Consider the following 144,179-nt stretch of genomic DNA (forward strand, 5'->3'; position numbering starts at 1 on the left):
ATAGAACTATTGGGTGATTGCTTTGAAGGAGGTGAAGAGGAGATTTCTTTCTGCTGGGAGGTGTTGCTGGATTGGGCCTCTTATGGTTGTAACACCCTCAGAACTTTACTTCTTCCATTAATAAAGCATTTGAGGTTCTTCTATATGCATGTGTCTTTGTGGCATATTGATGCTTGTATATTTGATTTATTCTAATCCTTGAATCAGTTATGGATGTATGCTTCTTGTAGTTTCCCTTTCTTGTGCTTTTGCAGGATCTTTGTGTAGCTGGGCCAGTGAAAGAGCAAGGAGTTGGGAGCAAGCGGCAAAGAGGGAAGATTGGATCAATCATTAGTGGAAGATAACGGTTAGTGGATCTCTCTCTCCTCTCTCTTACATCTCATAAAGAAGTAATCTCGAATAGCTTTGCTTTGATTGTTGCTGAGGTACTATCACCCTTAGAGTGGGATAGGGTCATTCCGTATTGGATACTTTTCCCAACAACAAATTGGCGACTCCTCTGGGGATCGTATCTTGTTGCTTGTTTGTGTTTTTGCTATTCATTTCATAAACAAAGGGAGTACCGAATCGAACTGTATTTGGATTTTTTCAAATACAAAGTAGAGGGTAGCTACTCTAGCTCAGTTGCTGGGTAAGTTTATGATTTGAAGAGCTGATCCACAAGGACTATAATAAGCTCTTAGTGATAGCTTTTCATCCTCCTTGTCATCCCTTAGTGTGTCCTCGACTGATGGCTTCTGATTTGAGCAAAAACTGTGAATTTTTGAGCAATCTGTGACCCGGAAACCAAGAGAAACGAAAGTTTTGTTCTTCAGTGCAGGCTGTACAAAGGCTGTCTGCATTTCAGCGCAGTTCCCGAAGGGGCTACCTACACTGAAGGTCAAACAGACAGTGTCCCACCTGCGCTGGACCAGTCTTGCCTTGTGCTACTGGGGTTTCCTGATGTTTCTTGCCCTGTTTTCACTCTTGTTTTTGTTGTTTGTTACCAGTCAATGTGCCTATCTGAAACCAACTTTCCTTGTCACTATTCCGCCTCGGTTGTATAAATAAACTATGTTTGTTATTTGTGTATTTCTTGTACATTTACAGTTTCCCATAACGAAAGTGAACTAGTCTTGCTGTGGCCTCTTAGATCTAGACCTGTGATTAAGTGTCGTTTTGATCTTAAGAGTTAGTTTATTTGCTGTTCATAGCTGATTGAGCTTTCGCTTTCGTCATTTGGTTTGAGTTTATATATTTCCAGTGTCGAAACAAGTAAATCTTAAGGTGTCTTTTGATTTTGGACAAACTTGTTTGCTTTCACTTGAAATTGAATTCAAAGTTATACAACAGCTTTCTTTTTGTATTGTCGCACAAACATTAAGAAAGGGAAAAGAAATACTTGCATTTTTGCATTTTGCATATAAGTTTGTATGTTGATTTAGGGAAAAAGTGCATTAGCGAGTGCTCTTTGATCTGTGTGAAAAGATTTTGTCTCTCTTTTCCCTCAGTAGTTAAGATTTTCATAAGTCGAAAAGATTGAAAAAAGCTTGCTTCTCATCTTAGACTGCATTTAGGAATTTGTATCAATACATCTCGTGGTGAACCTTGAAAGGCAAACTTTAAAAAGATCAACTTAAAATATATTGAATGAACCTAACAACGCTTTGAAATATAACGCAAACATCTAGAGGTCTAACCTAGAGATGTGTTCCGGCGTCGTTAAACGTAGTGACTGTCGATCTCGACGAAGGTGGGTGATTCCTCCTGAGAGTCGGTGGCACTAATACGGACTTGTGCTCCCACGTACCGTCGCGTATATATTGGGAGACCCCTATAGGAATAAAGCCTTTATCCAATAGGAAACCGTGTCGGCCGCCCTACTGATCGCAATGCAGTGAACACAACATTCACGAAGATCGACCACTCGTACCGTAAAACGTATTCTGTGGTTTTGCGAAAGGTTTGGCACACCCTCTGCCTAGATCTCCAGAGCAGTTTCTTTTGGCCTTTTTCAAACTCTATAACTGAAAAAGTCCAACCGAGCATTTGTCACTTCGGACTCGTTAATACATCGAAGGAGACTAGAGTCATCTTTAGCTTTTTCTCGACTCTTAAAAAGTGAAAAAGCAAGTTGTGTCTAAAAGCGTCTAATAAAATTCATCCAATTCGGAAACACAAATTTCCCCTTTTAATATTTTAGTTGATTGAGTAATCCACAATCGTGGAAGAAAGTCAATATAAACCCCGTCGTTCGCGGAGGCTTACGAGTCAACCGTCTTTGTCTCCGGAATCGAAAACAGTACGGGCAAAGCGAACTCGTTTAACTGGTTCAAAATCCCCTTTGAAAGTTAGGACAAGTGTTCCAACTACATCTGAGGTTCCGGTTACTCCTTACATTTCTGGAAACCCTGCCTCTATAGAAGAAGTTCAACAACCACACAAGGACAGTAATACTGATCCTAGTCTGGGGGCAAATACTTGTGTAACTGAACCAGTTCCATCTGTAACCGGTCCAGAAAGTTTTGTTCCCCAAACAACTGTCGCTGTCGAAGCAACCACTTCTTCGGCACCAGAAATATTTTACGGACCTGACGATCTTCCTCTTCCACCGGGTTCGATTGCGATAGAGGAAATTGTAGAGGATCCGCAAGCAAGTACTCCAACTCATTTTGGAGTCGGGGTCACTCTTTTTCCTTCATCAGAAGTTAATCCACCACGAGTGGAAGTCCCTGTAGAATCGCTAGGAAATCTATTGGATAGACTTAAAATGTCTGAACAACCGTCATCGTCTAGGACTGTGTCAAATGACACAGCGACAGCAGAAGCCCCTGCCGTCACTCCAACGATGTTTGCCGGCATACCAGCTGTCCCAACTAGCTCTCAGCAGCTAGAAGGAGTCCACCAAGGGACTATTTCTACAGTATGGTCTGTTCCAGTTTGTTCATCCGGAGTAATACCCGGTAATTCTTATGTTGAAACTCGACAGATTGATCCTCAGGGAGGTCAATTTGGGCCATCTAGTCCTCAAGGATTAACAATCCCTCTGAGTTCCGGGTTGCTACCATATGGGGGGCAGTATGCCCTTTCATTACCTCCTCCGGGAGGATATCCATATGGCAGTTCTCAACAGTATTCAGGTTATACTGGAGTTACGTCAAGTAGTTGGGTACCTATGCTACCTCAACAACCAAGGATTGTATATTCTATGCAACAGTGTGTACCTGTGACGAACATCCCAACCACACCGGCTATTGTAACCGTGTCACAAGTTCAAGCGATACATGTTACATGTCAACCTCAGATTTCTCAGGTTGTAATGCAACAGTCGCTTGACCATGGGTCACAGCCACAATCACCAACTGGTGGGACGACACAAGTACAAACGGGTACAATTACCCCACACCTTGGTCCAATGGTTAGCATGGCGCAACAGAACATGGCGTCACAACCATGGCTTGTACGATACCAACAACCGCAATTCCAGCAAGTGTACCAAGGTTCCGAGCAGCAGATCTTTGCGAACAGTGGACAACCGTATATCCAAAACGGTCAAAATCAACCACTTTACAGTGGTCAAGTCCACCAGCCGTATCAGTCATACCAACATCAATTACATTATGCTGGTATGCAAAGACCCACTGCTCAAGCGATTCCATCGTACCCTGGTTATGCTTCGCCTAACCTGAATCAACAGTTACCATTCATGGCAACTTTAGAGTTACTCGATTTACACCGTTTAACCAACGATCCGATTGCTTATGCCCCTTGGTGGCCAGAGATTCCTCATAAACTTCCATCTGACATTCCTAAATTCAATGGAAATCCAGGTGAAGACCCGTCGAATCATGCGATGACTTTTCATCTGTGGTGTTCGTCGAACACCCTTAACGACGATTCGATAAGACTTCGCCTTTTTCAGAGGACATTGACAGGTCCAGCGGCTAAATGGTATATTGAATTGCCAAGAGCCTCTTTCGACAACTTTAGTTCCCTAGCCACAACTTTCTTAACCCACTTTCAATTACCGATAAGGTATGAAACGGGAACAGAAATATTAACCAACTTCAAACAGACAACTGCTACCCATATATCTGATCATATACATGAGTGGCGTCATCGTCGTAGGATGGTGAAAACATATGTTCCCGATCAGCTATTAGCTGAATGGTTTATAAAGTCGTTACTTCCGGCTATTACGGAAGATGTGGCCAAGGGGGGAGTCGTAACAGAGGAGCAAGTGATTGCTCGTGCACAATATTTGGACTTAGTTTATACTCAGTCCGGCACACTCTATGACAAAATACCTAACGCCCCTAGACCAAAGTTTTCAATTCCTCCCGCTCCTAAATCAAATAGTGACTCTCATGCTGGTGATGGCGTGATTGGCACAACAAACGCGAAATTGATAAAGGCTTCGTCGAAGAAAGCCCGTAAGAATTCGGATCAAAATGCAAAACAAGAAATTCTTGCTTCGGAAGTAAATGCCGTATCAGAAGATAAAGGAAAAGAAACCAATCAACCAGGAAGCAAGAAGAAACAAAAAAAAGGGAAGAAGAAGAAACAAGGTGAATCGTCTCCTCGGAAAAATTCTTAAAACCCTCCTGGGAAAGGGAAACAAAATTATCCATGTCAAATATGTGATGATGAGGATCATTACACAAAGAATTGCCCATTCAAAGCTGAGTTAAAGAGGTTCTTTAAAAGTTCCCAAACATCAGCTGTGTTAACTGATCCATTTCCCAACCCAGGTCAAAATCTGGTTGATAGTGGAAATGCTTCCCCGTCGCAAGTCCTTATGTTGTCGGTTTCGAAACAGCAGAATGATGCTTTGATTTCGACAAGGAACAAAGATTACGAGAATCCTCAGCTGTCGAACGAAAAAGGTAAAGATCAACCAAGTAGTTCGACAACAACTTCGACAGAAGTTGTAACGCCCACCATCCCTGAATTAACAATAAAACCGCCAAAGGGCGTAGTACACAAGTTGACATTTAATCCTCGTGCCAGAGCGGCGCAGAATTATAACATAGTGGAAGATTTGGCCCAATCGCCATCCGCTATGTTGACTCTTGAAGTGCTACAAAATTGTCCAACCCAAAGGCAGGCGTTGTTATCAGCAATTGGTGGAGTTGATCCTAAGGATTCCAATCTTGTATCCTTTGATCACAAAGGATATGATCCTCAGTTACCAGCTCAGCTAGCTTTCCTTATTCAAGTGAAAGCACTCAACAAAACTGTTCACAGAACAATAATTGATGAGGGAGCCTCGACATGTATTATCTCAATGAGTTGCTGGAAAACTTTAGGATCTCCAACCTTGTCGCGATCTTCGACGACATTAAAAGCTTTCGACGGAAGGACTTATACCCCTTACGGTATCCTTAATAACTTGAAAGTTGAACTAGGAGGAAAAACAGTAGAAATTGATGTAGAAGTCATTGATGGAAATCTTGACTATAACATCCTACTGGGTAGACCATGGATTTATGCCATGGCAGCTGTTGTGTCGACTTATTTTAGGAAGATCGCATTCCCATTTGAAGGAGGGATTACGATCGTCGACCAACAGAATTTCCTCCCTAATGGTTCACAAGTTACAGGAAGCATTCCCATGATCCATGAAAGAAACCATTCAATTCAAGATATCGGAGTAGGATTATTGAAAGACCCCACATTGATGGGAACTTTCGCGCTACCACCTCCTATTTATACAGGAAATGTACCGTTTGTAGCAACCTGCAACATGATATCTTCCACGAAGGTCAACATGGATCATTCAATGGTTTTGCCCCCAAGCCCTTTAGAAATATTGTAGCAATCAATGTTTCAAGCATGGGAGGCGAGCCCAAATCAACGCTCGTCAAGCGTTTGGGTAGATAGGTCTAGAGAATATGGAACCCCATTAGATCCTTGGTCGAAAGTACATGGGACTGACAAAGGAATATTACAATCAATGATGATTGAGGGGGCACCATAGAATGATCACCACCATTGTTCCCTTCTTCCGGAATATGAAGAAGATACTCAAATTGACCTTTATCACCCTTCAGTTTTTGAATTCCTAACAAATACTGTAAACACGGTGGATTCCGAGCGAAACCTATCCAATATTGAAGAGACTATAGCCATAAATATCTCGACCAAAAAAGATGTTGTAGAGAATATTTATGTCGGCAAAGGTTGTTCCCCTTCAGAACTGGAAATATATAATGCTCTTTTTCGCGAATTTAGAGATGTCTTTGCTTGGTCATATGATGAAATGCCAGGCATTGACTCGAGTATCGTTGAACATGAAATTAAAATGTATCCTGATGTCAAACCAGTAAGACAACGGCTTCGGCAGGTGCACCCGAAGAAAGCCACGGCCATTAAGGCGGAAGTTGAAAAACTCCTCCATGCTGGATTCATCCACCCGGTTCCTCTAACCGATTGGGTATCGAATATTGTCCCTGTTATGAAGAAACAAGGGACGATTAGAGTGTGTGTTGATTATAGGGATGTAAACCAAGCTTGTCCGAAGGAAAACTACCCTACACCCTTCATCGACTAGATAATTGATGAATGCGCCAAATGTGAAATCTTTTCATTTATGGATGGATTTTCCGGGTATAATCAAATAAATATCCACCCACAGGACCAGTCAAAGACTGCATTTATTTGTCCGTGGGGCACATTCGCTTATCGAAAATTACCCTTTGGTTTAAAGAACGCAGGGGCGACGTTTCAGAGGGCAATGAATTATGCCTTCCATGACATCAAGAACATTGTTCAACCTTATCTCGATGATCTTCCAGCTCATTCGCGAAAGCGGACTGATCATCCGCAACATTTAAGAGCGATATTTCTACGTTGCCGACACTACAAGATAAGACTCAATCCGAACAAATGTGTGTTTTGCGTCGGTTCTGGTCGTTTACTTGGATTTATAGTCTCTAAAGATGGGATTCGTCTCGACCCCTGCAAGGTTCAAGCAATCATTAATTTGCCTCCACCTTCAAATTTTCTTCAGATTCAGAAACTCCAAGGGAAAGCAAACTTTCTGAGGAGGTTCATTCCAAATTACGCAGAACTTGCTAAAGGTTATACTTGTCTTTTGAAAAAGGATATACCTTTTGTCTAGGACCAAGTGGCGCAAGCTTCCTTTGATGCTCTGAAAGATTGTCTAGTAAAAGCATCATTAATGTACGCCCCAGACTATCAAAGAGATTTTAACCTGTATCTGGTTGCAGCAGATACGACCATTGCAATGGTTTTAGTTCAAGAAGTCGATGGAATTGAACATCCTATCTATTATTTAAGTAAAAACTTAAACGATACAGAAAGTAAATATTCTTATGTTGAAAAAATAGCGCTTGCAGCTGTTCAAGCGATTTAAAGATTTCGACATTATGTCCTCTTTCGGAAAACTACCATCTTGTCAGATTGCAACCCCATGACTTATATACTATCGCGACAGTTGCAGGGGGGAAAATATTCAAAATGGATAGCGATCCTTCAAGAGTTTGATCTGGAATTTGTGAAATCCAAATCAAAGAAAGCTCTAGTTTTCGCAGAATTATTGTGCGATCTCCCATCCTCATCCAACGATGAAACATCGGAAGAGTCAATCGTGGACGAAAGTTTGTTTCTGATATCTGTAGGCGATGAGTGGTATGGAGATATCATAGTTTATCTCCAAACCCAAAAGTTCAGGCCTAACACCTCTCGCTCCGAACAAAAACGTATACGATACCAAGCAAAAGACTACATGATCGTCGGTGATACACTTTACCGTCGTGGTGTCGATACAGTTCTGAGGAGGTGCCTTACCCATGAGGAGGCCGAAAAAGCCCTGAATGATTGTCATTCAGGCGCGTGTGGGGGGCATCAATCGGATATGCAACAGCACAAAGAATCTTATGAGCAAGATACTTCTGGCCAACCATGTTCAAATATTGCATAACCGCAGTCAGAAGTTGCCATGCTTGTCAAATATTTGATAGCAAAACCAGATGACCACCCGCACCTTTACAGCCGATAGTTGTTGTTGGGCCCTTCGCCAAGTGGGGCATCGATTTCATGCAATGTAACCCCACCTCGACCGGGGGGCATGGGTATATAATAGTCGCTGTTGACTATTTTACCAAATGGGCCGAGGCGATGCCTACATTGGATAACACTGGTGAAACAGCTGCCCTTTTCTTTTTCAATCATGTAGTCGCCAGGTTCGGCGTACCATAGGCAATAGTTACAGATCATGGATCGCATTTTCGCAATCACATGATGGTCGAATTAGCTGCCAAGCTAGGGCTATCTCACGACAGCTCTACCCCATATTACCCGCAAGCCAACGGACAAGTTGAGGCAATCAACAAGGTCCTGAAGTGTATGTTGCAAAGGATGATCGGGGTTCATAAAAGAAGATGGCACCTAATCCTGTACTCAGCTTTGTGGGCTTACCAGACCTCGGTAAAGAACACAACCGGGTTCACACCTTTTCAACTGGTGTATGGCCTGGAAGCAGTCTTGCCAATCCAGTGCGAAATTTTGTCGCTTAAACTCGCAATCGACCTCCTCCCCGGAACTTCAGAGGAAGAGGCTCGTTTCTTGGAATTAATCCAGTTGGATGCACCCGTCGTGATGCTGCTTTGGCTAACGAGGCCCATAAGAAACGAGTCAAGGCTCAGTTCGACAAAAATGTCAAACCCCATGTCTTCTCAGAAGGTGATTTGGTCCTGCTTTATGACCAAGAATCCGATAAATTGGGAGCAGGAAAATTCAAGTCCTTATGGATGGGCCCCTACATTGTTAAAAGGGTGTTAGCAAAAGGAGCCTACGAGTTAATGGATTACGATGGAATTCCACTGGCGCAGCCCCGCAACGGGTTGTACCTCAAGCGTTACTATGCTTAATAGTAACCTGCATGCTTTTGTTGTATTTTGTTTTTGCTGAAGTGTTTGTTCTGGTCGAGTGATCCACCTTTTCCGTTGCAGATGTCGAACCTTCTGGAGACATGTGTTGGGTATGTCGATGGAGCGAGTCGTAGTTCGTGAAACCTGTCCTCCGTAGCCTGGGCCATTTTTTATCCGAGCGGCGAGTTAGTAAGTTTCAGAGGTGTATGTATTAGGAAATCAACGAATAACATCGCTGAGTATAGCGCGTTGATAGAACTACTCTCTGATGCCGTCACACATGGCATACGCTGACTAATTGTCAGGCTAGACTCACAGCTCGTAATACTACAACTCAATGGTATATATTCTGTTCGCAATCCAGCTATTTATCGCATGTTCCTAAGGGTTAAGATCTTGGAAAGATGATTCGATTCAATTCAATATCAACATATTTCAAGAAACTTAAACACATTAACTGACTCATTAGCAAACTATGTGTTAGATAGACATTTGCAGCATTTATAAAAGGGACACATCATCAAAGATTGTACATATGGATCATATAAATCAACCAGAATAAAACCTGAAAATCAAAATACATATAAGCTGTTTATATAAGTTCATACATAATGTTCTGTAACCAAGACAAAATTGGTCATATGACCTAAAAGACTCAAAAGATGCTAGGGGGCACCCTAGCCTAGTGGTGCTCATGATAGTACGTCACGACCTGTGCAATCATGCGCAAGAGACGAGTCCATCGTCTAGGCACACCAATGGTATGTCGCTGCATCTGTAAAGGTAACTCGTCAATTTGTACATCCGGAAGGCCATGAGTAAGGCTCTCAACCTGCTCTTGCACAGCTGTAAGGGTCTCAGTGTCGTCAAGATCGCGAATAACAACTCTCCTAGCGGGCTCCCCTGTCGGGGCAGCAGCTGGCAATCTCGGACGAACTGCTAGACGAACAGGACCAATATCTGCATGCACCCAAGAGTGCAATTAAAAGTCTTGATAAAATAAATCACAGCTACATTATGAGTAAGAACAATAAACAGTAATATGGTCAAGGAGTTTACCAATGGCTCCCCACTGCTCGCCATCCGGTAGCACCAAATCCGGATCACCTCGGAAATCCATACCCACATATGGATACTCAGAAAACGCCATCTCCTAGTGCTCAAACCACCTAAAGAAGGCCTCAGTAAAAGTAATCTGAGGTTGACCTGCATGCCTAGACATGTGGTCAACCCACCTCTGCATGCGTGGCTCGGTCGGAGAAGGCAAGTCAAGTATGATGTACTGAGGCTGCATCAGTGGGATTTTCTCCAAGGCAAAGGCAGTCAGAATAGAACCAAATCCAAAGTTCTTCAGCTTCCCATCCTTTACCTTGGTCAATTGGCTTTTCATCTGAACAAGTACTGCATCACACCAATTGAATACTTTCGGTTGGAGACACTCCAAGGCATGCTGCATATAAGACCTGTTGGCAACATGTAAAGCTGCGCTGCCGGCCATCCTACCAATAGTGAACAGAATGGACCTGAGAGCCCGATCAGTAATCTCACGGATAACAATCTTGCCGTCTCTGCTCGGCTGAGAACCTTCCCTGCAATACTGGCGGACATAATCTCTGGTGGAATCAGTCCCCCGGGCCGTACCTGATAAGGAAACGGGGGCACCTCGTCTTGACAATCCAGTCAAGAAGTACATGTCCTCTATGGTCAAGGGGATGGTCTTTCCCCTAATCTGGAACACTTGGTTAACAGGATCCCAAGCATCAAGCATGTACTGCAGTAAAGAAATCTGTGCTCTCATGCTAGAGATACGGAAGAACTTCAACAGGCCACAGTTCCGCAGCGCGTTCACCGTGACCGGGTCATGGAGGGAAATCATGTCCTCCTCTTCATGTTCTCGTTCTCGCCATGTAAGGGACATTTTGTTCAAGGTTCCCTGCAAAGAAAACAAGAGAAAGAGTGAATTCCTGATTTGATGAAAAACTGGCGAAAAAATCATCAAAAATAACCTTAAAACTCAGTCTTTTTGAGCCCAGCGCAGGCAGAAGGTCCTCTACCTGCGCTGAGGGTCAGACTGCCTTAAGGCAGATTAACCTTCAGCGTAGGTTTCGAATGGAGAACCTGCACTGAACCTAGGGAGCCCTGGCAAAACCCCAGGGCCTCAGAAAGACCGGGAAACAGGCAAAAAATAGGAAAATGAAATCGTGAAAAGAAAGAGCTAGGGTTTAGCTCCTACCTGGTCCAGACGGCACCGAAAATCGTCCGCAGAATCTCCCAGAATCAGCTGGTGAAAATCAAGGGGGAAGAGGCACCTCCAGAGCTCCAACAAACCAAATGCAAATGAAATGGTAAATGAGAGGTAAAAACACCTTTTAATGGCTTTTTACACAGTTTAAAGTGAAATATAAGGGTTATAATCTCATTTTCATGCAAATATTATTCATTTCTAACGAAGTTTGTTGCAGCAATTGAAAAAGCAGTACTATATTTGAAAAGAGAAAAACTAGTAATGGTAAAAAATCAAAATTTGACCATATAATCGAGCAGTTTTACCGCGGAATTTATGCTCGTTAAAAAATAGAAAAGCGAGATCCGAGCAGTTTTAATGCGGAATTCATGCTCGTTTAAAAATAAACATAAGCATTGAGCAGTGTTTTGGCGCATTCAAGCTCATTAAAAAATGAACCCATCTCGGTAAATAACCACTGCGATCGTAAATTTATTAGCCATAAAAAGCCTTGGTCGTGTTTACACCCGCCGCCTCCATTTCATTTGGCCAATCGTTCACCTCCATATGATTGTTTACCCATTTTGAGGAATAGCTGCGAAGAGTGATTTCACTTAGCCATCCTTGTGACATTGGCGTGATTGGAAAATTCCAACCTGTACCTGGAATCTGCTGCTATCCTTGTTTATCACTCGTTCCTCAAAAGACGAGTCTTCTTTGAGCTCTTTTCATCTGACTCGTAAAAAATGAAAAGTTTGCCAAGTTTTGGCCTCCCAGCTCGTTAAAAGGACCAAAAGAGTTATCCTTCCTCTAGATTTTAATCTTTTTGGACCTGAGGGATTATTACACAAAAAGGTCGAGCGCTTGTTTTATTCGGCTCGTTAAAATTATCGAAAACTCATCCCTTCTGTATTGTTTTATACTTTTTCGGACTTAAGGGATTAGATGACGAAAAAGGAATTTTGGAGTTAACTTTCTGTACCTTTTCAGACTCTCTAAAAATGAAAAGGACCGAGTTTTCCTTGTCGTTAGACTCGTTAAAATGATTAAATAGTGACAAACTTGTCTTTAGACGAGAACGAGTTTCCCTATCGCTAAGCTCGTTAAAACATAGCGATGGGCTTGCCCGAAGGGCAGGTTATAGAACAAGCATATGTTATCCTCCTCAAGCTTGACAAAAATAAAGAGGTACTGGTCAGAAATGACTCGGGAAAAATTGGGAGAACCTCAAAGCTTTAATGGTAGCAAGTCGCTCTTGAACATGACACTTTGTCCTCCGTATCACATCGGGTTGGGTTGTTTCATTCACCGGTCTCATCACCATGGTCCTTGCCAAACCATCCACATTTGGGGTAATGCTACCGATCCATCACATCAGTGTCGTCATATGTTCAAGAGATGTTGTTCAGAAAGAGTCAACCGTGTCCCATCCACTGCCATACATTATCCTTCATCCACTCATGATCGCCACCCTGAATCATATTTCACAGATCGTTTTCACCTCCACTAAAATCATTAGCTCCGTTCCGTGTCACTGATGTGGGATTCATTAAGGCCCTCCTTTGACGGATCACTTCTTGTCGACTTCAGCTCATTATCCAAGAAGTTGATCTAGGAACACCCCCCCTAGTACTTTGAAGCTTGCATGCCTCAATGGCAAGTTTCTCACTTCCGGCGACAGGTATACATCAATGACCTTTGACCAGAAGATTTTGCGTGGTGTTCGACGCCAAGTCCTTTATTCACACCACGTGAATTGTACTGCAGTACCTTGAGGGTCATTATCATTATCGGTGATTCCTCTCGCACTTGTTAACGGTTTACATTATTGACTGGTAATCAAGCGATGTCTTTCCATGTTTGACTTCAGCGCAATTCTCACATGGATCGACTTGTACTTAGAGTGAAGATCGAACGAGTTTGAAGACCCCGGATCTAGTTTCATCCATCCGGGCTGCGATATATATATTCAGGATATAAAGACATTTGTTATGTACATCATCGCAGCAGATGATCATCCTACTCAAAGGATGATAATTTCAGCAGAGAATTATCGGTCTACCACCAGACGATCGTCTGTTCTATGTACCAAAATGAATTTATAAAGCTGATCATGGGAATGCCCGCCTCAGCTAGATCATGAAAAATAATGTATTGTATTGTATTTTATTACAGGGCACCTCTCAGCGATTGAATGAACTTCGGATCCTCCTGATAAAGCATTTCACCCGATAAACGACCTCATACTTTAGGGGGCAACTATTATAGACATTTTTGTGCCTAACAGCATGAAGCATGAAATTTCAATAATCTAAGGGATCCAAAGTCCCTAAACATGTTGTTCCTACCCCTAGAGGAACAAGGTCAGCAAACCACAGCACTGAAAATCAGTTCTCCACCTAAAAACACTCAAAAACAAGCTATTTCTGAATCATGTCAGCTGCTCCACTGAGCATCTGCGCTGAATGTCAACTGCTCCACTCTGTACCTGCGCTGAATGTCAAATCTAATGAAGGCTACCTGCGCTGGGCGAGATTGGCCAAGTGGCACAGTCATTCTGCAAGGTGTCAAATGCCCAGGAAGCTTCCAAAATGACACTTGGATCAGGGAATTTGCCTTGTGATGAGTAAGAGGATCTAGATCTCCAAGTGGAAGCAAGAAACTCCAAGTGGACTCACGAACTGAAGTATAACTGAAGTGGGAGAGGACACTAGTCAGCTTCATGCCAGCCTCAAGCTGACTCGTCCTTTCTCCAAAACTCCTATATATAGAGCTCTCTCATGAGGTCTAAGGGGGCTGGAATCTTGTGAATGTAAGGAAGTGTTGTTGGTTTGAGTATAGAACTATTGGGTGATTGCTTTGAAGGAGGTGAAGAGGAGATTTCTTTCTGCTGGGAGGTGTTGCTGGATTGGGCCTCTTATGGTTGTAACACCCTAAGAACTTTACTTCTTCCATTAACAAAGCATTTGAGGTTCTTCTATATGCATGTGTCTTTGTGGCATATTGATGCTTGTATATTTGATTTATTCTAATCCTTGAATCAGTTATGGATGTATGCTTCTTGTAGTTTCCCTTTCTTGTGCTTTTGCAGGATCTTTGTGTAGCTGAGCCAGTGAAAGAGCAAGGAGCTGGGAGCAAGCGGCAAAGAGGGAAGATTGGATCAATCATTAGCGGAAGATAACGGTTAGTGGATCTCTTTCTCCTCTCTCTTACATCTCATAAAGAAGTAATCTCGAATAGCTTTGCTTTGATTGTTGCTGAGGTACTATCACCCTTAGAGTGGGATAGGGTCATTCCGTATTGGATACTTTTCCCAACAACACTATGGGTTTTGGTCTAACGACAATCGTGATTCTCAATAGGTCTAATTTGGTTCAAGAAGAGTTTAGGAGAAATAACAGAGATGGAACATCATCCAAAGTTGAGGATGAAGATAATTTTTCATTGGTTGGAAAGGGGAAGAAGGGAAAAGGAAAGAAGACCTAGAGCAAACTTGAATGCAGCCAAAATAATGCCAAGAAGAAAGACTTGAGCAAGATAAAATGATTCCACTACCAAAAATTTGGGAATTATGCAACAAAATGTCTGCAGAAGAAGTATATTAAGAAGCCTTTAGGAGGATTAGTAGGTGAATCACTAGCTTCAAAATTCGAATTAGACTTCACCCTAATAGCATACATGGCCAACACTGTTATGGGGAGCGTGTGGTACCTTGATTCTAGTGCCTTGTTCCATATGATAGGGTGTAAGGAGTTTTTCAGTAGATTAGAATAGAAAGATCTCTAGATGTATATAGAAATGGGGGATGATGGGAGCTTTATCTGTGAAAGTCGTCACACAACCTTCACCACCTAACTGCCCTATTGAAATCAGATTTTTCTTTAGATCTAGAGCATGCCTTACCTCCTTTAATAGCCGTTGGTTTCCATTCTGCTGTTTTACAAGAACCTTACACATTCCAATGATTTTACAGGGTTTATCATCACCTAGACAAACTTGTTCAAAATCTCCTTGAACATAGTCATGAAAGTATTTCTTATCAGGTGTGGCATGGAATGAAGCCCCTGAATCTACCACCCAGGAATCAGTAATATTTTCGAAAGAAAGAATCAAAGCATCTTGTAACACCTCACCTGTCACATTTGCTTCATGATTGTTTTCTTGTTGTGCATCTCCTTCTTTTCCCTTCCGAGATCTACAGTATTTCTTTAGGTGTCCTTTCTTTCCACATTTCCAGCACACTATGCCCAATCTGGACTTGGATCTGCCTTTCCTTGATTTACTGCGATATCCTGAGCTCTTTCCTCTTTCCATTTTTCTTCCTCTAGACTCTGCACTCAAAGCATTTCCCGATGTCTCACCGGAGCTTTTCCGTCGCATTTTCTCGCTAAGGATAGCACCGACAACATCATCAAACTTTAAAGTACTAGATTCAGAAACAGAGTTACTAATGGCCATTACCAAACAATTCCAACTTTCTGGTAATGAGCACAAGAATAATAGAGCTCTAACTTCATCATCAAAGTTTACCACTACAGAACTTAACTGACTTGTAACTGTATTAAAATCATTTAAATGGTTTGCAACAAATCCACCATCCGACATATTCATATTAAATAGTCGTTTCATAAGAAATACCTTGTTTGAGGCCGAGGGTTTTTCATATAGTTTGGACAACGTCTACATCAAACCATCTGTCGTGGTTTCAATCGAAATGTTGAAGGTGACTGACACAGCAAGGCACAACCGTATTGTTCCGAGTGCCTTTCTATCGAGAAGGTTCGATTCTTCGTCTTTCATACCCGTTGGCATCTTTGTTTTTCTGCCCAATGGTAGGTATAGATCTTTCTGATACAGATAATCTTCCATCTGCATCTTCCACAGCGAGAAGTTTTGGCCATTAAATTTCTCGACCCTAAACTTACCATCTTCTGCCATTGCTCCCACTCGAACCACGAACCCTTCTTTCCTGCGAGTTTATCAGCCAAATAGACCTTCGGCTCTGATACCAGTTGTTAGAAAATTATATATTACGGAGCAATGGAACACATAAAATATTGCAGAAATATAAACACAGAGAACACATAAAACAAGAGAGACATAGATATACGTGGTTCACCCAATTTGGGCTACGTCCACCCCGAACAGCCAGTCCTTCCTTTCTATTATCCAGCAAAATGAAGAGACACAGCCTACAGCAAATCCGTTGTAATATCCTCTATTTTCTCTCACAGTCTCACCTCTCAGTTTCTCACTCACATAATACACATCTATATCTCAGCCTCCAATACGATGCCCTCATACAAAGAGAGGGGTTGCCTTCTAGGGCAAAAAACCCTAAACTAAACATAAGTTCCACCATCAGATCATCTGCCTAATGAACGGCCCAAATTGACTAGAAATTACTATACTTTTACAAGGAAATTTTACATTTGTTTTTAGCTTCGGGGGCGCTGCCCCCGCGCCCCTGCCTGGGGACCGCTGGCCCCCGGACCCCCCAACCGGGGGAGATAGGCCCTCCCGGACCCCCACGGGGTGGGACAAGGCCCCCCCGCAACCCCCCCGCATGGACGGGTGTACAAACTTCCTGGGGTATACATCCGACTGAAACAAAGACCTCTGAAAAATCATTCTCCACACACAACAATCTCCCACTTGGAGAATGATTGTAGAAACTCCACCGTTGCTTCATTTGTTGGACAATGACTCCTCTTTGGACCTGGCAATTTCTCATCTTCATCGTCATCCTTGAAGACCAATTGAAACTGAGCATATTCTCAGTTTCTCCCTGGTTACAACTTTTGTTAGCATATCTGCAGGATTCTGGCTAGTGTGTATCTTTTCTAGCTTCAACTCTCCATTTTCCAACACTGATCGTATGAAATGGTACTTGAGATGCATGTGTTTAGTCCTAGAATGAAATGCTGAGTTCTTTGCAAGATGAATGGAACTTTGGCTATCACTGTATAACGTGCCCATATCATGCTCCTTACCCAATTCACCCATAAACCTTTGTAACCAAATCATTTCTTTACTAGCCTCTGTAGCAGCAACATACTCTGCTTCTGTTGTTGAAAGTGCAACAACACTTTGGATTTTTGAAACCCAACTGACAGTTGTTCCTCCAACAGTAAATACATATCCTGTAGTGCTCCTCCTGTTATCTCTGTCACCTGCCATATCTGCATCAACATATCCTTGTAGGGAGATGTTTGAACCACCAAAGCATAATGCTTGATTTGTGGTACCTTTCAAATATCTGAGAATCCATTTCACTGCCATCCAATGTTCCTTTCCTGGATTGTTCATGTACCTGCTTACAACTCCCACTGCATGTGCAATATCAGGCCTTGTGCAGACCATTGCATACATTAAGCTTCCAACTGCTGATGCATATGGAACTTTAGACATATAATCCATGTCTTCTTGGGTCTTTGGGCACATTTCCTTGCTAAGTTTGAAATGGCTAGCAAAAGTTGTACTAACTGGTTTTGCATTGTGCATGTTAAATCTTTTCAACACCTTTTGTATGTACTCATTCTGAGACAATGTTAATTTACGATTTTTCCTGTCTCTAGTTATTCTCATACTAAAGATTTGTTTTGCAGCTCCCAAATCCTTCATTGCAAATGAATTTGCCAATTTTCTTTTGAGCACATTTATTTCCTGCATGTTAGATCCTGCAACAAGCATGTCATCTACATACAATAACAATATAATATAGTTGCCATCATTTTGCTTTTTCAAATAAACACAATGATCAGAGTGACATCTAGTATAACCTTGTTCAGACATAAACTTGTCAAATTTTAGATACCACTGCCTTGGAGCCTGTTTTAAGCCATACAAGCTCTTCCTCAACCTGCACACTAGTTTTTCCTTCCCTTTCACCTCATATCCTTGTGGCTGCTGCATATATATCTCTTCCTCCAAATCCCCATGGAGAAAGGCTGTCTTTACATCTAACTGCTCAAGATGCAAATCTTCAGCTACTACAAGACTTAAAATAGTTCTGATTGAAGTCATTTTAACAACAGGAGAAAATATTTCATCAAAGTCAATACCTTTCTTCTGTGCAAACCCCTTCACCACAAGTCTAGCTTTGTACCTCTGTTTTCCTCCATCTTCTTCCTTCAGCCTGTAAACCCATTTATTCTTCAATGTAGTTTTTCCTACAGGAAACCTGACTAATTCCCAAGTTGGTTATGCATTAAGGAGTCCATCTCTTCTTCCATGGCTACCTCCCACTTCTTCTTGCTTTCAACATGCATTGCTTCTTCATAACATTCTGGTTCACCAGAATCAGTCAACAATAAATAATATAATGAAGGAGAGTATCGTTCAGGGGGTCTACTTATCCTGGTAGATCTTCTAACACCACTTTCAGGTGTTTGGGGTGCCTGTTGCTGTTGTGGTGGTTGTTGTTGTTGTGGTTGTTGATTATTATTATTTTCAGGCACCTTTACTTTTTCAGTGATTTCGTCAAGAACTGCGTATTCCTTGTTTTCTTTTTCTTGCTTCCTTTCCTGCAACTGATTCTTATACAAGACCTTTTCATTGAATATTACATCTCTGCTCCTAATGATTTTGTGATTTTTATAATCATATAAGCGATAACCAAAATCATTAACACCATATCCAACAAAGGTACATTTCTTTGACTTTGCCTCAAGCTTTGATCTATTTTCTTTATCAATATGGGCAAAGGCCTCACAACCAAAAGGCTTTAAAAAAGAGTAGTTTACCTTTTTACCTGTCCATGCTTCCTCCGGAACACCACCATCCAAGGAACTTGAAGGCCCTCTGTTTATTAGATAAACAGCAGTGTCTACAGCATCTGCCCAAAACTGTAAAGGCAATCCTGCATGCAATCTCATGCACCTTGCACGCTCCATGATTGTTCTGTTCATCCTTTCTGACACACCATTTTCTTGTGGTGTTCTTGGAACTGTCTTCTCTCTGCGAATTCCATGCTCTGAACAGTACCTATCGAACTCTTTGCTGCAATATTCACCTCCATTGTCTGATCTAAGACACTTCAATTTCTTTCTTGTCTCAATCTCAACCAAAGCTTTCCATTTCTTGAAAGTATCAAATACATCAGATTTATTCTTAATACAATAAATCCAAGTTTTTCTAGTTGCATCATCAATAAAAGTAACATAATAACGAGAGCCACCGAGAGATGATACCTGAGCAGGACCCCATACATCTGTATGCACAAGCTCTAATTTTTCGTTCTTCTTTTCTTTCCCAACTCTGAGAAATCTGACTCTCTTCTGTTTTCCATAAATGCAATTCTCACAGAAATCCAAATCAACATTCTTCAAACCCGGCAACAAATTCCTTGAGTGAAGAATCTTCATCCCCTTTTCACTCATGTGTCCGAGCCTATGATGCCATAATGTTGCATCTGCTCCTTTGGAAGTTAAAGCATTAACAGAGTTAGAAATACCATTTCATAAATACAATGTACCAACCTTTTCGCCTTTTGCTATTACCAGGGCTCCTTTGGTGACTTTCCAAGCTTTATCTGTGAAAGTCGTCACACAACCTTCACCGCCTAACTGCCCTGTTGAAATCAAATTTTCTTTAGATCTGGAACATGCCTTACCTCCTTTAATAGCCATTGGTTTCCATTCTGCTGTTTTACAAGAACCTTACCCATTCCAATGATTTTACAGGGTTTATCATCACCCAGACGAACTTGTCCAAAATCTCCTTGAACATAGTCATGAAAGTATTTCTTATCAGGTGTGGCATGGAATGAAGCCCCTGAATCTACCACCCAGGAATCAGTAATATTTTCGAAAGAAAGAATCAAAGCATCTTGTAACACCTCACCTGTCACATTTGCTTCATGATTGTTTTCTTGTTGTGCATCTCCTTCTTTTCCCTTCTGAGATCTACAGTCTTTCTTTAGGTGTCCTTTCTTTCCACATTTCCAGCACACTATCCCCAATCTGGACTTGGATCTGCCTTTCCTTGATTTACTGTGATATCCTGAGCTCTTTCCTCTTTCCATTTTTCTTCCTCTAGACTCTGCACTCAAAGCATTTCCTGATGTCTCACCGGAGCTTTTCCGTCGCATTTCCTCGCTAAGGATAGCACCGACAACATCATCAAACTTTAAAGTACTAGATCCAGAAACGGAGTTACTAATGGCCATTACCAAACCATTCCAACTTTCTAGTAATGAGCACAAGAATAATAGAGCTCTAAATTCATCATCAAAGTTTACCCCTACAGAACTTAACTGACTTGTAACTGTATTAAAATCATTTAAATGGTTTTCAACAGATCCACCTTCCGACATATTCATATTAAATAACCGTTTCATAAGAAATACCTTGTTTGAGGTCGAGGGTTTTTCATATAGTTTCGACAACGTCTGCATCAAACCCTCTGTCGTGGTTTCCTTCGAAATGTTGAAGGCGACTGACACAGCAAGGCACAACCGTATTGTTCCCAGTGCCTTTCTATCGAGAAGGTTCCATTCTTCGTCTTTCATACCCGTCGGCATCTTTGTTTTTCCGCCCAATGGTAGGTATAGATCTTTCTGATACAGATAATCTTCCATCTGCATCTTCCATAGCGAGAAGTTTTGGTCGTTAAATTTCTCAACCCTAAACTTACCATCTTTTGCTATTGCTCCCACTCAAACCAGGAACCCTTCTTTCCTGCGAGTTTATCAGCCAAATAGACCTTCGGCTCTAATACGAGTTGTTAGAAAATTATATATTACGAAGCAATGGAACACATAAAATATTGCAGAAATATAAACACAGAGAACACATAAAACAAGAGAGACAGATATACGTGGTTCACCCAGTTTGGGCTACTTCCACCCCGAACAACCAGTCCTTCCTTTCTATTATCCAGCAAAATGAAGAGACACAGCCTACAGCAAATCCGTTGTAGTATCCTCTATTTTCTCTCACAGTCTCACCTCTCAATTTCTCACTCACAGAATACACATCTATATCTCAGCCTCCAATACAATGCCCTCATACAAAGAGAGGGGTTTCCTTCTAGGGCAAAAAACCCTAAACTAAACATAGGTTCTATCGTCAGATCATCTGCCTAATGAACAACCTAGATTGACTAGAAATTACTATACTTTTTCAAGGCAATTTTACATTTGTTTTTAGCTTCGGGGGCGTTGCCCCCGAGCCCCCGCCGGGGGACCGCTAGCCCCCGGACCCCCGCGGGCAGGGACAAGGCCCCCCACGCATGGATGGGTGTACAAACTTCCTGGGGTATACATTCAGCTGAAACAAAGACCTTTGAACAATCATGCTACACACACAACAATCTCCCACTTGGAGAATGATTGTAGAAACTCCGTCACTGCTTCATTTGCTGGACAATGACTCCTCTTTGGACCTGACTGTTTCTCGTCTTCATCGTCATCCTTGAAGACCAATTGAAACTGAGCATATTCTCAGTTTCTCCTTGGTTACAACTTTTGTTAGCATATCTATAGGATTCTGGCTAGTCTATATCTTTTCCAGCTTCAACTCTCCATCTTCCAACACTGATCGTATGAAATGGTACTTGAGCTGTATGTGTTTAGTCCTAGAATGAAATGCTGAGTTCTTTGCAAGATGAATGGCACTTTGTCTATCACTGTATAACGTGCCCATATCATGCTCCTTACCCAATTCACCCATAAACCTTTGTAACCAAATCATTTCTTTACTAACCTCTGTAGCAGCGACATACTCTGCTTCTGTTGTTGAAAGTGCAACAACACTTTGGATTTTTGAAACCAAACTGACAGCTGTTCCTCCAACAGTAAATACATATCCTGTAGTGCTCCTCTTGTTATCTTTGTCACCTGCCATATCTGCATCAACATATCCTTGTAGGGAGATGTTTTAACCACCAAAGCATAATTCTTGATTTGTGGTACCTTTCAAATATCTGAGAATCCATTTCACTGCCATCCAATGTTTCTTTCCTGGATTGTTCATGTACCTGCTTACAACTCCCACTTCATGTGCAATATCAAGCCTTGTGCAAACCATTGCATACATTAAGCTTCCAACTGTTGATGCATATGGAACTTTAGACATATAATCCATGTCTTCTTGGGTGTTTGGGCACATTTCCTTGCTAAGTTTGAAATGACTATCAAAAGGTGTACTAACTGGTTTTGCATTGTGCATGTTAAATCTTTTCAACAGCTTTTGTATGTACTCATTCTGAGACAATGTTAATTTACGATTTTTCCTGTCTCTAGTTATTCTCATACTAAGGATTTGTTTTGCCGCTCCCAAATCCTTCATTGCGAATGAATTTGCCAATTTTCTTTTGAGCACATTTATTTCCTGCATGTTAGATCCTGCAACAAGCATTTCATATACATACAATAACAATATAATATAGCTGCCATCATTTTTCTTTTTCAAATAAACACAATGATCAGAGTGACATCTAGTATAACCTTGTTTAGACATAAACTTTTCAAATTTTAGATACCACTGCCTTGGAGCCTATTTTAAGCCATACAAGCTCTTCCTCAACCTCGACACTAGTTTCTCCTTCCCTTTCACCTCATATCCTTGTGGCTGCTACATATATATCTCTTCTTCCAAATCCCCATGGAGAAAGGTTGTCTTTACATCTAACTGCTCAAGATGCAAATCTTTAGCTGCTACAAGACTTAAAATAGTTCTGATTGAAGTCATTTTAACAACAAGAGAAAATATTTCATCAAAGTCAATACCTTTCTTCTGTGAAAACCCCTTCACCACAAGTCTAGCTTTGTACCTCTGTTTTCCTCCATCTTCTTCCTTCAGCCTGTAAACCCATTTGTTCTTCAATGTAGTTTTTTCTGTAGGCAACCTGACTAAATCCAAAGTCTGGTTATGCATTAAGGAGTCCATCTCTTCTTCCATGGCTACCTCCCACTTCTTCTTGCTTTCAACATGCATTGCTTCTTCATAAAATTCTGGTTCACCAGAATCAGTCAACAATAAATAATATAATGAAGGAGAGTATCGTTCAGGGGGTCTACTTATCCTGGTAGATCTTCTAACACCACTTTCACGTGTTTGGGGTGCCTGTTGCTGTTGTGGTGGTTGTTGTTGTTGTGGTTGTTGATTATTATTATTTTCAAGCACCTTTACTTTTTCAGTGATTTCGTTAAGAACTGCGTATTCCTTGTTTTCTTTTTCTTGATTCCTTTCCTGCAACTGATTCTTATACAAGACCTTTTCATTGAATATTACATCTTTGCTCCTAATGATTTTGTGATTTTTATAATCATATAAGCGATAACCAAAATCGTTAACACCATATCCAACAAAGGTACATTTCTTTGACTTTGCCTCAAGCCTTGATCTATTTTCTTTATCAATATGGGCAAAGGCCTCACAACCAAAAGGCTTTAAAAAAGAGTAGTTTACCTTTTTAGCTGTCCATGCTTCCTCCGGAACACCACCATCCAAGGAACTTGAAGGCCCTCTGTTTATTAGATAAACAACAGTGTCTACAACATCTGCCCAAAATTGTAAAGGCAATCCTACATGCAATCTCATGCACCTTGCACGCTCCATGATTGTTCTGTTCATCCTTTCTGACACACCATTTTCTTGTGGTGTTCTTGGAACTATCTTCTCTCTGCGAATTCCATGCTCTGAACAGTACCTATGGAACTCTTTGTTGCAATATTCACCTCCATTGTCTGATCTAAGACACTTCAATTTCTTTCCTGTCTCAATCTCAACCAAATCTTTCCATTTCTTGAAAGTATCAAATACATCAGATTTATTCTTAATACAATAAATCCAAGTTTTTCTAGTTGCACCATGAATAAAAGTAACATAATAACGAGAGCCTCCGAGAGATGATACCTGAGCAGGACCCCATACATCTGTATGCACAAGCTCTAATTTTTTGTTCTTCTTTTCTTTCCCAACTCTGAGAAATCTGACTCTCTTCTGTTTTCCATAAATGCAATTCTCACAGAAATCCAAATCAACATTCTTCAAACCTGGCAACAAATTCCTTGAGTGAAGAATCTTCATCCCCTTTTCACTCATCTGTCCGAGCCTATGATTCCATAATGCTGCATCTGCTCCATTGGAAGATAAAGCATTAACAGAGTTATAAATACCATTGCATAAATAAAATGTACCAACCTTTTCGCCTTTTGCTATTACCAGGGCTCCTTTGGTGACTTTCCAAGCTTTATCTGTGAAAGTCATCACACAACCTTCACCACCTAACTGCCCTAATGAAATCTGATTTTTCTTTAGATCTGGAAAATGCCTTACCTCCTTTAATAGCCATTGGTTTCCATTTTGCTGTTTTACAAGAACCTTACCCATTCCAACGATTTTACAGGGTTTATCATCACCTAGACGAACTTGTCCAAAATCTCCTTGAACATAGTCATGAAAGTATTTCTTATCAGGTGTGGCATGGAATGAAGCCCCTGAATCTGCCACCCAGGAATCAGTAATATTTTCGAAAGAAAGAATCAAAGCATCTTGTAACACCTCACCTGTCACATTTGCTTCACGATTGTTTTCTTGTTGTGCATCTCCTTCTTTTCCCTTCCGAGATCTACAGTCTTTCTTTAGGTGTCCTTTCTTTCCACATTTCCAGCACAGTATCCCCGATCTGGACTTGGATCTGCCTTTCCCTTATTTACTGCGATATCTTGAGCTCTTTCCTCTTTCCATTTTTCTTTGTCTAGACTCTGCACTCAAAGAATTTCCCAATGTCTCAGTGAAGCTTTTCCATCACATTTCCTCGCTAAGGATAGCACCGACAACATTATCAAACTTTAAAGTAATAGATCTAGAAATGGAGTTACTAATGGCCATTACCAAACCATTCCAACTTTCTCGTAATGAGCACAAGAATAACAGAGCTCTAACTTCTTCATCAAAGTTTACCCCTACGAAACTTAACTGACTTGTAACTGTATTAAAATCATTTAAATGGTTTGCAACAGATCTACCTTTCGACATATTCATATTAAATAGCCGTTTCATAAGAAATACCTTGTTTGAGGCCGAGGGTTTTTCATATAGTTGTGACAACGTCTGCATCAAACCCTCTGTCATGGTTTCCTTCGAAATGTTGAAGGCGACTGACGCAGCAAGTCACAACTGTATTGTTCCGAGTGCCTCTCTATCGAGAAGGTTCCATTCTTCGTCTTTCATACCCATCGGCACCTTTGTTTTTCCACCCAATGGTAGGTATAGATCTTTCTGATACAGATAATCTTCCATCTGCATCTTCTGCAGCGAGAAGTTTTGACCGTTAAATTTCTCGACCCTAAACTTACCATCTTCCGCCATTTTTCCCACTCGAACCAGGAACCCTTCTTTCTTGCGAGTTTATCAGCCAAATAGACCTTCGGCTCTGATACCAGTTGTTAGAAAATTATATATTATGGAGCAATGGAACACATAAAATATTGCAGAAATATGAACACAGAGAACACATAAAACAAGAGAGACACAGATATACGTGGTTCACCCAGTTTGGGCTACATCCACCCCAAACAGCCAGTCCTTCCTTTCTATTATCCAGCAAAATGAAGAGACACAACCTACAACAAATCCGCTATAATATCCTCTGTTTTCTCTCACAGTCTCACCTCTCAGTTTCTCGCTCATAGAATACACGTCTATATCTCAGCCTCCAATACAATGCCCTCATATAAAGAGAGGGGTTTCCTTCTAGGGAAAAAAACCCTAAACTAAACATAAGTTCTACCGTCAGATCATCTGCCTAATGAACGGCCCAGATTGACTAGAAATTACTATACTTTTACAAGGCAATTTTACATTTGTTTTTAGCTTCAGGGGCACTGCCCCGGAGCGCCTACCGAGGGACCGCTGGCCCCTAGACCCCCCAGCCGGGGGGGATTGGCCCCTCCGAACCCCCACGAGGGGGACAGGCCCCCCCCCCCCCCCCCGCCGCGTGGAGGGGTGTACAAACTTCCTGGGCTATACATCCGGCTGAAACAAAGACCTCTAAACAATCTTGCTCCACACACAACAGAAGGATCTCATTTGGTTGAAAGAAGGAAGGTGTCTACATAAGTTAAGGATATCTCTAATTATAGAAGAGAAGCATCTCATCTAGAGCTCACATAAACAAGGTCTAACAATCGTTGAAAGAAGGATGAAGTGCTGGAAGAAGGAAGACTAAGTGCCAAGGAACAAAGTGCACAAAAGGAGGAAGGACTTGACTTATGCTTGGAGGATATTATTTTCAAGGGTATAGGATTTGGCATTGCTCAATAATAAGCTTCAATAAGAGAAACTTACTATAGGGTTTTCCTCTCAAGACAAGAGAGGATTTGGCCATGGAAGAGAGGCAACATCTTGTGTTCTTGTTCTTATGTTTTTGGTAGCAGTTTGATGAAGTACACACACATGCATTAAGAACAAGAAGAATACGATTAAGCTAACAAGAAAAAGTAAAAAGACTCCAAAAATTGTTATCAAGTCAAGAAGAATCAAACTACACCTAATTTCCCTTGATTCGTAAATAGGGTTCCCTTAGAAATCATTTTGTACTTATGGTTTTTCTTATTGCATGTCTATGCATGTTTTTCTAAATTGTGATTTTCATTCCGTAGATCAATAGATTAGAATTGTGAATCTTGTTTTCAGGTTGAAATATTGAGTAGTTGCAATTTCTATCAAATTACTACATGGTATTGGAGCCCTAAAATCACATTAGAACTAGTATTTCAAACTTGTCTCTTAGGAATTTCGAAGTAGCAGCTTTAGTGCAGTAGTTTTTCTTTAGGATCGAGAGAATGTCTTTCAATGGTATGATAATGGAGTACGCCTTGGAGGGTAGCTCAGATTTCATATTCTGGAAGGATCGAATGGAGGCCATTCTTGATGACAATGGTGTCTTAGAATATGTGAAAAATAATACTGCAAAACCTCCACAGTCAGATGCACAACAATTAACCTAGTGGAAGAAAGATGTTTCAAAGGTGAGAATAATTGTTCTAGAAGGTGTGAGAGACCATGTGGTCTCAAATATCCATGGAAAAGAGACATCATTTTCTATGTGGAAGAAACTAAATGAGCTATTCGAAAATATCGAGGACCATATAAAATTGGCCCTGAATGATAAAATTTGAAACACCAGGATGCAGAAAAATGACACTATTTCCCAGTTCTCTCCAGTTTTACACAAGTTCAAGATGATCTTGGAGGGATAAGGGTGAATGTAGCAGAAGATGACCTGGTGAGCCTAGCTCTTCTAGGCCTTCCAAAATTCTAGCACAACTACCAAGATTCTGTGAACAGAAGGGAAAAATTACCGAATTGGGAAAGGTTGTGGTCTCGTTGGACATTAGATAAACCAACGCTCCTAGTTTGTTTCACAACATGGACTAACTGCCTCTCATGGATCCTTATCTTCGGTGATGCGATCATTGACTAACACTTACAAGTTTTTGTCTAACGACAATCATGATTCCCAACAAGTGGTATCAGAGCGTAGGTCACAAGTTTGATACACAATTGGCTCATGTTGGGGGGGAGATTGTTGGACATTGGATAAACAAAATCTCCCCATGTGTTTTGTGACATGGACTAACCACCTCTCATGGATCCTTATCTATGGCGATGTGATCATTGACTAACACCTATGGGTTTTGGTCTAACGACAATCGTGATTCTCAATAGGTCTGATTTGGTTCAAGAAGAGTTTAGGAGAAATAACAGAGATGGAACATCATCCAAAGTTGAGGATGAAGATAATTTTTCATTGGTTGGAAAGGGGAAGAAGGGAAAAGGAAAGAAGACCTAGAGAAAACTTGAATGCAGCCAAAATAATGCCAAGAAGAAAGACTTGAGCAAGATAAAATGATTCCACTACCAAATATTTGGGAACTATGCAACAAAATGTCTGCAGAAGAAGTATATTAAGAAGCCTTTAGGAGGATTAGTAGGTGAATCACTAGCTTCAAAATTCAAATTAGACTTCACCCTAATAGCATACATGGCCAACACTGTTATGGGGAGTGTGTGGTACCTTGATTCTAGTGCCTTGTTCCATATGATAGGGTGTAAGGAGTTTTTCAGTAGATTAGAATAGAAAGATATCTAGATGTATATAGAAATGGGGGATGATGGGAGGTATAATGCTACAGGAATTGGTACTGTCACCTTTGAGAGGGAGAAATCCTCCCCTCTTCACCTCAAAGATGTCATTTTTGTACCCGGGATGAAGAACAGCCTGATATTTGTAGCAATATTGGATGATCATGGCTATGATGTTATTTTTAGTAAAGGTAAATCCTTTCTAAGACACATAACTACCGAGAAAGTGAACCAGATTGGAGTTCCAGTGAAGAACCTATATGAACTTGAGGTGGGATATTATGCTCCATTAAGAAGTAGGGCTGAAAAAGTGTAGAGTCAAGATGTTGGAGAACTCTGGCAAAAGACATTGGGTCATCTACACCATGGTGCCTTAAAAATCATGCAACAAATTATCACTGGTCTTCCTAAAGGCTCCCTTGACCAATAGGATGTCTACAAGGGTTACACATTAAGGAAACATGTCAAATCCACTTTCAATGGCCGAGATAGCAGAACATATGTAATATCGGAGTGATTCCACTATGATGTTTGTGGACCCTATTCTATAACCTCCACAACAAGACATAATTACTATGCTATTTTTATTGATGATTTCTCTAGAAAACATTGGATCTTCTTCATGCAGAAGAAGGATGATTTTTTCTCAAAATTTGTGGTATTCAAGGAATTGGTTGAGAAGGAGACTGGGAAGAAGGTGAAGTCTCTTTGGAGTGACAATGGAGGTGAATTTATTTCACATGTATTTAAGTATTTTTGTGCGAATGAAGGTATTTGAAGGGAATTGATAACACCCCATACCCTACAAAAGAATGTGGTAGTTGAGAGGAAGAACACGAACATAGTGGGAGAAGCAAGGGCCATGTTGCATGATCAGGGGCTTGCATTTCATCTATGGGTAGAATCATGCAACATCGCAATATACTTGTAGAACCAAAGTCCTCATAGAATACTTGTTATGATCACACAGGAGGAATCTTTCTCTAGGAGAAAGCCTGATGTGTCTCATTTCAGAATTTTTGGAGTGTGAGTTTATTCTCATTTATCCAAGTATTTGAGGAAGAAACTTGAGATCAAAACAGAGTTCGGAGGTTTTTAGGATACACCAAAACTCCACAGAATTAATGGGTGTATTTTCCTTCACTAAGGATGACAGATGTAAGGAGAGATGTCAAGTTCGATTAGGAAAAGGCCACGAGATTCTCTCTGGAACGAGAGCTAAGTATCCCATTAGAGCAATAATTTATAGCTCCAAAAGAGGAGCATCAATATGAGCCTTAGGAGGTTATGGAATAGTTTCATGTAGAGGAGAAGACAGGAGGCAGAGTGGAGGCACCCACTCAACCAAAATATTCTAGAGAGGGGAGAAAGAGAACCAAAGAAGATGGTAGATTGTTGCAAGATACTGGGGAGAATGTGGGCGCCCCCACATCACAACACAAGCAAAGGAGGTAACCTTATAGGTACACTGGTCACATGGCTCTCGTAACAGAGCTCGTTGAGATAGAGCCTTCTTCATTTGAGGAAGATGTTTCTCGGCTTGTTTGGGTTGATGCCATGGTGGAAGAATACAAATCCATCATGAAGAAAAATGTATGGGAGGTGGTGCCGAGACCAAAATGGAAATCAGTGGTTGGTTCCAGATGGATCTACAAAGTGAAGCATTAAGTAGATGGGAGCATCGAGAAGTACAAGGCTATATTTGTGGCCAAAGGACTCTCTCAGATGAAGGGATTGGACTATGAGGAAACTTTTTCACCAGTTGCAAGATATTCCTCAATCAGATCCATTCTAGCATTGCATCCACAGGTGGGGTGGAAAATCTACCAGATGGATGTGAAGACCTCCTTTCTCAATGGTGTTGTTGAGGAGGAAATTTACATAGAGTATAAAAAAGGATTTGATACATATGATCAGGAGTCACATGTGTGTAGACTCAAGAGAGCATTGTATGGTCCCAAAGATGCACCCCAAGCATGGTACACTAGGATCGTCAATTATCTCATTGGATTGGGCTACACCAAAATTGAAGCAAATGCAAGCCTCTATCACATTGTGGTAGATGGTAAGTTGCTTATTCTTGTTTTGTACGTCGATGATTTAATATTGACATGTGATGAGCAACTGATCCACTCTTGCAAAGAGGATATTGCAAGGGGATTTGAGATGAAAGTCATAGGATTAATTCATTACTTCCTCAGGATAGAAGTATGAAAGTGTGATGGTGAATTGTTTGTGTCTCAACACAAGTACGCTACCGAGATAATTTAGATATTTCACATGGATAATTGTAAGCCCATGGACACACCTCTAGCAACAAACTAGAGGAAGGATTATGATTCTTCAAGTGAGGAAGTTGATGCTATCATTTACAAGAAACTTATGGGTTCATTGATGTATCTTGTGAACACGTGAACAAACACGTGCTATGTAGTCAAACAAATTAGCCAAGATATGGTGGAGCCTAACAAATTATTTTGGAAGGAAACAAAACAAGTGTTATGGTACTAAGAGGCACTACCCAATATGGATTATGGTATAGATGGACAAAGGGAGTGAAGTTGTAAAGCTTCACTGATGTAGATGGGGAAAGGAGTCCATCCGACAGGAAAAGTACATCAGGTGATATCTTGAGTCTTGTGTCTATAACTATTTACTGGTACAAGAGGAATTAAAGGTATGTCGTGCTCTACTTAGCAATGACTAAATACATGGCTGCAAGTCAAGCAACATGTGAAGCAATTTAGATGAGGAAAATACTTGTGGGACTATTTAGTCAAGAGATGGATTCAACAATGATATATTGTGATAATAAAAGTTACATTAAGCTCTCTAAGAATCCAATATTTCATGATAGGTTGAGGCACATTGATATTCGATATCATCATTTGCAAGACCATGTGCAAAGGAGAATTATGTTGTTACAATACATTCCAACTGAGGAGCAAGATGTTGACATATTGATAAAGGCATTGTCAAGAGGTAAATTCGAATTCCATAGGTGAAAGATAGGGGTGCTAGAAAATCCATTTCTTGCTATTAAAGAGGGAGTGTTGAAAAATGTAGCAAGAAAGGATCAATTTGACTTTAGCCTTAGACAAACTAAGTAAATCAAATTTCCACATCATTAGGACAATTTGGAGGCAGTTAACTAGTGTGACATGGATCTTGTCTCTAATTTAGCTCAATAAATTCGAGTTAGAGGGATTGGAATTTAGTTGTGCATGTTTGATTGCTAAATTTTAGTAATCTAGTTCACTTATTTTCAGTTGTATTTAGTTAACTGACCTCTAACTATTGTTAGAGTCAGTTGAAGGTAAATGGCGCAATAGTACAACAATGTAACTCAAAGATCTGTCAGTTAACTGATCAATCAACCTAAAATATCCAGTGCATGCAAGTAATTTGAATTCCTCACCTGAAGTGGAGATAAAAAGGCAGTGTAATATCAGTTGTAGACTAGTTTTTAGTGTACATGTGTTGCATGAGTCAGGAGATCAATCCTTGGGAATCGTGCAATCAATTTGGAGGAAATTCCTATCTTTTAGGGGCTAATTTCCTCAAGGATTTGTGTAAGGAAAGATGAGGCTTGGTGGGAAAATAATTGGATAAGTGTTGGCCAGAGTTTCTCACAGAGCAGAGAGAACAATTATTCTTTTGCAGGTTGAGCTCAGAGCTGGAGCTAGCAATTGTAATAATTTCTCTATTCAATTGATTAATGAAAAAAATCTTGGTGGGTTTTTCCCAGTTGGGTTCCCCTAGAAACCCCTATGTACTTGTGTTTTTGATTACTGCATGTCTATGCATGTTGTTCTAAATTGTGATTTTCATTCCACATATCAATAGACTAAAATTGTTTCTCTTGTTTTCAGGTTGAATTATTGAGCAGGCACAATTTTTATCAAATTTATATAGATTCTCCTAGAATCAGTGATTTGTGTTGAGATATATTGTACTAGATGAGATCTAAGTTCAAAGGGAGCAAACATATCAACAAATTTGAAGTATACCTTGATTGTGCTAAAGAGAAATGGTGACTTCCAAATAGATATACAATTTGTAGTGTTAATAAATGGAAACATAGATAAGTACAAAGTGAGAGTTGAGACTAGAGGGTTCTCTTAGAAAGAGGGAGAGGATCATGAAAATGTAATTTTCTCCAGTTTTCAAGTGCATTTATATTAGAATTATTATTTCTTCTATTATGGAATTACATCATATGGATGTAGAGGTCATTTTTCTCCATGAAGAATTTGAGGAAGAAGTGTACATGGGACCACCTCAAGGCTTTGAGGGTCATGAAGGAGTGTCCTTCTTATAGATGATTATACCTAAGACTTGGATTTATGGATTAAGATGATTTATTTCTAACACAAGAAAAAGAACTCATGTTTCGGAGGGAGAAACTATGGAATAAAGATTTACTTTCGTAATAGAGGGAGATTTTCTTTAATTTTAGAGGGAGTTGACCTCTAATTTCGAGATGAAAGTTATAGATTTGACAAATTACCTCCTTTAAGCATATTATTGGGATACCCCATATATTTTTGGGATGATGGAATATGATTGCGATTTTTAAGTTAGATAGATGATATGCTACAATGACTAGAATGTTGCAGTGGTAGAGGGAGCATCCAGGATTGCTATAACATGATCTATTTCAGAAAGAGCACCTAGTTAGAATAACTAGAAAGTAGCTAATCAAATTATGTTTGAGCCAAGGCATGTGGCTTGACATGTTTTAAAGTACCAACATGGTATAATTGTTTATGGTACAACTAGTTATGGTTTGAGATATTGAAGTACAACTACATGGATACATAGATTCAGATTGGGCAGAGAGTGAAAAAGATAGAAATAGTTCATCGGGATATTGTTTCAGTTTGGGCTCTTTTATGATTTATTGGAAGAGTAGGAAGCATAAATTTGTCACATTTAGTACTACAAAGGCTGAGTATATTACAACTTGATTGGTGAGTTAACAAGTAGTATGGCTTTGTAAACTACTTGTAGGATTATTTTATCAAGTGCAGGGGACGACCATGATGACATGTGAAATCATAGTGAGATCTAGTACCAAGACATGGTACAAAAGGAAGTAGTGTGGCTCTAGTACTATTCTATAGTCAAGTCAATTGCTGAAAAAATCCTTTGTTCCATGCTAAAGTCTATATACTTCATGTAAAAGATTATACTTGTTGATAAGTCATTCCTCAGTGAGAGGGAGTATTGATGTGATAACATCAAGGATATACATTCTCCCTAGGTCAAGTATATTGACCAAGATTAGGGATAATGGTATAGTAGATGAAAACATTCTTCCTAAGTCAAGTATGTTGCTAGGATTAGAAATAATGGCTCTAGATGTGCAAAATTACTCAACCATAGAGTTGAGTAGGTGCCTTTCAACATGCTCAAATTACTTTATAGATAGGTTGAGTGAGCTAATTTAGCATCATGGCCTAGAGTGAGGCCTTTGGATTTGGGACCAAATGGATTAAGAGTGTCCCTAGGGTTTCACCATGAGTCAAAGAGATTGACCAGGATGATGGTGAACCAAGACTAGGCAGTATACCATGGGTCAGACGCAGTGACCAAAATCATGGTGACTAGCTGATGCTAATGATGCACGATAGGTCAAAAGTACAAACCAAAATTATGGTTAGAGGTATTGACTAGAGTTATGGTGACTAGTTGATGTTATTGATTTACCATAGGCTAAGAGTTGCTGACAAATGTTATGGTAATTAAATGATGTTGATGCTAATGATGAATTTTTATAAGCTTTTCTTATATAAAATTTTCATGAACAAGAGAAGATCTAGATAATCATGATGAATACCTCCCTAGATAAGAGGGAGTGTTGAATTTTGTAGTTATGGTTAGCCTTCATAATTGATATTTAAGCCCTTGAATTATGTAAGACATTTTCTTCATGCCATTTTATTTTAGCCCTTGAAAATTTGTGTAATGAACAATGCAAGACATGTTCTGTTGGGTGTGTGTTATATTATTTCCATGACTAGCACCATGTGTGTAGCAGGGGGGGTTTGAGGGGGCCAATAGCCTGTCTCTATAGGGTCCAAGGCAGCACCCCAGGGAATTTTTTTTTGGACCCTATATTAGGTGGGCAGACCTACCTATGGTTTTGTGCGTAGCTTTCGCACATGGTTTGGGCATGATGGTTTTCTACCCATGGTATTTTGTAGATCCGGTCAAGGGAACTACGATTATGTTCTAATCCAGGGTTAATTGATTGGGGTTTATGGATGCTTTGATAAGTATATATATGTATTGTAACAATGGAAGGGATATAATGAAAAATTGATCTGGTAGTCCCAGTTTTGGGATCTAGGGGAAAATCTCTGTGGATATTTGTTTTATGTTTTATGCTCTCACCATTGTTTATTTTCTATTTTTAGAATTCATATGCAGGTAAATTATGTATGAGGTTAAGATCTACATTTGGTATTGGAGTTGTTTTGGCTTCAAGGGGACACATTTTCTGCTGAGGAGTTTTTCTTGGGTCAGTCATAGACCCTGTACAGTGGCAGATCTGTGAGATTGATTCTTATGGTGAAATAAGATGGTGAGCAGTGGAAAGATAGAGAATGAGAAATTTAATGGTCAGAGTTTTGAGTTGTGGAAACTCAAGATGGAGGATCTTCTAGTGGATAAAGATCATTGGATCGCAGTAGATCTAGGTACTAAACCAATGATAATGTCAGCTGAAGAATGGGCGAAGTTGGATTAGAAGGCAAAGAGCACACTATGGTTTTGTATCTCAGATTTAGTATTGTTGAATGTATAAGGGGAAGCTTCGCCGAAGGCTTTTTGGGACAAGTTAGGGAATTTGTATCAATCTAAGTCTCTAGTGAATAAATTGTTCCTACGGAAAAAGTTGTATAACATGAGGATGAAGGATGGAGACTCAGTGATAGAGCATCTAAATGCCTTTAATACTGTGGTAAGCCCCTGAGAATATGTTAGTCACATTGAGCATATGTTGTCTTGATGGTTTTAGGTGTCTTGTCATCGAGACATGTTGAGTGTGTGCTCGCAAGGTCATGTATACATGAGTTCACTTGCTCACACACATAACCATTTTTCCAAAGATCTCTTGACCTAACCACCCTCCACTGAGTTGCACTGCGTAGTCTTAGCCCTCAGTGACCAAACATTGTTGTCGAGAACTGCGTAGATCTTGAGGTTGCCCTCCAAGCAGTTTGCACTATGCAATCCTAGAATCAAGCTGACTTGTTGTCATCCATAACAATGTGTAATTTTCCCAAGAATCTATCTCATTTTTTGCTTCTCGCAAGCCTATCAATCAAGCCTCCTGCTAGTCAATCGAAGAATTTGACTTGGGCAGTGACCTAGAGCTACACTCATCCCAAAAATTGTGCATAAGATGTGAGCTTGTCTACATGCACTATCTCTGGAAATTGCGCAGTTTTGTTAGTCAATCCCCTTACCGCCCTGCTTGTCACTCCTCCTGAAAATTGTGTAGTTTTCATGGATAATCCACCTGTTGCTCGGCACCCCGTTTAGCTCGAAAATTGCATAGACATGTCCTACGTGATTTCCTCCCATATCTGCGTAGTTTTGACTAGCAAGCTCCTGCAGCTCGATCTCATCCTCCTTTGAAAATCTGCATAGTTTTCATTGCCAGTGCATCCTAACGCCTACATTTCCTTCCCCGGAAAAATTTTCTCCCAACTGAGCCAGATCCCGCAGATGCCACTTGTCCTAGATTTCTCAACCCAAACTCTCAGTGACCTCTACGTAGTTTTTCCTGACTGTGCCCCGGAGCCTCGCATCTCGGCCTGAAATGTGCTCTGTGCAGTTTCAGAGCCTTGTCCTCTCTCCCGATCACATGCACTCAAAAACGAAAGATGATTCATCATGGTAGACTAGGGGATTTGGGGATTTTATTTCATCTCATCATGACTGATTGTAGAGACAGGTACATAGATGAGACATCACGTGATGACGAATGGGATGAACAATGAGTGCATGTTAGGAGAATCATTCGTGAATGGATGAACACATTAAGTGTGCCAAGTACCAGAAAAGAGGATACATGCATATGCAACATCAAGTGAACACCAAGGCCATCAAAGACTCTGCACACCTTTTCATGTGGAGGTGAAGCTATGATACACCAATAGCACGCTCACCACTTAGCAGCACAAGAACTCGACATGGACACCACCATCAGCATGAACATACCAACAATGTCATGTTGAGTCATGCCATGAATCGTCTTGGCCACACCACTACCGTAGGCCATACTACTATAATCAATGTAATTTAACGTGGAAGTCCAATAGAACCACATATGAAGTTGAAGAGTCATGTCAATTAAAGAGTCATGTAAGTCAAACAATCATGAGGAAAGTCGAAGAGTCACAAGGTTCACGTTCACCCTTGGCTATATATACCCCTCATTTGTACATGCAAAGGACATTTCACATTGGATCCTCCCACATAGCCTTGAGAATCTGTAGTCTTTTCTTTGAGGAGTGAGTAGTGGCTCCAACGCCCCGCTATTGGGGTTAGTGATGCATGGTGTATGGACGTGTCTTAGAAATTTCACTTAATTCAGAAGCCTATTAACAGGGAATCACATTTTCGCACATGTATTGTATTAGTTTGTAAGACTATTCTTTAGATGCTTGTAATGCATGTTGCTTAACTTGTACTAAGATAGTTGAACTATTTCAGTTGTTTTAGTGCATATTCTATTGGAAATGTGTTGTATTAGTAGTTATCATTGTCTCGCCCATGTGGACTACTCTGCTAGATAATATATAGATTCATTATTGCCAACTTGTTATAATGACCGTCACACTCGTGTGGACTACTCTGCTGAGTGTTTTACGTGCTATCTATTCACTTTGTGTTTGTGACTGCTACATCTGTGTGGACTACTCCCACAAAATTTGCATATATCCTACTATGTTGTGTGTCTCTAACTAAGTTGGTACTATTCCATTTTGACTTGAGACTCACTCTCACCCTCTCCCTCTGCAGTGAAATAACTTAGACACAAGTTACACTAAGCACTCACCAGGCACATGAACCTCTCTATTTGAAGACTATGTTTACCACTCTCATGTGCTGACAAGAAAGAGCTAAGGGATATCTTTAAGATAATGGATGAGACTCCTAAACCAAATAGTGTGAGGTCTAGTTGGGACTTCGTACCGGGGAGATGTTGGCAATTGTTGGAAATAATACTGAGAGGGGGGGGGGGGGGGGGTGAATCAGTATTATCAGATCTATAAAACTTTTTCAATGCTCAGAACAAGCAACCCAGACCCTGCATATCAGATCTCTTTCTCTTTCAGATATTCAAGCTTTGTCAAAAGATAATATTGCCTAATGATCTTCTTCTCCTTATATAGCCTTAGGCCTTGCTCAATACCAAGAGCCAAAACCATAGTAACACAATACCATCAACTTCAAAACTAGGGATCGACACGCCCGTCGAGACACAATGGTCTGAAACCATAGGCACAACTTCCAAGGACTAACCGCCATGGACCAAAGGTACTTTTCCACATACACGCGCTTTTGCTGAAGCCAACCTGCGTGTACACGCGACTTGGGATTAACGAACCTGCGTGTATGAACTTCCTTGGCATGTTGTACTAGGATCTGTCTTCTGATTAAGTTGCCATCACCTGTACCAACCTCTGAGCACCTGTACCAACCTCTGAGTGAGTTTCCATCAAGGGCAACACTTGAATCATAATGCCAACAATCTCCCCCTTTGGACTTGATGGCAACCACCACACCAAGTCACTCTCCCCCTTTGACATCAAGGGCAAAGGGTTGTGCTCATGCTTATGGCACAGATCTGAATGGCTGGTCTTAGATCCTGCATCTGCTCAGGGGGAGCATGGATAGATTGGTACACTTTGGCATATACAAAGGGGGAGCCAAATCAGAATCTTCAGCATGTACTTAGGGGGAGTATGGACAGCAGTATGGACAGTAGAAGGTATACCAAAGAAGAGAATATCTTGGTACACCCTTTGCCCTTGATGTCAAAGGGGGAGAGTGACTTGGTGTGGTGGTTGCCATCAAGTCCAAAGGGGGAGATTGTTGGCATTATGTTTCAAGTGTTGTCCTTGATGGCAACTCACTCAGAGGTTGGTACAGGTGCTCAGAGGTTGGTACAGGTAATGGCAACTTACTCAGAGGATAGATCTTAGTACAACATGGCAAGAAAGTTCATACACGCAGGTTCGTTAAGCCCAAGTCGCGTGTACACGCAGGTTGGCTTCAGCAAAAGCGCGTGTATGTGGAAAAGTACCTTTGGTCCATGGCGGTTAGTCCTTGGAATTTGTGCCTATGGTTTCGTACCATTGTGTCTCGACGAGCGTGTCGATCCCTAGTTTTGAAGTTGATGGTATTGTGTTACTATGGTTTTGGCTCTTGGTATTGAGCAAGGCCTAAGGCTATATAAGGAGAAGATCATTAGGCAAAGACATGTATTGTGTGTCTAACGTAGTGAGAGGATCTGGTATTGCTGGTTATCTGTTCGGGACGTTTTGACAAGGGTCGGATCTGACAGCGAAGGCATAAGAATCTATTTCTAGATCTGCACGCGGGTTGCCTTTGGTGAAAGCGCGTATACACACGGTTTTGGTACAGTGAAGTAGCGTATGCATAATAAGATTTGATATTTCAGGTTGCTGCTGATTCTGGTGGTTGTTGCAGAGTTCTGGGCTCTGGTTTGGGTTCTGTGTTCTTGATGACAGGGTTTCAGTGATTCAGTATTGGGTTGTTTAATGAATTATGATGCAAGTATAAGTTGATGATTGTATTGCAGTAATGTTTGTTTTGTACTCTTGGATCCAGTCTGAAAATTGATGAAACGTGGTCCTTGAAGGTTGTAGGGTCAGCACCTACGTACTAGTAAATGGATCAGCTAGTACAAGAGCTGAGGGGGTTGTAGCTCCCTTCCAGAAGTAGTTGGAAAACGAGAGAGGGTTGTAGCCCTCTGCAGGTTGTAGCCTGCGTACTGGTAAAGGACTGCACCAGTACATTGTAAAAGAAGTTTCTCATTAAAGAAGAAAGAGACGAATTGCAGCAGGTGGTTTTCACCCACATTGGGTTTCCACCTTATATCATGGTGTTCATGTGTGTGGCTCTTGTGTGATCTTCTGTTCTGTTATACTGCACCTGTTTACTGTTAATATACTTAATAATGTTCTGATGCATTCACAGAAGATTAAAGCTAACTCAATTATAAGATCTCTGGGTATACGCTTGTTGCATTAGATACAGTTGCGTGTACACGCGGGTTAACTTAACGAAAGTAGCGTGTATGTTTCTGAGCATTGAAAAAGTTTTATTGATCTGATAATACTGATTCACCCCCCCCCCCTCTCAGTATTATTTCCAACAGGAGACTCCCTGAATGTTGGCTAGTCCAGCACTGTCAACATTTTTGGTGCTAGAAGGAAGGTTGCCATTCATTTATGGTTGAATGTCCTTTTAGCCCCACCCATAAATAATTTGTTCAAGGTAGTAAATCACACGCCCTTCGATCTACATGTAACTTTGAAGTTGGTTACTCGTCACCTCCCAGATGTGAACATGAAATTTCATATCAGCACCTCTGCTCTGTCCATCCCATCACTCTTCATTTTTATAAAGCAGTCAGACTAATCCCAGGAATACAAGATCTTCCATATGCATCAAAGAAGCCAAAGACCACTCCCACATGAGTTTTTGTCTCATCAATGGAAGAAGTAGTTCTCACCACTCTTGAAGGTCTGGAAGAAGCTATTAAGAATGGACAGGAACCTCCAGTCTTTCGACAAGGAGAAGAGAGCAACCTCATGATTGTGGGCTCAATCTACTATATAGGAGGCGGAGGGTAAGACAGTAGAGTAGGTGGAAGCGAAGACGAACCAATCGAATCATAGGCGGAACCATCATATTCTGAAGAAGAGGAGGATGATGAAGAAGAGGAATACATGGCTAATCAAAACTTGGAATGGATGACTGAGGGACCATTGGCTCTCTCGGGTGCTTTGCACAAGATGCCAAATTGTTTGGAGAGGATGTTGAAAACGTAAGACCCTGATAGAATAGTGAAGGCAGAAGACCACTTGGACAACTTCTACATACAACTGCAGACACTCGAGGTACGATATGACGATGTTGCATGTAGATTCTTTCCGCATACCTTGTATGGTCGAGCATCGGTATGGTATTACAACCTTCCTGTCAACTCCATCCAAAACTCGGGTATGTTCAAAATAATGTGTTTGTAAAAATTTGATGATGACAAGACCCCTGCCATGTTGCTCAAAGAGTTAGGAGGTCTCAATATGGAGTCAAAATAGAAAGTGAAAGACTTTAATAAAAGGTTTTTACGCATATTGAACAAGTTTGTAGCAGACACAAAACCTCATGACTCCATCATTGTTGACTATTACACGTCTTCAATACCAACCTGTATTGTGTAATTCATTAAGCGGGCTACAAAACCAATATTACTTGAAAATTGTGAAGAGGCAATCGCTGTGGAAAAGGACTTGCACACAATTGGAGTCACCAAACATGATGAAACAAAAAAAGACACCAAGGATGTGAGCAGGAAGCCCTAGGCTGTTGTGGGTAAGGAGAAAGACAAGGAAGCAAGTGACATTGAAAAAATTACTCGTCTTGTCAAGACCTTGACAACAGAAATGTCTGAATTGAAGCCACGAATAGTCGAGACATCTGCCAGCAATTGACCTCCTAGACCACCAAAGAGGAGCATGTCATCCAGTAGCAGTAGCTACCTAGCTAAAACTGCGCAGAGCTCCATCTTAGTGTTCTATATGGAAATGTGCATGAACCCCAAGTTTTTCTCATTCCATGAAGACTGTCACCCAGAAGAGACTTGTCTAGAATGGACCCAAATTGTAGGCTTGATATTCAATGGTATGAGAAACATGGTAACCAATGTTCATTTTCAACTAGAAGACGAATATTATGAAGAAGATGTTGCATATGATGAGGCATTAGGTTTTGGGAAGGTGATCAACATGTATCAATGCGCGCGCAACATAGAAAACAAACACAAAGAAGTGACCCCTAAAGCAAGCTAGTTGATAAAATCTCACAAGTCAAGGGGCTCCCATTACTGTTGGGGAGGTGAAAGAAAATATTAAATTTGATGAGGAAATTTGATCCACCAACTGTCCCAAAGAAAAAAGCACAAAGCAAGCTAGAGAAGATAGCTGCAAACAAGAGTACGTCCAGGATGTGTAAACTTCAAAACACTCCATTGGGCAGTACAAACATGAGTCTAACCCCAGACATCTCGATGAGTTTACCCACTCTTGACTACAATATTTTTGAGCATATGAAGAAAATTTGTGCAAACATATCTATGTTTAAGTTAGCTAAGATCAAGGGTCAGCATGATATTCAACTCCGTGCATTGGGGCAAACATCCATAGACATCACAACCTCTACTAGCAAGGGAGAAAGCACATCTCCCGATTCACTCAAAATTGTGCTCAACACACCCTAGATGGAAGAAGCAAACTCTGTTTGCTCTCCATTATTGCTCCATTTGAAATCTTTAACTACAATGTTCACAATTGTTTGATTGACTCTGGCACATCAACTAATGTCATGCCACTTTTCATTGCCAAGAGGATCAATGCGCAATGGAGAAAGACACATGCGGAGATCATCCAACTATATTGAACATGTGTGCCAATCATTGGTGAACTATGGGATGTGATCATCCGGTTATCTCACGGTGACTTATTTCACCAATGCAACAACATTGTCATTTTGGACATACCTGTAGCATATGACTTACTGCTTAGGAGAGACTAGTCTAGCAAGTTGAATGGATACTTTTCCATACAATAGTCACACTTATGGCTTCAGTAGCAAGGAAAACGAAATCAGATCCGGGTGTTATCTGAGAGATACATGAAACATAATGTCACTCCCATCAATGGTGAGAACAAACAATTAGATTTCGCGGAACTCATGTTCAGAAACTGTGTCTTGGAAACACAGTTGGGGTGTTATCTCACACAACCAGCTTCAACCCCAATAGACACGTAGTTGGAACTCCTTCCTTAGCTGATTGATGGTAATGAAACATGTACAGTGCATTGTCACACTAGTAGTAGTAATAGTAATAGTAGTAGTACTAGTGCATCAAGCATTTTGTGTACAGACGAGTTGTGGACCATGTATTTTGACGGATCAATGACACAGGATGGCTATAGAGCTAAGTGTGTCTTGATAGACCCAAAGCACAGGAAAAACCTGATCTAAAGATGCTTGGATTTCAAGTGCACGAACAACGTTTCTAAATATGAAGCACTCGTATTGGGCTTGCACAAAGTCGTTAGCCTCAATGTTATTGTGCTCAACGTGGTAGGGGATTTAGAAATCGTGGTACGACAGGTATGTAACACCATAAATTGTATGTCACCTCATCTCAAAAGTTATGAACAAGAGGTATGGCGACTGATCTCTAACTTCCATGTTTTCAATATCATTATTGTGCCAAGAATGCGTGATGCAGTTGTTGATGCCTTAGCTAGTACAACTGCTAGAATGACACCACTTAGGGATAGGTTTACTCTTGAAATTTTATATAAGTCTTATATCCATGATAACATAACTAATTTATGCAGTTTTTAGAATAATCAACAGATATTGAGCTTCATGCCCAATGTTGATGTCTTCAAGGATGCAACGATTGACGAAGATGAGCACGAGCAGTCTCTACAAGCTACAACTGATGAAAAGAAAGGAAACCTCATCCCCAAGGGTGTGGTATCTCTTGAAAATATCTATGACTTTCAAAAACACTTCCAAGGGCCAAGCAACAAAAAACCCACAGTTCCAGCATGATGCACGAAAATATCAAATTGGGAACAGAACAAGATTCGAATTTCATCAATCTCAGCACATGTTGCACACCACAGGAGATACAAGCCCTTGTCCGCTTGTTAAAGCAGTACCAGAATGTGTTCACGTGGACATACAATGATCTAAAAACATATGACATGCGAACATGTGATTCTTATCAAAGAAGGGGTCAAGCCATTTCAACAGAAGCTGAGAAAAGTACATTCGTCACTTGAACCCCTCATACAAAAATAACTGACAAAGCTATTGGATGCTCGTATTATTTATATAGTTTGTCATTCTATGTGGGTTTCTAACTTAGTTCCTTTACGTAAGAAGTCAGAGGATATATTCTTATGTGTTGATTTACGAAACTCAAATTGTGCCTCAGACAAAGAAAACTACCCTGTGCTATCGATGGAACACATTCTACATACATATTTGGAGTGGAAATGTTTTCTCTGATTGATGGTTTTTCGGGATACAACTAGGATCTGGTAGCGGAACCTGATAGATTGAAAACAACCTTCTGTACCAGGTGGGGTACGTTCGCCTACAAAATAATTCCATTTGGGATTCTGAACATAGCCACAACCTTTCAGTGTTCCATGGACATCACCTTCCATGGAATTATTGGATAAAGCATAGTGGTTTACCTTGACAATGTGACTGTCTTTTCCAGAAAACGGTTATACCACATATGCCATCTCAAGAATATATTCGAGCAATGCCGAAAATACAGAATATTCTTAAACCCCAAGAAGAGCTTATTTGCGTTGTTTGAGGGGAATCTCCTTGAGCACATCATTTCTAGAAGTGGGATCAATGTTGATTCGGACTGAGTTTGGACGATTACACAGATTCCTCACCAAACCAACAAGAAATCCATGCACTCCTTATTGGGGATCAAATTCCTCTGGAAGTTCATCTCGGACTATGCACAGATAGTGAAACCTATGCAAGACATGGTCAAGAAGAATGAAATCTAGATCTGGGGTAAGAAGGAAAAGAATTCATTCACTCGTATCAAGTAGGCTATAGCAGATGCACCTACACTTTACAACCCAGACTTTAACAAGGATTTCTTGTTATACACCTTCGCCTCTGACAATTCGCTTTTGGCAGTACTCACTCAGAAGGATGAGTAGAATGATGAACGTCCCATATCCTTCATGAGTGAAAGCATGCAGGGACTCGAACTCAACTACCTCACCATCGATAAACAAGCATACATAATATACAAGGGCGTGAAACACTTCAGACCCTGCCTAGTGAAGAACCATTGCATAGTCTTTGTGCCACACTTAGCAGTAAAATCACTACTTGTACATCAAGACCTGGGTGAAAGACGTATGAACTGGATGACAAGCTTGCAAGAGTATGATCTTGACATCAAGCCATTTCACATTGTCAATGGTCATGATCTCTGCAGACTTGCAACCAAAGTAGTCCATGCACAGGAGGAAGAACAAGAGCTCATTGGTTGGGAGCAAGAAATCAAGATGTACGATGTAGAGCGAGCACCACCCACTTCATACAAAAACTCTTGGAATGAAGATGTGCACCGATACCTTGAGCATGGCACCATTCCCTCTCACTTCCCCATGCGACAGAAGAGGGAACTTTGCCTCAAAGTTTCACCTTATCGGTTGGTGCATGGAGTGCTTTACAGAAAGCACAACAACAGAATTTTTGTCAGGTTCCTGAAGGCACATGATTTAGAGAAGGTTTGCATGATCTCCATGATGGACCAGCTAGGGGCCACTTCACAGGAAACACCACTACACACAAAGTCATGCGAGGTAGTTTCTTCTAGCCCACATTATTCAAGTATACACATGCTTATGCCTGCAAGTGCCCGGTTTTTCAGTGATGCACTGAGAGAACACGAAGGTCAGTAACCTAGCTACACCCTGTTGCAATGAGTGAACCATTTCAATAGTGGGGCTTATACATCATTGGGGAAATATTCCCAATTTCATTAAAACAACACCACTACATCTTGACAACTACAGATTACTTCACATGATGGACAAAATTAGTTCCACTTAAGCAAGTGAATGACCATGAAGTCATCAACTTCCTTCAACCAAACATCATCTCACGATTTGGCATTCAGGTATCACTTGTTTTTGACAATAAATGTTACTTTTCATCTTTAAGGCTTTATGATTTTGCATTGCAATAAGGTATCGTTCTTGAACACTCAGTTAACTACTACCCGTAGGAAAATGGTCTTGCTGAATATACAAATAAAAACCTTATCCCATTATCAAGAATACCATTTACTCTAAACAATGAAACTATCACTCTGCTCAGATGAGTGATTTATGTGTTGACCATGTAACACCCTAACCCTCTCTGAACACTTCCGCATACTTCCTAGTTTCTGGGAAAGAAGCCATCCTCCTAACAAACATCTACTTGATTGCTCTCCAATTGTCCCAAGAATCTTAATTGTTTCAACCTTATTTTGTTGGCAAACCAAACATTCTGCCACAAACTTTTGAATATCTGATTTAAGGCCATCCCAAAAAAATTCCTTCTTAACCCTGTGGTAAGTTTTTAAAAATCCTAAGTGCCCTCCTAAGGGAGAAGTGTGCAATTCCATAAGAATCTTTTGTTTTAGCTGGGAATTCTTACAGAGGTATAAGAAATCTTTGTACCATAATGAATCCTTTTGCCAGCTAAATGTATTAGACGTATTGGAATCTTGTTGTAACTTTCGAATAAGTGCCCACACTTCTTCGTCATTCTTCCATTCCTCCCTTGCTTCGTTTATCCAATCTGGTTGGATAATAGAAATGGTGCACAACAATGCTTCCACATCCTCATCCTTTCTTGAGAGTGCATCTGCCACCACATTTTGCTTCCCTTTTTTGTAGATGATTTCAAAGTCATAACCCAACATCTTTGTGACCCACTTTTGTTGCTCTTCAGAGGATAATATTTGTTCTAAAAAGTATTTAAGGCTATCACAATCCGTTTTTACCTTGAAGTGTCTTCCCATTAGGTAGGGTCGCCATTTCTTAAGTGCATGGAGTATTGCCAACATTTCCTTCTCATAAATAGCTTTTCTTAAAAACTTTCCCTTGATTGGACGACTTTCAAAAGCAATAGGTATTTCATCTTGAATTAGAACAACACCAATTCCATTTCTTGAAGCATCACATTCCACAATAAAGGTTTTTGTGAAGTCCAGTGTAGCTAATACCGATGCTTGGCACATTTCCTCTTTAAGATGTTCAAAGGCCTTTGTTGCTTCCGAAGTCCATGAAAATGCATCTTTCTTCAATAATGTTGTTAGAGGTGCTGCTATTCTCCCATAATTCTTAACAAACTTGCGATAATACCCTGTCAACCCGAGAAATCCTTGCAGATGCTTTATGGATGTGTGGATTTTCTATTCCTTAATGGCTTTAATTTTGCTAGGGTCTACCTTAACTCCTTCATGAGATACAATATGACCCAGATATTCGACCTCCTGGACTCCAAAGAAACATTTGGATCTTTTTGCATATAATTGTTACTCCTCCAATAGTTGTAGCATTCCTGTCAACATGTTCAACATGATCCTTCCAAGACTTGTTGTAGATTAGTATATCATCAAAAAATACTAACACAAATTTTCTAAGGAATGGTTTGAAAATTGAATTCATCAAACCTTGAAATGTTGAAGGTGCATTGGTAAGGCCAAAAGACATGACCAAAAATTCATAATGACCCTCATGAGTTCTAAATGTTGTTTTCAGAATGTCTTCAGTCTTCATTCTGATTTGATGATATCCTGAATGAAGATCCAACTTGATGAAGTAAATTGATCCATGCAATTCATCCAGTAATTCATCAATGACAGGAATGGGGAACTTATCTTTAACAGTGAGCTTGTTGAGCTCCCTATAATCTAGACACATGCGCCATGATCCATCCTTCTTGTGCACCAATACTACTAGAGCATAGAAAGAACTTTGACTCAGTTGAATTATACCAGCCTCTAGCATTTCTACAGCCATACGTTCAATTTCACTATTTTGGACATAGGGATATCTGTACGGCCTGATGTTTGGAGGAACACTTCCTGGAATCAGATGAATAGCATGATCATGATCACGCATAGGTGGGATACCTTTGGGAGTCTCAAATACATTGGAATGATTGTCCAAGACTTTTTGGAGATCTGGAGAAATAGATGATTCCAATGTGGAAACATCTAGTGAACATCTTTGCTCCTTTTTTAGAAGCTTTGTCATACCATTAGAGCTGATTATCTTTCCTGGTTTCCTTGTAATACCCCTTAATTCAACTTCCTTTCCTTCCGTAGAAAATTTGATTAAAAGTTCTTGAAAATTAAAAGCTATTGTACCCAAGGATTGTAGCCATTGGACTCCTAGTACAACATCAACACCTCCCATTGGAATGGAAAGCATTGGGCTAGTCAATACATATTCTCCCATGGATAGCTTGATATTATGGCACTTTCCAGAGAAATTTATTGTTCCTCCATTTGCAATCATCACTTGACACTCTGGTGCTGGATATAGGAAGCAATTCAATTCTTTTGCTACCTTACAATGAATAAAATTGTGGGTGCTTCCTGAATCAATCAATACTATTACCTTTTTCTTCTTGATTTGTCCTTGTATCTTGATGGTTTGAGGAGTGGTAATTCCTGCCAACGCATTACAAGATATGGTCGGATTTATTTTTTCTTCATCTAGACTTTGTTCTTGGAGTATATCCTCTTCTTTTGACCTTTCTTGCTCCTTTTCTTCTTCCTCTTCACAATATATATGTAGAATAATTTCTTCTCAGCACACTTATGACCTTTAGTGTACTTTCTATCACAACTGTAACAAAGCCCTTTTGCTCTTTTTTCTTCCAATTGTTGTGGTGTCAACCTTATAGGTTGTGGAAGACTAGGGGCAACAACACTTCCATCTTTATAGTTGTGAGTGGTATGCTTCCTGGTTGCCATAATTTTGCTTTCCATTTTTCTTGCTAACCTGAATGCCTTCTCTAATGAATCTGGTTCCCAAAGGCGAACATCATGTTGGATATTATCCTTTAAAGACACTATGAACACATCAATCATATGCTCCTCTGGAATATCTTTTACCCTTATGTTCAATTTTTGGAACTCCTCAATGTGCTCCATTATTGAACCCTTTTGTTTGAGACTTATCAGTTGGCTGAAAAAAGTGTTGCTTTTTGTATCCTCATAATGTGCTATTAATTCTTCCGTAAAAATTGCCCAAGTGATAAATTGTTTACGAGAGCAAAGCCATTGATACCATACAAACTTATTTTCTTCCAAATAAAAAGTTTCCATACGTACCTTTTGTGTGTTTTGCACATTATTGAGATCGAAGAATTGCTCCATCTGTAATATCCATGTGGCGGGATCCTTACCATCAAACTTCCTCATATCGATTTTTGGAACATGGTGAGTCTTCGATCCAACATTAGAGTCTATGGAATCATGATTAACATTTATTTTGTTCTCATCATGAGTTTCCTTTAGTACCCTTTCACCCTTAGTGACCATTTCTTGTAGCAACTTATTCATATTTATCTTCAATTCTTCCATCTTATCATCCATGTCGTCAATTTTAGCGTCCATGCCATTCACCTTAGCTTCCATTCCATCCATCTTAGCTTCTACGACTTTCTTTAAACAATCCATCTTAGCTTCTACAACTTTCTTTAAACCATCCATCTTAGCTTCTACATCTTTCTTTAAACCATCCATATTAGATTCTGTTCCTTTTTATGCAAGGGACAGTTGTTGCACTTAGTCTTGTAATTTTGATATATCATGTTGCATTTCTTCCTCTTCTTCATGGGTCATGCTAGAGATTTCAGGTTCCTTATTAGGTGTTTGCATTTTATTTCCTCAGGGAATCAGTTACCGATAATAATGCTCTACTATGCCCTTTGAAATCCTTCAAAATAAATTTTCAAACCAAGCTTAAGCAAAAATTTAAGAAAATCTACACACCTTTTTTCACTTTGTAGGAGCTCGATATTTCCTCTGATGTATCTCTGTACTTTCCAATCATGTAGTTCTGAATTTCTGATTTGTAGTAGCCCTCTGTGTCCTCTTTCCAATGCCACAAGTCTGACCCAAATTGGATTCACCAAGGAAGAGTTATGTGAAATCTCCCACAGTGACTTGCTTATAGACTAGTTCAGTAGAGCGAACTTGTATGACGTGCCACGAGTCACTGTTTTGACCTTTGGATCTGAAACATGCATACAAAAAACTAAAGTCCGTCCTCTTTCTACACCTTCTTACGAAATTTCAATTCGATCCCCAGAGAGAAAGTTATGACGATTTTGAATGTAATTCAGGAGTCTGCAAAAGGACCAACTTCCTCAGAGCATATCTCCGCCAATATCGCGCGCAAAGATCTGAAATTTGGACCCAATGTTTAGAGCGATTTATTCTCAAATGGGTTTTTTTTGTGACTTATGAAACGTCACAGAAAAAAAAGTTATAGTGAAAATTCCACGATGACCTGTTTGGAGCAGTGAAACCCTAGAATCCAAAGCTCTGATACCAAATGTTATGAAACCAGTTCAAGAGAAGATAGAAAAGATAGATCAACGCCTTATAATTCAGCCTCTTCGAGGGGGAAACCTCCTTTAAATTACATAAATGAAAAATTCTTGGATGATTCAAATGAAAAAACCTCCTTTCTATATATAGGAGTCTAAGGAGTCACAATATAATCCAGCCGACCTAACAATAATAATATAAAGCCACAAAAGTAACAATAGAGGGATTCTATTGGGCACAGTAATAACAATATGGGGGCAATAGGGGCACAACAATATTAATAAGGGGTATAAATACAATAGTAATGGGGTAATCACTAGTATTATAGGGACCCAACAGTTTCCCAGAATGAAAAGCTGAGGTGGTAGAGTTTCCCAGTATCGAGTGTGTGTCTGTATCCAATTTTAATCATTCTCAGCATAAGTTCAAGCCCACTGTCTTCTTTTTTTATCATTGTCTCTCTACAACAATGATGAAGCCTGTCATATCTGTTCAATATATTCAACCAGATAAAAAGATTACAAAGAGAGACCTTCTATATGAAAAGTATGTCAAATCTTAACTCATCGACAATGACCTCTCAGATTCATTCCAGTTTCAATCACTAAAGAGGGAGGTCTACATAGAGATGGTTACCAAAGATGTTGGGGGCCAATTCATGAAAGTTGAAGAATATTTCAGGGGAATTCAGAGGTTGACATTGCTAAATTTGAGGAACCTTCCTGTATTCGGGATGACAGGAGAAACAATGAAATGCACGAACTTTCTTGTTAGCAAAATGCAAAATGACTTGTTATGGATAGATAAGGAATACCCGTCCATGCGATTGATATTTAGAGACTCACAGGCATATCTATTACTGGCATTGATGTCTCAACCTGATGCAGGAGCATTCAGCTCAAGAAAAACATTGTATTTTAGTAGACATAGGGGGTCTTGTGTTTTAAGGAAGTTGGTTTCCTAAGTGCTTAATTAATGTAAGTCTTAAGGTTTTTAGTGATTTTAATGAGAGAAGTTAGAATAGGGTTTTAATTGAGTATAGTGAGGCATATTTGTAGATGTTCTCGAATGAAGGGGAACATGAGAGATTTAAGATAGTTGAGAGATTTGAGAATTAGTTGTAAATCTTAGATTAGGAGTTAGTTCATGATTGTGTGGATTAGATAGGATCCTTAGAGATAAGGAATACATTTTAGGATTTTGTTGAGAATTCTATGGATCTAAACCAGGAATTGGTTATAGAATCCGTTTGTATAATTGTAAGCCAAAAAGGTAGAGAAAGAGTTAGTCTAGTCAAGTCAAGTCAAGTTATATAGTTAGAGGTGTGAGTTAGAGGTTTGATTGTAAGCCTACAGGCAGGTAGGAAAACAGAGGCCACTAATACAAAAGATTAGGCAAGAGAGAGAGAGAGACTCTTATGTAAATACTTGTTTATTAATACAAACAACTCGATTTTGAGTTCATGTGTCTGTATTGAGCAATTGAGATATAGATTGTGTGTGATCTTGAGTTATGCTACGTAACAGAGGTTGCAGGTGCAGAATCAGGAGGTGAAATACAGAGAAGAGTAACAGAGAAGTGATATGGGATTTACACACATCGATAGTGCAGGAGGAAGCCACTTAAAGTTCAGTGAAGGTGAAGGAAACATAAAGGTAGAGCAGAGTTAAGCTTAGGAGAAGTTGTGTTGTAGAACAATTAAAGAACCAGAAACCTGGAAGAACCTGAAACCACAGAAAACACTAAAGAAATGACATAAACACGAAGTAAAGAGAAGGACGATGAAGTGAGGTTTCGATGCTTGTGAGTCATTGGATCTTGGAGATCAACTGACGAGATTGAAGGAGATAAGCAGCCAAGATTAAGTCACATAGAATGGAATCAAGAAATGAATGGCGTAGATAAATTTAAGAGTTAGCGAAAGAGGAATCCAGAGGAGCCATCGCAACCGTTTATGGTAGAAGATCTATGGTCATCAGGTTCTAATAAGCTTGGGTATTAACCAAAGAAGAAAGGCAGATTTATAAGTGAAAGCAGGTTATCGGATGGAAAAAAGGTGGTAAGTGGTAATGGAGGGGAGTCACTTGATTCCATTAAGCAATTGAAGCGTAGCACATCAGAGGAGAGAGTAAATCGCTTTATCGGGTGGGTAATCCTTGTGCAAGTAGCCCAGACGATATCGTTGTCGAGCATTGGATCAAATGAGTTTTGATCTACAACATAGGATCACTGAGCAGCCTTGTTGATCGGGGAATACATCAACCATCGGATTAAATGATAAGATCTACGGTGGAGGTTAAAGCTGATAAGGCTTGGGGAAAAGCAGACACAAATTTTTATCAATGAGAGCTTAAGTTTGTTTGAGTTCCGGAGGATGAGTGGTGATCACATGACAACCGTTGATCCGATGGAGTGAAATTAATGGTGGAGAGTGATCCTGATAAAGGTAAACCTTAGTAAATGTGCAAAGGTTGTGGAAAGGTAAAAAGGTAATATTTACGTGTGTTTGTGGTGTATTTCTATTATATAGGAATCATAATAGAAATAAAGCGAATAAAGGTATTTTGGGTTAAATAAGGTTTTAACCAAAATCTAACCATGGGATGGTTAAACAAGAAGATGTTAAGAATTAACCAAAGGGTTAAGTAATAAGGGTTAAGGATTAAGCAAAGTTTATTAAAGGGTGCATAAAGTTCTGATGGAAATATTAATGAAGGGTTAGACTATAGAAAGTCTAATGAAATGTTTCTGCATGAGATTAAATGAAGGGGCCTTAAAACTTAATTAAGAACATTAAACCTTAGTTTATGAAGGTTTTCACCATGTTTTGAGTCTTGAAAATGTCATTCATTTCCATTACACTTTCACTATATGTCCTTTATATCACCTCCATTTCACTACTATGTCACTACATTCATCCCACTTTCATTATCATTGGGCCACATTTATGTTTTTCCAAACTTTATTAATTCTAAGCTTTTTAAGTGAATTTGTGGTTAAAAATTAGAAAATAATGTGCATATGCTTATACCTAACAAATGGGTTGAGATTGCTGACATGTGTAGGTTGAAAGGAGGCATCTAGAAGACCCTTATGTGGCACTCTAAGGCCAAATTCGAATTTGAGTGGAAAGAATCATGGGATCATGAGGATATGTGTCACATCTCCTAATTATATTGTAACTCTAAGAAGACATGTGTCTTATCAGTTCCTATTTTGATTAGGACTCTAGAGGTAGAGGGAGAGATTCATGGACTCTCATTAATGAGATGGCTTCTCATCTTTTTGTATAAATAGGAGATCTCTCTCCTTCATTTGTTAGCTTGTGAGTTCTTAAGTCTTAGCTTGTTAGTTCTTAAGCTTGTTAGCTTGTGAGATGGCTTTGGAAAGCTTTGGAGAACTTTGTTGTACTTTGTAATTTTGAAGAATTTGAATAAAGCTTTGATGTTCTCAACATGGAAGGAGATGTGAAGTAGATGTCATGGAGCATATTAGAATGTAAGGTAGAGTAGATTTCATTTTGTAATTTTGCTTTGATTTCATTATGTCATTTGATTGCTTTCAAGTTTGATAGATTAGATTTTCCATTCATGCAATTTTAATTCATGTAAGTGTGTTCAACCAGTTGATTGTAGATTAGTTTTTCTTTACATGTTTTTGCATCAACTAGTGACATGAGATTAACCTCTCTGCTGACTTTTCTTTTCTTAGTTTTTTTTCTTTAATTCCAATTCTGTTTTGATTTCAGTCTTCTTTACTTGCTTTGTTAGTTAGTTTAGAAATCAACTTGCTCATATCATTGACGGTTACCTCCGAAAGCCATAGCTGGACTGTTGGCAAGGGATCGAATTATGAATGTGTAATTTGATTTTAGTTTTACTTTTTTGCAATTAGATATTAAATTTGCTCATATCATTGTCAGTTACCTCCAAAATCCATAGCTGGACTACTAGTGAGGGATCGAATTATGAATGTGTAATTTGATTTTAGTTTTAATTTTCTGCAATTAGATATCAGATTGTTCATGACATTGATGATTACCTTCGAAAGCCATAGCTGGACTAATGGCGAGGGATCGAATTATGAATGTGTAATTTGATTTTAGTTTTACTTTCCTTGCAATTTTTTAGTTCTTTGAGTGCATTACCTTAAATCGCTTTTCTGTATTTAGACAGCAGCAGAGATAATAGTTTCATGATCAGTAGTTCATTATTTACTTGTTTAAATAGTAGCACATTTTCCATTCTTGTTCAAGCATTACTGTCATCACTAGTACATTCTAAGACCTTATGAAGTGTTAAGTTCTGGAAATCATTATAGAGGACATAATTGCCTTAAAATTTGTATCCATACTTGCCTTCTAGAGACTTAGGAATAGGATTTACATTTGCATTAGACACTTTAGGAGATCAACAAGAACAAAACCCCAAAACAAAACAAAAACTATAAAAAAACGAAGTAAGAAAAATGTTAACTAAGCACATATGGTGCACCACACTTCATCAATTTACAATACCCGGATTGATAATTTATGTAGAGAAATTTAAGACGTTAAATTGACTAGACACCATGGATCAGGTGATTAAGGCTTGGGACAAGTGACATGCAAATTTCTTTTTCATAATGTGGGTATTGTCGGCTTAGGCTAGCATCATTTTGGTATCAAATCAAAATTGTGGTTGAAACAATTGATATCAAAATAGAATAAGGAAATTCTGTGTAAAAGGTTTTTGAAAATAATTTAGATTCTAATCTGACAAGAAGTAGGCACACAGAGATAATGTGTAGAAGAACTTGCATATGCAAGAGACAGAGGACAATCCATTCAAAGTGTAAGTGAATGGTAGAACAAGATCATGCAAAGATCTTGAAGGTGAAATGATATGTTTTGTTTTAATTTGATTTTAATATTGGAGAGTTTGTGGTTTTTATATTGATGCACAGGTAGCAGCATGAGAAAGTGAGAAGATTTCAGCAATATAGAGCAAGGAGTGTTCAATTGGTTCCAAAGAAAAGAACCAAAGAAATGCTAAAAGAATGAGCTCAAAGGAGAGAGGCTTAGTGAGGCATATGTAGCAAAAGGAGACATGTTACTGCAAGGGTTTTGCTGTAACTCACAAAGGAAACTCCACTGAGGATGTGGGTAGAATTGCTAAGGAATGAAATAAGCTGGGAAGAGTTTCTAAGTGAAAGAAGAAGTGGTTAGAACCATGTATTTCATTAGTGATTGAAATACAAGAGGAAAATTGTGTTCTTAGAAGATACAAATGAGTTTAAGCCTAGAAGAAGCAGAGAGAAGTGTTGAAAAGAGGTTCGAAAGATAGAGAACCAAGTGCTTGCCAAAATACCAAGTACAGAGGAGAGCTTGGTGAGGTAAGTGGCAGCAGGAAGAACTCGCTGTTGCAGAGGCTTTAATGTAGCTCATAGTGAAGTGAGTGAAGAACTCATAGAGATGGAGAAGGAGAAAATGACTACTAATAGTCATAGCAGATATTCTGAGGAAAACCACAGTAGTAGAAGAAAGATGAAGAAGGAGGATGCCAAGGAAAATGGCAAGGGAATGAGTCAAGAGGAGCTTGATAAGGAAATTGCTGAGATGAAAGAACAACTCAAAGTATTAAGGATGATACTTGAGGAAAACCAGAGACTAGGTTGGGTCTTGAGGAAGAAGCCAGTGAAGTGTTCTAAGTTACAGAGAAGGCTACAACAAAAGAAAGTGAAGTAGCTGATGGAAAAACTCAGAGAAGCTAAGTTGGAAATGGAAGTTTCTATTTGTGAACTAGAGCAGGGTGAAATTTTGGGTTAAGAACAAGCAATTATTGATGATTTTCTGAACTGTTGCACAAATGTAGACCAATAGGAGAATGTAAAACCTTATACTATTGAATCTAATAATTTTGATGTGATTAAAGGTTTTGAAGAGGATGAGAAATATTTTGAAGCTGTCAAAAGTATGGAAGAGTATCTTTCAAAAGATAAAAACTCTGAAATAAAGAGTGATGGAGATTGTCTCTTGGATGAGGAAAGCAGTGAATTATTGTAGCAGAAAGAATTTATTAATACATTGATGTTTGAAGATGTGACAACATAGGATAAATTTCTTGTGAAAGGAGATGAAATTCAGTCTGAAGACCTGATATGTGAAACATTAGTTGAGATTGTTGAACCTTGTAATTTTCAAACTGATAATTTTTGTATAAAACAGGAACCATAACTAATGATGAAGTAATTAGGAAGTGTCACAAAGAACTTGAGTTGCTGGAGCATTTGCTGGGAAATTTAGAATATGACGGTGTGATTGCAGAGGAAGGGGTTCATTATAGTGGAAAAGAGCAGAAAGACATCAATAGAGTAGATGATGTGGAGGAGAGACTAACTGATAGTCTTGAGAGTACATTAGAGGATTCTTTAAAGTTGTTGAATTAGCGTACTAATGTGTTGATAGAAGAGGAGAAATCAAAGAAGCATACTGAAGTGTTGCAAAATGAAGAAGAGGCACTAAGGCCTTATATTTTTTATTTTAATAATTGTTTTGTGAGTTGAGGTTTAGTTGTAGATGCTGGAGGAAATTTGGTACAAATGAGCAGTTAAGTAAAGACAATAGAAGAGGATTCCGTGGAAGAATTTAATCCATGGAACAAAGATGTTCAATTGTTGAAGAGAATGTTGGAAAGTCAGGATTCAATGCAGAAAGAGATAATCATGAAAGAGGGTAAGGATGAAAGGGAGGTAGTAAGAATGGTAGGAAAAGTAAGCATAGAAGAAAAAGTAAGAGTAATAGTAAAAATTCGACAACTTCAAAGAGAAGAACAACAGTTTGAAGAGTTAGTGGAGAACAACAACAACCTGAAACAAAGAGAAAGACGTAGAAGCAAGTGGCAGAGTATGGACTAGTCCAAGGATGTGCTGGAAACAAAGATTGAAGAATTATGGCAGTTGATGACAAAACAATCCATATGGAGGAGATTGACAGTGGTTGGAAGGATGATCAATCAGAATTTGAACCTGATTGACAAGGAGAGTAAGATGAAACAGAAGACAACAGACATATGGAAACAACAAAGGTGCAGAGCATTCAAACAATTACAAACTAAGGTTTGGGACCCTGGAGGTTTTCTATCAACATATGAAGACACATGATTAGGAGATCATCAATATTTTCTACTTTGGGAGTCTGATGCAGGAGCATTTAGCTCAAGAAAATCATTTTATTTTAGTAGACATAGGGTTCTTGTGTTTTACAGTATTTGGTTTCATAAGTGTTGAATTAATGTAATTATTAAGGTTTTGAGTGATTTTAATGAGAAAAGTTAGAATAGGAATTTAATTAAGTATAGTGAGGCATATTTGTACATGTTTTCGAATGAAGAGGAACATGACCGATTTAGGATAGTTGAGAGATTTGAGAATTAGTTGTAAATCTTAGTTTAGGAGTTAGTTCATGATTTTGTGGATTAGAGAGGATTCTTAAAGATAAAGAAGAGATTTTAGGATTTTGTTGAGAAGTTTATGGATCTAAACCAGGAATTGGTTATAGAATCCTTTTGTATAATTGTAAGCCAAAAAGGCAAAGAAAGAGTTAGTCAATTCAAGTCAAGTCAAGTTAGATAGTTAGAGGTGTGAGTTAGAGGTTTGATTGTAAGCCTATGGGCAGGTAGGAAAACAGAGGCCACTGATACAAAATATCAGGCTAGAGAGAGAGATACTCTTATGTAAATACTTGTTTATTAATACAAACAACTCGATTTTGAGTTCATGTGTGTGTATTGAGTATTTGAGATATAGATTGTGTGTGATCTTGGGTTATTCTGCGTAACAAAGGTTGCAGGTGCAAAATCAGGAGGTGAAATATAGAGAAGAGTAACAAAGAAGTGTTATAGGGTTTACACACATCGATAGTGTAGGAGGAAGCCTTTTAAAGTTCAGTGAAGGTGAAGGAAACATAAAGGAAAGGCGGAGTTAAGCTCAATTAAAGAACCAAAAAGCTGGAAGAACCCGAAACCACAGAAAACATTGAAGAAATGACATAAACACGAAGTAAAGAGAAGGATGATGAAGTGAGGTTTTGATGCATGTGAACCATTGGAACTTGGAGATCAACTGATGAGATTGAAGGAGATAAGCAACCAGGATTAAGTCACGTAGAATGGAATCAAGAAATGAACAATGGAGATCAATTTAAGAGTTAGGGGAAGAGGAATCTGGAGGAGTCATTACAGCCATCGATAGTAGAATATCTACAGTCATCGGGCACTAATAAGCTCAGGCATTAACCAAAGAAGAAAGTCACCCGATTCCTTTAATCAATTGACACGTAGCATGTCAGAGGAGAGAGGAAACCACTTTATCGGGTGGGTAATCCTTTTTTTTTCCGAAGAAAAAATCGTAACTTTTTATTAAAAAGATAATGAAAAGTTACATCTACATATGCACTGAAGCATACTGAGAACTGCCACAAGGGCTCTACGCAGCATTAGAAGACTAACGTGCAAAAAGAAATATGAAAAGGGAAGAGGGAAGAGAGTATGAAAAGAGGCAGAAAAACTGAAAATAGTTCAAGTTTTCCGCCCCTTTTTCTTTTCGACCTTACGCCACTCTCCTTGGGTGGGCTCGGTCGGAACAATGGTCAACTGAGTTTCTACATTCTGTGATCCAGCTTCTTTGTCTGAATCTGAGGTATCTGAGTGGTGATGTCGCTTGGTACCTCCTATACTGTGGTCCACGCTTTCCATCTCTGCCTTGTTGTCTGTTGTGGTTCCTTTCTGTTTCTCCATTTCTTGAGCTGCCTCGGTCTTCTCTGCAGGGATCTCTTCCTCCTCTGCTTCTGATTCTTCGTCATCTGAATCTGGTGGTGATAATTGCCATCCTTTCCTCTGCTTCCCTTTCTGCTTCTTTTTACTCTTGGCTTCTGGACATGTGCTTTGTAAGTGTCCTGTATGCCTACAGAGTCTACATCTGAAAGTAGTATTTTCATAGTCTAGCACTTGCAGCCAGTTCTGTTGTTTGGAGATCAGCCTTATATTGTCCGAAAACCATTTTCTTGAATCTACTTCCACACAGATACGTGCGTAGGTGTAGATCCTTTCATCAATCTTGTCTAGATCTGTTTTGATATACTTCCCAATGCTGTTCCCAATGCCTTCCAGAACTCATTCATTCCAAAAATGTAGAGGTAGATTATATAGTCTAACCCAGACCGGCATTTTGGTTACAGTCATTTTATTTGGATCAAAATCTAGGAACCATGGGGTCATAAACAGCCCCGATGTTCCCCAAAACCAGGGTCCTGCACTAATAACTGTGTCTCTGACTTCCTTGGATGAAAATCTAACTATAAAAAACCCCTTTGAACAGAGATGAATATCACATTCCATGGTCCAGCTGGTGAAGATCCAATGGAATAGATCCAGGGGTTTTGGCCAAAAACTGTTGAAACGACATATGAGAGCTTGCGTTTCATAGGACTTTACGAAATCGTCCAGCCCAGAAGAATCTAAGTTTAAAGCTGGGGTTTGCTCTGCCTGATCTACTATATATGGCCTGGGTAGATGGCCGCCTTGATCTGGAGAGGACCCTAAATCTCTTCTGCCCTGTAAAATGTTTTTGTAGGATAACCCTCCCTTGGGTTGTTGCTGAGGTGCATTTTTTTTCCCTTGTCTCCGCTTTGCTGTCCCTTAGACGTAGCCCCTCCTCTCAATCTGAGGTTTAAAGAAATGATTGATCCTGGCCCAATCTCATAGCTTTCCATCGATCTGCAGTCCTGTAGAGACCGCCTTCCACTAACAAGATGTTGGATCTGGACTGGGTATCCCATTCCTACCCATATTTGTTGTTTCAGTTGAATGGAGGTGATTCCTGCATGAACCCATACTAACCGAGTTTTCCCTTGTGGGGGTTTAATCAAAATCTGAAAATAATTTTTTGTTACCTGCTCTGGCTGTAGGCCGAAACCCAAATCTGGCCCTTATTTTGTTCGTTTTTCCTTTTGCATGCCAAGATTTGCGTGAACTCTACTCGATCTATGGATGGTGTCTTCGCCCTGCTGTTTGGGATCAATCTGTACTCGTACGGAGGCTAGATCAAGTAGATCTGAGCCTAGTCCACATTGTTTTGGTCTGTGTGTTGTAAAATGGTGCAGATCTACAACAGACAATCCCCCCCTGTCGCTTCTGCAAGCGATCTGGACACGGCTTGGGGTCTCAGCCTTTCTCGAGGGAGATACCTCCTCGGACAACCACGCAGAAATGGTGATTTCCGTCATTAACTTCGATCCGTTCTGCTGGGAGCTTTTGCTTTGTTCCCGATCCATAATCGCGTGAAAACCTATGTTGAAAACCCCCGCAGGTGTATGGCCATTCAGGTCTGGGTGCATTTGGGCCATTCGACTGCGTGAAGCCGGTCCTCTCTTTGAAAATGTTTGCATTTGAGTCGCCCCTCCAACAACAATCACCATTTTCCACACCTCCGGATCGCTTGCAGCCCTTGAGACAGGCTTTGGAGCCGTGGCCGCAACGATCTGTGCGCAGTTCGAAACCTTGATCATCGCCATCATTCGCCGGGCGAGGGTTTTCTTCCTCCTCTCCTTGATGATACTCTTTATCCGAAAGTCTTCATCGGGTGGGTAATCCTTGTGCAAGTAGCCCAACTAATATCGTTTTCGAGCATTGGACCAAATGAGGTTTTGATATATGGCGTAGGATCACTGAGAAGCTTTATCGATTGTGGAATACATCAACCATCGAATTAAATGATAAGGTCTATAGCAGAGGTTAAAGTTGATAAGGTTTGGGGAAAAGCAGACCTGAAATTTTATTAACGAGAGCTTAAGTTTATTTGAGTTTCGAAGGATGAGTGGATATCACACAACAACTATTGATCTGATGGAGTGAAATCAACGGTGGAGAGTGAACCCGATAAAGGTAAACATTGGTAAATGTGCAAAGGTCATGGAAAAGTGAAAATGTAATATTTACGTGTGCTTGTGGTGTATTTCTATTATATAGGAATTATAATAGAAATAAAGTGGATAAAAGTATTTTGGGTTAAATCGGGTTTTAAACAAAGTCTAACCATGGGATGGTTAAATGAGCAGATGTTAAGAGTTAACCAGAGGGTTAAGTAATAAGGGTTGAGGATTAAGCAAAGTTTATTAAAGGGTGTATAAAGTTTCGATGGAAAGATTAATGAAGGGTTAGACTATAGAAAGTCTAATGAAATATTTCTGCATGAGATTGAATGAAGGGGCCTTAAAACTTAATTAAGAACATTAAACCTTAGTTTATGAAGGTTTTCACCATGGATCAGGTGATTAAGGCTTGGGACTAGTGACATGCAAATTTCTTTGGCATAATGTGGGTATTGTCGGCTTAGGCTGGTAGCACAACTACATTTCAAACTGCTCCAAGTGAGGGAAGAAAACATGTGATAATAGTTATTATAACCAGCATGACACAAGGTGAGGGGGAAAGAGAGATCTGACTGAGCTGATCAGTAAGCCAAACATCAAATTCTCTTGCTACATAATCACTGGGAAGTCGATGTGAATTTTTTCAAGAGGGGAATGCTAGCTAGATACCATTATGGTTGTGGAAGATTGTGTGCAAGGCATGTAATTTAATTGGTGAAGTTTACTCCTACAAGAACTATTTAATGCATGTGAGGATGTGTATAATCAAGCCACTCATTTTGTTTATGGATACCTTGTTGTTACATTGGCCATGTCGAAGTGGCACCCACTAGAGGGTCGAGAAATGGTGGTGATTACTGAAGAACAACCCCTGGATCTGAATTATTTTCCATGGAAGACATCTAGAAATCCTAACAACAAGGAAATCAATGAAGCCTTCTTTGCAGGTTGGTATAAAATATGTTGGAAGTCACCACAGCCAACCCACGAATCCCAACATCACTCCTTGATAGCTACTCAATGGATATCTGGTTCAACATCAGCCATGGAAACATCTAGTTACGATTGAGGTGTGTTAATCCTGACATGTTTCAAATGCATGAATTTTTTTTTTTTGCTTACAGAAGATGCTTTCCATCTGGAAGTCTCATCCTTGCCAAGGGTTGTTGGGGAAATTTAAGAGGGAAAATGTTATTATCTGTTTGAGGGAATGGTACCTCAAACATTACTAGGAGAAACTCCAATGATGTCATGGAAGTGGATGGCTAAGGAGACATTGAACCCAGTCATTAAGCGGCTGAGTCACAGATTCATACCCTACATGAGAACATGGCAAACCTTGGTGTCTTAGTAAATCCTTTCCTTACATTTTCTGAATTCCATATTTTAATACCGCCTGGTTCTTTGGACGATAGCCCTCTAGTTTCTTTACTTCCTGCAGTAGGACCCCACTCTCAATCTCAACCTACAATTCCAAGGCCTAAACCTCAAACGGGGCCTAAAAATAAGTTTAAGGCCCCTTCACCCCAAGTTTTCAACCTCATTGATGAAGAACCAAATTCCCATGATAATGCACCCATCACTGAAGAAATTCCATCATCCACATTTGTCGCATCACCACAGTCGTTAAATCCATCTTCACACACAACCTCCACATCCGCCACCATTTAAGATGTTATGCCATCGGGAACCATGCCTGGTACATAACGAATATGGAGGTTAACTCCATTACCCATTCAATCAATAGACACACAAACGAGATGCTCACAACCCACATTACAGGCACAAAGGCTGTTCAAACATCCATGTTATCTTTATTATTCGATTCAGGTCCACTCGTAATCATGGGGAAGTTTATTGGCCCTCCCCTTCTGAGTTCCACCACAATCTATGCATTTCCTATCCACATTGATCTCGTCCCATCGTAAATACTAGAACCCCAAACCCAACTCATTCACATTGATCTGGTGATAGCTGAACCCTCCAAGTGAGAGTCATCTCACCAAGGGAATTCTGAAATATTAGTTGTCGGTGGATAATCATTGCAAAGATGATTCCCAAGACCATCCACAATGTCCTCAGAGGATCTCCAGGGCTGGTACTCAACCCAATTGTTTAATTTCGTTCACAAGGTTGCACACAAAGTAGAGGCATTGCACACTATTCTGGCTACCGAGCATGAACAAAAGCAACAACAAATCCTCACAGTGGTAGTTGAATAAGACCAAATTCTCCATAAGAAACAAGACCTCCAAGGTAAACTTTCATAGATCAACGAGAAATTCTATGATCTCTATTCTTCTGTCATTGATATAATTACAGAATCTCGAGATGACTTCTTAGCTTGCACTATTTTGGAATGTTATGAACATGTTAAAGACATATGCATTCAACTAGTCTCGACTATTCATGGGCTCAATAGAACTATTGTATCCACTCAGGGGGCACTATTGGATCCAACCACTTAGTACACTCACAAAATTGAGTGTAAGATTGTAGAAGCAATAGGCCTCAAAGAATATATCATCAAGGACGCAGAGGAAGCTCAAGGCCTTTTGGCACATGTTCACAACTGGTCTAGATTTCTGGCCAAGAGGAATATACTAGTTTACCCTTTACACAACTATGCTAATCACTTGTTCAACCAAGCCATGGGTATCCGAGACAAGAATTTTATGTAACCAACACAAAAAAATATAGATCAAAAACTAAAAAATTATCCTCTTAGAGGGGGAAACCTCCTTTACATTACATAAATGAACAATTCTTGGATGACACAAATCAAAATACCTCCTTTGTATATATAAGAGTCTAAGGGGTCACAAAATAATCAGAGCCTACATAGTAATAATAATGTAATGGCACAAAAATAACAATAGTGGGCTTCTATGTGGGATACATGGGCACAAAATTAACAATAAGGAGGATACACTAGTATTATAGGGACCTAACACGCCCCTCTCCTTCAAAAAAATGGTGTCCTCAGTGCTTGAGTATCTATGGATGTTTCTATATAAAATTATCATCCTCCCATGTGGAATATTTAGTGGGTAAGTTCTTTCACTTAAGGAGATACTCTGAAATTGATTGATTCCATAGCTGTTGGGTTCTTGTTTCCGTGTCTGCTTCAAGCTCAAATATGAATTTTCCTTCTTCGTCAAGTTCTGGCAACACCGTTTGAACTAGAAGCTTATCACCAATAACCTTCTTTAAGCATGAAACATGGTTTTTATGATGTTGGACCCACCAACATGTTAGGGGATCTCCATGGTAAGAATTCCCAATTATACTTCAGACCGTTTGGTGTAGAAGTCCCAGTGGTGGATCGTATGGTAATGCCTTGATCGTGATTTTGCACAGAGGCAAGTAAGATAACTCTATTGGTAGCAAGGGTGCGAGAACTATAGCGAGCCAAGGAAGGTTCATGAGAGGTTATAATACATGGGGGTTGAGATGAGTGCACCCCTTGGAAACCTAGGATAACACGCATTTAAGAAGGGAGCACACGAGCAAAGGTACATCACAACATGGAAGGCAAGTTAACAAGAAATCCAAAGTGATGGTTAGTCCAACAACGCATTTCATAAAGATTCATACATACATACACAAATAGTTATACATGAATGCGTAAGCAAACCAATACATATATCACATAGAGTAAACCAGATAGCATAGGATACAATACAACATATGCATGAAACGTGCTAGATCTTGTTATATTAAGAAGTATAAGTTCTGTTTATACAATACATCCATGTCCAACCACTAGTTTCGATAGCAAAATGCTATAGCCACAACCGCCTGCTCCTCCAAAGAGATGTACTAGCTCTACACAGTGGAGAAGCTAAGGCTTGTTACAATACTATCCAAGCTCTCTCCAAGATAGTCTTATCAAAAGCTTGGCTGACCAAAATCCTATAAAATGAGTTATTAGGGACTATTTATAGAAAGGGGTGGGGTGGCCCTTGACATTCCCCTTTGTGACAGTTCAACTACCTTCATGACTCTTCATCTACTCTATGACTATTACATCCAACTATCGACACTTGACTTAAACTTGACATGACATTACATTACAATTCACATGTACCCATGTGGGTCAAAATGGCTTGAGAAAGCCATGCTAGATGTCAATCTGATTTAGACAACCATGGAAGTACAACTCCTTAACATTCTCGTGATGATCAACAGTAACATACTGATGCCAGGATTGGTAGTCCTTGATGATGTCCATGTGTTTGAAGGTGACATCTTTCTGGAACTTGACTCTTGCCTCCATAGCATCCAAGTACACTGCTTATGATCCTCTGTCCAACTCGTCTATAAGCATGCACATCATTGTCTTCAATGCAGCTGGACCAACAACATACTTGTGCATGATGTCTGCACTGATGGGTAATTTTATGCTAGTAGCAATGTGCATCAACTTGTCAAAGTACGAGTCAAGCTCTAGTCAAACCTGTGCCTTTGTCTTCACCTGGGTGAGAGTCCCAATAGATGGGATCACATGTGCATGCACCACAACATCCATACTCTTTAACACACTTGCATGGGAAGCTCATATACTAGTGATGACCCACGAGAGCTCTTCATAGTTCAAGATCCGACTCTAGATATGTGCCTTCAACGCGATTGCATTAGCCTTCATCATCTTAGGCAAGTGAAGCAAGGCTCCCTTGCATCTCATTTTCCATGATTTCATGTAATCAATAGAAGCATGCAAGTTCTTCAAGATACATGCACTTCTATCATATCATTGTTGCCATCCATTGAGATGGATGACTGCCTTATGCATGGTGCCAAACATGGAGTACAACGCTCATATAACTGTGTCAAGGCACAATACTTCATCTAGTATTTCCTTCTTCAATTCAGCTTGGGCGGACGCTGTCACCAACTCTCCTCCTTGCTTTGTCGTCTATAGTTCCTTAGCGATTCACTCATTCTCAACTATCAGAAATCGAACACTTGAGCTAGTGGCTTTAGCATACACTCTTATTGCATCGGCCAAGGCCGTTGGATGTTTTTACACGTCAGACACGATCACTCATTCCTCAACTTGCATAGGAGATGTATGATCATCTAGTGTCATCACTCTAGGAGACTACACAAATCAATGTTGTGACTCATCAAATGAGATGTTGTGCATCTCTTCTTCTGTCTGATCCCTGAGGATCTTAGTGCCTCCTCAGTCTCTTGAGACTTGCTCATCATCTGGATGCGGTGAAGCAGGTAAGTCGACCTCTTGGTGGTGAGGCATAAGGTCGATGTCCTATTCTGATTCCTGTTATGCCATATCCATATCCAACTATTGAAGTGCTTGCTCTATCTCACGACTGAAATCCTACTCCTATGATGGTTCACCCTGCATGCCTGATGCCAACTGTTTTGATGAATCCACTACCTGTATGAGCATTGTTTCATCTGTTTGCACATGTTGCACCCCCTATTGTACCTATTGCTGCTACACTTCCCTCTCCTGCTTGTGCAACTCTTGTTCCTTCTAGAGTTGCTCCTTCAGCTGATGCGACTCCTTCTCTGCTTCCTCCATTCTTCTCTTCTCCCTCTACCTTTGCATGATTTTCTTGTCGCGTTGTTTCCTCTTCACCTATATAGCCATAACTTCTTTCTCTACCAATGGATCTACTCAGAACTTGTAGCTTTTCTCTTCCTCCATGTGATCGACAATCTTCCTCTTGCCCTTTTTGTGCACTAGTATGCTTTCCTCTATTGCTACTGCTACTGATGCTAGTGCTCTCCGAGATGTTTCTTCATGTTGCTTCAGTAACCACTCCACAGTAAAGCTGACCTATTCATTGGGTCTAGAGAAACTATAGCAATATCTCCATGGGTCCTCCTCGGCCCAATGAAATGCCTCGTGGATCTAGTTTAACTGTACTCTCATGCAGTGATCTTTCACAATACAATGTGGGTCATATGGATTGTAACTTCAGAGGTTAAATGGATACTTCTTCATTAGTTCTGCTTTGACAACTACTTGCTTGAAACTTCAGATCTCATATAACCCAATCCACAATGGAAGAGTGGGCCAAGGGGGCTTCTTATTTCGGTGTAGTCTAGCTGTCAATCCTACCGAGATGTGATATGCTACTTCCTTCATGACGAGTATGTCCAAGGCAATTTTCGGTAGAACATGCAGAGGCATCTCCATGCTAAACATTCACATGAAGGTACCAGACAGTGAGGAATACCAATCAACAATGTCTATCAGTGCCTCCATTGCTTCCTTTGACATGTTGGCTGGATCCTGTTTGAATATCATCTTGTAAATTGGGGTGAAAAAATGATTGGACAGTTGTGTGATTACTCCTTTGAAGCTACATTCGGAAAACAACTTACAATATGTGTTCACAACAGTCTCCACTGGTGACCATTCCCATTCCAAGCCCAAGAACTCACGTCTGACACAGATTCCATATAACATGTAGGAAGACATGTAGACCTCTGCTTGTATACCTCCAGGTGACTGTCGAGCCTCCATTACCTATTCCTTTAGTTGATGAGCCAACATGTTAGACCAGTTACATGGTTTACCCTCTCTAGCCAGTTGGTCTAGCGCAATCACCCAACTCTGTGGGAAGGTTTTTGTGCTTTCTTTGCCACATAGTTGACATGCAAATATGAAAAAAATTTGATACTCCTTCCGCAGTATCTTCATCTTATAGATCTAGTTGGGTATCATCCTGAATATAACGAGCTCCTTTACCCAGTTCTTCAGAATGTCTCTAGATTCGGCACTACTACTGGGTAAGATGAAAGGAGTCTCCATGATATTCATGGCTTCGACATCTGATAAATCTCATTATAATCCTGTGCTGATAAGTTGTCAAGCTTTGTCCCGCTGACACTACTCAGAGTCATCATCTCGGGATTAGTGTGCAAGACGATCAAGTCTATCACTTTCGTGCATGGGAACGCGGGGTATCTGCATGTAATCTCATACAAGTCAAACTTGTGAATGTTCACATACACTTGATTGTCTTTGAGGTCTTCCACAAAAGTTCTTGCAAATTCCTCATTGACCTCTTTCCATTTCATCTTGATGTCCATGTATAGAAACAGTTTGGTATCTTCATAGATCGGTAGACATGTAGACACTTGCTCAACTACTACTCCAGTTGCACTTCTATCAGTTTCCTTTGATGCTACTCTCTTGGAGGCCATTGATCTTGTACTGCTAAAAGGCAGATGAACACCTGAAATATCTGGAGACAAAGCAACATGCATGGCAAGAAATAGGTCAGCGAAAACCAAAGAAAATTTGGGGAATGACATAACACATACCTGGGGAATGATAGGAAAAGGTTATGCAATTTCTTCTAAGAGGTTGGGTGATTGGCTACCAAAACTGTGCAAAAGGCAGTTTGGGCCGTTTTGGAGGTAAGATTGGCTACTGGATTTGCATAATGCACAATCCAAGCTAAATTTTGACTGTTGGGATTGTGCAATTTGCAATTCCAGCTGTCAATGACTACAGGCTCAGGGACTGCATTGCTCAATTTTCTGGTCCAGCAGTCACTGTCCCTCATAAATGCACAAAACAGTCCTCGAGGATAGTGCCTGGGTAGAAATATGCATTTCTAGAGAGGAATACAGAGACTTCCTTCCCCAGATTTCACAATGATGTCTGGGCAAGGCAGAGTTCAGGCCAACATTGCCCAGACCCGCCGATGGGAAACTGAAAGCAAATCTAAAAGTGAATGCATGACAACACTAAGTGAAAGTAGAAGTGATTGGTCGTTCATGCAAACATCGAATTAAATATTTATGAATATATCAACATGCATGTAGGTGAAGGGAGTTTCCGAATCACCATCCATTCATGAAAAACAGTTTCATGCATGTGACAGTAGTGAGATAGCAATGAAACTAAAACGATGCTAGAAAAAGCTAGTATGCATGTAAATGACAGCAAGTGTTCAAAGAAATCAAGAAAACAACACTCACACAATCAAAAACATAAAATGCGACAGAAATACTAGAAAATACAAGTTGAGACCACTTACTCGTGAATAGTTGAGTCGGTTGTGTTGAAGAGTCCTGGATGTGCTGTGGGATGTCAGAGCTCCAAGATTGATGTGAAAGAATGAGATTTGATGTGTCAAATAAATAAGTTTGAGCTCATGATGCGCATGCCTCAAATCTAGGGAAAAGCGATTCTTGTAGGAAAGTTTCTAAAATGAACTTTGCATGTAACCTTCGGCTGCTAAAAATAGCTCCCTGAATCATGGGATGATTTTTGCATGTTGCATTTTTCTATTCCAGGAAAAAGCAAGCCATGCATGCAAGTCAAGTTTCCTTGGTCTTGGGTGGAACTGGTCAACCAAATTTTTCATGCATGAGGTTGCTCAACTGTTGGGAGAAAATGTGCGTTTCTAGATGGGAGCTGGGCTGGCCACCCAGGAGATTTGCGCAATTTTTGGGCAGAGAAGTTGATTGTTTCCTATGATTACACAATTCCTAGGCTGAGCAGGCCTAATGGGAAGGATTGCGCAGTTTTCTAGGTGAATCATGACTAGCAGGGTTGTGCAATTCTAGAACCAAGCAGGCTGCTAGATAGATTTGTGCAATTTCGGGAGGGAAGGTTGGCTGCTCTCTAGAATTGCATAATTTCTTGGAGGAGATGCTTAGCCTACACTGGATCAAGTCTAGGTGATCAACCTGTGAGGGGAATGCATTAAGTTTTGATCAACAGGTGGTATTTGTGAAATAAAAACATTGAAGCTTGTGTACTTGAAAAAGCAAGAAAAGGTGCTCTAAAAGGTTGGTAGCGAGGCTCCAAAACAAAGCTAAGGTAAAAAAAATTAGGGTGGTTGTTGCCACTACAACACTTGGCGACACAATGGTATAACTCCAGCTCTCCGAATCAACTTTGTTCATGAAAATAAAGTCTAACACCTCTAGAAATATTTTTCAGTGCTTAGTTCATCTTGGTTTCTTAGTAGCTTGATTATAAGATGTAGCATCTTCCACACTCTGGGTCGATTGACACACATTCCAAGCCAAGGAAACATATTTGTTTCGATTGGGGTTGGGGGCATATTGGTGCACATGCAGTATAGTCGTCAGAGTCTTAGTTTCATCTCTGGTGTTGCTCCGCTTCCAGTAAGCCTGAACAATACCTCGAAAGAGTCACATAGGAATACAAGAATGGCTCCACTGCTAGCAAGCCTGGTCAGTAGCCTAGCATAGTTACTTGCATCACCTCTCTCTGCAGGAAGCCTTTCTCTTCTTTCGCCTTATTCATTTTCATTTTTTCAAACTTTTTTTTTTCACTTTTGCATTTTTTCATTTTCGTAATTGTGCATAACACTTATTCATTTCAGAGGCAGAAGAGGGATCCTGACTTATTGAGAGCAGAAGAGTTTGTTCCAATAGATAAGTAGTTTATTATATCTCTGACATGCCTATTAAGGTTTTTTTCCCTCACCTTACTCTACTTGACTGGGCTGACAAGTGTTAACCCAAAAACAACCAACTAGAGTAGGTGACACTAGTTAGCGCGCAAGCATTGTATTTTCTCCAAGGTTCACTTTGAGCAATACATATTTTCCTTTGACATATCATGGACTAAAAGTAAGAAGTTCTTCATACAGAGGCAGGATTACAGATAACCAAGTAGTGATAGTTGTACAAGGTCTCTTTTACTTTACCAAGCTTGTTTCAAGAATCATACATGGTTTCATGTGAAACTAACCTACGAACAAAACATGCAAACTAACAAACAACAAGAAAAGCAGAAGTAGAAGAAAAAGTGAAATAAAAGTAAGAAAACAAGCAAGCGAATAAGTAAAATAATGAAGCAATTAATGAAATAAGCATGCAATGAAACCAACTGAAAGAAAACACTACTCCTACTCCTAAACTGATGGTGCATGAGCTAGATCGCATGAAGTGAAATTTCCAATGCAACCACTAGTGCATTGGTTGACCCATGTTGGTGAAGGCTTGGTCCACGAGTAACCCAGCTATGCAAACCAACAAGAAAGAAAGATATAACAATGAAGACAACCACACTCCATGTTTCAAAGTGCCCATGGGACATAAGCGAGTGCAAGTGTATGAAGAGAAATCCATGGACATATGATGGTGCTCTGTGACTCTGCATGCAACTTTGAAGCATAAGCACATTCTTGACTGTGACATGCAAGCAAAGGAAAGAAACAAAGACAACTTGTGTCATGCACATGTGCTTGCAATGTAAGATTCCTCCAATGTCTGAGCAATAGGATCGTGCATTTCAAGGGAAGGAAGTATGATCTGTGTGTGAGATTGATCTTCAATGCATACATATTAGTGATGAGGAGCCTTGGGTGATTAAACAGTTTCCTGATCATAAGCGAGACTAACCCCAAGAGAGAAAGGGCCTGACATAACCATCAAATCGGGCTAAAGTGACTCGACAGTCTTGGGTGTTTCAACTTCATCGTTATATAGATCATCATAGACCGGTGGCTTCAAAAAATCAACTACGATAGATACATGACTGTGATCGAATATGGGAGTAAATGGATCACAACAACCACAATCAGAAAAATCAATGATTTCATAGGCATCCTCATGATCTCATGAATCAAATAGAGGGGTAGATGAGAAGAAAACAAATTCATCCTCTATGTTTTTTAAAAAGGAAGATGAAAGAACAAGTGTATTTTCAATGAAAGACTTATCCTCTACGTTGTTGGATGATGGACTGACATCCGGTGTGTCCAGTGAGTGAACAACAATGGGTTCATCCATGGATGAAGATACACATGCAAAATCTTGGATGGAAGATTCACCAAAGATGTCAGGAAAGAACATAGGAGGCTCGGACGGAAGGGAGTCATCCTTCGCCGAGTGTTGATGCTCAATCTCCCACTCATACTCTTCATGAATGACAACGCATGTTGGTTGTGCAACACCAACTCCGTCAGTGGCTTGTTCCTCATTCACAATAAGTGTAGAGTCCGGAATGGAAGAACACAAGACAATATCATCCAGAGGAACAGGCGAGTGCGACGACGGAGGTTATGGACCAGGAGGCATATGAAAAATCAATGGAATCACAACAAAATATGCGTGAAAATTAAGCGCAGTGATGTTGGGAGGATTTGATAGCTGAATATGTGTGTGAGAATGACCCTCAACATCACTCTGCAGTTGTGGCATTGTTTGATGAAGGAATGGCAGAAAGTCACTTGTGACAGTGACCATCTCCACCTAAGATTGTGCAGCCCCATCACTGAAGAATGTTGAGCAAGGCTTGATTTCAAACTTCTTCTTGGGATGAGTAGATTTCTTAACACAATACTCAAACCAGTCCCAAATATAGTAAAATTTCATCTGGATCTTCAGAGCTTGAAACTGCAAGTCACAAAAGCATTGCCAAAATCCATAGTTGATTCATTCGGAGCCTTACGTTGTTGTAGTAGTTTTTGGTCAAGTTGGTCTGGACCAAAATGATGGAAAGTGTCTTCAATAAGATCACAGAAGAGCTCAAGAATGTGCATGTTGTCAGCTAGTAGGTTTCATAGCCATCGAAGTGGAGATTCATGAAGTGTGTGTGGAAGCAACAAGCTGGCCTATTCATCAGAACACCCATCTTCCTCATGAAGCATGGAAAGAAAGCCATGTAAGAACTTAGGCCAGGCAACTTCATCTTCACCATCATACATGTAAGTGGATAAGAGATCAAAGAACTCCCTTGTGATAGTGACATCTTCATGATTCGAAAAACAACGTGGAGAGAGAAGAGTGAAAGAATTCATGATAGATATGCAAATGTTCAAAACAAGATGAGAGGACATAGCTTGTCATCTGCCCTCCTTCTAGCGCCATAATTGTTGATGGTGCTAGACCCGCCAACATGTCAGGAGATCTCCCCAATAATAAGTCCCAATTAGACCTTAGGCCATTTGGTGTAGCAGTCCTAGCATTGGGATGTATGGTAATGCCTTGACCACGATTTTGCATAGAGGCAAGTAAGATAACTTTGTTTGTAGCAAGGGTGTGACAACTGCAACGAGCCAAGGAAGGTGCATGAGAGGTTCTAACACATGGGGGTTGAGATGAGTGTGCCCCTTGGAAACCTGTGATAGCACGCAGTTAAGAAGGGAACACACGAGCAAAGATACATCACAACATGGAAGGAAAGTTAGCAAGCAATCCAAAGAGATTTTAAACCAATAACACATTTCAGAAAGATTCATACATACAGACATAGATAGCTATACATGCATCTGTAAGAAAACCAATACATATATCATTTAGAGTAAACCAGATAGCATAGAATACAATACAACATATGCATGAAATGTGTTGGCTCTTGTTATATTAAGAAGTGTAAGTTCCAATCATAAAATACATCCATGTATAATCACTAATTTCGATAGTGGAATGTTATAGCCACAGCCACCTGCTCCTCCAAAGAGATGTACTAGCTCTGCGTAGTGGAGAAGCCAAGGCTCGTGACAATATTGTCCAAGGTCTCTCCAAGATAGTCTTATCGGAAGCTTGCCTGACCAAAATCCTGTACAATGAGTTATTAGGGAATATTTATAGAAAAGGGTGGGGTGGCCCTTGACATTCCCCTTTGTGACAGTTCAACTACCCTCATGAATCTTCTTCTACTCTATGACTATTATGTCCAACTATTGACACTTGACTTACACTTGACATGACGCTGCATTACAATGCACATGTACCCGTGTGAGACAAAATGGCTTGAGCAAGCCATGCTAGACATCACTCTGATTTAGAAAACCATGGAAGTCCAACTACTCAACATCGTCCTGATGATCAACAGTAACATACTGATGCCAAGATCAGTAGTCCTTGATGTTGTCCATGTGCTCCAAGGTGACATCTTTATGGAACCTGACTCTTGCCTCCATAGCATCTAGGTACACTGCTTGGGATCCTTTTTCCAACTCATCTATAAGAATGCACATCATTGTCTTCAATGGAGTTGGACCAACAACATACTTGTGCATGATGTCTACACTGATGGGCAAGTCTGGGATGGTAGCAATGCGCATCAAATCATCGAAGTATGAGTCAAGCTCTAGTCGAACCTGTGCCTTTTTATTTTCCTCGGTGAGAGTCCCAATAGATGGGATCGTATGTGTGCACACTACAACATCCATACTCGTGAATGCACGTGCATGGGAAGCCTGTATACTAGTGATGATCTACAAGAGATCTTCATAGTTCCATATCTGGATTCAGATACGTGCCTTCAGCTTGACCACACTGGCCTTCATCATCTTAGGAAGGTGAAGTGGGGATCCCTTGTATCTCATCATCAATACTTTCATGTAATCAATAGCATAATTCAAGTTCATCAAGATACGTGCTCTTCTAGAACATTGCTGCTACCATCCGTTGAGATGGACGACTACCTTATGCACGGTGCCAAACTTAGAGTACAACGCTCGCATATGTGTGTCAAGGGACAATAATTCATCTAGTATTTCCTTATTCATTTCAACTTGTGCAGACAATGTCGCCAACTCTCCTCCTTGCTTGGTCGTCTATAGTTCCTTAGCCATTCACTCATTCTCAGCTATCAGAAAGCGAACACTTGAGCTAGTGTCTTTAGCATATACTCTTGTTGCATCGGTCAAGGCTGTTGGATGTTTGCGCACATCAGACATGATCACTTGTTCCTCAACTTGTGCAAGAGATGTATAATCATCCGAAGGCGGCACTCTATGAGACTGTACAACTCTATGTCGTGACTCGTCAAATGATTCGTTGTGCATCTCTTCTTCCATTTGATCTCTAAGAATTTCAGTGCCTCCTTGGTCACTTGAGACTTTCTCATCATCTCAATGCGGTGAAGCAGGTAAGTTGACATCTTGGCGGTGAGGCATAAGGTTGATGTTGTTAGCGCTCGAATCAGCCCAAGGGTGAAGAAGCCAAAACGCGAGGCAACATCAAACCAAGCTCAGCCTTGTAGCTAGCCCTACGAGGATAAGAGAGGGCTCTCTCCAGTCAATCTCAATAAAATGAACAATAGGGCGCGAGATGACTTAAAATAGGAACTGATTTTAGGCTAGTAAATGAATTTGAACGAGGGATATTTTATTTAATGACTAAGTTGCTGGGCTGTATGGGATAAGGACAACAATATGCAGAGGCTTAACCAAAGGCACAGGATATTTCATAAGGCGAGATAGGCATGAGGTTTTAGCAATCGAATTGAATTTACATGAGTTGAAAAGGATTTAAAAAAGCTGGAAAGGGCGTTAATGTATGAATCCTTTCCAGGTAGAAGAAAACACATAAAATCTAAACACTTCCTCAAGGCAAAGCAATGAATTAATTCTACCTTTCTCACTTGAAAGTATTCAACTGGAAACAGTCATAAATGGACTACAGAACAACACATGATACATATGAAACAGAGGGAAAAACATATGCAAAACACTCATGCCGCAAGAATCTTATAAAGCAGAGCTGCACCATTTAATTAATCCTCTGTCAAAACTGTACAGCTAAACGCTGAGTTATTCCTCCACCGTTTCCCAGAACTCAGAACCATTTACACATAATTTTCATACAATAAATAGACCCAGGAATGAGAAAACATATCAATTGGGAGTAGGGAGCTGGAAAACCAATCGAAGAAGATAGGAAAAGATTTGTCCATCTGTGCTGGGGACAGAGCAGCGTTACATTATTCCATTTGCAAATCTCTGATGACCAATGGAGAGGTGGCATTTGTAGATGTAAATCCCTTTAATTTGTAACTGAAGTCAAAAATAGACTATCCACTCCTATTTCTCTCTCCTGTGGTATGCATTTTTTGTTTAATTTGGGCTTTTGGCTTTTCACCTTATGCCAGCTGAAATTTCTCCTTTAACCTTTATCCCTCTGAGCAAAGCCATGTAGTTCCTTTATGCGCCCTTTATCCTTCTGAGCAGCCTTTTCATGCCCAGAATGAAGATAGCCACGTGGTTTCTGAGGAACACATGTACATATGTTTAAATTCAGCTCCAGTCGAAAAGAAATGGGTGTTTTCCAACCATGCATCGGACTGGGTTGTTTCAAACGAATCACGGAATACCTCTATATAAATTGCATTGAAATACTTTCACCGAGATTATGATTTCCTTTATTACATCGAGACTATGAACACATGATTGAGATCTTAGACTTTATAATGCTGTTGTGTGTGCATTTTTGGGACCATCACTTTAATTTTGACTGCGTTCCAATTGTGTCTGGCAAATACTGTGTTTCAATTGCGACTGCGTTCCACATTTTCAAGAGACGGTGACTGAGGTATGCAGTGACTTCGGTCCTGAGATTACTATCATTATGGAGGAGACGGAGGAGTTGGAGCATCTACTATTACAAAAGAATAATATTGCATATACATATATATCTTTGTCTGTAGGTGAACTACTGAAATAAAATATGACCAACTGAAAGTTGTTACTACTGGAACTTCCTGTGGCCGATTGCCATGCCTTGGGAGAGTTGCATCAGCAGAAGATAGACACAGAGGGATGGTTGACTGGAAGTTCTCTCAAATTGCAACAAAGATTCCCTCCTCAACATTGCTGCTTTCAGGCCTTAGTGTTGTTATTATTGTTGATTAGATGCGTCCTTTGATACTGAAGAAAATGGCGTGATCTGAGAGGAGGTGGAAGGATTTCCATTCGACCCAAAGGAGGGGGGCCGAGTTTCAGCGGTCCCTCCATAACTAGTACCGCCTGGGTCATACTAGGTCTTAGAGACGGGTCCTTCATAAGGCACCAGAGCCCGAGGTTCATCCCATTTATTGCCTCCTTTTCACCAATTTCATCTCTCAGACGAGGATCAACAAACTCCATGACACTCTGGGTTCTCATACCATGGACAGTTTCATGGAGACAATAATAGTCTGAATATGGCATATCAATGCATCTGGAGCCTGTCAAAATCTCCAGCAGAGCCACTCCAAAACTATAGGCGTTTGTGGCTTCCTCATCCTCTTTTTTAGAAGTTTCTAATTACCATCTGTTCCTTCGTTTACTAAGGAAGCATAATCAACATCATCAGATCCTTTTCTATGCCTATCATTGTCTTCAAAACTACTAGAAAGATCAAAATACTTTGGTTCTTTCCTTTTCTTTCTAATGACATGCTGTCATATGTTTTTAAGTTCCTCTAGGCATATAGGTTTTATCGAGTAATCAAAAGCCCCATGCTTGATTCCTTTCATAACTGCACTTGTTCCTCCATCTGCTGACATCATGATGACCGACAAGTCCATCTCCAGTCCAACTTGCTCAAGGAGCTTGAAGCCATCCATATCTGGCATATAAACATCACTTATGACAAGGTAAAACACACCTTTGTTCTCTCAAAGCATTGATAATGTAGTTGTATCACGACAACATGTTGCAACTGGTGAATGCCGATGTAGGCAGCCGCATAGAGCACTGGACTCACCCTACCAACTTCTACAGGCTTCGATTTTGACCATTGTGTCTCGCATAATCGTCTTGTTTCGAGCCTTTGCCTTTTCAATCCTTGGTTTTCTTGTGCAGCATTGTTTTCAACATAGTTTTATTTCTTCAATGAAATACTCTTAATGCATCTGTTTATAGCCTGTCTATAATTTTTAATTTTTGTTCTGTAATTTCCTCCTGAATTTGGTTGTTTCTTGTAGACTTTTCTATGGAAGGCTTGCTCGAGACCACCTAGGGCATAACTTGTGCACCAGGAGTATAGACCTCCATCGCTTTATTAATGTTTTGGTGAGCATTATCTTTAGATTCAGTAGAATTTGCATTATTCTTAGCTTCAGTGGAGTTCACATTATCCTTGGATTTGGTAGAATTTTCTTTGCTCATTTTTGTCGAATAAGAATTGGCAATGGAGCTGGGAACTGTGCATCCATTCTCCTTGGAATATTTCAGGTGGTAAGCTAGCAGCAACCGACTGTTTAGACTGCATAGCTTCTCGGAAGCTACACAATGCTTCAAAGGCAAAAGATCGCCTTGGTTTTATCTTTGGCACAAAAGGTGATGCTGCGTAGGCGCAAGCTGTTTTAAACCGACATTTGGCCTTATGGGCCTCTTCGAACGTCTCGCCGTGTAAGAAATCAAAATAACGGGGAGTAGAAAATTCATAATTGATGTCAATTTAGAAAGCCCCCTGAGCCTGAGAAGGAGGTCGAGTCTGAGTTTTGTTTTCAAATATTTCTGGTAATGTCATATCTTCCTTTAGAGGTTTTTTCAGCTGAATCTGTTCAATATGAGTACGAGGAATATAAGAACCATCCAACTCACGCTTCTTTACAATTATGCATTCCTTTCCTTGTATCTACAAACACTTTCGATTCTGTTGTTGAAGCCCATCCATTTTGATGCAAATCCTTTCAGAAAATACACAACTGCTTCAACAAATTTGGTGAATGATTTCCTCGGGCTCCTATCCAGCACGATGGATGTAACGAAGCACCCTTTTCACAAGATCAACATGCGCACCTCCCGTCAAAGATATTCGATTATCCCAAAGTAGGTCGAAGTCTTTAAACTCCAATGTCTTCGTTTCTAAACACATCATACATGAATAAAATCACTGAACAAGCCATGTCAACTCATTTGGAGAAGAGTTGAGTTGAAACAAATTGAGTTTTTGATGATTGATGATGAATTTCAGCCTTGGGGCTCTGTGCGCCGTGCGCACTCCCAGTGTGCCGCACTTGGTGAGTGCGTTGCACTAGTGTTAATTTTACAGTGCAGAGGAGCACCCCATGTGCCGCGCGGCCCATGTGCGCCACACCTTCCTCCTATGCGCCACGCCGCTCTATTTCAAACACCATTTCGACCTTGCTCACCCAAAACGATTTTGTTTTACTCTTTCTGAGATTTACACACTTGGAGACAGAATTTTTACACGAAGATTTCCAATTTTTAAATTTGCCGAACTCATTCTCGAAATGCTTGAAAATGGCCTTTAGTTACAAACTCTGTTCTTTGCTACGAGCTTTGTTTTTGCTTCCTAGGATTCACCCTAGCCCGGAACTTCCGACAAAACAACAGTTATGCATCATGAGGATTTTGGTACAAGTTATTCATAACCCGTGAAGTATCTTCAATATTCTCCCAATCAAATGAAAATCGAAACTTTTCAATTGGCTTGATGACACATTTCTTAGGCTTCTTTCTTCCCAGATACTGCTCTTAATAGCTCAACGTGTTTTCTCCCTCTCTCGTTCGCTTTATACACGGTACTTTTCATATTTTAATACAACTCTGTTTGGATTATTTCAACTTGACTTTTTGAACTGACGATGACCCTCTTTTTTAACTTTGCAGGGGTGTTTGGCATTCGATCTTGGCAGAAAGGAGGATTAAGCTTATGTATGCTTTCTAGAAAAGCAACGACAACATCCAGCTTTATCTTCATCACAAGAGATTTCTTTAGGCAGTTTCAACCATACAGCTCATAGTGTTCCTCCCCCACTCACACCAAATGGAACTTTGCCATTGATCATGTGTTGAACGTTGTTTCATCCACGAGTCTGACTCCTTTCGTGGTCATAGCCTTTGACTCACGGATTAAAATACAGCAGTAATGATTGAGCAATATTAACGATCCACCAATTCTCATGATCTAACACGTTATCCTTTGATTGCATATTTACCATGCTTCTGCTGCGCTGGAGATAGCTTCATAATGTGACTTTCTAACTATGCTTCCACCACATACTTCGATGTGACCTGCAACTATAGTTATTCGTTGGCCCGACTCCTTTTATACCAATGACATATAACAAACTAGATCTGAGAGCATCGGTTGTTGACAGTCTCCAAACTTTTCACGTAGAGAGCTTCTCTGCTTACGAATATAACAGATATGCTTGCAGGGATAGGAGCAGTCGAAGCTGCTCCCATTGAAGAGTTGTACAACTTTGAACACTTTGACAAATTACATATTTATTATAAAAAACACATTTGATGATTTCTTCTTCAAAACAAGGTTTTTGAAGAAGAATCAATCTTGCATTATTGATGATGACATTCCTGAAATAAAAACTTACTGAACCTCCCTCTGGCCTACAAGCGTTATTTGACACTTCTGGAGAAAAAACCCTGGACTCAAGAATTAAAATGACTCTTTTTGACCAAAATGGCATTTAGTGACTGCAAATGACGAGAAATGAACCTTGGTGAATTTGACTCTGACAGAGGACTGAAAAGACTGAGTCTAACATTGGCTCCAAATGGGATGGCAGCTGCCACTCCGTGGAGGTTTCAAGAACAATAGATCTTTGGGAGAGCAGACAGTGCCTTCGTCCATTGGGCTATGGAGTCCATTATTTCAAGAAATCGACACGTCTAACTTATTGACTAGAAGCTGACTCACTTAACTCAAATCGACTTGTTGGCAAACTAAAATGACTGAAAAACTTAACTCTAACAAACTAACTCAAAATACCAAGACCTGAACTTAAAACTTAAAGCTTGGTGGTCATGCCTGGCCACCCGTGTTTCTTACAAGGCAATATGCGATCAAACTATATCGAAATGCCAATGTAACCAATCAAGCAGATGCCTTCTTGCTTGATTCTCCTGATCAGATCTGTTGGTCAACAATACAAACTGATCACTGGGCATCCAAAAACATAGTTGACCATGATCTCCTTCCTCACTGAACACTGCAATAAACACTTTCACAGCCGACTGCAATAGATTGACCATTGGATCCTGAAAAACATGAAGATTTACCTCCTGTTGAAAGAACAAGGTATCCTTTTCACCTGCTTCTAATCTTTCTTCAAAATGTACTTCAGCAAAAGTTTGCTCCTGGTCCCCCAAAAATTCTGAACAAATAAATGAGCAGATCTCTTCTTGGAAAAACATTTCAACACATGAAACATATGAAGAAGAATCTGAATGTAAATCTTGAATGTTTTGATCTTCTGTGGTGTGAATGTACTGTAGGTCATCTTCATATGATATGACAACCAGGTTTTCATGTTCCTTATTACATTCATTAATCATGAGTAAAGCAACTTCAAATGATTCTTGAAACTCAAGCATGACATCATCTATCATAAATTCATCCAGAGAAACATTTTCACCTACTTGAATAAAGATATCCTCTTGCTGTTCGTGATTGTACTGGATTACCTTGGTAGGAAGGCTGTGCTCTGATGAGATGAGGGCAGTTATGCCTGTAACTCTGCCTTATTCATTTGAGGCAGCCTCAACGATGCAATTCTCTTCTATGAGATTCGAAACAACATGTTTTTCCTCATCACAATCCGTCTCTCGATCTGGTTTATCATCATCATTTTCGGAGATTGGGACATCATTTTCCTGCGTATCCTCATTTATTTCAACCAGATCTGAAATAGTACTTCTTTTTTCATCATTTTCAGTCATATGGAAATCTTTAACCTACTGATTGTGATCTTGCTACAAAGTTTCCTCTAAGAGTTTTGTAGGTTTCTGAAACAGATTTTCATACAATGCTTCCATGATTTCTTCGTCCGTAAAATTATCATCCTCATAGTATTTTTCAAGGCTCTCAATAAAACCATAAGCACGCTTGCAACAATCCTGAACTAAATTTAATGATGGATAAAATTCTTTATACTTCTCAAATAATATTGAATGAAAATCTTGTAGACAATAAATGGAAGCAGGTGGCAAGCTTTCATACCAAGACCGGGCTTCGTCTTCCAGAGTAGCCATAAACATTTTCAACAAACAGTCCTCAGGAAAATCGATCTTAAATCTATGCACATGAATGTGAAATTTCACCATATGAAGAGTAGCGTCATTACCTTCCACATTTCTGAACACGGGCAAATTCTTTGACCAATCTACCTTGGGCATCTTATTTGGAAACTTGGGATGTGATCTTGGCTCATGGGAGCATATCTTCTTGCAATCTGATCCATCTTGAAAATGTCAAAGCTATTGATCTCTCTACAGTGGAGTCACCATGAAGGATTGACTGCTGGATTCTTCAGTGAATGGAGTTGCCAGGTGAATGATTTTAGCCTTCTTATGTCTGATCGTTGTTCACCATCAACAATCAGCTATGAACTTGAGATATGTACTGGGGAAAAACCATCTTCAATCAAACCATTTTCACTCTCCCCAGCATGGTCACCACTATGTTAGCACTCGAATCTGCCTCAAGCTGAAGAAGGCAAAACTCGAGGCAACATCAAACCAATCTCAGCCTCGTAGCTAGCCCTACGAGGACAGGAAAGGGCTCTCTCCAGTCAATCTCAATAAAATGAACAATAGGGTGTGAGATGACTTAAAATAGGAACTGATTTTAGGCTAGTAAATGAATTTGAATGAGGGATATTTGATTTAATGACTAAGTTGCTAGGCTGTATGGGGATAAGGACAACAAGATGCAGAGATTTAACCAAAGGCACATGATATTTCATAAGGCGAGATAGGCATGAGGTTTTAGCAATCGAATTGAATTTACATGAGGTGAAAAGACTTTAAGAAAGCTGGAAAGGGCATTAATGTATGAATCCTTTCCAGGCAGAAGAAAACACATAAAATCTGAACACTTCCTCAAGGCAGAGCAATGACTGAATTCTACCTTTCTCACTTGAAAGTATTCAGCTGGAAACAATCATGAATGGATTGCAGAACAACACATGATACATATGAAACAGAAGGAAAAACATATGCAAAAAACTCATGCCGCAAGAATCTTATAAATAAGAGTTGCACCATTTAATTAATCCTCTGTCAAAACTTTACAGCCAAATGTTGAGTTATTCCTCCACCGTTTCCCAGAACTCAGAAGCATTTACACATAATTTTCATACAATAAATAGACCCAGGAATGAGAAAACAAATCGATTGGGAGTAGGGAGCTGGAAAACCAATCGAAGAAGATAGGAAAAGAGTTGTCCATCTATGCTAGGGACAGAGCAGTGTTACATTATTCCATTTGCAAATCTCTGATGACCAATGGAGAGGTGGAATTTGTAGATGTAAATCCACTTAATTTGTAACTGAAGTCGAAAATAGACTATTCGCTCCTATTTCTCTCTGTTGTGGTATGCATTTTTCGTTTAACTTGGGCTTTTGGCTTTTCACCTTATGCCAGCTGCAATTTCTCCTTTAACCTTTATCCCTCTGAGCAAAGCCACGTAGTTCCTTTATGCGCCCTTTATCCTTCTGAGCAGCCTTTGCATGCCCAGAATGAAGATAGCCACGTGGTTTCTGAGGAACACGTGTACATATGTTTAAATTCAGCTCCAGCCGAAAAGACATGGGCGTTTTCCAACCATGCATTGGACTGGGCTGTTTCAAACGAATCACGGAATACCTCTATAGCAATTGCATTGAAATACTTTCACCAAGATTATGATTTCCTTTATTACATTGAGACTATGAACACATGACTGAGATCTTAGACTTTATAATGCTACTGTGTGTGTATTTTTGGGACCATCACTTTAATTTTGACTACATTCCAATTGTTTCTGGCAAATACTGCGTTTCAATTGTGACTGCGTTCCACATTTTCAAGACACAATGACTGAGGTATGCAGTGATTTCGGTCATGAGATTACTATCATTATGGAGGAGACGGAGGAGTCAGAGCATCTGCTATTACAAAAGAATAATATCGCATATACATATATATCTTTGTCTGCAGGTGAACTACTGAAATAAAATACGACCAACTAAAAGTTGTTACTACCGGAACTTCCTATGGTCGATTGCCATGCCTTGGGAGAGTTGCATCAGCAGAAGATAGACACAGAGGGATGGTTGACTAGAAGTTCTCTCAAATTGCAACAAAGATTCCCTCCTCAACGTTGCTGTTTTGCTGCTTTCAAGCCTTAGTGTTGTTATTATTGTTGATTAGATACGTCCTTTGATACCGAAGAAAATGGTGTGATCTGAGAGGAGGTGGAAGGATTTCCATTCCACCCAAAGGAGGGGGGCCGAGTTTTAGCGATCCCTCCATAACTAGTATCGCCTGGGTCATACTAGGTCTTAGAGACGGGTCCTTCATAAGGCACCAAAGCCCGAGGTTCATCCCATTTATTTCCTCCTTTTCACCAATTTCATCTCTCAGACGAGGATCAACAAACTCCATGACACTCTCGGTTCTTATACCATGGACAGTTTCATGGAGACAATAATAGTCTGAATATGGCGTAGCAATGCATCTGGAGCCTGTCAAAATCTCTAGCAGAACCACTCCAAAACTATAGGTGTTTGTGGCTTCCTCATCCTCTTTTTTAGAAGTTTCCAATTACCATATGCTCCTTCATTTACTAAGGAAGCATAATCAACATCATCAGATCCTTTTCTATGCTTATCATTGTCTTCAAAACTACCAGATAGATCAAAATCCTTTGGCTCATTCCTTTTCTTTCTAATGACACGTTGCCATATGTTTTAAGTTCCTCTAGGCGTATAGGTTTTATCCAGTAATCACAAGCCCCATACTTGATTCCTTTCATAACTGCACTTGTTCCTCCATCTTTTGACATCATGATGACTGGCAAGTCCATCTCCAGTCCAACTTTCTCAAGGAGCTTGAAGCCATCCATATCTGGCATATAAACATCACTTATGACAAGGTCAAACGCACCTTTGTTCTCTCGAAGCATTGATAATGTAGCTGTAGCACGACAACATGTTGTAACTGGTGAATGCTGATGCAGGAAGCCGCATAGAGCACTGGACTCACCCTACCAACTTCTATAGGCTTCGATTTTGACCATTGTGTCTCGCATAATCATCCTGTTTCGAGCCTTTGCCTTTTCACTCCTTGGTTTTCTTGTACAGCATTGTTTTCAGCACAGTTTTCTTTCTTCAACGAAATACTCTTAATGCATCTGTTTATAGCCTGTCTAGAATTTTTAATTTATGTTCTATAATTTCCTCCTAAATTTGGTTGTTTGGACGACTTCTTGCAGACTTTTCTATGGAAGTCTTGCTCGAGACCACCTAGGGCATAACTTGTGCACTAGGAGTATAGACCTCCATCGCTTTATTAATGTTTTGGTGAGCATTATCTTTAGATTCAGTAGAATTTGCATTATTCTTAGCTTCAGTGGAGTTCACATTATCCTTGGATTCGGTAGAATTTTCTTTGCTCATTTTTGTCGAATAAGAATTGGCAGTGGAGCTGGGAACTGTGCATCCATTCTCCTTGGAATATTTCAGGTGGTAAGCTAGCAGCAACCAACTGTTCAGCTTGCATAGCTTCTCAGAAGCTACACAATGCCTCAAAGGCAAAACATCGCCTTGGTTTTATCTTTGGCACAAAAGGTGATGTTGCGTAGGCGCAAGCTGTTTTAAACCAGCATTCGGCCTTATGGGCCTCTTCGGACGTCTCGCCCTGTAAGAAATCAAAATAACAGGGAGCAGAAAATTCATAATTGATGTCAATTTGGAAAGCCCCCTGAGCCTGAGCCTGAGCCTGAGAAGGTGGTCGAGTCTGAGTTTTGTTTTCAAATCTTTTTGGTAATGTCATATCTTCCTTTAGAGGTTTTTTCAGCTAAATCTGTTCAATATGAATACGAGGAATATAAGAACCATCCAACTCAAGCTGCTTTACAATTATGCATTCCTTTCCTTGTATCTGCAAACACTTTCGATTCCGTTGTTGAAGCCCATCCATTTTGATGCAAATCCTTTCAGAAAATACACAACTGCTTCAGCAAATTTGGTGAATGATTTCCTCGGGCTCCTATCCAGCACGATGGATGTAACGAAGCACCCTTTTCACAAGATCAACATGCACACCTCCCGTCACAGATATTCGAGTATCCCAAAATAGGTCGAAGTCTTTAAACTCCAATTTCTTCGTTTCTAAACACTTCATACATGAATAAAATCACTGAACAGGCCATGTCGACTCATTTGGAGAAGAGTTGAGCTGAAACAAATTGAGTTTTTGATGATTGATGATGAATTTCGGCCTTGGGGCTCTGTGCGCCACGTGCACTCCCAGTGCGCTGCACTTCGTGAGTGTGTCGTGCCAGTGTTAATTTTACACTGCGGAGGAGCGCCCCATGCGCCGCGCGGCCCATGTGTGTCGTGCCTTCCTCCTATGTGCCACGCCACTCTATTTCAAACACAATTTCGACCTTGCTCACCCCAAACGATTTTGTTTTGCTCTTTCTGAGCTTTACACACTTGGGGACATAATTTTTACACGAAGATTTCCAATTTTTAAATTTGCCGAACTAATTCTCGAAATGCTTGAAAATGGCCTTTAGTTACAAACTCTGTTCTTTGCTGCGAGCTTTGTTTTTGCTTCCTACGATTCACCCTAGCCCGAAACTTCCGACAAAACAACAGTTATGCATCATGAGGATTTTGGTACAAGGAATTCATAACCCGTGAAGTATCTTCAGTATTCTCCCAGTCAAATGAAAATCGAAACTTTTCAATTGGCTTGATGACACATTTCTTAGGCTTCTTTGTTCCCAGATACTGCTCTTAATAGCTCAACGTGCTTTCTCCCTCTCTCGTTCGCTTTATACGTGACACTTTTCATATTTTAATACAACTCTGTTTTGCTTATTTCCACTTGACTTTTTGAACTGACGATGACCCTCTTTGTCAACTTTGCAGGGGTGTTTGGCATGCGATCTTGGCAGAAGATGACCAGAGCTGCGCCTTCTTAGAAAGGAGCATTAAGCTTATGTATGCTTTCTAGAAAAGCAATGACAACATCCAGCTTTATCTTCATCACAAGAGATTTCTTTAGGCAGTTTCAACCATACAACTCATAGCGTTCCTCCCCCACTCAAACCAAATGGAACTTTGCCATTGATCATGTGTGAACGTTGTTTCATCCATGTTGTGGGGAAAAGTATCCGATGCGGATGACCCTATCCCTACTCTAAAGGTGACAGTCTTTAGCAACAACTGAAAGTAAAGATTTGATGATTTCCTTTATGAAAGTACAGAGAGAAGGAAAAGAAGGTCAACCAACCTGGTGTCCTTCGCTTAGTCGATCCTTGTCCTCTCTCTTTGTCTCTTGTTCCCAGCTCCTTACTCTCTTTGCCGGTCCAGCTACACACAGATCCTGCACAAAACAAGAGAGGAAACTACAAGATACATGTACTCATAACTGAAGCATGGATTAGGGTGAATCAAATATACATGTAAATACAATACATCAATGCAATACAAGTATATAGGAGAACATGCAAAACTTTATTGATAGAAGTAACAGGGTTCTGAGAAGGTTACAACCAATTATGGCTCCAATCCAGCAGCACCTCCCCAGCAGCAAGAACTCTCCTCTTCACCTCTAGTAAAACAATCACCCAATAGCTCTAACTGTAATCCAACGGCACCTCCTTGCTTTACACAAAATTCCAGCCTCCTTAGACCTCATAGAAGAGCTCTATATATAGGAGAGAAGAAGAGAGGATGAGTCAGCTTGAGACTGACATGACGCTGCCTTGTGTCCTCTCCCTCTTCAGTTAATCTTTAGTTCTTGAGTCCACTTGGAGATCCTTGCTTACACATGGTGATCAAGTACCTCTTACTCATCACAGGGCGAATCTCATGAACCAAGTGTCAGTTTGGAAGCTTCCTGGGTAGTTGACACCTTGCAGGATGACTGTGCCACTTGGCCAATCTCGCCCAGCGCAGGTAGCCTTCATTAATCTTGACTTCCAGCGCAGGTACAAGGAGGGACAGTTGCATTCCAGCGCAGAAGCTCAGTGGAGCAGCTGGCATGATTCAAAATAATCCTGTTTTGAAGTGTTTTCAGGTGGATAACTGATTGGAAGTGCTGTTGTTTGATGACCTTGTTCTTTTAGGGGTAAGAACAACATGTTTAGGGACTGAGGATCCCTGTAATTATCGACATTTCATGCTCCATGACGCGAGGCACAAAAATGTCTATAACAATCCACGAGTCTGACTCCTTTCGTGGTCATAGCCTTTGACTCACGGATTAAAATACAACAATAATGACTGAGAAATATTAACTATCCACCAATTCTCATGATCTAACAAATTATCCTTTGATTTCATATTTACCATGCTTCTGGTACGCTGGAGATAGCTTCATAATGTGACTTTCTAACTATGCTTCCACCACATACTTCGATGTGACCTGCAACTGTAGTTATTTGTTGGCCCGACTCCTTTTATACCAATGACATATAACAAATTAGATCTAAGAGCATCAGTTGTTGACAGTCTCCAAACTTTTCACGCAGAGAGCTTCTCTACTTACGAATATAACAGATATGCTTGCAGGGATAGGAGCAGCTGAAGTTGCTACCATTGAAGAGTTGTACAGCTTTGAACACTTTGACAAATTACATATTTATTACAAAAAACACATTTGATGATTTCTTCTTCAAAACAAGGTTTTTGAAGAAGAATCAATCTTGCATTATTGATGATGACATTCCTAAAATAGAAACTTATTGAACCTCCCTCTGGCCTGCAAGCGTTATTTGAAACTTCTGGAGAGAAAACCCTGGACTCAAGAATTAAAATGACTCTTTTTTACCAAAATGGCATTTGGTGACTGCAAATGACGAGAAATGAACCTTGGTGAATTTGACTCTGACAGAGGACTGACAAGACTAAGTCTAACAGATGTCTTGTTCTGATTCCTGTTGCTCCATATCCATATCCAACTATTGAAGTGCTTGCTCTATCTCACAAGCGAAGTCTTGCTCCTATGATGGTTCACCCTTTCTGCATGATGCCAATTGTTCTGATGACTCCACTGGGCATTGTTTCATATGTTTTCACATGTTGGGCCCCTTTCTGTACCTGTTGTTGTTGTGCTTCCCTCTCTTGCTTATGCAACTCTTGTTCCTTCCTGAGGTTCTCCTTCAGCTCATGCAACTCCTTCTTTGCTTCCTCCATTCTTCTCTTCTCCCTCTACCTATGTGTGAATCGCTTGTCGTGTTGTTTCCTATTCGCCTCTATAGCCATAGTTGCTTTCTCTACCAATGGATCTACTTGCAACTTGTAGCTTTGCTCTTCTTCCATGTGATCGAAAATCTTCCTCTTGCCCTTGTCGCCCACTAGCATGCTTGCCTCTGCTGCTTTTGCTGTTGATGTTAGTTCTCACTATGATGTTGCTTCCTGTTGCTTCGATAAACACTCCACAACAAAGCCGACCTACTCATTTGGTCTGGAGAAACTGTAGGAATATCTCCATGGGTCCTTCTCAACCCAATGAAATGCCTCGTGGATCCAGTTGAACTGTACTCTTGTGCAGTTATCTTTCACAATACAATGTGGGTTATATGGACTGTAACTTCGAAGGTCAAATGGATACTTCTTCATTAGTTCTACTTTGACATCCGCTTTCTTGAAAATCTAGATCTCATATAACCCAATCCGCAATAAAAGAGCGCGCCAAGAGGCCTTCTACTTCCAGTGCAGTCGAGTTTTCAATCCTCCCAAGATGTGATATGCTACTTCCTGCATGACGAGTATGTCCAAGGAAAACTTCGGTAGAACATGCAGAGGTTTCTCTATGCTAAACATTCGTATGAAGGTGCTGGATGGTGAGGCATACCAATCAACAATATCTATCAGTGCCTCCATTGCTTCATTTGACATGCAGGGTGGATTATGTTCTAATATCATTTTGTAAACTGGGGTGAAAAAATGATCAGACAGTTGTGTGATTACTCCTATGAAGTTGCATTCAGACAACAACTTACAATATGTGTTTAAAGCAGTCTCCATTGGTGACCATGCACATTCCAAGCCCAGGAACTCCTGTCGGGCATAGATTGCATCTAAGATGTAGGTGGACATGTATATCTTTGCTTGCATACCTCCGAGTGACTGTTGAGCCTTCGGTACTTGTTCCTTCAGCTGATGAGCCAACATGCCAAATCAATTACATGGTTTACCCTCTTTGGCCAGTTGGTCCAGCATGATCACCCAACTCTGTGGAAAAGTTTTTGTGCTTTCTTTGCCACATAGTAGACATGAAAATATGACCAAGTATTGATATACCTTCCACAATATCTTCGTCTTATAGATCTAGTTGGGTGTCATCCTGAATCTAGATGTCTCCTTTAGCCAGTTCTTCAGAATGTCTCTGAATTTGGCACTATTGTTGGGTAAGCTGAAAGGAGTCTCCATGATAGTCACGGGCTTCAACATCTGACACATCTCATCATAATCCTAGGCCCAAAAGGTGGCAAGCTTTGTCCCACTAACACTGCTCAGATTCATCGTCTCAGGATTAGTGTGTGAGACGATCTAGTGTATCATGTCAGCGCATGTGAACGTGGGGTATCTGCAGGGAATTTGGTACAAGTTGAACTTGTGAATGTTCACATAGACCTGACGGTCTTTGAGGTCTTTTGCAAAAGTGACTACAAATTCTTCATTGACCTCTTTCCATTTCAACTTGATGTCCTTGTCTAGAAAAAAATTGGTATATTCATAGATCAGTAGAGATGTGGACACCTACTCAACTACTGCTCTAGTTGCACTTCTGTTAGTGTCCTTTTATCCTACTCTCTTGGAGGCCATGATCGTGTACTGCTAAGAGGCAGATGAAAACCTAAGAAATTTGTAGACAAAGCAACATGCATGGCAAGAAATATATTAGCGAAAACCAAAGAAAATTCGGGGAATGACATAACGCATAACTGGGGAATGATGGGAAAAGATTGTGCAATTTCTTCTAGGAGGATGGGTGACTGGATGCCAGAACTATGCAAAATGTAGTCTTGGTTACCTGGGAGGCAAGATTGGATGGTAGATTTGTGCAATGCACAATCCAGGCTGACTGTAGGTTCAGGGACTAGTTTGCACAATTTTATGGACCAACATTCACTGTCCCTTAGAAACGTGCAAAACAGTCCTCAAGGACAGTGTATAGGTAGAAATACACACTTTTGGAGAGGAAGACAGAGCTTTCCTTTTCCATATTGCACAATGTTGTCTAGGTGAGGCAGAGTCTAGGCCAAGGCTGCCCAGACCCATTGATGGGGAACTGAAAGAAAATCTGAAAGTGAATGCATGATGACACTAAGTGAAGGCATAATGATTGACCGTGCATGAAAAAATCGAATGAAAGATTCAGTGAACAGATCGACATGCATGTGGGTGAAGCTAGTCGCTGAATCGACGACCATTCGTGCAAAACATTTTCATGCAAGTGACAGTAGTGAGATAGAAATGAAAACTCAAACGGTGCTAGTAAAGGCTAGTATGCATGTAAACGACAACAAGCGTTCAAAGAAATCAAGCAAACAACACTCACAGAAGCGAAAACATAAAAGTGACAGAAATGTTGGAAAAGACAAGTTGAGACCACTTACCTATGACTAGCTGAGCTGGATGTGTCAAAGAGTCCTAGATGTGCTATGGGATGTTAGAGCTCCAAGATCGATGTGAAAGAATGAGCTCTGATCCGTCGAACAAATAAGTTTGAGATCATGATGCACATGCCACAAATCTAGGGAAAGGTGACACTTGGAGGAAAGTTTCTAAAATGAACTTTGCATGTAACCTCGCTGCTAAAAATAGCCCCCTTAATCATGGGGTGATTTTTGCATGTTGCATTTTACTATTCTAGGAAAAAGAAAGCCATGTATGCAAGTCAAGTTTCCTTGGTCCCAAGCGGCACTGGTCAACCAAACTGTTCATGCATGAGTCTACTCAACTGCTGGGAGAAAATGTGCATTTCCAGCTAGGAGCTGGGCTGGATGCCCAGGAGATTTACGCAATTTCTGTGTAGAGCAGCTGACATCTACCTAGGATTGCATAATTCCTAGGCTGAGCAGGCCTGTTGGGAAGGATTGTGTAGTTTTCTAGGTGAAGCCTGACTTGCAGGATTGTGCAATTCTAGAGCCGAGCAGGCTGCTAGACAGAATTGCACAATTTCTAGAGGGAAGGCTAGTTTCCCTCCAAAATTGCGCAATTTCTTGGGGGAGCTACTCAGCTTGCAGTTGGACCAAGTCCGGGTGATTAGCCTGTGAAGGGAATGCCTTAAGTTTTGATCAACAAGTTATCTTTGTGCAACAAGAACATTGAAGCTTGTGTACTTGACGAAGCAAGACAAGGTGTTGTGAAAGGTTGGTAGGGAGGCTCCAAAATGAGGCTAAGGTAAAATTTTTGAGGCTGGTTGTAGCTGCTACAACACATGGATAACTGGGTGTACTCGGGAAGATTAAAATAATTCCAATTTGTACGCCATAGTACCAACATTTTGCAACACCTGGTAAGGAGCGTAGTACTTGGGTGATAATTTATTATCCTTCTTAGCTTGTTGAGAGACATTTGTTTGTATGGTTGTAGCTGTAAAAATATCCAGTCATATACATCAAAACTTCTTTCACTGTGATGCTGAACTTCCTATTGTTTTATTTTATTCCGTGTAAGAGTTAGAGGTTATCCTTTAAGAGTTGGAGAACTTATTATTGATGCGTGATGTGATCTTCCATTGCTTGAATCTTATAATTTTCTCTTAAATATGATGGGATGAATGGTGGATGATATCCATAAAGTGCCATAAATAAGGTCATTTTTGCTGCAGTATGGAAGGAAGTGTTATACCACCATTCAGCTAGAGGTAACCACTTGACCCATTGTTTTTGTTTATTAGATACAAAGAAACAAAGATATCCTTCCAAACATTGTTTTTCACTATCTTAGATTTCCCATTAGATTGAGGATGATAAGATGAGCTATGAGCTAATTGAGTACCAAGACAAGAAAATAATTCCATCCAAAAATTTCAAGTGAAAATGGGATCTCTGTCACTCACTATAATCTTTGGATTTCTGTGAAGCTTTTGAATCGTTTCCGTAAATGCAGTATCAATTGTACTAGCTTTTAAAGGATGAGATAATGCACAAAAGTGTGCATAATTGTTATTTCTATCAAGTACAACCATGATGATACTCTTTCCTTCAGACTTGGGTAAACCTGTGATAAAATCCATTGAGACCTCCTCCCAACATTGACTTGGAGTGGCTAAAGTTTGTAACAGACACACGGTCTTAATTATCTCAACTTTATTTTGTTGGAAAACCAGACATTCTGCCACAAAATTCTGAACATAAAATATAAGGCCATCCCAAAAAATTTCCTTCTTGACCCTGGTAAGTTTTAGAAAATCATAAGTTCCCACCTAAGGGAGAAGTGTGCAATTCCAAAAGAATCTCTTGTTTGAGTTGGGAATTCCTACAAATATATAAGTGATCTTTGTATCATAATGAATCATCTTTCCAGCTAAATGTATTAGATGTAATAGGATGTTTTTGCAACTTTTGATGAGTGACCACACCTCTTCATCATTCTTTCATTCCTCCCTAGCTTAAGTTATCCACTCAGGTTGGATAGTATAAATTCCACAAAACAACGATTCCACATCCTCATCCTTTTGAGAGAGTGCGTCTGGAACAACATTTTTCTTCCCTTTTTTGTAGACGATTTCAAAGTCATGACCCAACATCTTTCTCACCCAGTTTTTCTACTCTTCTGAAGATAATCTATGTTCCAAAAATTATTTAAGACTATCATGATATGTTTTTACCTTGAGGTGTCTTCCCATTAGGTAAGATTTCCATTGCTTTAGTGCATGTAGTATTGCCAACATTTCCATCTCATAAATAGTTTGTGTAAGTACTTTCCTTTGATTAGATGACTTTCAAAAGAAATGTGTCTTCCCTCTTGCTTTAAAACAACACCAATTCCATTTCCTGAATCATCACACTCCATAATAGAAAAAATGGTTAAGTCTAGCATAGCTAAGACCAGTGTTTGACACATTACCTCTTTAAGATGTTCAAAGGCCTTTGGTGCTTTTGGAATCTTTTAGAGTCAGTATTTTCATACTGCCATCAGTGACCAAAATTTCTCTTTTCATATTCATTTTAGGTTTCCCACATAGAAATTTTTATCATTCCACTGGTCATGCAAATAAATTAGTCACTGATGGTAGTCCTAGTCTAAAAACATCACTCTTCCGTAAATGTGATTACTTGATGGCATAGTTTCATATCTTGTTGACTATAAATCATACATAAAGTTATTTTTATCATGCCATTTGTATCAGTCATGAGGTCATTAAGTCATCTTGAAATTTAGTCCTTCAGGGTCTCATTAGGTCTTTTAGGGTTTTTCAAGGTTTCATTAGGTCATTAGGGTTTCCAAGGTCCCATTCCATTGCATAAGACCACCAAGTAAAGGGTGATCAAATAACATCCCTTCACCATGAGAAGATGATTTTTAAAGAGAAATGCTTATTTCATTATGTAATTTTATGTCTTTCAAATGTAATAATTTCACCATCCCAAGCTGTTAACTCAGTGTTAAAAAGATGCCAGACCATCAAAAGATCAATTTGTCAAAGGAAATAGTTAGGTGAAAGGGTAAAGTTTCAAAGGGTTAAGTGCATGCCAAAGGGAGTTGTCTTTTTGCAATGGTGTCCAAATCATCATTTTCCACAAGCACTAAACCTTAATTTCCTGACTCATTGAGCTAGGGTTGGCTATGGAATCAAAGACATCTAAGTATATGAGGCATAAGGGAGGTAATTTCAGAAAGTATGAGGCCATTCCAACTCATACACATCATGTCTCCATCATTTTTCAATAAGTCATTCCAAGGGACAAATCATTTGCCACACATAGGGCAAGTTTTTCTTCAAACTATGTTTTAGACCAAACATGCATGAATTTGGCAATGGTGAGGGAGGTTTTTGGCCATCATAGGCCAAGGATGAAAAACCACCTTCACTTTTTACACAGGTGTCATGGTTCTAGAGAAATGTCAAACATATAGTTACTACAACAAAGATGTTGCACTTCTGGAGTGACTTTGGAAAAATCACTTTTTCTTCTATCCGGAGTTTCGAAATGACTTTATTGATGAGTCAAATGATAATGAGACAAAAATATCTTTCCAATGAGCTATCATGCACTCAATTTTGTGTTGAGAAAGACCTCCACAAGTTTCCTACAAGAGAACACTTCATTTTTTCACCCTCATTCTGCTCTTTTTCACAAGTCTTAGAATAATTGACTTTTCAGGGGCTATAATTGATAATTTTTAGTGCTTGATAGGTCCATTGTGTATCCAAGAGAGAGATACCTTTCCAACGAGCTATCATGGACTCAATTTGGACACCAGGTAAGCCTCCAAAAGTGGCCTACAAAGAGGTGTTATGCATAGAGCAAGAGGCATTGCGCATAGAGCAGGAGGCGTTGCACACAGAGTAGGGAGCATTGTGCATATAGATAGAGCGCTACACATAGGGCCTGTTTTCTAGTGCATTTTTTCACGGCACTGCACATACAATGGGAGCGTTTTGCACCTGTACAAGGCACTGCACATATGGCCAACAAACACCAAAACCATCATAACAACCATTCAAATTGCTCTTTTTGCTACCTAGAGCCTCAAGTAAGTAAGCATACTCCCTAAACTATCCTCCAAATACCTTTTTCAAGATTTTTAAGTTGGTTTACTATTAAAATTTTCAAACCCTAGGATTGTCTAAAAACCCTCCCTGCTTATCATTTTCCAATTCATTACCACATCTTGTTGTCATATCCATAAATATCATCCCTATACCCTATTCCCTACTACCAAACACACTCATCCCCTATACCCTAGTCCCTAAACAAAATCCCTAAACCCCTACTTAAAAAATAGTCCCTATTAAAAAATACCCCCTCCTCACTCACACATCATACATATCTCATCTTACATCACACAAACTCCTCTCCCCTTACCCTATCCCTATTCACCATAACTCCCACTTCCTGATTACCTTCTCTAGGGTTTCTAAAGCTTCAAACTCAAAAACATGGATAAAGAGGAAAAATATTATGAGGAGAAAGATAAAATCACTCAGGTTGCCTTGAAAGCAAAGGATGCCAAATCAAGAATCTTGAGACCAGTTTACAAAGAGCCAAACATATCATCTCCTTTTATGAGCAAGAGAACAAGCAACTAGAGTTCAAGCAGGAATTGATACAAGCCAAATACATCAAGGAAAAGAGGGAGATTGAGAAGGCCAAGTTTCAGCTTGATGAGGCTTATGGAGATTATGGAGAGTTGGGTGATGGAAAAGGACAAAAGAAAGACCGAGAACAAGATTTGTAACATAAGAGTCAAGCAAATGAAGACAAGTGTTAAAATTGGCAACCAGGGAAAAACTTCATGTGGGTCATCTTATTCATGGCTAATAATATTTTTATTAGATTCCTCTCGTCGAGAGGTGTAGGATTGATATAAAGATCATCCAATTCCGATAAGTATTCATGGAGATATGAATTTATTTTGATTATGGAATTATTATCAAACCGACCTACAACTCATGTAGGCTCAGAAGCCCAACAGTCACATCTATTCACCCACCAACGTTGTGTATAAATATAAGAGTACTTTTCCTCATTTGGAATCACACATCTCATCACATCTCTCTCTCTACTGCACAGATATGAGTCTCTTCTCTACTGCGCTGAAATGGGTCTCTCTCTCACACACATGTGAAACCGGAAGATGTTGAATTTGAAGCTGCAACTGCAGAAGTAAAGATTGACTTGCGTGGACTAGAAGATCTCCTCTTTGGAACTGCGCTGTAGGTTCATCTGAACCTCCTTTGAAAGCCGCAACTTTTGGTGGTGGAATGAAGTCAATCCGACGAACGGTTTGCAAGATATCGACTGCCCTAGTTTGAAGCCGGAAACTGCTGAAACTGAAGCTGCAACTGCAGAAGTAAATATTGACTTGTGTGTCCTAGAAGATCTCCTCTTTGGAACTGCACTATAGATTCATCTGAACCTCCTTTTAAAGCCACAACTTTTTGTGGTGGAATGAAGTCAATCTGACGAACGGTTTGCAAGATATCGACTGCCCTAGTTTGAAGTCGGAAACTGCTGAAACTGAAGCTACAACTGCAGAAGTAAAGATTGACTTGCGTGGCCTAGAAGATCTCCTCATCTGAATTGAACTGTAGGTTCATCTGAACCTCCTCTAGAAGCCGAAATGTTTTGTGGTGGAATGAATTCAATCCGACTGTCGGTTTGTGAGACATGGTCTGCCCTAGTTTGATAATGAAGCCGCTAATGCTGATGCTACTGATCTAGGGTTTGCTACTGCTGATATGAATCAGATTTATTGTACTATTTCTCTCTGCTGAATTATTGAAGATAAAAGAAGATTTGATCAAAGGGTTTCCCCACACATTGTGGGGCTTGTCCTTGGCTAGCCGCCACATCTTGTGTCTCTTGTCTTGGCTTGTTTTCTGTCGATCGTTTAATGTTCTATCTGCACTTTACTTTATGTACATGTGATTGCTAATCGGTGGAATATAATAAGAAAAAGAAGTAAACTGTTATAAGCATAGAACATACCATAACTTAACATGGTATCAGAGCTTAGGTGAAGACAAAGCCCGAGCAACAGCAAGAGCAATCATTGAAGAGAATATTGGCAAGGCTATCCTAAAAGAACTATGGGGTCCTCAACACTCTTTCCTGCCGAAGACAAGCTCCGTGAGAAAGCTAACTATCACGGATGGAAGATGTCTATCGATCTAACCCTTGAAGATCAAGGAGTGCTGGACCATGTAAGAGGCAATATTGTTGACCCTTCATCAAATGCATCTGCTGCTGCCTAGAATAAATGGAAAAATGGAGAAGTTAAAACAAAGAAGATCATCTGGGACTCTATCGACAAGCGCTTGGTGGCCTGCATCTCTGATCTAGACACCTCCAAGGAAATCTACGATAGACTGGTGAGTTTATTTAAAGTTAATGATGCAAATCAAGTTTTGTTTCTTAGAAATAAGTTGAGGGAAATCAAGAAGGGTAAAGATGAAAGTATGCAAGCATACTTCTTAAGAATCACCGAGATCAAGTATGATCTCCTATCTATCGGGGAAACTATTACTGACAGAGAAATGGCACTCACAACTCTTGGAAGATTACCATCTGAATGGTATGTGTTCAAGACTACTCTTCTGAACTATAATGTAATTCGTGGTTTCGAGGAATTAATGGCTAGATGCATTCAAGAAGAAACAATGGAAGAAGTGCAAGAAATGCCCATGCCTAAAGGTCCTCCTACTGCCTTTTCTTATCATGCAAAGAGAAGAAAGGACTCACACCGGGACGATGATCAAAATCCCTCTGATGGAAAATCAAAGGAATGAAAAATTCAACAACAAAGGTAAGAGGAGAGCTGGAGATCAAGGAAGAGGACAACCATTCAAGAAGGCTAGAAAGTCCAGGATGTATTAAATGCAACTGACCTCAAAAGGAACCTAGTGTCCATCTTGGCAATGGAAGACAGAGGCTACAAGGTAACCTTCATCAATGGCAAGGTATGTATATGGAAAAATAATGTTAAATATGCCTTTACTCTTGGGTTTTGATTCATTATATCAGGTCGATGGAAGTCCGCTAGGTGTCATGTCTTGTGACACAACTCTTTAGTCTGAACTTTGGCATCGGAGGTTTTCCCACCTTCATTACAAAGCTCTACCCGATGTAAGACAGATGGTAACAGGGATGCCCAAATTCCAAATAGAGAAAGAAGGTGTATGTTCGGGATGTGCCAAAGGAAAGCTAAAAAGGGGACCATTCCCCTCAAGCCAAAGCAAGACCTCCGATATATTATAGTTGGTTCACTCAGGCATACCTAAGGTTGGCATTAAGAGGGAGACTACTACACCACATACTCCTGAGCAGAATGGTGTTGTGGGAAGGAAGAATGCACGATTGTGGAGGTTTTCCAGGCCATGCTACATGATTAAAGACTTCCAAAGGTTCTATGGGCTAAAACTACAAACACTGCCGTGTATGTACAAAATTCGATGCCCTCATCAAGCATTGGGTTCCAAGATTCCTGAAGAAGAATTCACCAGTAAGAAACCTGATGTTTCTCATATTAAAATTTTTGGAAGACCTGTATACTTTCATGTGCCGAAAGAGAAAAGAAATAAATTGGGAGCATCTGGAAAGAAGGGAATTTTCGTGGGCTATGGTGAAAATACTAAAGGCTATAGAATCTATGTAGCCGGTCAAAGGGAAGTCATAATTAGTCATGATGTCACCTTTGATGAAGATATGGCTCTCAGCAAGGTGATCAATCTTCCGACTTTGAGGAGCTCTCAAGAAGCCAACACCAGGGAACCGAAAGAAAAGGATGATGAATCAATGCCTGATGTAGAAGAACCCATGGATCCGATTGATCCTCCTCCATATGAGCCTTCCTCTTCTAGGAAGAGGCCTTCATGGCTTAAGGGGTTACTTGATGATGCTGAAGGACATGCTGCACCCCAAGGAACCTTTCGTGAAAGTAAGAAACCTAATAGCTATCAAGGATACCTGACCATCATGAGCACGATCATACAAAATGAGCCTTCGTCATTCTCAGATGCCGTCAAGAATCAAGTATGGAAGGATGCTATGACCGAAGAATATGAGTCTATCATAAAGAATGATGTTTGGGAAGTAGTTCCCAGACCCCAGGACAAGACTGTTGTTACTTCCAAATGGCTTTACAAGATAAAGCATGCAGTAGATGGAAGCACGGAAAAGTATAAGGCTCGTTTTGTTGCTCGAGGTTTCTCCCAAAAGGAAGGTATAGACTATGATGAGATATTTGCACTTGTTGCCAGATATATGACCATCTGCTCGATCATAGCCCTTGCCGCTTCACAAGGATGGAACCTACATCAGATGGATGTCAAGACTGCATTCTTGCATGGCTCGATCAAAGAAGAGGTCTACGTGGAGCAACCCGAAGGATTTGAGATTTATGATAAAAAATCTCATGTATGCAGGTTGAAGAAGTCTCTCTATGGGTTGAAGCAAGCACCCCGAGCATGGTATGAGAGGATCGATAGCTACTTGATGAAGCTGGGATTCACTAGGAGTGAAGCTGGTCCTAACCTTTACTTTAAGGTTGAAGATGACAAGCCTCTCATACTAGTGTTGTATGTGGATGACCTCTTTCTAACAAGTGCAAACCCTCTCATTCACAAATGTAAGAGGGGGATGGCTTCTGAATTTGAAATGAAGGGCCAAGGACTTGAAGTGTGGCAAAAGCCAGGAGAAATTTTCCTATCTCAAGGAAAATATGTGGTGAAGATATTGGAAAGATTCGGAATGGTGGACTGCAAGCCTGTAACTACTCCGATGGAGCTTGACTTCAAGAAGTTAAGCGGTAGTGCTACTGGACCTGTTTTACAAAATGCTACCGAGTATCGACAACTCATTGGAGCATTAATGTTCTTAGTGAACTCCCGTCCAGATATATGCTTTGTAGTCAACACGTTGAGCCAGCATATGGTTGAACCCCACCACATACACTGGATTGGTGCCAAGAATCTGCTGAGATATCTTCGTGGCACTATCACTTATGGGTTAAGATACATTTCCAGAGATGTGAGACTATTTGGATACACAGATGCTGACTGGGCAGGAAATGTGGAGGACCGTAAGAGCACTTCCGGGTGTTGTTTCTCCTTGGGATCTGCTTCGATATCCTGGATGAGCAAGAAACAAAAGTCGGTGGCTTTGAGCACCGCCGAAGCAGAGTATATTGTTGCTAGCATGGTTTCTTGTGAGGCAATTTGGTTGCGAAAGCTCTTCAGTGAGTTGTTTGGATTCACATTGGATACCACTGTGATTCTCTATAACAACCAGAGGTGGGATTTGATTATTGAGGAATCCCGTATTCATCAATTGCTCCAGCAGATAGACATCATCTGGGATATGGTAAGTCGATGAGCAAGGAAGCTCCATAACGTTAAGATGATGTACAGGTTGATACACCTTGTCAAAGCCCCAAGGAAAGATCTAATCTGTGATTTTCCCAAACGACTTGGAGTCGGCAAGAAACCCTTGTACAAGGATCATGCATGTTACATACATTGATCTCTGGGAGCTCTGAGGGCTTGTGGTTCCTATTGGAGCAACATATTACCACAGGGTGACTCACCCTCCCCTGGTGGTGCACATTGGAACAAGATGATTCGCTCTCTTGTGGGACAAGATGATTCGCTCTCTTGTGGAACAGGATGATTCGCTCTCCTGTGTAGCAGGATTGATGTGTTCTCCTGTGAGGCTTGGATTGATGTGTTCTCCATGGGAGCCTGGATTGATGTGTTCTCCATGGAAATTGTAGCAGGATTGATGTGTTCTCCTATGAGGCCTGGATTGATGTGTTCTCCATGGAAATTGTAGTAGGATTGATGTGTTCTCCTGTGAGGACAGGATTGATTAGTTCTCTTGTCGAGGCATCCTACCCATGCAGTATGGGACTCATGGGAAGTACCTCTCATCTGATCAATGAGCAGGGAAATGAAGTTAGGGACCATAATGGTACCGATGGACGCATCGTTGTAACTACCATACTCCCTACGCTAGGATGACCTCCATTGATCTGGGATCAATGATACTGGTTTGGGACTAGTGGTAGGAGTTGTACCATACTATGACGCTGACTTCGGGTCGGTTGAGACTGGTTTGGGATCAGTGGTACATACTCTGAGATTGACTTTGAGTCAGTGGAGGATGATATTGTTCTAGGACCATTGGAGTTGTACTCACTATGACGCTGACTTTGGGTTGGTTGAGACTGGTCTGGGACCAGTGGTACATACTCTGAGACTGACTTTGAGTCAGTATGATACATCCTCGATCATTTCTTCTTCTTCATAATTCGGACAAAAGCAGAGTAGAACAGAATAATACAAGAGCAGAGCAGAACAAAACAAAAAAGTATAGATCAGTGCAGGGCAGAACAAGACAAAGCATAACAGGAAAAATAGAGCAGAGCAGGGCAAGGGTTAGGCTGTATAAGGCAGTGCATTTGATGGATGAATAGTAACGACTGATAGACAGATTGCAGATGAAGTTCTCCATGGTTGAGAGGGAGCGTTAAAATTGGCAACCAGGGAAAAACTTCATATGGGTCATCTTATTCATGGCTAATAATATTTTTATTAGATTCCTCTCGTCAAGAGGTGTAGGATTGATATAAAGATCATCCAATTCTGATAAGTATTCATGGAGATATGAATTTATTTTGATTATGGAATTATTATCAAGCCGACCTACAACTCATGTAGGCTCAGAAGCCCAACAGTCGCATCTATTCACCCACCAACGTTGTGTATAAATATAGGAGGAATTTTCCTCATTTGGACTCACTCATCTCATCACATCTCTCTCTCTACTACGCAGATATGAGTCTCTTCTCTACTGCGTTGAAATGGGTCTCTCTCTCTCACACATGTGAAACCGGAAGCTGTTGAATTTGAAGCTGCAACTGCAGAAGTAAAGATTGACTTGTGTGGCCTAGAATATCACCTCTTTGGAACTGCTCTATAGGTTCATCTGAACCTCCTTTGAAAGCCGCAACTTTTGGTGGTGGAATGAAGTCAATCCGACGAACGATTTGCAAGATATCGACTGCCCTAGTTTGAAGCCGGAAACTGCTGAAACTGAAGCTGCAACTGCAGAAGTAAAGATTGACTTGTGTGGCCTAGAATATCTCCTCTTTGGAACTGCACTATAGGTTCATCTGAACCTCCTTTGAAAGCAGCAACTTTTGGTGGTGGAATGAAGTCAATCCGACGAACGGTTTGCAATATATCGACTGCCCTAGTTTGAAGCCAAAAACTGCTGAAACTGAAGCTGCAACTGCAGAATTAAAGATTGACTTGCATGGCCTAGAAGATCTCCTCATATGAACTGCGCTGTAGGTTCATCTGAACCTCCTCTGGAAGCTGAAACTTTTGGTGGTGGAATGAAGTCAATCCGACTGTCGGTTTGTGAGATATGGTCTGCCCTAGTTTGATAATGAAGCCGCTAATGCTAATGCTACTGATCTAGGGTTTTCTACTGCTGATATGAATCAGATTTATTGTACTATTTATCTCTGCTGAATTATTGAAGATAAAAGAAGATTTGATCAAAGGGTTTCCCCACACATTGTGGGGTTTGTCCCTGGCTAGCCGCCACATCTTGTGTCTCTTGTCTTGGCTTGTTTTCTGTCGATCGTTTAATGTTCTATCTGCACTTTACTTTATGTACATGTGATTGCTAATCGGTGGAATATAATAAGAAAAATAAGTAAATTGTTATAAGCATAGAACATACCATAACTTAACAACAAGGCTATAAAAAAATTACTCAAAGGCAAAAAGGAGCATGAAAGGCTTACGTTGTTTCTTGAAGCTTCCTTGGCTGACCCACACACTTGATGGTGGTGGTCTCCCACAAATTTTGAGCAATTTTTTAGAATTTTTTCATTTTTGAAGAATTTAGTAGTTTTAGACACATAAATTTTGGCTCTATGCACAATTCCACTCGCGCTGCACGTTTTTGGGTGTGGAGCCTAATTATCTTTTGTATTCAAAGGTTTCAACCAAATGTATACCCTAGGAAGATTGTACACCCCTCCACGCGGGGGGGGGGGAACTTATCCCCCTTGCTGAGGTTCGGGGGGACCCATCCCCCTTGAATGGGGAGTCTAGGGGCCAATGGTCCCTCGGCGGGGGTTCGGGGGCAGCACCCCCGAAGCTAAAAACAGATGTAAAGTTTCCTTGTAAAAGTCCAGTAATTTCTAGTCAATTTGGGTCGTTCATTAGGCGAATGATCTGACAGTAGAAGTTGCGTTTAATTTAGGGTTTTTTCCCTAGAAGGCAACCCCTCACTATATATGAGGGAATTGTATTGCGTCTATGTATATCTATATTTTGAGTGAGGAAGAGAGAGGAGATTGAGAGTGAAGAGGGAGTTACAGCGGATCTGTTGTAGGTTGTATCTCTATAGTTTGTTGGATAATATATAAAAAAATAAGGAATGCCTGTTTCTCCGTGGACGTAGCCTAAACTAGGTGAACCACATATATCTATGTCTCTCTTGTTTTATGCATTTTCTGTGTTTATATTTCTGCAATATTTTATGTGTTCCATTGCTGTGTAATATATAATTTTCTAACACACTTTTCCTAGGGGCATCCAATGATGAAATGATCAACATTTTTGGATTCACAATGATGAGTACATGCACCCTGTGCATTTGCTAAGCATTTGGAGAAAAAATGGTCAACCAAAAGGTCAAAAAACACCCAAAAATGACCTTTCTGCCCTTTTTGAGCCACAAAAGTAGTCTCAGGAGAATTAGTTTTTGAGGGTTCAAATGAGCTCCAAATGCAAAAATTCAAGATGTTATGGAAATCAGAATTGACATGGTTTCCAATGAGCTATCAAGAGCTCAATTTGGACACTAGAAAGACCTCCAAAATGGTGCTTCAAAAATTTCTATGCATAGAGCTTGGGCGTTGCACATAGGGCAATTTTATCCTGAGTTTTCACTTCAGTGTGCCATGACTGTAATTTTGAGTTTTCTCTCATGGATGATGTTTTTACTGATGTAAATGGTAACTAGGCATGTAAATAGGATGGATAATAGTTACTAGAAGGTAGATTTGGATCAAAAGTTATCTTTAGGACAAATGAATCAGTTTCCTCCCTTTTAGAGGCAAGTTGTTAGGTTGCCTAGATTCCAGTTTCTTGTTTAGTGTTTGATGGATTAGCTCCTCATCCTAGGGATTCTAAACCTGAGTATGAGAGGAGGTTGAATCAATGTCTATATCTTCTTCTTCTTCTCATTGTAAAGGGTTAGACTCTGTTGGATGCTTATGATTTGAGTAGACATCATTTTGTATCAGTTTTTAGTATGAGATTAATGAAAAAGTTGCAGCTATTTCTTTGGGATCCATGTGGTATGATTTTCAGTTCAGTTTTCTCTATTGCGATCATATGTTAAAAAAAACTTGTACTTCATCAATCATTTCATTTCTTTTAAGTGGATGTGTTATCGGGAAAAGTGTCTATTCAGAACGACCCTATCCCACTGAGTTGTGACAGTAACTTCAGAAACAAACAGGGAAAACTACTCTTGTATTCTCCTTTATGAACTATAAACGAAGAGGAATAGGATGAACCAACCTGTGTCTTGTGCTAGTACTTTGATCCAATCTCTCTCCTCTTTGACAGCTTCTAGCTACATGCTCCCTTACTTGCCCAGCGTCGCCAAGTTCCTGCAAGATCACAGAAGGAGGAAACTACACAGAGACATGGATTTATGTTCATAAAAATCTTAGGATCAGATTTAAGCTAAACATACAAATATAACAAATATCAATGATATACAAGCATGTAGGAGAAACTCAAATAGTTTTATTGATAAAACAAGAAGATCCAGGAGGAGTTACAACCGATGATTCCTGATCCAGCATCAACCTCCCAGCATAGAATCCCCTCTTCACCTCCAACAAAGCATAAATCACCCAATACTTTGATATCTATCTCAAAACCAACAACAATTCTCTGCAATGTACAAAATTCCAGCCTCTGGATCTCTTGGTGAGGGATCCATATATAGATGTATGCAAAGAGGATGAGTCAGCTTATGAATTGATTAGTGGCCTCTCTCTGTTAGTTCTTGCTTCCACTTGGAGACTGAGAGCCTCTTACTCATCACTGGTCGAATTCAATGAGGCAAGCGTCATTGGAGAAGACTCTGGAAGCTTCCATTGTCTCTCCACCTCGTGGAATGACTCTGCCACTTGTCATTTCCCGCTCAACGCACCCTAGTAGTGCATTCAAGTGCGTTGCAATGCACCTAGCCAGTGTATTTGGGTGCTTTGCAACGCAACTAGCTAGTGGAGCAGCTGAAATGATCCTGATTTGACTAGTTTTGAGCAGTTTCTGGTGGAGAACTTTTGGGAGAAGCTGTAATTTGTTGACCTTGTTCCTTTAGGAGTAATAACAACACTTTTAGGGACTTAGGATACCTTGGTTTATGGAAATTTCATGCTTAGATCTGTAAGGCACAAAAATGTCTATAACAATTGCCCCCTAAAGTATGAGGCCGTTTATCGGGTGAAATGCTTTATTAGGAGGATCCGAAGTTCTTTCAATGCTGGGAGGAGACCTATAATAAGATACAATACAATACATTATCTTCATACTGTTTTCATGATCTAGCTGAGGTGGGCATTCCCATGCTCAGCTTTATAAATTCATTTTCATGTACATAGGACAGACAATCGTCTGATGGTAGACTGATGATTATGATGAATTCATCATCCTTTTGGTAGGATGATTATCTGTGTTGCAATGCTGTACATTTCAATCTCTTTATTTTTCTTGAATATATATCGCAGCTTGGATGGATGAAACTAGATCCGGGGTCTTCAATCTCGTCTGATCTTCACTCGAAGTACAAGTCGATCCATGTGAGAAATGTTTTGAAGTCGCACATGGAAAGACATCGCTTGATTACCAGTCAATGATGTAAACTGTTAACAAGCGCGAGACGAATCACCAATAATGATAATGACCCTCAAGGTACTGCATTACAATTCACGTGGTGTGAATAAAGGACTTGGCTTCGAACACCACGCAAAATCTTTCGGTCGAAGGTCATTGATGTATACCTGTCGCCGGAAGTGAGAAACTTGCCATTGAGGCATGCAAGCTTCAAAGTACTGAAGGGGTTGTTCCTAGATCAACTTCTTGGATAATGAGCTGATGTCAACAAGAAGCGCCGTCAAAGGAGGGCCTTAATGAATCCCACATCAATGACACGGAATGGAGCAAATGATTTTGATGGAGGTGAAAATGATCTGGTGATATATGGTTCAGGGTGGCGGTCATGAAAGAACGAAGTATAATGTATGGTAGTGGATGGGACACGGGTGACTTCTCTGGATGACTTCTCTTGAACATGTCGGTGACACTTATGTGATGGATTGGTAGCATTTACCCCAAATGTGGATGGTATGGCGTGACCATGGTGATGTGACCGGTGAATGAAACAACCCAACTCGACTCAGGCATGGAGTGGAAGTGTCATGTTCAAGAGCGACTTGCTACCAATAAAGTTTCTTTGAGTTTTCTTCCCAATTTTTCCCCAGTCATTGCTGACCAGTACCTCTTTATTTTTATCAAGCTTGAGGAGGATAACATATGCTTGTTCTATAATTTTCCCTTTGGGCAAACCCATCGCTATGTTTTAACGAGCCTAGCGATAGTGAAACTCGTTCTTGCTTAAAGACAAGTTTGTCGCTATTAATCTTTTTAACGAGTCTAACGACAAAGATAACTCGGTCCTTTTCATTTTTAGAGAGTCTGAAAAGGTACGTAAAGGTAACTCCAAAGTTCCTTTTTCGTCATCTAATCCCTTAAGTCCGAAAAAGTATAAAACAATACTGAAGGGATGAATTTTCGATTAGCTTTAACGAGCCGAACAAAACAAGCGCACGATCTTTTTGTGCAATAATCCCTCAGGTCCAAAAAGATTAAAATCTAGAGGAGGGATAGCACTTCCTGTCGCTTTAACGAGCTGGAAGGCCAAAACTCGGCAATCTTTTTATATTTTACGAGTCAGTTGAAAAGAGCTTAAAGAAGACTCGTCTTTTGAGAAACGAGTGATAAAATGGGTAGCAGCTGATTCCAGGTAAGGTTTGGAATTTTCCAATCACGGCAGTGTCAAAAGGATGGCTAGTGAAATCACTCTTCGCAGCTGTTCCTCAAAATGGGTAAACAATCAAATGGAGGTGAATGATTGGCCAATGAAAAATTGGAGGTGACGGTGCAAACACGACCAAGGCTTTAATGGCTGAAGTTCTACATTCACGGTGGTTATTTACCGGGGGAATAGTTCATTTTTTAACGAGCTTAAACGCGGGTGGAAACATTTGCTCGATCTTATGTTTATTTTTTAACGAGCTTGAACTATGCGCTAAAACTGCTCGATTAAGTGGTCTTGTTTTGATTTTTACCATAGATAGCTTTGTCCTTCCAAAGATAGTACTGTATTTTTAAACTGCTTCATCAAAATAGTTAGAAATGAACAATATTTTCTTTAAAAACGAGATTAAAATGCTAATACTTTACTTTGAACTACGTAAAAGTAATTTAAAAGTGTTTTTTACCTCTCATTTTACCATTTCATTTGAACTTGGTTTGTTGGAGCTTTCGAGGTGTTTTCCCCCTCGATTTTCATCAGTTGATTTTGGGAGATTCTGTGGACGATTCTCGGCGCTGCCTGGACCAGGTAGGAGCTAAACCTGAGCTCTTTCATTTCATGGTTTCCTTTTTGCATTCTATGCTTTATTCCCTGCTTTTCTGAGCCCCTGGGGTTTGATGGGCTCATTCTGCCATCAACGCACCCTGAGCACATCGAAACCTGCGTTGAATGTTGGCCTGTATGAAGGCAGTTTGACATTCAACGCACCTGTAACACTGCTGCAGGTGCGTTGGGCGCCGAAAGAGGATTTGTTGCACAATTTTTTGGTGGAATTTTTGTCTGTTTCTCATCAAAATCAAGATCTAATCTCCTCTCTTATTTGTTTTTGCAGAGATATTGGAGCAAAATGACCCTTACATGGCAAGAACGAGAACATGAAGAAGAGGACATGATTGCCCTACATGATCCTGTTACAGTGAACGCGCTGCGGAATTGTGGCTTGCTAAAGTTCTTCCGCATCTCTAGCATGAGACAGCAGATTAACTTACTGAAGCATTTTCTTGACTCTTGGGATCCTATCAACCAAGTTTTCTAGATTAGGGGAAAATCTATCCCCTTGACTGCAGTAGACATCTATTTCTTGACTGGCTTGTCGAGGCGGGGTGCCCCCATCTCTTTGTCAAGTTCGGCCCGAGGAGGCAATTCTGTGAGAGATTATGTCCACGAGTATTGCAGGGAAGGATCTCAGCCGAGTAAAGATGGCAAGATCATCATCCGTGATGTCACTGATAGGTCCCTTAGGACTATCCTATTTACTTTTGGTAGGATGGCCAGTAGCGCGTCTCTTCATGTAGCCAACAGATCCTATATGCAGCATGCCTTGGAATGCCTCCAACCGAAGGTGTTCAACTGGTGCGACACAATAATTCTTGTAATGAAAGAACAATTGACCAAGATAAAGAACGGGAGGTTGAAGAACTTTGCGTTCGGTTCTATTTTGACCGCCTTTGCCTTGGAGAAGATACCACTAATGCAGCCGCAGTACATTGCACTCGATTTACCTTCTCCTACTGAACCACGCATGCAGAGATGGGTTGACCATATGTCTAGGCATGCTGTTCAATCTCAGATTTCATTTTCTGATACCTTCTTCAGGTGGTTTGATCGTCAGGAGATGGTTTATTCCGAGTATCCATATGCTGGCATGGACTTCCGGGGTGATCCAGATTTGGTACTGTCGGATGGCGAGCAGTGGGGTGCTATTGGTAAAATCTCTGACCATATTGTTGTTTACTGTTTTTGTTTATAATGTCCTTGTGCTTTGTTCTATCAAGACTCTAATCAAACTCATGTGTACATGCAGATGTTGGTCCTGTTCATCCAGTGGTTCGCCTGAGAGTACCAGCTGTTGCCCCAGCAGGAGAGGCCGCTGGAAGGGTTATTCTTCGCGACCTCGATGTGGCCGAGACTCTTACAGCTGTGCAGGAGTAGGTTGAGAGCCTTACTCTCGGTATTCCAGTTGTGAGTATTGATGAGCTACCTTTGCAGTTACAACGACATACTACTGGTGTGCCCAGACGATGGACTCGTCTCTTACGCATGATCGCATAGGCTGTGACTTGCTATCATGAGCATCATTAGACTAGGGTGCTCCCTAGCATTTTGAGTTTTTGGGTCGTGTGACCGATTTTGTCTTGGTTACAGAACATTATGTGTGAACCATAAACAACTATATATGTATTTTTGATTTTCGGAGTTTTATTCTAGTTGAGTTATGTGATCCACATGTAAAACATTGATGATGTGTTTCTTTTTATAAATGTTGCAAATGTCTATCTAACACATAGTTTGCTAATGAGTCGGTTAATGTGTTTAAGTTTCTGGAAATATGTTGGTATTGAATAAGATCAAATTGTCTTTCCAAAATCTTAACCCTTAGGAACATGCGATAAATAGTTGGGTTTCGGACGGAATATATACCATTGAGTTGTAGTATCATGAGCTGTGAGTCTAGCCTGATGATTAGTCGGCGTATACCATGAGTGATGGCATCAGAGAGAAGTTCTATCAACGCACTATATTCAGCGATATTGTTCGTTGATCGACCAATACATACACCTCTGAAACTTACTAACTCGCCGCTTGGATCAAAAATGGCCCAGGCTGCGGAGGACAGGTTCCGCGAACTACGACTTGCTCTGTCGTCATATCCAACACATGGTTCCAATGGGTTTGACATCTGCAATAAATTTAAAAAGGTGGATTACTCGACCAAAAAAAACACTCTTAGCGAAAACAAAAATATAACAAAAGCATATTGGTTACTACTAGGCGTAGTAACGCTTGAGGTACAACCCATTACGAGGTTGCGCCAGTGGAATCCCATCATAATCCATCAACTCGTAGGCTCCTTTTGCTAACACTCGTTTAACAATATAGGGGCCCATCCATAAAGAGTTAAATTTACCTGCTCCCAATTTATCGGATTCTTGGTCGTAAAGTAGGACCAAGTAACCTTCCAAGAAGACACGGGGTTTGACATTTTTGTCGAACTGCGCCTTGACTCATTTCTTATGGGCTTCGTTAGCCAACGCGGCGTCATGACGGGTTTCATCCAATTGGATTAATTCAAAGAAATGAGCTTCTTCTTCTGAAGTTCCAGGGAGGAGATCAATTGCGAGTTTGAGAGACGAGATTTCACACTGGACTGGTAAGACTGCTTCCAGGCCGTATAACAGTTGGAAGGGTGTGAACCCGGTTGCATTCCTTACCGATGTTCGGTAAGCCCACAAAGTTGAGTACAGGATTAGGTGCCATCTTCTTTTGTGAACTCCGATCATCCTTTGCAGCATGCGCTTCAGGACCTTGTTGATCGCTTCAACTTGTCTGTTGGCCTGCAGATAATATGGAGTAGGGCTGTCGTGAGACAGTCCTAGTTTGGCACCTAATTCAACCATCATGTGATTGCGAAAATGCAATCCATGATCTGTGACTATAGCCTGTGGTACGCCGAATCTGGTGACTACATGATTGAAAAAGAAAAGGGTAGTTGTTTCACCGGTATTATCTAATGTAGGCATCGCCTCGGCCCATTTGGTAAAATAGTCAACTGCGACTATAATATACCCATGCCCCCTGGTCGAGGTGGGGTTACATGTCATGAAATCGATGCCCCATTTGGCGAATGGCCCAACAACAACTATTGGCTGTAAAGGTGCGGGTGGTCTTCTGGTTTTGCTATCAAAAATTTGACAAGCATGTCAACTTCTGACTGAGGTTATGCAATCTTTGAACATTGTTGGCCAGAAGTATCCTGCTCGTAAGATTTTTGTGCTGTAGCATATCCAGATTGATGCCACCCACACACGCCTGAATGACATTAATTCAGGGCTTTTTCGACTTCCTCATGGGTGAGGCACCTTCTTAGAACCATATCTATACCACGACAGTAAAGTGTATCACCGACGATCATGTAGTCTTTTGCTTGGTATCGAATACGTTTTTGTTCAGAGTGAGAGGTATTTGGCCTGAAGTTTTGGGTTTGGAGATAAATGATTATATCCCCATACCACTCATTGCTTGTAGATATCAGAAACAAACTTTCATCCACGATTGATTCTTCGGATGTTTCATCATTGGACGACGATGTGAGATCGCATAATAATTCTGCGAAAACTAGAGCTTTCTTTGACTTGGATTTCATAAATTCCAGATCAAACTCTTGAAGGATTGCTATCCATTTTGAATATTTTCCCCCCAGCAACTGTCGCGACAATATATAAGTCATGGGGTTGCAATCTGACAGAATGGTAGTTTTCCGAAAGAGGACATAGTGTCAAAATCTTTGTATTGCTTGAACCGCTGCAAGCGCTAGTTTTTCAACATAAGAATATTTGCTTTCTGTATCATTTAAGTTTTTACTTAAATAATAAATAGGATGTTCAATTCCATTGACTTCTTGCACTAAAACCATTGCGATGGTCGTATATGCTGCAGCCAGATATAGGTTAAAGTCTCTTTGATAATCAGGGGCGTACATTAATGATGCTTTCATTAGGGAATCTTTTAAAGCATCAAAGGAAGCTTGCGCGACCTGATCCCAGACAAAGGGTACCCCCTTTTTCAAAAGACGTGTATAACCTTTAGCAAGTTCGGTGTAATTTGGAATGAACCTCCTCAGAAAGTTTGCTTTCCCTTGGAGTTTCTGAATCTGAAGCAAATTCAAAGGTGGAGGCAAATTTATGATTGCCTGGACCTTACCAAGGTCGAGACGAATCCCATCCTTGGAGACTACAAAGCCAAGTAAATGACCAGAACTGACGCAAAATACACATTTGTGCGGATTGATTCGTATCTTGTAGTGTCGGCAACGTAGAAAAATCGCTCTTAAATGCTGCGAATGATCAGTCCGCTTTCGCGGATGAGCCGGAAGGTCGTCGAGATAAGGTTGAACGATGTTTTTGATGTCATGGAAGGCATAATTCATTTCCCTCTGAAACGTCTCCCATGCGTTCTTTAAACCAAAGGGTAATTTTCGATATGCGAATGTGCCCCACGGACAAATGAATGCAGTCTTTGACTGGTCCTGTGGGCGGATATTTATTTGATTATACCCGGAGAATCCATCCATGAATGAAAAGATTTCGCATCCGGCGCATTCATCAATTATCTGGTCAATTAAGGGTGTAGGGTAGTTGTCTTTTGGACAAGCTTGATTTACATCCCTATAATCGACGCACACTCTAATCGTCCCCTGTTTTTTCATAACCGGGACAATATTCGATGCCCAATCGGTTAGCGGAACCGGGTAGATGAAACTAGCATGGAGGATTTTTTCAACTTCTGCCTTAATGGCAACGGATTTCTTGCGATGCACCTGCCTCAGCCGTTTCTGTACTGGTTTAACATCTGGATACATCTTGATTTCATGTTCAATGATACTCGAGTCGATGCCTGGCATTTCACTGTATGACCAAGCAAAGACATCTCTGAATTCGCGAAAAAGAGCGTTCTATATTTCCAGTTCTGACGGAGAACAACATTTGCCGACATAAATATTCTCTTCAACATCTGTTTTAGTCGAGATATTTATGGCTATAGTCTCTTCTATGTTGGACAAGTTTCGCTCGGAATCCACCGTATTTATAGTATTTGATAGAAAATCAAGTACTGAAGGATGGTAGAGGTCATTTTGAGTATCTTGTTCATAATTCAGAAGAAGAGAACGATGGTGGGAATCATTCCATGGTGGTCCTTCAACTACCATAGCTTGGAGAATTCCTTTGTCAGTGTCATGCACTTGCGACCAAGGATCTGAAGGAGTACCATATTCTCTAGACCTATCCATCCAAACGCTTGATGAGTCGCCATTTTGTTATCGGGAAAAGTGTCTATTCAGAACGACCCTATCCCACTGAGTTGTGATAGTAACTTCAGAAACAAACAGGGAAAACTACTCTTGTATTCTCCTTTATGAACTATAAACGAAGAGGAATAGGATGAACCAACCTGTGTCTTGCGCTAGTCCTTTGATCCAATCTCTCTCCTCTTTGACAGCTTCCAGCTACCTGCTCCCTTACTTGCCCAGCGTCACCAAGTTCCTGCAAGATCACAGAAGGAGGAAACTACACAAAGACATGGATTTATGTTCATAAAAAGCTTAGGATCAGATTTAAGCTAAACATACAAATATAACAAACATCAATGATATACAAGCATGTAGGAGAAACTCAAATAGTTTTATTGATAAAACAAGAAGATCCAGGAGGAGTTACAATCGATGATTCCTGATCCAGCATCAACCTCCCAGCATAGAATCCCCTCTTCACCTCCAACAAAGCATAAATCACCCAATACTCTGATATCTATCTCAAAACCAACAGAAATTCTCTGCAATGTACAAAATTCCAGCCTCTGGATCTCTTGGTGAGGGATCCATATATAGATGTATGCAAAGAGGATGAGTCAGCTTATGAATTGATTAGTGGCCTCTCTCTGTTAGTTCTTGCTTCCACTTGGAGACTGAGAGCCTCTTACTCATCACTGGTCGAATTCAGTGAGGTAAGTGTCATTGGAGAAGATTCTGGAAGCTTCCATTGTCTCTCCACCTCGTGGAATGACTCTGCCACTTGTCATTTCCCGCTCAACGCACCCTGGTAGTGCATTCAAGTGCGTTGCAACGCACCTAGCCAGTGTATTTGGGTGCTTTGCAATGCAGCTAGCTAGTGGAGTAGCTGAAATGATCCTGATTTGACTAGTTTTGAGCAGTTTCTGGTGGAGAACTTCTGGGAGAAGCTGTAATTTGTTGACCTTGTTACTTTAGGAGTAATAAAAACACTTTTAGGGACTTAGGATCCCTCGGTTTATGGGCATTTCATGCTTAGAGCTGTAAGGCACAAAAATGTCTATAACAGGATGTTTTCATTTTGATAAGCAGAACCCATCATTTTATGCTCTGTTTTGGGAATATTTTCACAGTCTATGTTTTCTTCAGTTTAGGAAGAATCCATGTTGCTTAAATGATCTTTCTAGCTCCTCACCAGTCTTTAATCACCTCACCCATCAAACTCTAGAGTTTTGAGCCTTGTGCCTACCTTGCCCCATCAAACACCCTACAATTTTGACCTAATTTCCTTGCCTAACTGTTTGGCTCCCCTGATCCATCAAAACCCTTCAAAATCAAATCAAACCTTATGCTACTATACCTAGCATAATATCATTTTCTTGATCTAGTCATCTTGGTTGAGATCCTTACAGAGAGAGCCCTCTCCTGGCCTAGTAGAGCTACCTACTTAGCTAAGTGTGGTTTGTGGTTTCCCTGGCATTGCCTTCCTTCAGCCTGAGGTTCAATCCAGGTGATAACAAAGTCCAAGAAACTGCATATTTCTTAAGTAAGGATGTTATAGGTTTTGTTATTCTCCCATAATTCTTAAAAAACTTGAGATAATAACCTGCCAACCGAAGAAATACTCAAAGATGCTTTATGGTTGTGGGGATTTTCCATACCTTAACACCCTCATGAGATACAATATGACCCAAATATTCCACATCTTGTACTCCAAAGAACCATTTGGAGGTTTTTACATATAATTGTTTCTCCTCCAATAATTTGAGCACCCCGCCAACATGTTGAACATGATCCTTCCAAGACTTGTTGTAGATTAGTATATCATCAAAAAATACTAACACAATTTCTAAGGAAAGGTTTGAAATGGAATTCATGAAACCTTGAAATGTGGAAAGTGCATTAGTAAGGCCAAAAGGCATGACCAAAAATTCATAATGACCCTCATGAGTTCTGAATTCTATTTTCAGAATGTCTTTAATCTTCATTCTAATTTGATGATATCCTGAATGAAAATCCAAGTTGGTGAATTAAATTGCTCCATGTGATTCATCCAACAATTCACCAATGACATGAATGTGAAATTTATCTTTAATAGTGAGCTTTTTGAGCTCCCTATAATTTGGACACATACGCCATGATACATCCTTCTTGTGCACCAATACTACTAAAGCAAAGAAATAACTTTTACTAGGTTGAATTATACCAGCCTCTAGCATTTCACCAACCATATGTTCAATTTCACTCTTTTAGGAATAAGGATATCTATAAGTCCTGATGTTTGGAGGAATACTTCCTGGAATTGAGTGAATAGAATGATAATGATCATGAATAAGTGGAAGGACTTTGGGAGTCTCAAACGCCTTGGAATGATTGTCCAAGTCTTTTTGGAGATCCAGAGAAATAGATGATTTCAATGTTTGAACATATAGTGAGCATAATTGTGCAATTACGCCCATTGTTATTTATTCAAAATATTTGTCATGCCATTAGAGTTGATTATATTTCATGGTTTCCCTAAAATACCCCTTAATTTAACTTCCTTTCCTTCCCAAAAAAAATTCCAAACAAATTCTTGAAAATTGAAAGTTATTGTCCCCAAAGATTTTAACCATTGTACTTCTAGTACAACATCAACACCACCCATAGGAATGGAGAGAATTGGAATATTCAATACATACTCCCCAATGGTTAGCTTGATATTATGGCACTTTCCAAAGCAATTTATAGTTCCTCCATTTGCAACCATCACTTGACACTCTGGTGTTGGATATAGGAATAAATTCCATTCCTTGGCTGTCAATGAATAAAATTATGGGTACTACCCAAATCAATCAACATTATTACCTTTTTCTTCTTGATATATCCTTCTATCTTGAGAGTTTTAGGAGTGGTAATTCCTTCCAATGCATTAAAAGATATGGACACATTTATTTCTTCTTTATCTGGGGTTGGTTCCTGGTATATATCCTACTTTTTTTATGTTTCTTGTTCCTTTTCTTACTCCTCTTCACAATCTATGTAGAATAATTTATTCTCAGCACACTTATGACCTTTAGTGTATTTTCTATCACAATTGTAACAAGTCCATTTTTCTCTTTTTTTCTTCCAATTTTTGTGGTGTCAACCTTGTAGGTTGTGAAAGGCTAGGGACAACAACACTTATGCCTTTATAGTTGTGAGTGGTAGAATTCCTTATTTTCATAATTTTTCTTTCAACTTTTGTTGCCACCCTAAATGCGTTCTCCAATGAATCAGGTTCCCCAAGGAGAACCTTATGTTGGATTTTATATTTGAAAGTCCCTATGAAGACATCAATACTATGCTCCTCTGGAATATCGATAACAATAATATTAAACTTTTGGAAGTATTCAATGTGCTTCACCATTGAACCCTTTTGTTTGAGATTTATCAATTCATTAAAGAAGGTGTTTATCTTTGTATATTCATAATGTACTATCATTTCCTCCATAAAATTTGACCAGGTGACAAGTGGTTTATGATAACAAAGCCATCTATACCATACAAACTGATTTTGTTCTAAATATAAAGATGCAATACGTACCTTTTGTGAGGGTTTCACATCCTATAGATCAAAGTATTGCTCCATCTGTACTCACCATGTTACTGAATCCATGCCTTCAAACTTCCTCATATCAATATTTGGAATGTGGTGGTTCTTAAACCCCCCATTAGAGTCTATAAAAATTTACTTCATATTTCTTTTGTCCTCATCATGATTTTCATGATTTACCTTGTCACCACTGGGAAGCCTTTCTTTGAACAACATTGTCAAACCTTCTTTCAAACCTTCCATGTAATATTTTAAACCATTCATGTCAATTTTTAAACCATCCTAGTCACCTTTTATTTTTGCTTTTAAACCATACATGTCCCCTTTTAGTTCATCTTTGGTTTCTTTTTGTGAGAGTGAAATTTGTTGCACTTGATCCAATAATTTTGATATATCATACTGCAATTCTTCCTCTTCACACATCATAGTATAGCTTTCGGAGGGCTTAATGGGTTTAGAATTATTTTTCTTGGGAGACATTTTAGAACCCAATAATGATATATATGCTTCAATATGCCCTTGGAATCTCTTCAAATTGATTTTTCAAACAAAATTTATGCAATTTTTAAAACAAAATACACACATTTTTCTTTCTTTTAGGAGCTCGATATTGAAATAGTTGTAACTCTATAATTTTGGATATCCAATTACTAAAATTTGTTTTTTTGGTAGCCCTCTGAGTCTTCTTTCCAAAACCAAAAGTATGACCGAGATTGGATTCTTCAAGGAGGAGTTATTCCAAATCTCCCATGATGACCTGATTATGGATTGGTTCAGTAGAGCGAAGTTGTACAAAATGCCATGAGTCATTGTTGCAACCTTCATCCCTGAAATTAATACATGAAAAAATAAATTCCATTAAATTTTAGGCACTTTTTACATAATTCAAATACGATGCTTGAAATGAAAGTTATGACAATTTTTCCTAGGTTACCTATTTGAGACTGAATTCTGGAGCCTGCAAAAATCCTAACTTCCTTAGATCATATCTCCGAAAATATAGCAAAATAAGCTTTGGAATTTTTAAACAACGTTCACCATGATTTTGTCTTCACTTGGTAAAATTTTTAGCTTCTGAAACCTCATAGAAAAAAGTTATAGCGAAAATTCCAAGATGACCTATTTGAAGAAGCGAAACCCTAAAATCCAAAGCTCTAATACCAAATGTTATGCAACCAACTCACGAAAATATAGTCAAATGACTTAAAAAATCATCCTCTTCGAGGGGGAAACCTCCTTTAAATTACATAAATGAAAATTTCTTGGATGATACAAATGAAAATACCTCCTTTGTATATATAGGATTATAAGGAGTCACATCATAATTAGAGCCCACATAATAATAAGAATATAAGTGCACAACAATAAAAATAGTGGGCTTCTATGGGGCACAACAACAATGTTGGGGACACATTGGCACAAAAATAACAATAAGGGGTATACACTAGTATTATAGGGAAATTCCACGATCTCTGGCCTTCTGTCACTAATATAATTATAGAATCTCCATATAATTATAGAAGCCCCATAAGACTTCTAGACTTGCACTATTTTGGAATGTTGTGACCATGTTAAAGACACCCGCGTTAAACTAGTCTCAACTAATAAGGATATCAAGAGAACTATTGCAACCACAAAGAGGAAACTACCGAATACAACGACTCAGTACGCTAACCCCAAAAATTAGTTGAATTTTTTTAATATATATTGTGTCATAAAAAAAAAGGAAGTAAAAATAAAGGTGGGAAGGGCCCAGTGGATCTTCCCACCCCATCAGTCACGTTATATATTAAAATACATATTAAATGGGGGTGGGCCATAGTGGTTGAACCCGCCGCCCAACCACTCCACAATTATGGAACCATATACACTAGAGTAGATGGGGTTTGAACCTGCTTGGCCACCCAATGGGCAGTTCCACATTAAAAAAAAAAACACTAACATAATGCGCCAACGAATCATCACTATGTGGGAGGCCAGCGAGTTTTACCCCAGGACCTCCACTTGCCAACTGTCGGCCAGATAAATCATTCTTGCGGACAAGCCCAATCTCCCTAGTATCAATTGATATCTAGTGACAAGCAGAACAAGCAAATCTACCTTTCTCTAAATATTGCGATTTATAAATAAAAACCAAGAGGTGTTTTAGATCCTACCTTAAGTCCAACGCTAATTTGTGGCAGCCACGCTTTGACCGTTCGAACAAGTTTCCTTTTAAGAACCTGCAAACACAAACAAGCACACATCAAATAACACCTGCATAGCCAATATAATAAATCATATTCATCATGGTGATCAAGGAATCCATGAAATAAACCATAAGAGACAACTTATTGAGAAAAATAAACTTGATTGTATTAACTTTAAACAAAGAAGAACTTTACAACCTTGGTGCCTTGATGTTGTACAAGCTCCTCCCAGGGTCCAAGCAAGAATCTCCTCTACTTTGACAAGCTTCACACTCTTCCCAATGAGATCAAAAGGTATGTAATCTCTCCTCTCAAGCTCAATTAGGAAGTCTAAATTCCAACAGCATTTACCCTAAAAAATATTCAACTTTCAACCTCCTCAGTAACCAACCCAATACCTCATTTTATAGTATAGAGGGAGGAAGTTACACGTCCACCTATGAAGGGATAGAGTCCTCCTTCAAAGGGATAAGCTCCTCACATCAAGGGGTTAGCTCCTTTAGTTATGGGATGCATGAACATCAAAGGAGCGAACTTGCCACCTCAAGATTCCCTCTAGAAGCTTCCAGAAATAACCCAAAGTGAGTTTTTAAGAATGTAATTGTGCCTTTTTGACTTTTACAGGGGTCCGCACCAATTACATAGAAACAGAGTGGGCAGGTCCGCAGGGGACATGACCAGGAGGTGCGGGACCGCAGGTAATGCTAAGAGAAAGTGCGGAACCAGAGTTTTAGAGATTTTCAAGGACTTTCTCTCATTTTTCAAGGCTTGACATGAAGAGCTGAGGTTTAAGACTTGCATAGGAGGAAAGTATGAGTGGTGATAGACTCACACTGACTGCAGAATGTCATGATGACAATATTTTGTGTAACAGATTACCCCCTAAAGTGCGAAGTTTGTAATAGATAGTATTTGTCGTCTAAGAAGAGTGAAGTACTTTATCATTTCGAGGATCATCCTATGGAGAGCCTGGTTGGAACCTGTAAAAACATTCAATACAAAATATATATATGTGATCATATCATCGCTGAGGTAGGCATTCCCATACTCAGATCAAAACTGACTAGAAAACTAACTAAACTGCTCTGATATAGGAATGATCTTGTAATACATCACAAGTATAGACATATGTAGGCACAGTATGGGCACAGCCATCTATTTATGAATAGTCCACTGTATAATGAATAACAAAATTCCTCGCAGCCTGGATGGTGGAAACTAGATCCAGGGTCTTGATTTCTACTTCCCGAAATAATACGATTCTATCCCTGTGAATGAATGTGTCGAAGTCGAACATGGTAGAAACCACTTGATTACTAGTCAATGATGTAAAATGTTAACAAGTGTGAGAGAAACCACCAGTAATGTCAATGGCTCTCAAAGTACTCAGTACAATCCATGAAATGTGAATAGATGAGTTGATGTTGAACATGTCACGGAATCCTTTGATTGAAGGTCAATGATGCAACCTGTTGTCGAAGGCGAGAAACCTGCCATTGAGACATGCAGATTCCAAGGTACTGACGATTTCTAGATCATATTTCTAGATAATGAGCTGAAGTCGATAGAAAGCGATCCGTCGTAGGCAAGCCCACAACACGAAATCATAGATCAAGTTTGAAGAAATATGTTTGCAAGGACTGACTCAGGGATGGTCAAGATGGATGACAGATATTTTGTAGATGAATGGTTTATTTGCACCGACCTCTTGAACACATAACGACACTGCAGACGGTTTGGTGACAATTGACACAAAGCTAATACCCAGAAACCGGCTGAAGACTTTCAATATGGTTTGATTAACTGTTAGGCAAAGGATTTCCCAACCTAGGTGAAAAAAAAGTGTCGTGTTCAAGAGTGTTTAAATGTTTTTTTGAGACACAAAGTATAACAAACAGGTTCATTTTTCTCTCTTTTCCCCCACCATTTCTGACAAGTACCTCTTAATTTTTGACAAGCTTGAGGAGGATAACATTTTCTTGGTTATAAGCTCATCCTTCAGATGAGTCCAACTTAGTTTAAAATTTGAACTCTAAGAAGGAGTAGTCCATTCCTGTTTGTAATTAAACAGGTCCTTTACTGTTAAATTTTAACGAGTCCAGTATAGGAGAAACTCGGCTTTTTTCAATTTTAGGGAGTCAGAAGAAAAACTTAAGAAAACTCCATGGTTGTCCTTTTTCATAAATTTGTGTCTTCCAAGCCCGAAAAAGTATAAAATAATACTTGAGTGAACCGCTTGACCATTACGATCAAGGATTACTTTTCATAATTAGTGTCTCTGATCCGAAAAAGTAAAAAAGCGATCAAAGAAACATCTTTTTATAACCAATATTGAACTTGAAACGACAAAAGTCTGGCAATATTTTCATGTTTATACGATCAAAAAAGAGTTGTAAGTGGACCGTCCTTTTCATTCCATTTTAAAAAGCTTAAAAAGAAAAACTCGGCAATCTTTTCATATTTTACGAGTCATAAAAGAGCTTAAAGAGGACTCAAATGTTTTTGTTGAAAATGATCAATTTTGCCTGAAAAATCCAATATTTTGCACAAAAACTCAAACATTACTCATACCTATTTAAAATAAATAAAAATGCATCCAAAATTTACCTTTTTAAAGTGAAAAATAAACAAATTAAAAATTCATTTATTCAAAAAGGCTTATAAAAAGGGCTTTTGTAAATTCATTTTTACCGTTTGACTTCAAAGTGAGAAAAGAGAGCTTTTGGGTAAGAAGCTTCCTATGAAGATTGCGGAAAATCCATATGTTGGAATCAAAAACTTGTAGGTTTTAACCCTGTACAGAAATTACCTACATACGAATTCTTAAACAAAGAAAATAAACAATGCGAGAGCATAACCCATAAAACACATATGTACAGAGATTTTTCCTTGGATCCCAAAACCAGGACTACCAGCTTGATTTTTCATTATGTTCCTTTCAATGTTACAATACATATTTATACATGCTGAGCATCCAATACCATGGACCGAAAACCATCGCGTCCAAAAACATGTGCGAAAATCATGCACAAAACCATAGGTGGGTCCGCCCAACCTAACATATGGTCCAAAACCAAAATTTTCCGGGGCGCTGCCTCGGACCCCATAAAGTGGGGTTATGAGTGCCCTTCAAACCCCCTATTAACTACATGGAAAGAATATAACACAACCCAACAATCTCCCACTTGTTGTTTTCTTTCCATAGGGGGCCACAGGAGAGCTTAGTCATTTTTTCAGCCCTAAGATTCCCATTGCTTCTCTACACCAAGAGAACTTCTCAGAGCTCACAGATTTTGTCAATGCATCTGCAGTATTCTTCAAAGTGTCCACCTTTACCAGCAACACCTTTTTGTCTTCTATCATATCCCTCACAAAGTGATACTGAACATCAATGTGCTTTGTCTTTGAATGATAAGCAGGGTTCTTTGCCAAGAAAATTGCACTTTGGCTGTCACAATATATTTTTATAGCTCCCTATACTAACCCCATACTTGAACACAATCTCTGCAACCAAACTGATTCCTTTCTTGCATGAGTGGCTGCCATGTATTCTGCCTCTGTAGTTGATAGTGCCACTACAGATTGTTTCTTACTCATCCAACTGACTGCAACTCCAAATAGGTTAAACACATACCCACTTGTAGATCTTCTCTAATCCAGATCTCCAACCCAGTCTGCATCAACAAAGCCATGAATATCCAACACTCTGTCCAATCCTGGTCTTCCTTGGTAGCACAAACCATAATCACTAGTGCCACGCAAATACCTGAAAACCCGCTTCACTGTTGTCCAGTGCTCCTTCCTAGGTTTTGACATAAACCTGCTCAATACTGCCACTGCATGTGCAATGTCTGGTCTAGTACAAACCATTGCATACATCAGGCTACCCACTACACTTGCATATGGAACATGGGACATGTGGTCTTGGGACACTGTTCAGCAGATAACCTCACACCTACAGGAATAGGAACCTTCACCGGTTTACTATCCTGCATATTAAACCTCTGGAGTATTGTCTCGACATACTTCCTCTGGTTTAACCAGAGCTTCCTCTTTGACCGATCTCTTTTAATTTCCATGCCCAAAATATAGTTTGCAGCACCAAGATCTTTCATGTCGAATTTGGAGGACAATTGGGTCTTCAAATCCTGGATAATTTCTTTGTCATTTCCAACCAACAACATATCATCCACATACAAGACCAGATAAATAATATGGTCACCAATTAATTTAAAATACACACAATGATCTGCTTTGCTTCTGGTGAAGCCAAGTCCCCGTATAAATGTATCAAATTTCTGATACCACATCCTTGGTGACTGTTTTAACCCATACAGAGACTTCTTTAACTTGCATACCAGTTCTTTCTTACCCTTCACCGCAAAGCCTTCAGGTTGCTTCATGTAGATTTCCTCTTCCAAATCCCCGTGAAGAAATGTTGTCTTCACATCCATCCGTTCTACCTCAAAATCAAAAGCAGCAGCAACAGATAAAATTAATCTAATAGAAGTTACCTTGGCAACAGGAGAAAAAATATCACCAAAATCAATTCCCGGCACCTGGGAATAACCTTTTGCTACCAACTGAGCTTTGTATTTCTCCACCTTTCCTTCTGCATTTGTCTTCTTCTTGAACACCCATTTGCTGCCAATGGGTTTCCTTCCAGCCGGCAACTCCACCAGATCCCAAGCCTCATTTTTGTGCAAAGATGCCATTTCATCGACCATGGCCTCTTTCCAGAGTTTTCCATCCTCTGAATCCACTGCTTCCTTCACAGTTCTGGGATCATTATCAGTAACACACAAAGCAAAATTTGAACTGAAATTAGATGGACTATACCTTTTTGGCTGCCTTCTTTCTCGAACTGATCTTCTCACAGACGGAGTTTGTGGCTCTTCATCTTCTGATTCCTCCTCTGCTGCAGAGTCTGATTCTTCCTCCTTTGGCTCAAACTCTATCTTCTCAGGTTCCTTTGGTTGGACTTCATGTTGAATAACATCTTTTACCTCTCTGAACAACACATCTCGGCTGTACACGACCTTCCGTGTGACTGGGTTCCAAAGCTTATAACCCTTTAAACCATCCTTATATCCAATAAAGATGCACTTTTCAGATTTACTATCCAACTTGGTTCGTTTCTCCTTTGGAACATGTACATATGCATCACATCCAAATACCCTTATATGTGAAAGAGAGGGTTTCTTACCAGCCCATACTTCTTGTGGATTCTTATCCTCCAACGCTGATGAAGGTGATATGTTGATCAGGTAACATGCAGTATCCACTGCCTCTGCCCAGAATTCCTGTCCTAACCTGCCACCACTGAGCATGCTTCTTTCCCTTTCCATCAGCATCTTGTTCATTCTTTCTGTGACTCCATTTTTCTGAGGTGTATATGGAGTAGTCTTCTGCCGTGCTATACCACACTTCTTACAAAATTCTTCAAATTCCTTGCTGCAAAATTCTCCACCATTATCTGTCCTCAACACCTTTATCTTCTTCTCTGTCTGATTTTCCACCAGAACCTTAAATTCTTTAAACTTGTCAAAGACTTCAGATTTCTTCTTAAGAAAATATATCAATGTATTCCTTGAGAAGTCATCTATGAATGATACATAGTACACATAATTACCCAGTGATGGAACCTTCACAGGTCCAAACACATCACTGTGCACAAGCTCTAATATCTGTTTCGTCCTCTTACCACCAGAGGGGAAGCTCACCCGATTCTGCTTCCCATATACACAATTTTCACAGAAATCCAGAGAGCTATTATTCATACCTTCTACCATACCTTTACCATGAAGTATTCGAAGGCCCTTCTCTCCAATATGTCCAAGCCTTTGATGCCACAACATGGTCTTCTCTCCAGAGACCACTAGATTCTCTACTCCATTTTCAGGAACCATATAACTATTGCACCCATCAACAACAGTGCTACCTTGCAGCTTGTACAAAGTTCCAATCCGAACTCCCCACATTAATATCAGTGTTCCTCGAACCATCTTACAGGTATCTTTCTCGAACACCGTCTTTACACCTGCATCATCCAACTTGCTTACAGAAATCAGATTTATGGCCAATGCAAGAATATGTAGAACACTCGGAAGTGTTCTAACCCTTCCACCTTGCAACTTCAACTTTACTTTTCCCCGACCAATGATTCTAGCCTTCCTATCATCTCCTAAGAAGACATCACCACCATCGTATTTCTCATACTCGCAGAACCACTCTCTATGGGGAGTGAAGTGAAAGGATGCACCTGAGTCAATCAACCATGCCTCATGATCTACATGTGTACTTGAAGAAGCCAAGTAGACATCCCCACCTTCATCTGAGGTGGTTTTCGCCTCTGCAGAAGGAGCATCATCAGATCCCTTTCCTTTATTAGGAGCTTTAGATTTACAATCCCTTCTGAAGTGCCCTTCCTTTCCGCATTTCCAGCACACCACCTTTGTAGGTTTTCCTAGAGATTTAGATCTCCCTCTAGATTTAGATCTCCCACTCGATGACTTATTTTTGTTTTTGTTCTGGGACCGTCCTTGTACAGACAAGGCATCACCATTCTGGTTGTCCATATTTTTCCGTCTCATCTCCTCCATGAGCAAGGCTGAGACTATTTCATCAAACTGCAAAGCAGTTGCATTGCTACCTATTACAATAACTAGACTATCCCACGAATCTGGTAGAGAACACAACAGACTAATGCACTTATCTTCATCTGAAATTTTAATATCAATAGATAATAACTGACTTACCACAGTATTAAATGCATTCAGATGCTCTGTCACCGAGTCTACATCTTTCATCCTCAGGTTATACAGCTTTTTCCGCAGGAACAGTTTATTCACCAGAGAGTTAGATTGGTACAAAGTCCCTAACTTGACCCACAAAGCCTTTGTCGTAGCTTCCCCTGATACATTCAACAATACTGAATCCAAGACACACAATCGTATTGTTCTCTTTGCCTTCCGATCCAACTTCTTCCATTCTTCATCGGTCATTCCTGATGGTTTAGTACCCATATCTACTGCGATCCACTGATCTTTATCCATCAACAGATCCTCCATATTGAGTTTCCACAACTCAAAATTCTGACCATTGAACTTCTCAATCTCTATCTTTCCACTGCTCGCCATCTTCTTTCACCACCAGAATCGATCTTGCAGATCTCCCACTAAACAAGGTCTACCACAGGCCCGAGCGAAACCCCTCAGCAACAAAGGCGTCCCCTTGAAGCCAAAATAGCTCTGATACCAAATGTAGGTTTTAACCCTGTACATAAATTACCTGCATACGAATTCTCAAACAAAGAAAATAAACAATGCGAGAGCATAACCCATAAAACACATATGCACAGAGATTTTTCCCTGGATCCCAAAACCGGGACTACCAGCTTGATTTTTCCCTGGATCCCAAAACCGGGACTACCAGCTTGATTTTTCATTATGTTCCTTTCAATGTTACAATACATATTTATACATGCCGAAGCATCCAATACCATGGACCGAAAACCATCGCGTCCAATACCATGGACTGAAAACCATCGCGTCCAAAAAACATGTGCGAAAATCATGCACAAAACCATAGGTGGGTCCGTCCAACCTAACATAAGGTCCAAAACCAAAATTTTCTGGGGCGCTACCCCGGACCCCATAAAGTGGGGTTACGGGTGCCCTTCAAACCCCCTATTAACTATGTGGAAAGAATATAACACAACCCAACAAAACCGTCACCTCCAAGTAATCCACATCACTTTAATCCTGCATTTCAACCATTTGAATTTTGTTTTTAGGTTTCTATTTTGATTTTTAGGAAAAATTTAGTTTAAAAGACCGTTCGAGGGGGTTCGCAGGCGCAGTATGAAAAACCTATGGATCCCGAATTTTTCCTACAAAGGAAAGAGCCAAGGGCCTGCACCTGCTATTTGGGCAGAGTGTGGACCTACGCACTGTCCCTAACTAGAGAGTGCAGACCCCATGACATAGGTTTTACAACTTCAATTTTTTCAATTTCCGCCCAAAAACTTTGAATTAAAATGTTCTAATCTGCCTTTTCTTTCAAAGTAGGATATACACCATGCTTAGTTGGCAGGAACGGGAGAACGAAGATGTGGAACTTGCCGCAATTAATCATCAACCTTCAATAGATACATTGAAGGCATGCGGGTTATTTAATTTCTGGGTCATACCTGACATGAGGGCCCAAGTACACTTTTGGAAGTGGCCGGTGGATAGGTGAAATATACAGGACCTGTGTTTCATTATTGGTGGCCACCAGCTCGAAATTGAGCCAAAGGAAATTTACTTCTTGACTGGTTTGCCCAAAAGAGGTGAACAATTGACTCTATTCGGGACTAGGCCAGGTGGCCAGTCTGTCGATAGTCTCCGACTAGAGTTTTGTAACAACCAAACCAAGGACAAAGGGATTGATATCAAAACCATCTCCTGTCCTGAACTCAAAGTGATTGCATTTATTGCCACCAAACTCTATGGAAGCGCAACATTGCATGTATCCATCGGATCCCAAATGCGAATGACAGTAGACTGCTATCGAGGCACCATCTTCAACTGGTGCGAAGCTGTGTTGGCTAATGTAAAAGGCCAACTGACTAGAGAAAAGAACGGACAACTAAAAAACTTTGGATATGGTTTTTTAGTTGTGAGCTTTGGTCTAGAGAGGGTCCCAATGTTGGTCCCACAACATCTTTCTGTTGGAGCTAGAATTTCCCGAGAGCCCAAGCTGATGCATTGGGTTGCAGTTATGGCCCATCATCCTGAGGAGGGTTTAGAGGTTGTTCGATTTCCTCTTGAGTATTTTCATTGGTTGGAGAACCAAGTTTTCGCGATTCAGGATTTTCCTTATGCTAGGATGGATTATCGCGGTGACCCAGACATGGCTCTTCCACCAGGAGAGCAGTGGGATGAATCAAGTAAAATCATTCTCACCATTTTCTAATTTAATTTAATTTATTTTTTATTTTTTATTTATTTTTTATTATTTTTTTTAAATCATCAAAAACTGATAGTAAAAAGTTTCAAATGCAGATGTAGGTCCATGGTGACCAGCCACTCTCCTACCCTATGAGAGGAGACACCTAGTTGCAGCAGTACCAGCCCCATGGGACAAATCTACAGATACCCTGGCCGAATTGGAAAACCATCTAGAGCGTTTGACAACAGACATTCCAGAGACTAGCATAGATGACATTCCTCTTAGGTTACAACGCTATGTGATTGGGGTCCCAGGACCTTTCAGGAGGTTCATTTGTAGGGTGGCCTGAGCAGTGGTTTCTTATCGTGATCATCACTAGTGATAGGATGATCGCCTTTTGTAGACTCATATGACATTTTTGCTTTTTGTACTATCATTTTTGCCGATCATAAGGTGTTTTTCAACCTATGATCAAAGATGATGTATATTTGACACACTCCTATGCTATGCTATATCACTATTACTGGATATCTTGTAAAACATATTGTGTAATGTTTTTAAATTTAATGTTTGATTATTGTAAATGTCTACTTAACATTTGAGAAGCAATTGCATCTGCTAATGTATTTAAATATCTTGGAATATGTTGATATTCAATATAGTCAAATTTGTTATAGACATTTTTGTGCCTTACAACTATAAGCATGAAATGTCCATAATCTAAGGGATCCAAAGTCCCTAAACATGTTGTTCCTACCCCTAGAGGGACAAGGCTAACAAACCACAGCAATTCACAGAAGTTATCCTCCAGAAACTGCTCAAAAACAAGTCAATTCAGGATCAATTCAGTGGCTCCACTAGCTGTCTGCGCTGAAATGCAAAATAAACACTGGCTACCTACACTGCAACGCAGGTAGAAGCACTACCAGGGTGCGCTGAGCGAGAATTGACAAATGGAAAGTTCATTCCAAGAGGTGTCAAGACCCAGGAAGCTTCCAGAATCTTCCTCAATGACACTTGCCTCAGTGAATTCGACTAGTGATGAGTAAGAGGTTCCCAATCTCCAAGTGGAAGCAAGAACCTCCAAGTGGAATCAAGAACTGACAGAGGGAGAGGACACTAGTCAGATCTCAAGCTGACTCATCCTCTCTCCAAACATCTATATATGGATCTCTCCTCCATGAGATCTAGAATCTGGAATTTTCTTATTGCAAAGAATTGTTGTTGGTTTGAGATTGGAATCATTGGGTGCTTAAAGCTTTGAAGGGGGTGAAGATAGGAATTTCATTTGCTGGGAAGGAGATGCTGGATTGGAGCCCTCTAGGTTGTATCTCTTCCTGAACCTTGTTATTCATCAATAAAGCTATCTTGGTTTCTCCTATATACTGATGTATCTTTGATGTATGATTGCATTAGTATGTTTAGTTTATTTCTAATCCTAAACTAGTTATGAATATGAATCCATGTCTTGTGTAGTGTTCACTTCTTGTGATCTTGCAGAAACCTCTTGAAGCTGGGCGAGCGAGAAGGAAAGTAGCTGGGAACTCTCAAAGAGAAGAGAAACTGGATCGAGGGACAAACAGAAGACACCGATTAGTCCATCCATCTCTCTTCATTCTTAATTCATAAAGGAAGAATACTAGAATAATTGTTTCTGTTTGTTGCTAAGGCACTGTCACACCTTAGGTGGATAGGATCGTCCTGCATAGGCATTTTTCCCCACAACAAATTGGAGACTCCGCTGGGGACATCTGTTTAGTCATTTTATTTGTGTTTCTATCATTGTTTGTTTCATAGACTCAACATCAACAATCGAACTGCATCTGCTATTCTCAGATGCAAAGTAGGCAGCTGCTGCTTTGATCCAATCACTGGATTTGTCTATGATCTGAACAGTGGATTCACAAATGATTTGATGATCCTTTGTGATAGATCTTAGTACTCCCTCAAAGCATCCCTTTGATTATACCTTGCTTGTTGCTTTTATTTGGCCTGAAACTGTAGATTAATCAGCAAACTGTGACCCAGAACCCAGTGAGAAACTCTCGTTTCTCCTTCAGCGCAGACCCTGTGAAGAGGTTCTGCATTTCAACGCAGGTCCCGTGAAGGCTACCTGGGCTGAATGTCAAAACCCCTGTGTTGAGTTTGCGCTGATCCAGTTTGGCCTTGTGCAGCTGGGGTTCTCTGCTCTGTTTTGCCTTGTTTTGTTCTCTGATTTTTGCAGCCTGTAACCAGCATAGGTACCAGTCTGATAACTCCTTTTCTCTGCTTAAATTCCGCCTCCTTTTGTACAAAAATACTGTGAGTGTTTTTATGTGTTTGTGGCATCATTTACAGTTTTCCTTTGCAAGAGTGAAATAGTCATCCTGTAGCCCTTGATTCAGATCTGCTGATTGTGATCTTAGGAGAGAGTTCATTGGCTATTTACAGTTGATTATACATTTACTTTTGCTTTTGGTTTGAGTTTGTCTCTTTTAAGTGTCGAAACAAGTATTCATTTCAGAAATCGTTAAGTGTTGTAATCTCTTCTACCCTCTCTGATTTCGAAAAGTAAACTTGTTTGTATTTGTCATTTAAAAGCAAGTTCAAAGTTGTACAAAAAGCTTTCTTTGTAGCCATCAATACTAAGAAAGCGGAAAACAAACACCTGCATTGTGCATTTGCATCTTGATAGTTTGCATGCTTGATTTAGGAAAAGTGCATTAGAGTGTGCTGATTGCTCTTTGAGAAAAGATGGTGTCTTTCTTTTCCCTTTGTAGCTAGGATTTTCATAAGTTGAAAAGACATAAAGCTTTCTTATCATATTTAGACTGCATTTAGGAATTGTATCATACATCTCGTGGTGAACCTCAAAAGGCAAACTTCTAAAAAGATCAACCTAAAATAAATTGAATGAACTTAACAACGCTTTGCAACATAACGCACAACATAGAGGTCTAGGCTAGAGACGTGTTCCGGCGTCGTAAAGCCTGGTGACTGTCGATCTCGTTGATGGTGGGTGATTCCTCCAGAGGGACGATAGCGCCAGTACGGATTGTGCTCCCACGTACCTTCGCGTATATATTGGGAGACCCCTATAGGCATAAAACCTTTATCCTTAGGAAGCCGTGTCGGCCGCCCTACTGATCGCAATGCACTGAACACAACATTCAGGAAGATCGACCACCCGTACCCTAAAAAGTATTCTGCGTTTTTGCGAAAAGTTTGGCACACCCTCTACCTAGAACTCCAGAGTAGTTCCTTTTGGCCTTTTTCAGACTCTATAACGGAAAAAGTCCATCCGAGCATTTGTCACTTCGGGCTCGTTAAAACATCGAAGGAGACTAGAGTCATCTTTAGCTTTTTCTCGACTCTTTAAAAGTGAAAAAGCAAGTCGTGTCTAAAAGCGTCTAAAAAATTCATTTAATTCGGAAACACATTTTCCCCTGTTGTATTTTGGTTGATCGAGTAATCCACAATCATGGAAGAAAGTCAATCGAAACCCCATCGTTCGCGGAGGCTTACGAGTCAACCGTCTTTGTCTCCGGAATCGAAAACAGTACGGACAAAGCGAACTCGTTTAACCAGTTTGAAATCTCCTATCAAAGTTAGAACAAGTGTTCCAACGACATCTGAGATTCCGATTACTCCAAAAAATTCTAGAAACCCTACCTTTATAGAATAAGTTCAACAGCCACAGAGGGACAGTAACACTGATCCTAGTCTGAGAGCAAATACTTGCGTTACTGAACCAGTTCCACCTGTGACCGGTTCAAAGAGTCTTGCTTCTCAAACAACTGTCGCTGTCAATTCAACCCCTTCTTCGGCACCAAAAATATTTTACAGACCTGATGGTCTTCCTCTTCCACCTGGTTTGATTGCGATAGAGGAAATTGTAGAAGATCCGCAAGCAAGTACTCCAACACATTTTAGAGTAGGGGTCATTCTATTTCCTTCTACATCAGAAGTTAGTCTATCACCAGTGGAAGTTCCTGTAGAATCGCTAGGCAATCTATTGGATAGACTCAAAATTTTTGAACAACCGTCAACATCTAGGACTGTGTCGAATGACACAGCGACAACAGAACTCCCTGCCGTCACTCCGAAAATGTTTGCCGGCGTACCATCTATCCCAACTAGCTCACAACCGCTAGAAGGAGTCCACCTAAGGACTATTTCGACAGTGTGGTCCGTTCCAGTTTGTTCCTCTGAAACAATATCCGGCAACTCTTATGTTGAAACTCGCGAGATTGATCCATTTTGAGGTCAATTTGGGAAATCCAGTCCCCAAGGACAAACTTTCCCGTTGAGTTACGGATTGCTACCGTATGGGGGGCAGTATGCCCTTTCATTACCCCCTCCGGGAGGATATCCATACGGGAGTTCACAACAGTATTCAGGTTATACTAGAGTTACGACAAGTGGTTGGGTACCTATGCTACCTCAAAAACCAAGGGTTGTGTATTCTATGCAACAATGTGTACCTATGTCAAACATCTCGACCACACCGGCTATTGTGACAGTGTCGAAGGTTCAAACGTTACCTGTTGTATGTCAACCTCAGATTTCTCAGGTTGTAATGCAACAGCCCCTTGACCCTGTGACTCAACCACAATCACCAACTGGTGGGGCGACACAGGTCCAAACGGGTACAATTACCCCACATCTTGGTCCGACGATTAGTATAGTGCAACAGAGCATGGCTTCACAACCATGGCTGGTGCAATACCAACAACCGCAATTCCAGCAAGTGTACCAAGGTTCTGAGCAGCAGATCTTTGCAAACAGTGGGCAACCGTACATTCAAAACGGTCAAAATCAACCGCTTTACAGTGGTCAAGTCCAACAACCGTATCAGTCATACCAACATCAATTGCATTATGCTGGTATGCAAAGGCCTACTGCTCAGGCAATTCCATCATACCCTGGGTATGCTTCACCTAACCTGAATCAATAGTTACCATTCGTAGAAACTTTAGAGTTACCCAATTTACACCGGTTAACAAACGATCCAATTTCTTACGCCCCTTGGTGGCCAGCGATTTCTCACAAACTTCCTTCAGACATTCCTAAATTTAATGGAAATCCAGGTGAGGACCCATCGAATCACGTGATGACATTTCATCTGTGGTGTTCATCAAACACCCTAAACGATGATTCGATAAGGCTTCGCCTTTTCCAAAGGACGTTAATAGGTCCAGCAACAAAATGGTATATTGAATTACCTAGAGCCTCGTTCGACAATTTCAGCTCCCTAGCCACGACTTTCTTAACCCATTTTCAATTACCGATAAGGTACGAAACGGGACCGGAAATCTTAACCAACTTCAAGCAGACAACGGCCACTCATATATCCGATCATATACATGAGTGGCGTCATCGTCGTAGGATGGTGAAAACGTACGTTCCCGATCAGCTATTAGCTGAATGATTTATCAAGTCGTTACTTCCTGCCATAACAGAAGATGTGGCCAAGGGGGGGGTCGTAACGGAGGAGCAAGTTATTGCTCGTGCACAATATCTAGACTTAGTCTACACTCAGTTCGGCACGCTCTACGACAAAATACCTGACGCCCCTAGACCGGAATTCTCAATTCCTCCTCCTCCTAAATCAAATAGTGACTCTCATGCCGGCGATGGTGTGATTGGCATGACAAACGCGAAATAGACAAGGGCTTCGTCTAAGAAAGCCCGTAAGACTTCATATCAAAATGCAAAAGAAGAAATTCTTGCTTCGGAAGTAATGCCGTATCAGCAGATAAAGGCAAAGAAACCAATCAACCAGGAAGCAAGAAGAAGAAAAAAAAAGGGAAGAAGAAGAAACAGGGTGAGTCATCCCCTGAAAAAACTTCTTCAAACCCTCCTGGGAAAGGGAAACCAAAAAATCCATTTTTTATATGTGATGAGGATCATTGGACCGACAATTGTCCATACAAAGCTGAGCTTAAAAGGTTCTTCAAAAGTTCGCAAACCTCAGTTGTGTTAACTGATCCGTTCCCAAATCCAGGTCAAAATCTGGTTGATAGTGGAAATGCTTCCCCATCGCAAGTGCTAATGTTGTCGATCTCCAAGCAACAAAATGATGCTTTGATTTTGACAAGGAACAAAGATTACGGGAATCTGCAGCTGTCGAACAGCAAGGAAAAAGATCAACCAAGTAGTTCGACAACAACTTCGACAGAAGTTGTACCGCTCATCATTCCTGAATTAACAATAAAACCACCAAAGGGAGTAGTACACAAGTCGACATTTAATCCTCACGCCAGAGCGGCGCAGCATTATAACATAGTGGAAGATTTGGCCCAATCGCCATCCGCTATGTCGACTCTTGAAGTACTACAAAATTACCCATCCCAAAGGCAGGCTTTGTTATCAGCCATTGGTGGGGTTGATCCTAAGAATTCCAATCTGGTATCCTTTGACCACAAAGGATACGATCCTCAGTTACCAGCACAACTAGCTTTCCTTATCCAAGTGAAAGCCCTCAACAAAACTGTTCACCAAACAATTATTGATGAGGGGGCATCTACCTGTATTATGTCGATGAGTTGCTGGAAAACTTTAGGATCTCCAACCTTGTCGCGATCTTCAACAACATTAAAAGCATTCGACGGAAGGACCTATACCCCATGCGGTATCCTAAATAACTTGAAGGTTGAACTGGGGGGAAAAACAGTAGAAATAGATGTTGAAGTCATCGATGGGAATCTTGACTACAACATCCTACTGGGAAGACCATGGATATATGCCATGGCATCTGTAGTGTCGACTTATTTTAGGAAGATCGCATTCCTTTTCAAGGAGGGATTACGATCGTCGACCAACAAGACTTCCTCCCTAATGGTTCACAAGTTACAGGAAGCATTCCCATGATCCATGGGAGCAACCATTAGCTTCAATATATTGGAGTAGGCCTACTGAAAGACCCCACATTAATGGGAACTTTCGCACTTCCACCTCCAATCTATATAGGAGAAGTAGCGTTGGTAAGAGCCTGCAACATGATATCTTCCACGAAGATCTCAGAAGACGATATCAACATGGATCATGAAAAGGTTTTTCCCCCAAGCCCTATAGAAATATTGTAGCAATCAATGTTTCTGGCATGGGAGGTGAACCCAAATCAACGCTCATCAAGCGTTTGGGTAGATAGGTCTAGAGAATATGGTACCCCGTTAGACCCTTGGTCGCGAGTGCATGGAACCGACGAAGGAATTCTATAATCAATGTTGATTGAGGGGGCACCATGGAACGATAGCCACCATCGTTCCCTTCTTCCGGAATATGAAGGAGATACTCAATATGACCTTTATCACCCTTCAGTTTTTGAATTCCTACCAAATAATGTAAATACGGTGGATTCCGAGCGAAACTTATCCAATATCGAAGAGACTATAGCCATAAATATCTCGACTAAAACAAATGTTGTAGAGAATATTAATGTCGGCAAAGGATGTTCTCCTTCAGAACTGGAAATATATAACGCTCTTTTTCGCGAGTTCAGAGATGTCTTTGCTTGGTCATATGATGAAATGCCAGGCATCGACTCGAGTATCGTTGAACATGAAATTAAGATGTATCCTGATGTCAAACCAGTAAGACAATGGCTTCGACAGGTGCACCCCAAGAAAGCCGCTGCCATTAAGGCGGAAGTTGAAAAACTTCTCCATGCTGGTTTCATCTACCCGATTCCTCTAACCGATTGGGTATCGAATATTGTCCCTGTTATGAAAAACAAGGAACAATTAGAGTGTGTGTCGATTATAGGGATGTAAACCAAGCTTGTCCGAAAGACAACTACCCTACACCCTTCATCGACCAGATAATTGATGAATGCGTCGGATGTGAAATATTTTCATTCATGGATGGATTTTCCGGGTATAATCAAATAAATATCCGCCCACAGGACCAGTCAAAGACTGCATTCATTTGTCCATGGGGCACATTCACATATCGAAAATTACCCTTTGGTTTAAAAAACGCTGGGGCGACATTTCAGAGGGCAATGAATTATGCCTTCCATGACATCAAGAACATCGTTCAACCATACCTTGACGACCTTCCGGCTCATTCGCGAAAGCAGACTGATCATCTGCAGCATTTAAGAGCGATATTTCTACGTTGCTGACACTACAAGATAAGACTCAATCCGCATAAATGTGTATTTTGCGTCGGTTCTAGTCGTTTACTTGGCTTTGTAGTCTCTAAGGATGGGATTCGTCTCGACCCTTGCAAGGTTCAGGCAATCATTAATTTGCCTCCACCTTCGAATTTGCTTCAGATTCAGAAACTCCAAGGGAAAGCAAACTTTCTGAGGCAGTTCATTCCAAATTACGCAGAACTTGCTGAAGGTTATACTCGTCTTTTGAAAAAGGATGTACCTTTTGTCTGGGATTAGGTGGCGCAAGCTTCCTTTGATGCTCTGAAAGATTCTCTAGTAAAAGCATCATTAATGTATGCCCCGGACTATCAAAGAGATTTTAACCTGTATCTGACTACTGCAGATACGACCATCGCAATGGTATTAGTTCAAGAAGTCGATGGAATTGAACATCCTATATATTATTGAAGTAAAAACTTGAATGATACAGAAAGCAAATATTCTTACGTTGAAAAGCTAGCACTCGCTGTTGTTCAAGCGATACAAAGATTTTGACATTATGTCCTCTTTCGGAAAACTACCATTCTATCAGATTGCAACCCCATGACTTATATATTGTCGCGACAGTTGCTGGGGGGAAAATATTCAAAATGGATAGCGATCCTTCAAGAGTTTGATCTGGAATTTGTAAAATCCAGATCAAAGAAAGCTTTAGTTTTCACGGAATTATTATGCGATCTCCCATCGTCGTCCAACGATGAAACATCCGAAGAATCAATCGTGGACGAAAGTTTGTTTCTGATATCCACAAGCGATGAGTGGTATGGAGATATAATCGTTTATCTCCAAACCCAAAAATTCAGGCCTAACACCTCTCACTCAGAATAGAAACATATACGATACCAAGCAAAAGACTACATGATCGTCGGTGATACGCTTTACCGTCGTGGTATCGATACAGTTCTGAGAAGGTGCCTCACCCATGAAGAGGCCGGAAAAGCCCTGAATGAGTGTCATTCAGGCGCGTGTGGGGGGCATCAATCTGGATATGCTACAGCACAGAAAATCGTACGAGCAGGATACTTCTGGCCAACCATGTTCAAAGATTGCATAACCGCAGTCAGAAGTTGCCATGCTTGTCAAATTTTTGATATCAAAACCAGAAGACCACCCGCACCTTTACAGCCAATAGTCGTTGTTGGGCCTTTCGCCAAATGGGGCATCAATTTCATGACATGTAACCCCACCTCGACCGGGGGCATGGGTATATTATAGTCGCCGTTGACTATTTTACTAAATGGGCCGAGGCGATGCCTACATTAGATAACACTGGTGAAACAGCTGCCCTTTTCTTTTTCAATCATGTAGTCGCCAGGTTCGGCGTACCACAGGCTATAGTCACAGATCATGGATCACATTTTCACAATCACATGATGGTTGAATTAGCTGCCAAGCTAGGGCTATCTCACGATAGCACTACCTCGTATTATCCACAAGCCAACGGACAAGTTGAAGCGATCAACAAGGTCCTGAAGCGTATGTTGCAAAGGATGATCAAAGTTCACAAAATAAGGTGGCACCTAATCCTGTACTCGGCCTTGTGGGCTTACCAAACATCGGTAAGGAACGCGACCGGGTTCACACCTTTCCAACTGGTGTATGGCCTGGAAGCAGTCTTGCCAATCCAGTGTGAAATCTCGTCTCTTAAACTCGCAATTGATCTCCTCCCCGGAACTTCAGAAGAAGAGGCCCGTTTCTTGGAATTAATCCAATTGGATGAAACCTATCGTGATGCCGCTTTGGCTAACGAAGCCCATAAGAAACGAGTCAAGGCGCAGTTCGACAAAAATGTCAAACCCTGTGTCTTCTCAGAAGGTGACTTGGTCTTGCTTTATGACCAAGAATCCGATAAATTGGGAGCAGGTAAATTTAATTCTTTATGGATGGGCCCCTATATTGTTAAACAAGTGTTAGCAAAAGGAGCCTACGAGTTAATGGATTATGACAGAATTCCACTGGTGCAACCCTGTAACGGGTTGTACCTCAAGCGTTACTATGCTTAAATAGTAACCTGTATGCTTTTGTTGTATTTTGTTTTTGCTAAAGTGTTTTTTTTGGTCAAGTAATCCACCCTTTTACATTTATTGCAGATATCAAACCTTCTGGAGACATGTGTTGGATATGCCGACGGAGCGAGTCGTAGTTCGTGGAACCTGTCCTCCGGTGCTTGGGCCATTTTTGATCCAAGCGGCGAGTTAGTAAGTTTCAGAGGTGTATGTATCGGGCAATCAACGAATAACATCGCTGAGTATAGCGCGTTGATAGAACTACTCTCTGATGCCATCACCCATGGTATACACTGAATAATCGTCAGGCTAGACTCACAACTCGTGATACTACAACTCAATGATATATATTCCGTCCGCAACCCAGCTATTTATCGCATGTTCCTAAGGGTTAAGATTTTGGAAAGACAATTTGATTTAATTCAATACCAACATATTTCCAGAAACTTAAACACATTAACCGACTCATTAGCAAACTATGTGTTGGATAGACATTTGTGACATTTATAAAAAGAGACACATCATCAATGTTGTACACATGGATCACATAACTCAACCAGAATAAACCCTGAAAATCAAAATATATATATATATATATATATATATATATATATATATATATATATATATATATAGATATATATATATAAGTTGTTTATCGTTTACATATAATGTTCTGTAACCAAGACAAAATTGGTCGCATGACCCAAAAGCTCAAAAATGCTAGGGGGCACCCTAGCCTAGTGATGCTCATGATAGCACGTCACGGCCTGTGCAATCATGCGTAAGAGACGAGTCCATCGTCTAGGCACACCAGTAGTATGCCATTGCAACTGTAAAGGTAACTCGTCAATCCTCACATCCGGAATGCCAAGAGTAAGGCTCTCAACCTACTCCTGCACAACTGTGAGGGTCTCGGCCACATCAAGGTCACGAAGAATAACCCTCCCAGCGGTCTCCCTAGCTGGGGCAGCAACTGGCACTCTTGGGCGAACAGGACCAACATCTGCATGCACACATGAGTTTGATTAGAGCCTTGATAGAATAAAGCACAAGGACATTATAAATAAAAACAGTAAACAGTGATATGGTCGAAGATTTTACCAATAGCGCCCCACTGTTTGCCATCCGGCAGCACCAAGTCCGGATCACCTCGGAAATCCATGCCAACATATGGATACTCGTAATAGACAATCTCCTGACGCTCGAACCACCTGAAGAAGGTATCAGTGAAAGAAATCTAAGATTGACCAGCATGCCTAGACATGTGATCGACCCATCTCTGCATGCGTGGCTCGGTAGGAGAAGGCAAGTCGAGTGCGATATACTGAGGCTGCATCAGTGGTATCTTCTCCAAGGCAAAGGCAGTCAAAATAGAACCAAATCCAAATTTCTTCAACTTCCCGTCCTTTACCTTGGTCAACTGACTTTTCATCTGAAGAAGTACTGCATCACACCAGTTGAATATTTTCGGTTGGAGACACTCCAAGGCGTGCTGCACATAGGATCTGTTGGCAACATGAAGAGATGCACTACCGGCCATCCTACCAATAGTATACAGAATGGACCTGAGAGACCTGTCAGCAATCTCACGGATGACGACCTTGTCGTCTCTACTCGGCTGAGATCCTTCCCTGCAATACTGGCAGACATAATCTCTCACAGAGTCATTCCCTCGGGTCGAACCTGACAAAGAAATGGGGGCACCCCGCCTCGACAAGCCAGTCAAGAAGAAAATGTCCACCACGGTCAAGGGGATAGATTTTCCCCTAATCTGAAATGCTTGGTTGATAGGATCCCAAGCATCAAGCATATACTGCAGTAGGGAGATCTGTGCTCTCATACTAGAGATACGGAAGAACTTCAGCAGACCACAGTTTCGCAGCGCGTTCACCGTGACAGGATCATGGAGGGCAATCCTGTCCTCTTCTTCGTGTTCTCGTTCTCGCCATGTAAGGGTCATTTTGCTCCAATAATCTCTGAAAAACAAACCTGAGAGGAGTTAGATCCTGGATTTGATCAGAAACTGGCAAAATTTTCATCAAAAATTGTGCAGCAAAACTATTTTTCTATGCCCAGCGCAACTAGCCAGTGTTCCACCTACGTTGAAGGTCAAACTACCTTCATGCAGCTTGACATTCAGCGCAGGTTTCGAGTGAACCAGGTGTGCTGATGGCAGAGCGCCCTAACAAAACCCCAGGGGCTCAGGGAAACAGGAAAACAGGCACAGAATGGAAAAAGGAAACCATGAAAAGAAAGAGCTAGGGTTTAGCTCCTACCTGGTCCAGACCGCTGAAAATCGTCCGCAGAATCTCTCGGAATCAGCTGATGAAAATCAAGGGGGAAGAGGCACCTCCAAAGCTCCAACAAACCAATTTCAAATGAAATGGTAAAATGAGACGTAAAAACACTTTTTAATTGCTTTTTACTTAGTTCAAAGCGAAATATTAGGGTTTTAATCTCGTTTTCAAGCAAATGTTATTCATTTCTAACTAGTTTGATGCAGCAATTGAGGATACAGTACTATCTTTGAAAAGGGCAAAGCTAGTCATGGTAAAAAATAAAAAATTTGACCATATAAATCGAGCAGTTTTAGCACACAGTTCATGCTCGTTAAAAAATAAACGCAAGATCCGAGAAATTTTAGCACATAGTTCATGCTCGTTAAAAAATAAACATAATGGATTTAGGCATTAATGTATATTCTAAGATTTTAATATTTAATTAATATAGAGTTTAGGTTATATTAATATAAAAGATTTTAGATAAGTGATATAGATATTGGGTTTTTATTGATATTATTACATATACTAAGTTATATAGGCTTTAGGTTATATAATTATTATGTTATATAGTCATATATAATCATTAAATTATATAGTCATATTTATTAATATTAATATATACATTAGTGGTTAGATAATATATTTTAGGTTATATATAGGTTTATGATATGAATATATATATTGGGTTTTTTAGATATTGATATAGGTATTAGGCTTTATTGATTTTAATTCCAATATATATATTAAGTTGTATAAACTTTAGGTTAGATTAATATTTAGTTATATAGTAATCCTGTTTCATAAATAGTATGTTATTTAGTCATTAGGTTATATATAAATATTTATGTTATTTATTAGGGTTTATGATATTAATATATATTCTAGTTTTTAGATATTAATATCTATATAGATTTTAGGTTTTTAAAGTTTTTTGTTATTAATATTATTATATATATTAGTTTTTAGATAATTATATTTATTTAGATTTTAGTTTAAAAAAAAAATTTGTTTTAAAAATATTAAATAAATAAGATTAATTTATTAAAATTATAATAAAAATCAATATTAAAATTAAAATTAAAATTAGATATTAATATATATTCTAGTTTTTAGATATTAATATCTATATAGATTTTAGATATTAAAATTAGATATTAATATATATTCTAGTTTTTAGATATTAATATCTATATAGATTTTAGGTTATTTAAAAGTTTTTTGATATTAATATTATTATATATATTAGTTTTTAGTTAATTATATTTATTTAGTTTTTAGTTTTTAGGTTAAGAATTTTGTTTTAAAAATATTTAATTAATAAGATTAATTTATTAAAATTATAATCAAAATTAAAATTAAAATTAGGTTTCATTACAAATCTTTCTGGCCGACCTGTGCTTTGCCTTATATTCTTCCCTCATGAGTATTTATTCCTCCATCTGGCTCTTCTTTTATCATCTTTCTCTCATCATCTTTCTCTTTTCCCTGATGATGGATCCCATTTGGGATTCGAAACGTTGGTGTAAAAACTCCATTACTGTGGGTTCTCCGATCAAAAATTCAAATAACACAAACCACAGATCTCTGAAATCCAATAAACATAAGATCGAGCAAATGTTTCCACCCGCGTTTAAGCTCGTTAAAAAATGAACTATCCCGGTAAATAACCACTGTGAATGTAACATCATCAGCCATTAAAGCCTTGGTCGTGTTTGCACCGTCACCTCCACTTTTCCATTGGCCGATCATATGATTGTTTACCCATTTTGAGGAACAGCTGCAAAGAGTGATTTCACTAGCCATCCTTGTGACACTGCCGTGATTGGAAAATTCCAACCTGTACCTGGAATCAGCTGCTAACTTGTTTCATCACTCGTTCCTCAAAAGACGAGTCTTCTTTAAGCTCTTTTCATCTGAATCATAAAATATGAAAAGATTGCCGAGTCCTTGGCCTTCCAGCTTGTTAAAGCGACCGGAAGAGCTATCCCTCCTCTAGATTTTAATCTTTTTGGACCTGAGGGATTATTGGACAAAAAGATCGAGCGCTTGTTTTATTCGGCTCGTTAAAACTATCGAAAACTCATCCCTTCTGTATTGTTTTATACTTTTTCGGACCTAAGGGATTAAATGATGAAAAAGGAATTTTGGAGTTAACTTTATGTACCTTTTCAGACTCTCTAAAAATGAAAAGGACCGAGTTATCCTTGTCGTTAGACTCGTTAAATGCATTAAATAGCGATAAACTTGTCTTTAGACGAGAACGAGTTTCACTATCGCTAGGCTTGTTAAAACATAGCGATGGGCTTGCCCGAAGGGCAAGTTATAGAACAAGCATATGTTATCCTCCTCAAGCTTGACAAAAATAAAGAGGTACTGGTCAGCAATGACTGGGGAAAAATTGGGAGAAACTCAAGAAAACTTTGATGGTAGCAAGTCGCTCTTGAACATGACACTTTTCCTCTGTACCACAATCGGGTTGGGTTGTTTCATTCACCGGTCACATCACCATGGTCTCGCCATACCATCCATATTTGGGGTAATGCTACCAATCCATCGCATCAGTGTCGCCATATGTTCAAGAGAAGTCATTCAGAAAAGTCAACCGTGTCCCATCCACTGTCGTACATTATCCTTCATCCTTTCATGACCGCCACCCTGAATCATATGTCACAGATCGTTTTCACCTCCATCAAAATCATTAGCTCCGTTCCGTGTCACTGATTTGGGATTCATTAAGGCCCTTCTTTGATGGATCACTTCTTGTCGACATCAGCTCATTATCCAAGAAGTTGATCTAGGAACAACCCCTTCAATACTTTGAAGCTTGCATGCCTCAATGACAAGTTTCTCACTTCCGGTGACAGGTATACATCAATGACCTTCGACCGAAAGATTTTGCGTGGTGTTTGACGCCAAGTCCTTTATTCACACCACGTGAATTGTACTGTAGTACCTTGAGGATCATTATCATTATCGGTGATTCCTCTCGCGCTTGTTAACGGTTTACCTCATTGACCGGTAATCAAGCGATGTCTTTCCATGTTCGACTTTAGAACATTTCTCACATGGATCAACTTGTACTTAGAGTGAAGATCGAACGAGTTTGAAGACCCCGGATCTAGTTTCATCCATCCAGGCTGCGATATATATTCAGGAAAGATAAAGACATTGACATGTACATCATTGCAGCAGATAATCATCCTACCCAAAGGATGATAATTTCATCAAAATTATCAGTCTACCATCAGACGATTGTCTGTCCTATGTACAGAAAAATGAATTTATAAAGCTGAGCATGGGAATGCCCACCTAAGCTAGATCATGAAAGTAGTATGAAAAATAATGTATTGTATTTTATTGTATTACAGGTCTCCTCCCAGCATTGGATGAACTTCGGATCCTCCTGATAAAGAATTTCACCCGATAAATGGCCTCATACTTTAGGGGGCAACTGTTATAGACATTTTTGTGCCTTACAGCTATAAGCATGAAATTTCCATAATCTAAGGGATCCAAAGTCCCTAAACATGTTGTTCCTACCCCTAGAGGGACAAGGCTAACAAACCACAACAATTCACAGAAGTTCTCCACCAGAAACTGCTAAAAAACAAGTCAATTCAGGATCAATTCAGTGGCTCCACTAGCTGTCTGCGCTGAAATGCAAAGTCAACACTGGCTACCTGCACTGCAACGCAGGTAGAAGCACTACCAGGGTGCACTGAGCGAGAATTGACAAATGGCAAGTTCATTCCAAGAGGTGTCAAGACCCAGGAAGCTTCCAGAATCTTCCTCAATGACACTTGCCTCGGTGAATTCGACTAGTGATGAGTAAGAGGTTCCCAATCTCCAAGTGGAAGCAAGAACCTCCAAGTGGAATCAAGAACTGACAGAGGGAGAGGACACTAGTCAGATCTCAAGCTGACTCATCCTCTCTCCAAACATCTATATATGGATCTCTCCTCCATGAGATCTAGAGGCTGGAATTTTGTTATTGCAAAGAATTGTAGTTGGTTTGAGATTGGAATCATTGGGTGCTTAATGCTTTGAAGGGGGTGAAGATAGGAATTTAATTTGCTGGGAAGGAGATGCTGGATTGGAGCCCTCTGGGTTGTATCTCTTCCTGAACCTTGTTATTCATCAATAAAGCTATCTTGGTTTCTCCTATAT

Source organism: Pinus tabuliformis, chromosome 5_2, assembly GCF_031772625.1.
Source record: "Pinus tabuliformis cultivar Carrire ecotype Pingquan chromosome 5_2, CPIR1, whole genome shotgun sequence".
Lineage (NCBI taxonomy): Eukaryota > Viridiplantae > Streptophyta > Pinopsida > Pinales > Pinaceae > Pinus > Pinus tabuliformis.